At 43.3% G+C, this 144,179-nt stretch overlaps 3 protein-coding genes across 4 annotated transcripts; 2 read left to right on the top strand and 1 right to left on the bottom strand.

Moving 5' to 3' along the window:
- The first annotated feature begins 55,385 nt into the window (after window positions 1-55,385).
- LOC112265089 lies at window positions 55,386-103,109 on the top strand. The gene is made up of 6 exons (XM_024442129.1): window positions 55,386-55,670; window positions 56,445-57,990; window positions 91,669-91,788; window positions 94,747-94,883; window positions 101,265-101,332; window positions 101,460-103,109. The coding sequence occupies exons 2-6, from the start codon at window positions 56,710-56,712 to the stop codon at window positions 101,510-101,512; spliced, it is 1,659 nt and encodes a 552-aa protein (XP_024297897.1). The 5' UTR covers window positions 55,386-55,670; window positions 56,445-56,709; the 3' UTR covers window positions 101,513-103,109.
- Window positions 103,110-108,046: 4,937 nt separating this feature from the next.
- tmem160 (transmembrane protein 160) lies at window positions 108,047-110,103 on the top strand. The gene is made up of 4 exons (XM_024442128.2): window positions 108,047-108,323; window positions 108,494-108,518; window positions 108,799-108,891; window positions 109,047-110,103. The coding sequence occupies exons 1-4, from the start codon at window positions 108,105-108,107 to the stop codon at window positions 109,349-109,351; spliced, it is 642 nt and encodes a 213-aa protein (XP_024297896.1). The 5' UTR covers window positions 108,047-108,104; the 3' UTR covers window positions 109,352-110,103.
- A 9,143-nt stretch (window positions 110,104-119,246) lies between these two features.
- On the bottom strand, window positions 119,247-143,918 carry LOC112266055 (neuronal PAS domain-containing protein 1-like). 2 transcript variants are annotated; one of them, XM_042295878.1, is made up of 11 exons: window positions 143,758-143,918; window positions 142,112-142,350; window positions 129,540-129,607; window positions 128,002-128,091; window positions 125,005-125,179; window positions 124,779-124,897; window positions 124,091-124,287; window positions 123,780-123,886; window positions 123,409-123,556; window positions 122,331-122,443; window positions 119,247-121,989 (listed from the first exon to the last, which is right to left on the bottom strand). In XM_042295878.1, the coding sequence occupies exons 1-11, from the start codon at window positions 143,850-143,852 to the stop codon at window positions 120,998-121,000; spliced, it is 2,343 nt and encodes a 780-aa protein (XP_042151812.1). In that variant the 5' UTR covers window positions 143,853-143,918; the 3' UTR covers window positions 119,247-120,997. The 2 variants fall into 2 exon arrangements, with proteins under 2 accessions (XP_042151812.1, XP_042151813.1); XM_042295879.1 differs by having other exon boundaries at window positions 119,248-121,989; window positions 124,785-124,897.
- Window positions 143,919-144,179: the final 261 nt, after the last annotated feature.

Raw genomic sequence — 144,179 nt, 5'->3', positions numbered from 1 at the left:
AAATTGTGCATTCCTCTGTGAGACTCTGTGAGAGAGGTGCGTTGGATAGTCAGAGCAGCGTGAAGAGTAAGTGCTGTGAGAGTTTTGTGAAGCAGGGCGCCTCTAATGAAAACACACACGGGGATGGAGTGTCTGTACACAAACCCACTGTGCGTCCCTCCTGCGCGTATCACAACTGCATGCAGACGACCTCACTGACCCTGACGCCTCTGTGTCAACACTGGCCTCCCCTCACGCTGCACATGCACACGCTCGCACACACAGACACACCGCCCTCCCCCTGAGACACACAATCATACACACATGCATGATTGCGCCTACCATATTAACAATTATCATGTTGCACATGCATACACACAGACACATTGCCTTACATGTCATCAACTGTCACTGAAAAGCTCACACAGCCTGTGTGCACATATACACAAGCACAAATCTTGAATTGCTCAATCTTATAGAGGCTAACTGAACATAAATGGATTTTGGATTTTGGATTGGCTTGGTCAGCAACAGTAGTTACCATAGACTTCCACTCATTGCGCTAATACTAGTTAGCAATTGCGCTAACGCTAGTTAGCAACTTCCTTTGAACTGCACGCAGAGACATAACAATGGTATCCACGAATTCATCTGACTCTGGGAAGGTAGATAAAGGGCTTCATTGTCAAAATCCTAAAGTATCCCTTTAACCTTATATAGATAAGGTTTTATGTTCAGATAATAAGGTGAAAAGTGTTTTCTATTCTGAGACATCATTTACGCCATTCTCTCCCAAGGGGGGGGTCTATCTGTCTCAGTCTGATCAATATCACAGACGTGTACACACACTCACGCATACACACACTCACCTTCCTCCTGTCTAACTCACTGCTATTGGACAAAAGCATTGAGGGGAGGCAGGTAACCTAGTGGTTAGAGTGTTGGACTAGTCACCAAAATGGTTGCAAGATCAAATCCCAGAGCTGACAAGGTAAAAATCTGTCGTTCTGCCCCTGAACAAGGCAGTTAACGCACTGTTCCTAGGCCATCATTGAAAATAAGAATTTGTTCTTAACTGACTTGCCTAGTTAAATAAAGGTTAAAAAAGTATATTTAAAAAAGTGATGACACGCAAACACTCTCTGACGTGTCAGGGAAGAAGCTCCAGGTGGTATCTGATTTTAAGTACCTTGGCATCATACTTGATTCCAACCCCTCTTTTAAAAAGCATGTGAAAAAGGTAATTCAAATAACCAAATTCAACCTAGCTAATTTCTGATTTATACGAAGTTGTTTGGCTACAGAGGTAGCAAAACTGTACTTCAAATCTATGATACTCCCCCACTAAACATACTGCTTGACTAGTTGTGCCCAAGCTTGCTGTACAACAATAAGACCTATTCAGTCTGTCTTCAAACAGGCTCTCAAAGTGCTTGATAGGAAGCCCAATAGCCATCATCACTGTTACATCCTCAGAAAGCATGAGCTCCTGAGTTGGGAAAATCTTGTGCAATACTCCGAAGCATGAAGCATGTCTTGTATTGTCTTGTATTCAAGATCCTAAATGGCCTGGCTCCCCCTCCACTCAGTATTTTTGTTAAACAGAAAACCCAAACATATGGCAGCAGATCCACAAGGTCTACCATGAGAAGTGACTGTATAGTTCCCTTAAGGAAAAGCACCTTTAGTAAATTCGTTTTAGCTGTGAGAGCCTCCCATGTCTGGAATACACTGCCATCAGACACACATATCTGCACCACATATCACACTTTCACAAAATGCCTGAAGACATGGCCAAAGGTCAATCAGATTTGTGAACATGGTCCCTAGCTGTGTGTTGCCACTTTCCATGTTGTCTGTCGTCTGTAGCTTGTGAGGTGTGGAAACACTTTGTTGCTTTTATGAATTTTGTCCTGCTGCTTTTTGTACCGTGTTGCTCTGTCTGTATGCCACGTCTTGCTTGTCCTATGTTGCTCTGTCTGTATGCCACGTCTTGCTTGTCCTATGTTGCTCTGTCTGTATGCCACGTCTTGCTTGTCCTATGTTGCTCTGTCTGTATGCCACGTCTTTCTTGTCCTATGTTGCTCTGTCTGTATGCCACGTCTTTCTTGTCCTATGTTGCTCTGTCTGTATGCTACGTCTTTCTTGTCCTATGTTGCTCTGTCTGTATGACACATCTTGCTTGTCCTATGTTGCTATTGTCTATATTGTCATTGTTTTTAATAACCTGCCCAGGGACTGCGGTTGAAAATTAGCCGGCTGGCTAAAACCGGCACTTTTACTGAAACGTTGATTAATGTGCACTGTCCCTGTAAAAAATAATCTAAACTCAAATAAACTCAAACATAAGACAAGGACTATGACTGTCTTTGTATCTCTTGAGCTACATTGTCTTACTTCCTTTGGCCATTCGAGACCTATTTGCAGAGCAAAAGACCACAGTCAAGCTCCTTGAGACTTCCTTGAGTTCATGTTGTGTTACTTTGGCACACAGTACAATGTGACTTAGTCTCCAGTCTAAATGTGAGCAGTGATGTTATGCATGTAGTATTGTTGGCAGAACCAGAACAGTCTGGCCAGAGAAGGAGATAGGCCTGTCATGTGACCACTGAAAATGGGGCTGACACAATGGACTGGGGTCTCAGGTGGTACGGAAAAAGGCTGGCAAAGCAGAAGGAAGGAGGTAGGTGAGAAACACAATCCTCTGTTTTTAGTCCTCCAGTCTGGCAGCGACCCATGCCCCTTTCCTGTCCAGGTGCTAGCCTGCAGTAGACGAAGGCATAAAAACAAGGAGGCTTTACTGACTGTAAAGCTAGAGGAAGTTACTGCCATTACTGTTGGCAGTGGCACCATGAGTAAAAGTGCAACAACAAAAGAGGTAGGAGGGAGAAGAAGGGAGGAGGGATGTCCTCTAAAAAAGTCAGCCAGCACAGAAGAAGACGAATTTGTCATTTTACCAATCTTGTACAGTAGCCTACAATTGCCTCAGGTTAATAAGATCATAACAGAGAACAATCTTTTTTTGACAAACTTTTTTTTTTTACTCCTTTTTCTTCTCCTTTTCCCCCACTCTTTTTTCCACACAAAAAAAATACTGTCAATGGTCAGAATGAAAAGAGAGAGAAAGAGTAGAGAGGGTGTGTGTCAAAAGAGAGATGGGGAGAGAGAGAGAGAGAGAGAGAGAGAGGGAGAGAGAGAGCATGAATAGAGGCTGTTGACCAATATGCTGAGTCACTGTTACACTGGAATAATTTCAGCAGACATACTATGGAGATTTAGGCAGATTCAGAGATACAGGAGTACTCCTAGTGATATGCAAAATACACTGTAATACACTGATACCCAAAATATTTGTATACAGCATTAGAACGTTTTATTTGTATAATGGGGGCTACACTAAAATGTATTTCCTGAGCAACTTCATCAGATGTTCATAATTCAATGCAAGGGTCATCTCTCTCAAAACTGCTGATTCATGGTTAGGATGGAACTTCTTACCAATCATGAGTCATCATTACAGGAGAATGCCACTGACTAATGGGCAGGAATGTGAGAATGTGAGAACCAGGAGAACAATGTCAGTTTATTGCTAGTGGTATCAATAATGGTATTTTTATATAAATAATTCCCCATAGAAACGTTCCTGAATAAAGCCCTGATCATCCACATAGCTGATGATAACTGACAACTGCAAGCAGACTGGTGCCACCATAGGTTCCAGAGTGGTGGGGCAATTTAAACATCCTAGGGCCTGGAGTTTTTCCTTATATGTTAACCTAACCAGGAAAACTCTGGACCCTATAAGGTATGACAGTGATTAATCAGTTGTAAAAAGGTTTTATGTGGGCTATGATGGGACCAGTTTTTCCTAATCAAGTCACATGGTTTAAAAACACTCCTGGCCCTGGGAGGATGAACCCTTTCAAACTGCAGCTACCTTATATTTGCTGATATAAATTATATTTAGACTAGATTAGGAGGGGATTTCCTCTACCCAGACACAGAGACAACAACTGATAGACGATGGAACTCCCTGGGCTGAGCTTGCTTTTATGCATGTTTGCATCACGCAGGCCTATGCAACTGTAGGCCTAATAACAAATGTACTGTCTTCACTATTATGTTGATTCATTATTTCAAGTTAATCATGTTTGGATTAAAAACACATAGGCAGCCTAGCCAGCCCAATTGTGAATAGAATCAAAATTCGATCACATTCACATTTTCTCCTGACACACAAATGGACTATAAATACCTAACGTTACCAATTGGTTTACCCTGACCAGACGAACAGGGCACATAGGCTGTATGCAGCTGCTCTTATTAGTAGTCTACAGTTGATCAGACTGAATAACAGTCTAGTTTTCATCCCATACAGCATGTCAGATCTCTAATGTTTAGGTGTAGCCTAGGCTGCTGCAACATTTATGTCATGAGTTTTTACTTGTGTCTGTCCGGAGTGACTATGTGTTATCATCTAACTTTTAACAGATGGTGCGATGGAAGCTATCAACTCATTCTGAATTGTTTTCGACGTTCCCAGAAAGGATGTTCAGTATGTAAAGAATCTTAATGTGCAATTACAGGCGGAGAAGCACATTTTTGATATTGATAATTCAAAATTATATACAAAAATTCAAATTTTTGATATCGATAATAAGGTGTGAAATAAATAATTCCATTTATTTTAGATAATTTTTTTAAATGATCAATATCAATATAATTAAATCGGCCTCCCTAGGGCCACAGCGGTCTAAGGCACTGTAACGCAGTGTTGCGGCTTCACTACAGCCTGGGGTTTGATCCCAGGGTGTGTCACAACTGGCCGTGACCGGGAGTCCCATAGGGCGGTGCACAATTGGCCCAGCGTCGTCTGGGTTAGGGGAAGGTTTGGCTGGGGAGGAGGCTTTACTTGGCTCTTCGCGTTCTTGTGACTCTTTGTGGCAGGCCGGGCGCCTGCAGGCTGACTTCAGTCGTCAGTTGAATGGTGTTTCCTACAACACATTGGTGCAGCTGGCTTCCGGGTTAAGCAAGCAGGTGTTAAGAAGCGCGGCTTGGCGGGGGTTTCATGACGTGACCTTCGCCTCTCCCGAGATTGTTGGAGAGTTGCAAGGATGAGACAAGATCGTAATCACAAAATTGGTAAAAATTAAATATTAATAATAATCGAAAAATGTATTAAATTATATTTATTTTTTTGAGGAAGGAAAGGACCATCCTACTCAATGAATTTCATAAAAATAAAAATAGTGAAACCTTAAAGTTATAATTTTTTAGGTAAAACTATACTAAATATATTCACATCATAAAAATAATTGGTTAAAATACACTGTTTTGCAATGAAGGTCGACAGTAACTTCAACAGCACTGTCTGGGCAAGCACCATGGACCATCCTCCTCTGGCTCCATTGACTTCAATACAAAACCTAGGAGGCTGGTAGGCCTCACCCCCTTTCATAGACATGCATGGTAATTATGACCACTTCCGGAGGATGTCCTCCAACCAATCAAAGCTTTTGCGGAATGAACTGACATGTTGTCCATCCAATCATAGATGTAGGATCAGAGAATGAACATTGTGTGTTGTATTGGGATTGTGCCACAGAGCATTATGGGGTTTTTATATGTTGAGAAACCTGGTGACATTGTTGGAAGAGATTAAGAGTGATAGTTGAGTATTTTTGGAAATTATTAAATTCAAATTAGTTTTTTCAAATTACAGGAGACAGAGGAGGTATATTATACATTGTTTTCTTGGTTTTAGAACTTTATTTTTAGTATCGTTAGTGCAATTTATTTAAATTTGCCTTGCTAATTTCAGTCGCTAGCTAGCTACCAGGGTCATTGCACATTTTCTCCACCAGAATGGTAGAATGTCCCAACACTGCCGAAAATGTTGTGGACTTTTTGTTGAAGAACTCCTTTCATTCTCTTGGGTACACGGAAAATGTGCGAATTAAAATCGAGGGTCGACCTCTGCCTGAGATCAGTTTCATGAAGAAGGATGAAAAAGTGAGGGCGTTCAATACCAACTGGTATCAAAAGTATAGCTGGTTAACAGAGAGCCTATCATCAAGCCGCCTGTAATTGCACATTAAGATTCTTTACATACTGAACATCCTTTCTGGGAACGTCGAAAACAATTCAGAATGAGTTGATAGCTTCCATCGCACCATCTGTTAAAAGTTAGATGATAACACATAGTCACTCCGGACAGACACAAGTAAAAACTCATGACATAAATGTTGCAGCAGCCTAGGCTACACCTAAACATTAGAGATCTGACATGCTGTATGGGATGAAAACTAGACTGTTATTCAGTCTGATCAACTGTAGACTACTAATAAGAGCAGCTGCATACAGCCTATGTGCCCTGTTCGTCTGGTCAGGGTAAACCAATTGGTAACGTTAGGTATTTATAGTCCATTTGTGTGTCAGGAGAAAATGTGAATGTGATCGAATTTTGATTCTATTCACAATTGGGCTGGCTAGGCTGCCTATGTGTTTTTAATCCAAACATGATTAACTTGAAATAATGAATCAACATAATAGTGAAGACAGTACATTTGTTATTAGGCCTACAGTTGCATAGGCCTGCGTGATGCAAACATGCATAAAAGCAAGCTCAGCCCAGGGAGTTCCATCGTCTATCAGTTGTTGTCTCTGTGTCTGGGTAGAGGAAATCCCCCTCCTAATCTAGTCTAAATATAATTTATATCAGCAAATATAAGGTAGCTGCAGTTTGAAAGGGTTCATCCTCCCAGGGCCAGGAGTGTTTTTAAACCATGTGACTTGATTAGGAAAAACTGGTCCCATCATAGCCCACATAAAACCTTTTTACAACTGATTAATCACTGTCATACCTTATAGGGTCCAGAGTTTTCCTGGTTAGGTTAACATATAAGGAAAAACTCCAGGCCCTAGGATGTTTAAATTGCCCCACCACTCTGGAACCTATGGTGGCACCAGTCTGCTTGCAGTTGTCAGTTATCATCAGCTATGTGGATGATCAGGGCTTTATTCAGGAACGTTTCTTGGGTCTACTTTGATGTGTCAAGTGGGAGAGATGTACAGTCTGTGTTTGACCTTCGTGAATTCTGAGATGTCTGAGTTTAAAGCTCTTAGAGACACTCTGTTGTCCAAACCTACGATGGAGCCTCTCTAATGGAATGTCTCTGCTGTTTGTATTTACAGCTAAGTCCCCTCCTGTTCCCTGATGAAGAGGTGATGACCACTCCACTCCACTACCATTGTCAACTTTCTCCTGACATGACCTGAAGCCACGACGTCTCACGTGCCCGCCACATTGAATGTTTCCCTTCCAAACACTGTGAGCACCCATATCAATTTTCTCTCATTACTGTATGTAGTGTCAGTCACATACACAATCACACTATTCCACATCAAAGGTTTTACGCCTTGCTTGGACTAACTCATTCCTAGCTCTTTGGTCTAACGGTGTAGTGTCTTGTGTTGTTGTTTTTTGTCTTCCCAGTCAAATCCTGTCCTGCACTGGTCAAGCCTCTGAACACCTCAACTCATGCCTCATACCCTCATTCAATCACTGCTGTGATCCCTTTCCAACACTGTGTAAGTAGCCCTCTCATTCCCATTCCCCATAATATTGTACTGTAAATGTCTTTATTAAATGCTTTAGGTTAAAGTAATTAGTCTTTGACGATTTTTGAAACATGCTTGGTGGTCTCCGTGTGTTCCGTGCCTATAACCGTGGGTCTCCCATCCTCCTCATTTCTTCAAGTCACCAGCCTCCGCTGATGGTATGACATGATTCAGCTGTTGTGAAAAGGTTTAATATGGGCTATGGGACCAGAGTTTTTCTCATCAGCCCACATGGTTTTTTAATAACTCCTGGATGAAAACCCTGTTAAACTGCAGCAACCTAGTACTTCATCATGTGAATTATATGTTAAAGAAGGCCTAGGAGGGTTTCCTATACACAGAGAAAGCAACATGATTGGACAATACAACTCACAGGGCTGAGCTTGCTTTATGCAGGTTTGCATCCTGTAGTCCTGCCCTATGCAACTGTAGGCCAAATAAAAAAATGAACTCACAGTCTGTCAGCTATTGTGTTTATTGAGTCATTCCAGTTAATCATTATGGACTGAACAATTCTAGGTAACCTAGTACGGCCACATTTTAATATTAACCAAATGTTATCCCATTCACACCCTGGCCAGAGGGACAGGGAGCATAGTAGGCTAGACTATGCAGCTGCTGTTTGTAGCCTACAGTTGATCAGACTAAGCAATAGTCTCATTTCCATGCAATACAGCATCCCAGCAAACAGGGGATGTCCTGAGGACATTCAGCGACGTTCCCATTTTGTCCAAAGGGAATGTTCTCTGTGGGACCTTTGTCTAGTTTCCTGTACGTTCCCAGGACATCACTCAGGATCATATCAGGACCTTTTTAGGACTTGCTCAGGACTTTCATTTGACTAGTCCTTAGGATGTCACATGATCGTCCCACGGGAACATTCTCTGGGGGACCTTTTTAATAGTCCCTGGTTTGTCCCTGGGATGTTTTTAGAACGTTCTTGGGACGTTGTGTCATGGTCCACTGGTGTTCTTAGTCATGTGACGGTCCCAGGTGTCCCAACCATTAGAAGTAAGGAACTGAAATGGCATAGGGGTTTTAAGGTAAGTTGTAGCGTGTTCAGCTAAAATAGTCTAACAGTCTTTAATCAATGACATCTATTGACATGATCACTTAATAGTTTTCAATATGACCCCACCTGGGATTTGAACTCACAACCCCTGCATTTGGGTGATCTTTATGCTGGGCCACAACGTCTGTAGAAGTCCCCTTCGCATTAATTACCTATAATACATCTCTGCACTTAGCAAAATAGTGCCATCTGCACTGCAGTCAATTTGACTATTCTCTCACTGACTTCATTTACTTAACTTAATTTAAGTTTGGGTTTCAGTGGAGTTCTCTACAGTTGGTGGGGCGTAATGCTACTCCTGAATCACTATGATAAATATAATAGTTTTTCTTCAGTGTATTTTTAACAGAGCTGAGATTTACTTTGAAGTGCACAGTGTAGGAATAGACTTACAGGTAAAATCATTAATTGATACAGACATGGTGGGGTAGCAGGAAGATTGGCATGCTGTGAACCAAGAGGTTATGAGTGCAAATCCCAGGTGAGGACACTGGGAGATGAAATCACCTTTCAGCAGGACAATAAAAACACAAAGCCACGCTGAAGTTGCTTACAAAGAAGACAGAGGCCGAGTTACAGTTTTGACTTAAATCTGCTTAAAAATCTATGGCATTATGGCAAGACCTGAAAATGGTTGTCTAGCAATGATCAACAACCAAATTAACAGAGTTTGGACCATTTTGAAAATAATAATGGCCAAATGCTGTACAATCCAGGTGTGTAAAGCTCTTAGAGACTCACCCAGAAAGACTCACAGCTGTAATCGCTGTCGAAATTGATTCTAACATGTATTGACTCAGGGGATTGAATACTTATCTAATCAAGATATATTGGTGTTTTAGATTTTTTTGGGGGGGGGGATTTCTTTACAAATGTTTGGATTTTTCTTCCTCTTTGACATTACAGAGTATTCTGTGTAGATCGTTGACAAAGACATGACAATTAAACCCATTTTTGTCCATCCCACTCTGTAACACAACAAAATGTGGAAAAAGTCTAGGGCTGTGAATACTTTCTGAAGGCACTGTTTGTATGAGTTCTTGTTTGTGTCTGGAGTGACGCTTGCTAAATAAATACCAGGGGGAAAGTGGATATCGTGCCTTGTATAAGATGAGTATTGTGGTGGCAGCATCATGTTCTGGGTGTGCTTCTAACCGGCAGGAGCTGGGATGTATGTTAGGATCCAAATGAATATGAAAGGAGCAAAGGACAGGTTCAAAGGTAGAGAAAAACCTGCCAGAGTCTCCTGTAAACCGAACCCTGCAACTGAGTTTTATTTCTCAGTATAATTACACCAATTCTAATCCCAAAGACACCAGAATGGCTCTCCAAGAGGTGTTGAGTGTCCCTGAATGGTCTAGTAGTCTCAGTCCTGACCTAACTCTGCTTGAAAATCAGTGACAAGCATTGAATATTGTTGTCCATTATAGAGTACGTTTCCATGCACACCATTTTGCGATTATTGTGCATAGTCAGATTAATGTAATAGTTTGATTAAAACGTTTACATGCTTTGCAAGAAGACGACCTGAAACCACTCTGATAAATGCAGAAAATTGGCAATCAAAATAAACGGTCTTACCACAGCGACCGTGTTATTTTTTGGTAAGCAAATTTGTATGGGAAAATGACTTCTAAGACATACATTCAGTTGTTCAGAAATCATTTCACTCGCGCTAAAGAGGGAGGCTCGTTCGGCTGGTTCTAGCACATGTGCAAATCAAATACACAGCTGGAACGCCGATTAAGGTGATTACGTCCTCATAATTTGAAAGATTTCTAAGAAAACCAGGAGATTTTTTTTTCATCGGCGTGTGCTTACTTCGATTTTGACCTTACGCAGATTAAGATAAGCAGAGTAAGGTGTTTACATAGACTTGATCAGGCTATTGATTGTGGCCTGTGAAATGTTGCCCCACTCCTCTTCAATGGCTGTGCGAAGTTGCTGGATTGCTGGAACTGGAACACGCTGTCCTACACGTTGATCCAGAGCATCCCATACATACTCAATGGGTGACATGTCTGGTGAGTATACAGGCCATGGAAGATCTAGGACATTTTTATCTTCCTTTAATTTTCCCCAGCACAAGGTGCACCCGTGTAATGATCAGTTTATTCTGTTTATTCAGCTTCTTGATACGCCACACCTGTCAGGTGAATGGATTATCTTGGCAAAGGAGACATGCTCACTAACAGGGATGTAAACAAATTTGTGCAGAACATTTGAGAGAAATAAGTTTTTTTTTTTTAATGGAAAAACTTTACATGTTGCGTTTATATTTTTGTTCAGTATGTGTTAAAACATCTTTCCATATAATAGTGACTGTTCTGCCAGGGACACCCTGAAGCAAATTCCTCAAACATAACTTTTTTTATTGACAAATAAGAACTTTATATTTTACCTGGTAAGTTGACTAAGAACACATTCTCTTTTACAGCAACAACCTGGGGAATACTTACAGGAGAGAGGCATGAGCCAATTGAAAACTGGGGATGATGGTATGAGAGCCAGATTGGGAATTTAGCCAGGACACCAGGGTTAACACCTCTAGTCTTACAATAAGTACCATGGAATCTTTAGTGACCACAAAGAGTCTGGAACCCGTTTAACGTCCCATCTGAAACACCCTTCACAGAGCAATGTCCCCAATCACTGCCCTGGGGCATTGGGATGTTTTTTTTGGACCAGACAAATGAGTGCCTCCTACTGGCCCTCCAACACCATCTGGTCTTCCATCCAGGAATTGACCAACCCTACTTAGCTTCAAAGTTATTTTATTTCATACTAATACAATTGCTCCGAGAAAGATTTTGTTCTTGCTTTTTTTGTAATCAGAAAATGTGAAGATAGCAATCTGGTCACAGAGCAGTTCATATTATTCTGTACGTAAATGGGTGACACTCATTTTAGTATGATATGTTACGTTTCATATGGTATGTATTAATTTGTGGATGTCCATCACCCATTTCATGATATGTTACCAATTACAATTCATGTTATATGTTACAAATTTGCAAAACTTACAAAATGTTACGGATTTGCAAAACGTACAATATGTTACGAATTTGAAAAAACAAATGATATGTAACAAATTCTAGCTATGTGGCTAACGTTAGCTGATTCGCTAACGTTAGCTAGGCTAGGGTTTAGGGTTAAGGGTTTAAGTTTAGGAGTTAGGTTAAAGGGTTAAGGTTAAGGTTAGGGGATAGGTTGGCTAACTTGCTGAGTCGTTGCAAAGAAGCTAAAAAGTATTAAGCAGTTGAAATGTTGCTAATTAGCTAAAATGCTAAAGTTGGCCATGAACTTTTAACCTTTGAGTTGCAAGACGTTCACGTTGTATGGCCAACCACCCTCCTTTTGGTTTTGTCTTAAGTAACCAGCTGTCTCATGTCACCATACCAAACGTATCGTAACATGTACTAAATGGAGTGCCTTGGATTTATGTACGGAATAATACGAAATGCTCTTAAACCAGTTTGAAAATAGGGTTCAAAATGATTGGCACCCCTGTTTTCAATACCTTGGAACCCTCCCCAAGCTAGTATAATGGCACTAAGTCTTTTTCTTAAATTATTTATGAGCTTGAAGAACACATTGGGAGGGATCTTAGACCATTCCTCCATACAGATTTTTTCCAGATCCTTGAAATCCTGAGCTTAAGGACTGCCCTCTTCAATTCAAACCACAGAGACTGAGATGGCCATTGCAAAATTTAGATTTTGTGGTCAATGAACCATTCCTTTGTGGATTCTGATGTATGCTTGCGGTTATTGTCTTGCTGGAAGATCCACTGGAAGATCCGCCAAGTTTCAGCCTCCTGGCAGAGGCAACCAGGTATTTGGCTAAAGTGTCCCGGTACTGGGTAAAGTTCATGATGCCGTTGACCTTAACAATGGCCCCAGGACCAGTAGAGGCAAAATACCAGTAGAGGCCAAAGAGCTCTATTTTCATGTCATCCAACGAATGCAAACGCCTGGAGTTTGCTAAACGGCATTGGCACTTGGATTGGCACCGGTGCTTTGGTCAGATGACATGGAAAACATAGATCTTTTTTTGCTCATCTTTATCAAACGTGCCAATCATTTTGGTTGCGACTGTAGATAGTTGTGTGTTCTTAACGCACACTGTTGAAGAATATGACCAATGAAATACCATGCCAGTTTCTAATGAGGTTTACGGTGCTTTTGCGTTACGGAAAATGTTGCCCCCTGTGAGACAACAGAAGCGCACGAGCCATTGTCATCTACGTCCATTAGCAGCAGTTGGAGACTTCCCTATGCATGGTCTCAGGGGAGACTTATCTGAACTAGATGATACGCATGTTTACAGTTGTGGGTTTCCCCTCGGGTTAGATACAGTAGTGATTATCATCTAGGGACAACCTTAACACAGGATAACCAAGTGGTGAATGAAAATGAATAGCATGATTAAAATAATCCTACATGGCCTCCTTAGCCCTTATGGAGCATGTTATATATCCAGCTTTTCCATCTTAAACACCGAATCAAAACAAGTCCAACTCTGTCACATGCGCCAAATAGAGTGTAGACCTCTCTGTGAAATGCTTACTTACAAGCCCTTAACCAACAGTGCAGTTCAAGAAGAGTTAAGAAAATATTTACCAAATAATAAAAAGTAACAAAATAAAATAGCAATAACGAGGGGGGGGTCAATGTAATAGTCTGGCGGCTATTTGATTAATTGTTCAGCAATCCCAACTTCTCCATAGAGTTCATGTGTCACACTCTGTGTACTTCCACACTAGCTGTCTGTTTAAAGATAAACATGTTTTACCCTCCCTCCCTCCCACCACCCATTTTGTTTTGCCAACTTTTGCTTGATGTCAAGTAAAGTATTCCAAACATAGGTCATGTATTTTTGAGGGTTGGCACATGCAGCCTTCCCCTGAAAAACACTTAAACATACATTTTGTGAAAGTAACAACGTAATAACAAGGTTGTGCATTTCAAAGAACATTAACATCTTTGAGTTTTCCATTACACCACAAAGGGTGCAGAGTCCTCGGTGGAGATGTAAGACAAGGTCTTGGATCAGACAGCGGCTCGTCAATTTGTTGCATTAGAGAGCTTAGGGCAAACGGCTGGAAATGCAAGAGATACGTTCTGACACAATCTTCTCTAGAGAGACATGGAGTTGACTTGGGACCACTGTTTCAGCTGCATTTCCCACAGTCCCTGCCAGCAATGCTTCAAACACTGGAGAACCTTTTTCCGCTATGGTGGACAAAGAATAATAATTCATTAACCAGTCAATCAATCACAAGCAGTGTATATTACTGCTATATGTGTATGTGCTCTGCATAGGCTTGCTGATACACACAGTCATGTCTCTCTGTCTCTCTTTTGGTCTCTCTCGTCTGTTTGTAGGGAAGGTAACAAAGGTCATGCTCTGCCACTCAGGCTAGGGCCCGGTTTCTTCAAAAGCATCTCAAGGCTAAGTTAAATCTCAGAACCATAGGATCCCATGGTTCTAACGATGACCTTAACCTTAAGATGCTTTTGGGTGGCAGAGCATGACCTTTGTTACCTTCCCTACAAACAGACACTGTGGCATCGGCAGGAGACAAAAAACACAAAGTTCAATAGATGCTCATTCATGTGCATGTGTGTCATTACACAGGTGTGTGTGTGCGCGTGCGTGTCTCTTTGTATGTGTGTGAATCTGCTTGCATGTTGTGTTCATGATTAACGTGACCCTAATGCGACTGACGTCAATCAATAAGACAGTGAAGAATTCAACCAAATCGGATCCATCGATCTTCCCCCTGTCAGTCTACATGAGACAAAACCTCCAGCAACCCTCTGTGCCTTTCCCTTCTCTGCATTGTGATTCACATAATGACACGCCACACTGAGATGCACACTGGCAATGAATCTGATGAAGTTAATATCTCTCTCTCTCTCTCTCTCTCTCTCTCTCTCTCTCTCTCAACCCTTCCCTCTCTCTCTCAACCCTTCCCTCTCTCTCTCAACCCTTCCCTCTCTCTCTCAACCCTTCCCTCTCTCTCTCAACCCTTTCTCTCTCAACCCTTCTCTCTCAACCCTTCCCTCTCTCTCAACCCTTCCCTCTCTCTCAACCCTTCCCTCTCTCTCAACCCTTCCCCTCTCTCTCAACCCTTCCCTCTCTCTCAACCCTTCCCTCTCTCTCAACCCTTCCCTCTCTCTCTCAACCCTTCCCTCTCTCTCTCAACCCTTCCCTCTCTCTCTCAACCCTTCCCTCTCTCTCTCAACCCTTCCCTCTCTCTCTCAACCCTTCCCTCTCTCTCTCAACCCTTCCCTCTCTCTCTCAACCCTTCCCTCTCTCTCTCAACCCTTCCCCCTCAAACTTTTCCTCTCTCAAAATTTCAAGCCAAACTAAACTCTTTACACTGGCAATAAACCCAGAATCTCTCGCCCTCTTCTTCCCTCTATTCTGTCCCTCAGGTTGGGTTAAATGCAGAAGGCACATTTAAGGTGAAGGCAGTCAGTTGTACAACTGACTAGGTGTGCCGCTTAGGCTGTGTCTGATCTGCAGACATTCCCCAGCAGACGTAGCATGCATTGTGGTCAGGGATACAAGCAGAACATTAATTCTAGCCTGCAGGCTCTCAGCTGGGCCTTGTTCACTGTAGAGGCCTGCAACTGCCTGTGTGATGCATTACATCACCCTCACCCTGCATGACATCAGTGGCATAATCACTGAAGATGACTTCCAGGTTGTTACGGTAGATGAGAGTTTGTTCCCAACAACTTACCTGGCAGAATACAGGTTAAATTAATCAACAAATGGTGGGCACCGAGGGATAGGTTAGCACTGCAGTGCACATAACGATCACATTTGTTTTATACTTGCAAGATGTTATTGAGTTAAGTTGAAAACCCCTCCTTTTTCATATCCAATACATGTGCCAGTTATGAGTTTAACATACTCTAGCTGACGGCTAGAGTACATTTGTCTGGTGCATTATGCCTTGACTCTATGCTATTGTGCCCAGAAACCTGCTCCTTTTACTCTCTGTTCCGAACGTGCAAGACGGCCAGTTCTTATAGCCTTTAGCCGTACCCTTATCCTACTCCTCCTCTGTTGATGTAAAGGTTAATCCAGAACCTGCAGTGCCTAGCTCCACTCCTATTCCCCAGGCGCTCTCTTTTGATGACTTCTGTAACCACAATAGCCTTGGTTTCATGCATGTTAACATTAGAAGCCTACTCCCTAAATTAGCTTTATTCACTGCTTTAGCACATTCTGCCAACCCGAATGTCTTAACCGTGTCTGATTCCTTGCTTATGATAACCACCAAAACCCCAGAAATGTCCATCTCTTACTATAAAATTTTCCGCCAAGATAGAACTGCCAAAGGGTGCGGCGTTGCAATCTACTGCAGAGATAGCCTGCAGAGTTCTGTCTTACTATCCAGGTCTGTACCAAAATAATTTGAGCTTCTACTTCTAAAAATTCACCTTTCCAGAAACAAGTCTCTCACCGTTGTTGCTTGCTATAGATTGTTGTTGCTTGCTATAGCACCCTCTGTCCCCGGTTATGCCCTGGACACCATATGTGAATTGATTGCCCCCCATCTATCTTCTGAGCTCGTGCTTCTAGGTGACCTAAACTGGGACATGCTTAACACCATCATACAATCTAAGCTTGATGACCTCAATCTCACAGAAATGATCAATGAACCTACCAGGTACAACCCCAAATCTGTAAACACGGGCACCCTCATAGATATCATCCTAACTAACTCGCCCTCCAAATACACCTCTGCTGTTTTCAACCATGATCTCAGCGATCACTGCCTCATTGCCTGCATCCGTAATGGGTCTGCGGTCAAACGACCACCCCTCATCACTGTCAAACGCTCCCTAAAACACTTCAGCAAACAGGCCTTTCTAATCGACTTGGCCCGGGGTATCCTGGAATGACATTGACCTCCATCCCGTCAGTAGAGGATGCCTGGTTACTCTGTAAAAGTGCCTTCCTCACCATCTTAAATAAGCATGCTCCATTCAAGAAATGTAGAACCAGGAATACATTTAGCCCTTGGTTCACTCCAGACCTGTCTGCCCTTGACCAGCACAAAAACATCCTGTGGCGTTCTGCATTAGCATCGAATAGCCCCCGTGATATGCAACTTTTCAGGGAAGTTAGGAACCAATGTACACAGGCAGTTAGGAAAGCTAAGGCTAGCTTTTTCAAACAGAAATTTGCATCCTGTAGTACAAACTCAAAAAAGTTCTGGGACACTGTAAAGTCCATGGAGAATAAGAGTACCTCCTCCCAGCTGCCCACTGCACTGAGGCTAGGAAACACTGTCACGTCTGATAAATCCACAATAATTGAGAATTTCAATAAGCATTTTTCAACAGCTGGCCATGCTTTCCACCTGGCTACCCCTACCCCGGTCAACAGCCCTGCGCTCCCCACAACAACTCGCCCAAACCTCCCCCACTTCTCCTTCACCCAAATCCAGATAGCTGATGTTCTGAAAGAGCTGCAAAATCTGGAACCACTACAAATCAGCCGGGCTAGACAATCTGGACACTCTCCTTCTAAAACGATCTGCAGAAATTGTTGCAACCCCTATTACTAGCCTGTTCAACCTCTCTTTCGTATCGTCTGAGATTCCCATAGATTGGAAAGCTGCTGGGGTCATCCCCCCTTCAAAGGGGGAGACACTCTAGACCCAAACTGCTACAGACCTATATCTATTCTACCCTGCCTTTCTAAGGTCTTTGAAAGCCAAGTTAACAAACAGATTACCGACCATTTCGAATCTCACCGTACCTTCTCCGCTATGAAATCTGGTTTCAGAGCTGGTCATGGGTGCACCTCAGCCACGCTCAAGGTCCTAAACAATATCATAACCGCCATCGATAAGAGACATTACTGTGCAGACGTATTCATCGACCTGGCTAAGGCTTTCGACTCTGTCAATCACAACATTCTTTTTGGCAGACTCAACAGCCTTGGTTTCTCAAATGATTGCCTCGCTTGGTTCACCAACTACTTCTCCGATAGAGTTCAGTATGTCAAATCGGAAGGCCTGTTGTTCGGACCTCTGGCTGTCTCTATGGGGGTGCCACAGGGTTCAATTCTTGGGCCGACTCTCTTGTCTGTATACATCAATGATGTCGATCTCGCTGCTGGTGATTCTCTGATCCACTTCTACGCAGACGACATTCTGTATACCTCTGGCCCTTCTTTGGACACTGTGTTAACTAACCTCCAGATGACCTTCAATGCCATACAACTCTCCTTCTGTGGCCTCCGACTGCTCTTAAATGCAAGTAAAACTAAATGCATGCTCTTCAAACGTTCGCTGCCCGCACCTGCCCGCCCGTCCAGCATCACTACTCTAACTTAGAATATGGGGACAACTACAAATAGAGTAGCTGTCTGGTTAGACTGTAAACTCTCCTTCCAGACTCACATTAAACATCTCCAATCCAAAATTAAATCTAGAATTGGCTTCCTATTTCGAAACAAAGCATCCTTCACTCATGCTGCCAAACATACCCTCGTAAAACTGACCATCCTACCGATCCTCAACTTTGGCGATGTCATTTACAAAATAGCCTTAAACACTCTACTCAACAAATTGGATGAAGTCTATCACAGTGCCATCCGTTTTGTCACCAAAGCCACATATACTACCCATTACTGCGACCTGTATGCTCTCGTTGGCTGGCCCTCGCTTCATACTCGTGGCCAAACCCACTGGCTCCAGGTCCTCTACAAGTCTCTGCTAGGTAAAGCCCCACCTTATCTCAGCTCGCTGGTCACCATAGCATTATCCACCCATAGCACATGCTCCAGCAGGTATATCTCACTGGTCGCCCCCAAAGCCAATTCTTCCTTTGGCCGCCTCTCCTTCCAGTTCTCTGCTGCAAATGACTGGAACGAACTGCAAAAATCTCTGAAGCTGGAGACTCTAACCTCCCTCACTCACTTTAAGCCCCAGCTGTCAGATCAGCTCACAGATCACTGCACCTGTACATAACTCATCTGTAAATAGCCCATCCAATCTACCTCATCCCCATACTGTATTTATTTATTTATCTTGCTCCTTTGCACCCCAGTATCTCTACTTGCACATTAATCTTCTGCACACCCTACCATTCAGGTGTTTAATTGCTATATTGTAATTACTTCGCCACCATGGCCTATTTATTGCCTTACCTCTCTTATCCTACCTCATTTGCACATGCTGTTTATAGATTTTTCTACTGTATTATTGATTGTATGTTTGTTTATTACATGTGTAACTCTGTGTTGTTGTATGTGTCGAACTGCTTTGCTTTATCTTGGCCAGGTCGCAGTTGCAAATGAGAACTTGTTCTCAACTAGCCTACCTGGTTAAATAATAGTGAAATAAAAAATGAAATACATTTTTAAAAGACTTCATGACCCCCACACATCATCTGCAATGAGATCTCTCCCTATGATAGTGAGTAGGTCATTTAGTTCACCACCACTCAACAACAGCACACCCAGCAACCAGAGTCACTTTAAACATAAACCAGGAGTTCAGGAGGGCCACAGAATCATTACATAAAGCGTAAGGACAGCTAGATGAATTGGAGGCCAAGGCTTCGAAGCCTGTAGAAACAGGAACACTGTCCTCCCAGAGGAAGGGTCAATGAAAACATCGGCCTGCCTACCTGCACAGCCCTAGGCTCACAGCTAACCAGAGACAGGAGGAGGCTTGTGATTGGCTGAGACAAACACGCCCGCTTCACCACACTTCCCTCTCCACAGTCATATGATATGGCCTAGAGGACCTCTGCAGTTTTTGTCACTCCCACGCCTACTAATCTCTTTCCATTTCTATTATTCACATGAGAAATGAGCAGACAGAAATGTGTGTGTTAGAAATGTGATCGTCTAATGGAAATGGAAAGAACAAGAATGACAGACTATTACTCTCTCCATCCAACTTGTTTTCCCCTTTCTCTTCTTCCATGTCTCTCTCCCTCTATTTGCTCATTATCCAAAAAAAGAACAAAGCAGGAGGAATGAGAGAGAGAGAGTGAAGGAGATTGAACAATTGAAGGAAGAGAACTAGAGATTGAATACGTAGCAGCACTCTTCCCCCAGCTGGAAATGTCATGTGCTCATGACATGCATGTGCTCTGTCTAACTTTGGCTTTTACAAACAGCCGCCACGAAGTCAGTCAGCAGGTCTGTAATTAAGTCTTTATTTGTTGTAAACTTTGTTTGTACATTCTGGGGTGTATGTGTAGCTCTGATACCTGGCCCTGGAAAGCACAGAGTCTCCCGTCTCTTTCAGGGTGAGGCCACATGACCGGACGTGTTGTGATTGGTATTTGTATTGGGCAACGTTTTTCACGGCCCTTGTTAGGTGACCAGAGTGGTATACTAAGAAGCAAGCTAGATCTCCTCAAGCTTTAATAAAGCTAGCCAGCTTCAGATAGCTTCACATTCTTCATCCGTACTAAGGCAGATATTGCTAGTCCTCCTTCCGCTAACTTTAGCAGGCTTGTAACTGTGAGTTCATGTCGCACGTGGCTAGTTGAATACCAAACTCTTCGTTAAGACAATCCTGAAATATAAACCCATGTGCGGGTCAGTGCCACCTTTTCTATTTGTCCCAAAATCAAAATGAAAGAAAAGTGATCTTGCAAATAAGGTACTTACTGTATTTTGATAGGAACGCAGACATCCAAAGTTATTATTAGTAAGTTAAACAACAATGTAAGCAATACGGGTGCCAGCCGGAAAATGTGCTAGGGCAGAAAAAGTTAGTCTTTACTGATTGGAGATGCGCAAATGTCTGCATATGTAACAGTATAACTTTAAACCGTCCCCTTGCCCATACCCGGGCGCGAACCAGGGACCCTCTGCACACATCAACAACAGTCACCCACGAAGCATCGTTACCCATCGCTCCACAAAAGCCACGGCCCTTGCAGAGCAAGGGGAACCACTACTTCAAGGTCTCAGAGCAGGTGACGTCACCGATTGAAACGCTAACTAGCAGTTTCACATCCGTTACACTCACCCCCCTTTTGACCTCCTCCTTTTCCACAGCAACCAGTGATCCGGGTCAACAGCATCAATCTAACAGTATAACTTTAGACCGTCCCCTCGCCCATACCCGGCGCGAACCAGGGACCCTCTGCACACATCAACAACAGTCACCCTCGAAGCTTCGTTACCCATCGCTCCACAAAAGCAGAGCAAGGGGAACCACTACTTCAAGGTCTCAGAGCAAGTTACGTCACCGATTGAAACACTAACTAGCCATTTCATATCCGTTACACATACTTGATCTGGTGAAGTGCTTGGGCTCTCTTCTTGTCAAAGAGAGAAGTTTGTCTGGCTCATTAAAGCCTCAAACATAAATTGTCCACAACAGTGAAATGGGTTACTTCTATGTGAATTAACGAGGAGGCGGATCACACCTCAATTCAAACTGTTTGAAAATAAAACTTGTTTGAAAATAATTGGAAATTGACAAGTTGAAACATAGATAATCTATCATTAGCAGGCAGCGCGCCTTGGTTTGAGGGCAGCGTGGGTTAACTGTCCTGTCAAATAAAAATCACATGCTGGAACAGTGAGTGCATTCTGACATCAAGCGCATTAAAAAAACTCATCCTGGGGGCGACCATTAGAGATATTTGGAGATAATCGACCTACCAGGGTGTTTACAAACGCTACAGGAACAAGAACATCCACATGTATTGATCACATTTTAATTAATACTGTATAACTTTTTATCTAAAGCTGTATCCGTACATATTGGATGCAGTGATGACAATAGTGGTTATTTCCAGGAAAGCCAAAGTTCCAAAAGCTGGGCCTAAAATAGTGTATAAGAGATCACACAGAAGATTTTGCTGTCACTCTTATGTGGATGATGTTAAAAAATATTTGTCGGTCTGATGTGATGAAAAAGGAGCATCCAGAGGCTGCACTTGATGAATTTATGAAATTGCTTCTTCCAATTATTGATAAACATGCACCTGTTAAGAAACTGACTGTTAAAACTGTTGGGGCTCCATGGAATTGATGATGAATTGAAAAACGGTATGGTTGAAAGAGATGGGGGCAAAAGGTGTGGCTGATAAGTCTGGCTGCACATCCGACTGGCTGAGTTACTGAAAATTGAGAAATGATGTGACGAAACTGTATTATGAAGTCAAGATCATTGATATAAAGAATAATGGAGAATTTTTATATTAAATGAAATTATGTGTAGAAAGACAAATTCACCTTTCATCAAATCAGATGATTTATTCATCACAAAACCATTTGATATTGCCAATGATTTTAATGATTACTTCATTGGCAAAGTGGGCAAACGTAGGCAGGAAATGCCAACAATGAACAATCAGCCATTGTACTCAAATAATGAAAGAAAAGCATTGTTAAGTTCGAATTTTGTAAAGTTAGTGTGGGAGAGGTGGAAAAAAAATAGTTTTATCAATCAATTATGACAAACCTGGCATTGACAACTAAGATGGAAAGTTACTGAGGTTGGTAGCTGACTCTATAGCCACTCCTACAGTATCTGCCATATCTTTAATCTGAGTCTAGAAGAAAGCCTTTGTCCTCAGGCCTGGAGGGAAGCCAAAGTAATTCTGCTACCCAAGCATGGTAAAGCAGCTTTTACTGGTTCAAACAGCAGACGTATCATCTTGCTGCCAGCTCTTTGCAAACTGTTGGGGAAAAATGGTGTTTGATGAAATACAATGCTATTTCTCTGTAAACAAATTAACAGACTTTCAGAATGCTTATAGAGAAGGGCACTCAACATGTACTGCACTGACACAATGACTGATTGTTTGAAAGAAATTGATAATAAGCAGATTGTGGGAGCTGTACTGTTAGGTTTCAGTGCAGCCTTTGATATTATTGACCATAACCTGTTGATGAGAAAACATACAGTACCAGTCAAAAAGTTTGGACACACCTACTCATGGCCTCCACAATCCACAATCACCCGACCTCAAACCAATTGAGATGGTTTGTGATGAGTTGGACCACAGAGTGAAGGAAAAGTAGCCAACAAGTGCTCAGAACTCCTTCAAGAGTGTTGGAAAAGCATTCCAGGTGAAGCTGGTTGAGAGAATGCCAAGAGTGTGCAAAGCTGTCATCAAGGCAAAGGGTGGCTACTTTGAAGAATCTAACATTTATTTTGGTTGAACATTTATTTTGGTTACTACATGATTCCATATGTGTTATTTCATAGTTTTGATGTCTTCACTATTATTTTACAATGTAGAAAAGAGTAAAAAAATAAAAATAAAGAAAAACCCTTGAATGGTAGGTTTGTCCAAACTTTTGACTGGTACTGTATGTATTATGGCTTTTCTACCTCTGCAATATCGTGAATTCAGAGCCACCTATCTAATATAATTCAGAGGGTTTTCTTTAATGGACGCTTCTCTAATGGCAAATGTTTAAAGTTTGGTGTACCGTAAGGCATCTTTCTTTTCTATTTTTACCAATTAACTGCCACTGGCATTAAACAAGTCATGTGTGTCCATGTATGCTGATGATTCAACCATATACACATCAGCAACCACAGCTAATGAAGTGACTGAAACCCTTAAAAACTTGTAGTCTGTTTTGGGTGGCCAGTAATAAACTGGTCCTGAACATCTCTAAAACTAAAAACATCGTATTTGGTACAAATCATTCCCTAAGTTCTGGACCTCAGCTGAATCTGGTAATGAATGGTGTGGCTGTTGCACAAGTTGAGACTAAATTACTTGGCGTTACCTTAGATTGTAAACTGTCATGGTCAAAACATATAGATTCAATGGTTGTAAAGATGGGGAGAGGTCTAGCCATAATAAGGAGATGCTCTGCTTTTTTGACACCACAGAACACAAAGCAAGTCCTGCAGGCTCTAGTTTTATCTTATCTGGATTATTCTCCAGTCACATGGTGGAGTGCTGCAAAGAAAGACCTAGTTACGCTGCAGCGGGCCCAGAACAGAGCCACACGTCTTGCTCTTTGTGTAATCAGAGGGCTAATATTAATACTATGCAGGCCAGTCACTCTTGGCTAAGAGTTGAGGAAAGACTGACTGTCACTTCTCGTTTTTATAAAAAACATTAATGTGTTGGAAATTCCAAATTGTTTCCATAGTCAATTGACACACAGCACTGACACACACAGCACTGACACACACACACACACACACACACACACACACACACACACACACACACACACACACACACACACACACACACACACACACACACACACACACACACACACACACACACACACACACACACACACACTTACCCCACCAGACATGCCACCAGGAGTCTTTTCACAATCCCCAGGTCCAGAACAAACAACATGTTAATGTTTTTAAATGTGTGTAAACTGTAAATTATTTTGTCTATAATGTCGGACCCCAGTAGGACCATTGGCGTCAGCTAATGGGGATCCTAATAAATCAAACAAACTATTAGGCATACACCACCTGAATATTGATATTCATTGGATTTTTCTTGAAGGTTAGGTGATTACAAGTGATTAGTCCTACTATAAAAAGACACAGCAGTTCCCTCAAATTACAAAATACAAAATGTTTGTGTTCTTACCTTGAAAGTAGTCTATGGACAAGGACACAGCAATCTATGATTTGGTTCCCCACTGCCATCAACCATTAATATTACATATGTCCTGTGCAGAGCCATGATGTATTGGTGACACTCCCCGGCATGTGTCACATTCAACTTTCCATCTGAGAACAGGGATCAATCCCTGCTTCCAAACTTCCCACTGTTTCTAGCATTTGCCTGTCTCCCTATCTAATTCAATTACTGTCTGAATATAGTGTCAAACCACCTACAAAATATGTTTAATAAAATATTAGCCTACTTCAAATTTAATCCCCAAAAACATCTCAAATTAACTAAATTGATTAAATTGATTAAATTGATTAACTAAACTAATTACATGAGTGTTCATGTAATGTTCAACGCATCCTGAATACACCTGACCTGTGGTTTAAAAATAAAACAAATCCCACCCTGGTCAGAGGTCTAAGCCATGTAAAAAATATGTAGAATTGCAGTAAATAAGCTATAAAACAGTAACATTTTCTTGATGGAGGACCCCCAGTCCCCCTTCTAGTGGTGGTGCCAGGGAGCAATGAAATTCACATAGCAAATCTCACTCCAAGCTTTCTTAAAAAGTTGTCAGCCCTGTTTTTGCATTGTGGCCGTACACATACAATCCATAGAAGTTTTGGAACCTCTTACCCTGTCAATTTGACTGTTAAACTCATGGGTACACTGGCAGCAATGGCTTCCAGTCGACTTGAATGGGAACGGCCATTTATGGATTATATGTCTACGCTTGGTTGTGGCTGTCATTTCAAAATACGATCGTGTGAAAAACTTAGTTTGGAAAGCAAATGTTGTCATTATTAAATGTGCAATGTGCTAGGTATTTTTTTTTACACACACAAAATTAAATATTTAATCAGGGCCTCCCGAGTGGCTCAGCGGTCTAAGGCACTGCATCACACTGCTCGAGGTTTCACTACAGTCCCGTGTTCGATCCCAGACTGTGTCACAGCCGGCCGTGACCGGGAGACGCATGACACGGCACACAATTGGCCCTGCAGCATCCGGGTTAGGGGAGGGTTTGGCTGGCCCGGATTTCCTTGTCCCATCGCGCTCTAGTGACTCCTTGTGGCGGGCCAGGCGCCTACAAGCTAACGTCAGTCGTCATTTGGACGGTGTTTCCTTCGACACATTGGTGTGGCTGGCTTCCGGGTTAAGCAGGCAGTGTGTCAAACTGGGGAGACAAAGGGGTAAAAATACACAAAAAATAAAACATATTTTTAATCAGTCGTCTTCCCCAGACGAAGGGGATGACGACACAATCTTTGTGAGAGGGAGAGAATCTCATTTCATTGGTCCTCAACTTGTGGCTCAGACACATCATTCAAGATAAATGGAGTTAGCCCTGAGTTAAGGCGTCAGCATGCTTCAGTTAGCTGAATGAACAAGCTAGAAAAATGAGAAAAAGCGGCAATAGTACTGTTGAGACGCAGTAGACAGTATACACTTCCTCAAAACAGTCCGAATTAATCTAAGATAACTCTAGAAATGTGTTATTCATTTTGAAGTTTTGGCCGAGGAGATCTTAGTCGAGCAATTTTACATCTAAGTAATAAATGTGGATTTAAAAAACGAGTCGACTCCCGTTGAATGACAACAAAGACTTTATTGGAGAATCCCTACCGTTGACCAATCACCGACGAAGTGGCGGAGACTTCATCTCAGAACTTCGGCTTGCCTCCTGAAAAAATTCTGTGTTCGCAAACAGCCGGAAAAAAAACTTGCCGAAGTCCAAAGCGAACAAAAACGTCAAACAATATCGTCATAATACAATATACGCACAAACTCTTTCGAACTGGTTCGGCTGTGAAGCATGCGGACGCCTTTAGCCTGTAACGGAACAAGGATTCGGAAGGATTCGTCGCCATAGAAATTGAACTGGTTAAAAAAGTGATCCACTTTTGTGGTTTTTGTTATCGCGAGTTGAACTGAGAGTTGACCAAAATGCTAACTCCTCAAACCTGATTCGTAGCATAGGGCTCTAGGCATTTATAGGCGACGAGCAAACTTTAGAACGTAGGTTGAGAATTCACTCATTTGCAACACAAGAATACAAACATTATATGGTAAATACACCAAAGATGCAGACGACTGTTATATATGTGTGGACGACTTTTAACAACAGTGAACTGTTACTACTGTGCATGTACTTGGTTGGGGGTATAGGCTGACTTATTTGACTTCAAAACAGGAAATGCTGTACAAATATCCACAGGTTTAGCTAAGACCCTCCATTCACTAAAAGTTCAGTTAAACCAACAGGATAGAACTGGAGTAGAGGGGGGGGGGGGGGGGGACCAGGTCCTCTCTGGTATGGAGAACATGTTGGTGTCACTGAGTGCACCTAGGCCTTTGGGCTATATAGGTTTCTAGGGGAGTTCTACGTTTCTTTAAGGAGATCTTTGGGACAGAACATCTTTATTGTCCCATTACGTCAGTAGGACAACTATAAATCTTTAAACACAGTAAAAACACCAGAACACCATTCATAACACATGTATTTGCTATTAAAGGCGTTTTTCTAGTGCGGATATGAAGTACTCAACAAATCAAAAACTTTGTTCAAAAAGTTTGCATATTAACCTGACAGTACAATATTTGGGCAGCAGCCAGCACATTCTGATTAATAGCAGATGCAACACACCAAGGTGGAAAGAATTTGAGCACGTGGAAGACTGGGAGGAGATATCTTCTGCTGACCTAATCATTTATAGCTAAACACACGTATATCTGGGTTATCAGGACGCAGATTGTTTGAATGATTGTGCGTTACGGCAAAATGTAGGATTTCTGCCTAAAAAGACATCCCAAAAGTAATATTTTTTTCATGAGATGGCGATAAACAATAACTAGTAATGCTGCACAGTTCTGGAAAGTTTTGGAACTAAAAATAAATCACGCTGATGACAGGTAGCCCTTTGCTGGGGGAAAGGAGTTCCATGACGGGCCTTACGCCCCTAAGAGTCGATGTCTCTCATTAGCATAATACACAACTCCCCATCAAGATCCATCTGTTTAAGTTGGAGGTCTCAGTTTGTTTGCAAGGGCTGCGTCTCAATCCACCACATCCAAGACCTGTCTCCTGCCTTGTATTTTGATGGTGGCCTAGAAAACAGGATCCAATGACGGGCCCTAAGGGTAGTAGAGCTAGCTGGTGGTGGTGGGGAGGTGGAAGGTTGTCCAAAACTGTTGCTGAAAAACAGCAAGTGAGAGAACATGAGTAAGTTGACGTCGGAATTACATCCCAAGGTTTCCGACCCGTTGGTTGAGAGAGAGGAAAGTGATAATTGCAAGAGTGAGCCCATGGGTTACAAAGCAGCGTGCGGAATCTGCATTATCGTGCCGTGCTTAAAGGCTAAAGGGCAATACGTAAGTGGATGACATTCCGCACATGGCTAATAGGAAGAGGAGAAGAACGAGACTCTATGCTGATGACACGTTTGCATTCATTCCCGCTATGCCTGTATAATAGGAAATAGACTGTATTGTAATGCTGCTTGATGAAGCTCAACAAGCATTCAGACCAGCCTTCCTGATTGAACTTTCCTGAACTACATTTGCGTGTAAACAGAATGAATGTCTATTTAACAACATGGTGGGCAGCACCTCTCTGCACCAAGCTCTCTGGTCCACATGTCTCCACGGTGATGTCGAGGGAGCTGAGCCAGGCTGCTATAACCACCAGCAGTATCCATGGTGATAGTGGTTGTGTCCCAATCCAAAGGCACCTACAGTACCTTAGTAGATAGCACTTTCCCAGTAGGTAACGGCCATTTGGGACAGGATTCAAAGGCAGCGTCATGTGACAATGCATTCCCATTCTGCCCGAGCGCAAAATGTTTGTTTACATTGTTGCCACTTTAGCAGCTTGAGCAACTCAGGCTAGCAATTCAGTGAACAATTATCCCAAAATGGAAATGTCTGACACAAATAATAAGTAAACATGTAACAGAATCAATCTCCTCGGTACCTGTTCATTAATTAAGTTGACACCGACCAGAATAAATTATCCTCCTCTCAAGGTCCTCCTCTCGCATATTGCTTAGTCTGCTGAGACGTCGTTTTGGACAGACAAGCAAGCTTGAGTGCATGATAAAGGATAGGATTTTTGTTAGACAGCTAAATAAGATATTTTTCTGACGGTTTAAGAATGATTAATAGCTGGAATAGTGGTGTTTTACTGTGAAGCTAATATTGCATTCGAGCTGCTAATGTGTTTTCTTATGCACAAGAGCAGAGCAACTCTGTAGTTCATATTCTGTACATTAGGTCCCATTACGAAGGGAAGACAGACTCAACTGACTAAATGACTGGCAAATGATTCTCCCTTTCCTAGAACAAAAACAGGGTACTAAGCTCTAAATTAGCCTAAACTGGCAGAGTTGCTCTGCTTTCGTTCATTAGTACTGACTGACAACAGTAGACGTTGATAAAATCAATGCTGTCTTGTACTGTGACATGTTATTCATGTCCAGTCAAGGCCCTTTCTGTAAAAATATGCTTTGACTGAGCAGTCGTTTCCCAGAACAGTCCATTTCACAAAGTTATTCCTTATTCTTCTGGAAATTCTTCTCCCAAGCGGAGACTTGTGTCTCTCTCTCCCTCTCCTTCCCTCCCTGTGCTATGGGACAGCCTCCCTGGCGAGGGGATAAATGGGATGCCGTCTTCAAAAGTGCCGGAATGAAGGCACCTAAGAAAGTAGCATTTGAAGGTACCTTTAGATTGGAACATGCCAATTTTGACGTCCCGCCTAGAAATGGTGCCTCAAAAGGCAGCATCCTTGTCGATTTTGACACAGCCAGTATCTCATCTTTACCTTGGAACACCATCTCCGATGGTCTGGTCCGACAAATCACAAAGTAAGTGTGTGTGGGCATGTGTGTGTGTGAGCGTGGGCATGTGTGTGTGTGAGCGTGGGCATGTGTGAGCGTGGGCATGTGTGTGTGTGAGCGTGGGCATGTGTGTGTGTGAGCGTGGGCATGTGTGTGTGTGTGAGCGTGGGCATGTGTGTGTGTGTGAGCGTGGGCATGTGTGTGTGTGAGCGTGGGCATGTGTGTGTGTGAGTGTGGGCATGTGTGTGTGTGAGCGTGGGCATGTGTGTGTGTGAGCGTGGGCATGTGTGTGTGTGAGCGTGGGCATGTGTGTGTGTGAGCGTGGGCATGTGTGTGTGTGAGCGTGGGCATGTGTGTGTGTGAGCGTGGGCATGTGTGTGTGTGAGCGTGGGCAGGGGGTCTGGGACTAACATGTTAGTTACATTTCCATCCATTCCATAATAAAGGGGATAAAGGGCTGAGGAACTCATTTCTTCATGTGACCCACTGAGCCCGTTTCATATCCTGTCATTAGGCACGGTTAGGAAGGGATTCTGCTCAAAATGAAAAGAAGACAGACTCAACTGACTAAATGACTGGAAAATGATCCTCCATATCCTAGAACAAGAACAGGGCACTAACTCTAAATTAGCCTAAACTGAGACTGCTCTGGGAACCGACTGTTCAGTCAAAGCACATTTTTACAGAAAGGGCATTGACTGGACATTAATAAGATGTCACAGTACAAGACAACATTGATTTCTCAATGTCTACTGTTGTCAGTAAGTACTAGTGCACAAGAGCAGGGCAACTCTGTAAACATTCACTCTATAAACATTTGCAGCCTCCACGTCCACGCAGACCTGTACAGGGCCTGGTGTGAAGGCTGATGCTGTAAAGAGGAGAGGTGTCAATACATGCAAGGTGAGTGACGACGCATAGTTGTCTGTGGAGTGCTTGTAGGGTGTTTGGTCGAGGAAGGAGACGTTGTTGCTTGTGTTAAGTCGGTTGAAAGACCATATGCAGATGTACCAGTCTCTCCAACTCTTTTGGTGGAAAGTTAGAGGGGTGTAGGGTGGAGTGTTAGCTCAGCAATGGGGTTAACTAGGTAGGGAAAGGGATGCGTCTGGGAGTGAGGGGCTCACCAGTGGCCCAGAGTGGGGTCAGCCTGTCTAAGCGGCCCTGTGTGGGAGTCGGCCAGCTACATAACCTGATCTGTCGTGATACCCGCATGCATACCGACATATTTACACACACACACACACGTTAATGTTTTTAAATGTATGTAAACTGTAAAGTCTTTTGTCTATAATGTCGGACCCCATGGGAGAAAGTGATGTAAACGATGCCTCAGAAAAGAAATCACTTTTCACCTGATTATCTGGACATAAAAACCTGTCACCATGGAAACTACAGCCATGACCTTAAAGGTCATGGTTGACGTTGTGTTTTCTACAGACCCAAGATATTCATCTATATCAGGTTGACATACAGTATTAATGGATGCGTTTGCTGCGGGTTCATTCTGACTTAAATCTTACAGAATAAGGTTCATGAGCATGAGCAGAAGAGAAGAAAAGGTTGTGAAAGTGCAGCACACACACATGCATGTCCTTCTCTCTTTCCAAGAAGATATGGTTGTGGATACAAGGGTACGTTTAATTACACATGAGTTTATAGTCCTTTAAAAAGTGAGCACAGTGTTCCGTTGAATTTGGGAGCATTGGCCAGTGCTCTGGAATGTGTGGAATCGAGAAAAACAACTTCAAGTGCCAATGGATGTTCCCTTTCCCCAAACACAACATGACAAAACGGACTATGTGTGGATATCGTTAGGATGAACAGGTAGAAAATAGTAAGAGCAGCAGCCCATGCTCAAGAAGAAAAACACAAACATTAAAATTAGGACAGGATAGAAGATAAAGTTGAAGTCGAAAGTTTACATACACTTTAACCAAATACATTTAAGCTCAGTTTTTCACAATTCCTGACATTTAATCCCAGTAAAAAAAATCCCTGTTTTAGGTAGGATCACCACTTTATTTTAAGAATGTGAAATGTCAGAATAATAGTAGAGAGAATGATTTATTTCAGCTTTTATTTCTTTCATCACATTCCCAGTGGGTCAGAAGTTTACATACACTCAATTAGTATTTTGTAGCATTGCCTTTAACTTGTTTAACTTGGATCAAACGTTTCGGGTAGCCTTCCACAAGCTTCCCACAATAAGTTAGGTGAATTTTGGCCTATTCCTCTTGACAGAGCTGGTGTGACGGAGTCAGGTTTGTAGGCCTCCTTGCTCGTACACACTTTTTCAGTTTTGCACACAAATGTTCTATAGGATTGAGGTCAGGGCTTTGTGATGTCCACTCCAATACCTTGACTTTGTTGTCCTTAAGCCATTCTGCCACAACTTTGGAAGTATGCTTGGGGTCATTATCCATTTGGAAGACCCATTTGCAACCAAGCTTTAACTTCCTGACTGATGTCTTGAGATGTTGCCTCAATACATCCACATCATTTTCCTCCTCATGATGCCATCTATTTTGTGAAGTGCACCAGTCCCTCCTGCAGAAAAGCACCCCCACAACATGATGCTGCCTCCCCCATGCTTCACGGTTGGGATGGTGTTCTTCGGCTTGCAATATTCTCCCTTTTTCCTCCAAACGTAACGATGGTCATTATGGCCAAACATTTTTGTTTCATCAGACCATAGGACATTTCTCAAAAAGGTACGATCTTTGTCCCCATGTGTACTTGCAAACCGTAGTCTGGCTTTTCTAAGGTGATTTTGGAGCAGTGGCTTCTTCCATGATGAGTGGCCTTTCAGGTTATGTTGATATAGGACTTGTTTTACTGTGGATATAGATACTTTTGTACCTGTTTCCTCCAGCATCTTCACAAGGTCCTTTGCTGTTGTTCTGGGATTGCTTTGCACTTTTCACACCAAAGTACATTCATCTCTAGGAGGCAGAACAGAACGCGTCTCCTTCCTGAACAGTATGACGGCTGCGTGGTCCCATGGTGTTTATACTTGCGTACTATTGTTTGTACAGATAAACGTGGTACCTTTAGGTGTTTGGAAATTGCTGATTTCTTTTGATTTTCCCATGATGTCAAGCAAAGGGGCACTGAGTTTGAAGGTAGGCCTTGAAATATGTGCACAGGTACACCTCCAATTGACTCAAATGATGTCAATTAGCCTATCAGAAGCTGATAAAGCCATAACCAAATTTTCTGGAATTTTCCAAGCTATTTAAAGGCACAGTCAACTTAGTGTATGTAAACGTCTGACCCACTGGAATTGTGGTACAGGGAATTATAAGTGAAATAATCTGTCTGTAAACAATTGTTGGAAAAATGACTTGTGTCATGCACAAAGTAGATGTCCTAACTGACTTGCCAAAACTAGAGTTTGTTAACAAGAAATGTGTGGAGTGGTTGAAAATCAAGTTTTAATGACTCCAACCTAAGTGTATGTAAACTTCCGACTTCAACTGTATATACTGTATTTTATACCATCTATTGCGTCTTGCCTATGCCGCTCGGTCATTGCTCATCCATATATTTATATGTATATATTCTTATTCCATTGCTTTATTTAGATTTCTGTGTATTAGGTAGCTGTTGTGGAATTGTTAGATTACATGTTAGATATTGCTGCACTGTCAGAACTAGAAGCACAAGCATTTCGCTACACTGGGAATAACATCTGCTAACCATGTGTATGTTGACCCATAACATATGATTTGATTCATGAAAATAATCAGGGGTGAAAAGAGAATGAGAGGGTGGGTGGAAGGCAGAAAGACAAGGCTTGAATGAGCGGTTGAGAGCGAAAGAAAGAGAGAAAAGACCGGGGTTGGAGAAGGCGGTAGAATACCAGGTAGGGCCAGATGTCCAAGTGTTTCATAGTCCTCTCGGAAGCCCGTCTAAGGCCTCTGCCACTGCTTGACAAAAAACAGGAGGCACTCCAGCTATTTGACGTATGCAGGATGTTCATTAAAGTAGGATTCAGAGCCAAACGTCACATTTCCTGATTTGCACATCTCAGGGCCATAGCACATACTAGTGCCAGTGTTTTGTGTGCCTCCTCTCCATGCCTGCCCATGAACAGAATTCCAATGCGTGACTGCTAGCACTTACTCTGGTTTGCGTGTCACTGTGTAGCGTTCATGTCAGTTCATCGTGACATCAAGACATACAATGGAATCATATCCCACTAGTGCTTACTAAACAGTGGTTCATGCATAGAATTAGGAATTTGAATATTAGAATGGACCTTGACCCTATCATAAGAAGGTTAAGGTCAGTCATTTTGGTCAGGGAGTTGGTCAACCATGGTTAGCCTATGCTCTGATAAGATAGCGTAAAATAAAATCATGATTTTGAAGTCTTTTTCTGCACTGTATGTTTATTTGCTAGCTAGCCAGACAGTTTTAGAGGAATGAGTACACACATTTTTCAAATTAGCTGCCAATATGCCAACATTCCATTCAAACAATGCAGTCAATCCCCAGCAATACACTGTCTGAAATAAATTGATTATAGGACTTGGACAAGTTGTAAATGCAACAAGTACTGATTTTGTATCATATAATAGCACTCACAGCTTTCCAAGAAAACAAAAACATTGACATGGTCTGTTAATATATATTTTAAAGGCTATATATACACAGAATAATTATATTACACAGTGGTGTAAAGTAGTAAGTAAAAATACTTTAAAGTACTACTTAAGTAGTTTTTTTGGGTGGTATCTGTACTTAATTTTACTTCACTACATTCCTAAAAATAAAAAGGTACTTTTTACTCCATACATTTTCCCTAACACCCAAAAGTACTTGTTACATTTTGAATACTTAGCAGGACAAGAAAATTGTCACACTTATCAAGAGAACATCTCTGGACATCTTTACTGCATTTGATCTGGCGTAAATTATGTCTGAGTGTTGGAGTGTGCCTCTAGGCTATGTGTCAATTAAAATAACAAGAAAGTGATTTATACTTTTACTTTTGATACTTAAAGGAAAATTCCACCCCAAAACTACATTTTGTTATTTGTTTCATTAGTCCATTGTTAACATAGTCTTAAAATGTTTTGCTTGTCAGCAGTCAGGTTTTCAAGATATGTAACTTTCAAAATACAGAAATCATCCCATGTGATGCATTTTGCATCCTATGATGGTGCGTTTTGAATCATACGTTGCGAAATGCATCACACGGGATGATTCCCTGTATTTTGAAAGTTACATATCTTGAAAACTTGAGTGCTGACAAGCAAAAATTTTGGGAATTTTAATTTCATACTACTCAAGTATGACAATTGATTCCTTTTTCCACCACTGCTTTTACACAATTTCTGATATATCAGATGTCTTAGGCCTACTTTGATGATTATGTCTCTACTGCCATGCATTCTTACAGTTTTTCACTAAAACCCATTGGCTGAACCAAGTTCTCAGTTGCCTGGACTCATTTAGCTAATTATACAGTCTGTTGTCAACACCTTAAACCATTTCACATGGTAAAACACAATTTGCAGATCTCACTTCGACTTTTCAGCAAAACTCTAAACACATTCTCATTCTCCAAAACACATTCTGCACTCTAATGCACATGTCATCCATACTGGTAAACACAAGTGGCAACAATCAAATACAAATAGAGAAGACATGTCATTGATTGAACACAACCACTCAAAATGGATTAAACCCGTTTCAAACGATGTGACAACCAATATAAGCCAGTTCAGAGAGCAAACAGGTTGTTGAAGGTGGGAAGGAGAAAGTCTGAGAATGGATAGAAGAAACAATGTGAGAGGACGAGGACGAGGACGAGTGCGTATGCGAGGTGGGCGACGAGGAGGAGGAGGGCAAGAAAGAGGAAGAGGAGGACAAAGAGGAAGACAAAGAGTGGAAATATCTGATGAAATTCGAGCAACAGTTATAGACCATGTTCTTGTCCATGGACTGACAATGAGGGAAGCAGGACTTAGAGTGCAACCCAATTTGAGACGATTTTCTGTGTCCACCATAGTAAGGACATTCAGAGAAGAGAACAGGTATAGTATACTACTGTATTTTTGTAATTGCAAATTTACTGTACTACACTATATGCAGCTGTTTCAATAGACATGTGTAAAGTTAATCCCTGTATGTATTGTACTGCATGAATATGTTTTGTAACTGCATTACTTTTTGTAGAATTGCAAGGCTGCCACGTGCAGGTAGAAGGACAGCTATATTCACTCGGAAGCAAGAGGCCGTTATAGTTGGCATGGTCCTTCAAGATAATGCAATATGACTCAGAGAAATCCAGGAACGAGTGATACAAGACAACACACACTTCCAGGGAATCGACAGTGTGAGCATTTCCACAATTGACCGTGTCCTCCATCGTAACAGGATGCGAATGAAACAAGTATACAGAGTACCTTTTGAGCGCAACTCACCAAGGGTGAAAGAACTGCGAGCTCAGTATGTGCAAGTAAGTGTACCTTCAGAAACATTTACTGTAATCCAGATTGTCTACAGTACTAACACATACTATGTGAATGACATTACTCTTCAGTACATACAATGTATGTGAATCAGAAGCCTAATTGTACTCTACAGTATAGCACTGTCTCTGTACGACTTAAATGAAGTATATTGTATTTCTACACCGACAATATTTGACTTGGAATCCTTGGACAGACCCCGTGAGTTCATCTTTGTCGATGAAGCAGGCTTCAATCTAACAAAGAGGAGAAGGAGAGGCCGAAACATGTTGTTGAAGTCCCTGGGCAACGAGCTGGCAATGTCACAATCTGTGCCGCTATCAGCAACCATGGTGTTCTACATCACCATGTTACACTCAGGCCATATAACTCCCAGCACCTTCTAAGATTTATTGCCAATCTAAGAGATATTTTGTTTGAGCAGCAGGTTCAAGAGCAGCAGGGTCAAGAGCTAAATGAGAATCCCATTCCCACCCATGAGATTGTCCCACACTATGTCAGTTTCCACCGAGGTGCTCAGCTAAGGGAATGGTTTAACATCAATGGGCAGTTTATGAACTTGTACCTCCCTCCATACTCGCCTTTCCTGAATCCGATTGAGGAGTTTTTCTCCTCTTGGAGATGGAAAGTGTATGAATGACAACCCTACACCAGAGTAAATCTGCTGCAAGCCATGGATTTAGCCTGTGGTGATAGAAGTGAGGAATCATGTCAGGGCTGGATATGGCACACAAGAGGCTTCTTCCCCCGTTGCCTCAGGAGGGACAATTATTGCTTGTGATGTCGATGAAGTGCTCTGGCCTGACCCAGCCCAAAGACAAGAAGAAGCACATTGATCACGTTTACTCCTTTGATTTTTGTCCCTTTTAGTATTGTATACTGTAGTACAGTGCATTGTAGGCTGTATACTGTACAATGGACAAATTGTATGGCCCTGAACATTGTGCTTTCCATTTATTAACAGTACTGACTGCTCAATAGATTGACTGGTTGCAGGTTCATATCAACAAAGAATTACAGTATCTGTCACGTCCTGACCTTAGTTCCTTTTTTATGTCCCTATTTTAGTTTGGCCAGGGCGTGAGTTGGGGTAGACATTCTGTGTTGTTTTCTGTTTTGTGTTTCTGCACCTGACAGGAGTGTTTCGTTTTCGTTCATTCTCTTGTTATTTTGTTTTGTGTTCAGTTGAAATAAAATGACGAACACTTACCACGCTGCATATTGGTCCGATCCTTCCTACTCCTCAGAAGAGGAGGAAAACCGTTACAGTATCACAGAGACAAAGGACAAGTGTGTGAGATGCAGGGTACAGTACTGTAAAAATAAGGGTACAAGGAGGAGGAAGAACAAAAAACAAAATTGCAAAGAGCAAAGCAGAGTAGTAATTTCTGATCTATTTTGAACTACTATGATAGAACATGTTTTCGTTCATCAAAAGACAATGACGGAACAATATGGATATTTTTTTAGATTAAAAATGTACTTCTCCCTGAGAATTGTATGTTTTGAACAATGTGTTTTCTACTTTTCGGTGTATTATTTACTGACTGCTTGAGAGTGTATATCATTTTGATCACTTTGTTTGTGATTTGAGAGCCGTGTTTGATTTTGAAAACGGGTAAAACTGTTCTGAGACGAGTGTTTCATTTTGCGAGAGGAGTCAGACATTATGTAAATAGTGCTTGAAGATGAGGTTTTGTGTTGAATGTCTTCAGGAAACGGAGCAAGGTTTCCGAAATTGTGTTTTAGCAATTGAGAAAAACTGTAATAGAGTGATTTGGATTTTTCTCCCTCACCAATATGGCTGGAACTTTGAGGATTTATGACATAACCCCTTTAGTAATTTAATAGGATCTTTATGGTTGCATGTGTTTATACGGACCCATGCACATGCGCACACACACACACACACACAGAAACAGATGCACACACACCAACTACTTCATGCATTCTAATCCTATTCCAAGGCCATTCAACTGATGGTGATAATCCACCTTTAGCCACCTGCATCAAAAGTAGAGTATTGCATGATTACAGAAACACTTCACTGACACTAACAGAGTACTAATAGTACTAACAGAGTACTAATAACAGTCACTGTAGATGGACCTATGTCAAGTACACTCAAGTATTATTTTAATATCCAATGAAGGCCAATTCATTTGTTTACGTGGTTGGAAAACCTTAAAAACACCTTTCTCTGTTTTCCCAAACTGAAAAAAATACTCTGCATATTGACAACCTATACCACTGATATTGTTCCTGAATGTCACTTCATCCATTGTGTACCAATATGGCAGGAATGCAGCATCCACACAGACTGTCTTTGAAGCTCCGTTTTTTAAAATATTTTTTTTACATGCAGGCTGTATTTCCTCAATAAAGACAGAAATGCAAAGTCATCACTCTAAATCCCTGTCTTTGAATCCAGATTGAAAGCGCCGAGACACAAGCACGCTAACATGCATGCAAACACACACCTCTGAATGAGCAAGCCCTAAAATAAGGATGAGTGTTTTCTTCCACAGTGCACCAATGGTTATGTGAGTAGAGAGAGAGTGAGAGTGAGAGTGAGAGTGAGAGTGAGAGAGAAAAAAAGACAAAGAGAGCTGGACCATAGGTCCTAATCAACAGAAACCCACAAAGTGGTACTGAAACAGACAACAGAGATATTATGTCAACCCACAACTCACTGAGCCAAAACAGAAGAAAAATATCAGTAAAACAATATGTCCTCTTCACCTCTCCCTCTTCCTCTCTCCCTCTGTAAAGAAAGAGTTGAAAAAGGAGGCAATTCACAATGAAATTCCACACATTTGATGGGGACATTTTCCTATCTTACACTCTGAACGACAACAGCTTGGACATCTCTTTCCCTTGTTCCAATCTCCCTCTGCGGCCATGGCCTTGCTGTGTCTCTGTCATAACTCCTAAGGTCCCATCAAGTTTCAGGGGAGAGATGTTCCGTTTCCAGGGAAGATTTACTGTAGCACGGGACTTGAGTCTTCCACTGCATCAATCAGATACAGACACACTGCATCTATGGCTGCTGCCAGGGTTGGGGAGGTTACTTTCGAAATGTAATCCGTTACTAGTTACCGGTCCAAAATTGTAATCAGTAACGTAACTTTTGGATTACCCAATCTCAGTAACGTAATCTGATTCAATCAGTTACTTTTAGATTACTTTCCCCTTAAGAGGCATTAGAAGAAGACAAAAATGTATGTTACCAATTGAACGACATCTATCGAGGGATAAATCAATGTTAATGTTTACATAGCTGGCCATATATGGATGTTCAATTTTACTTTATGGGTTGGTTATGGAGGCATCTAAGCCCTAGCTTTTTACTACATACAATAAAATGATTAAATTATATCTTTACATTAATATATAATGTATAAATCCAAAAATGCATGTAGCAACTACAGATTACCCCTTTAAATCTATCAAATATTTGCGAGTTTGAACGTGTCCTTTTTTTTTTATCTGGATGAATTAGAATGAGCAATAAAAGCCCCACTTTTATTCCATAGGCTAGGATCCTTTTTTTCAATGCTGATGTGAATGTCATTGAGAAAACAGAGAAGTGTCAAATATATTTAAAAGTAATCCTCGAAGAAATCATCTAGTTTTTCCAAAAGTATCTGTAATCTGATTACAATAAAAAAGTTACCATTTTTTGTAATCCCTTACATGCAATCCGTTACTCCCCAACCCTGGCTGCTGCATGGGCAATGGAGCTGGGATATGTTACGTCACAGCACGGGTGTCAGATCACCTATGATGATCTACAAATAATTAGTGTCGCTCACAGACAGACAGACAGACAGACAGACAGACAGACAGACAGACAGACAGACAGACAGACAGACAGACAGACAGACAGACAGACAGACACAGACAGACAGACAGACAGACAGACAGACAGACAGACAGACAGACAGACAGACAGACAGACAGACAGACAGACAGACAGACAGACAGACAGACAGACAGACAGACAGATAGATCCAGGGTGCGTGTGTTGACCACAGATTAATAAACAGATGGGACTGGACACAGAGTTAGATGCTGAGGACAGTGACAGTACAAGTGAATGTCCTTTATGAGTGTGCTGCTGAACTGAAACTCTCGATTTAGGCTGTCACGGTACAGATGGTGCAGCCAAACAGAAACAACACAAAACAATCCATTCTGGGGTGTTATGAAAACACTTCCAATCTGATTGAAATTCCTCTACCTGGATTGAAGTTCATCACTGTCATCTTCATAACATCTATTCCACAAGGACCTGAAGCTGGTAACAAGACATGACACAGTAATGTCGTCTGTGATATGTGATAACAGATATGATAATGATTGGAACCAAAACCTGCATACAAATGACTTTGCATGGTAACAGAGAAGAGAGGGGAGGGTCAACTGGAAGGAGATGGTTTATATGGCGTGCATGTAAGGTTGCCTGGCTACCCAAACTCGGCCAAACGCCATGCCCACGAATGCTTCTTCTCTGAAATGACTATGGATTTGAGTGCCTCCTCTGCAATTTCTAGAACAGAAACACATTCTAACTGTTCTGACTGGTCCCAGGAACCGATGGGTTGGGCCAGAGCCAGAACACAAGTGGGTAAAGCGGCGTTTGGAAAATGTGTTATTGGCTTTGATACTGTGGGTTCGAGACGATCCAATCGCTTATGACTTTGTTTTGTACAACACCCCTCGTTTTGACGTCACCACAAACGACTTAAACGACGGCAGTGTCAGACTGAAGTAGGTAGCGAACACAGAGCAGCGGAACAACTCAGTTTGAGTCGTCAGGCAACGTGTAAGGTGGGTTACAGGGCGCTCGGTCGGAGGGTGAGAGTAAAACATCCCCTGACAACTCTCCCCCCGCACTGACTAGAAAGGAAACTCCTGCTATGAAATCAGGTTGCAATTCACAGCTGTGTTACATTAAAGAGAGAAAGAAAATGAATCACGGTAGGATAAGGGGAAATAAAAGCCGCTTGATGGCCAAGAAACAGAAAGGCTTTCCAGAAACATTACATTGCAAAACTCACTGAGTAACCAGGCAAACATTGATCTTCCAGGAAGTGCATCAGTGTTTGCCTGTAAATGGATGAAGAGGAGACACAAGTTAGACCAATGAATAGTGACCTATGTAGGCGTGTGCATGTGTGAGTGTGTGAGCGTAAATGTGAGTGTGCATGTAGCAGCGGGGGCTGGTGGGAGGAGCTATAGGAGGACCGGCTCATTGTAATGGCTGGAATGGAATTATTGGAACGGAGTCAAACGTGGTTTCTGTGTGTTTGACAACGTTCCAATTCTTCCATTCCAGCCATTACAACGAGACCGTCCTCCTATAGCTCCTCCCACCAGCCTCCACTGTCACATTGGCACGTTTGAGAATGTGGTCTAATATCTAATATATGTGAATGTATTGAGTGAGCGAGCGAGAGAACGATTCTGAATGTATGAACAGCTGCAGATTTTCCTCTAGGGGAGCACACCGACACTAAAAGCCTTCTGTTCACAACAACAGGGAAAACTCACTCACACACGTACGTACCAAACACACACCCATGTGCTGTCTTTACCTCCCCTCCACCCACAATCACACATTAATATAATATAAAATTGGTCAATAAAATGCATGGGCGCAACTTTGGTTTAGAAGTGGGGGAGGGACATGTTTAAAAAAAATACCCAGTCGGATAAACACTACAAACAGCCTACCCGACCGCTCGGAGGCATCTGCATGGTCCTAAAGCACAACCGTTGCCTCGTTTTGTATCACATTCCAATTATAAAACTGGGGCGGGGGGGACAAAAATGCAATTTCAGAATGTCACCAGTGAAAGCTGCGTCCTTGATAAAATGCGTCATTAGGCTTTGTAGTCAACTAACAGTTTGAGTTTCATCACACAATCAAACAGACATCATCAGAACACTAGGCTGCATGGGGTATACTAGCTATTCCGGTAGTTTAGTTTCTGTGACAAGAGGTTTGACATCCAAACTTTTGTCGTCTCGCCCTGTCCTCTAGTGGACATGTTATGTAACTATAGCAGAATTCAATTGGCTTCACTTGAAAAATAGGAAATATGTATGTCCTGTTTTCCATAGAAATTCTCAGTTTTTGTCATGTGATTTTGTCACAATCCTGCTACCTGAAAAGGCAACACAGACTACCCAAACCTAACTACAAAACCTAACATTTTATTTAATATGTGCACTTATTATGATTATCCGTGTTGATTAAATCAAAATGAAATGAAAATAAAACAAGGAATTAACCAAAACGATTTGTTTCTTATGTACATCCTCTAATTAGTATTTGGTTTACAATTAAACTCATCTGTTCTTCAAACTGCTGCGGGATGAGAACCAGAAGGTGGCATAAGAGAGCAGTACAACACAGTGTTCCTGACCAAGGCTTGCTTCTGAACTATCTGTATTTCCTTTTCCACGTGGAGGCAGTAATACACTATAGAGCATCTCTGTGACACTCCACAACGGGGCCGCATTCAGCAGAACACAATGTTGGCCAACATTCAGATAGAAATGTATTATGTAGAACAAAAATGCCTCTCTGGAATGTAGAATAATATAATCTCTATTCAAATCAAATGTATTTATATAGCCCTTCTTACATCAGCTGATTTCTCAAAGTGCTGTACAGAAACCCAGCCTAAAACCCCAGCAAGCAATGTAGGGTGTAGAAGCACGGTGGCTAGGAAAAACTCCCTAGAAAGGCCAAAACCTAGGAAGAAATCTAGAGAGGAACCAGGCTATGAGGGGTGGCCAGTCCTCTTCTGGCTGTGCCGGGTGGAGATTATAACAGAACATGGCCAAGATGTTCAAATTTTCATAAATGACCAGCATGGTCAAATAATAATAATCACAGTAGTTGTCGAAGGTGCAGCAAGTCAGCACCTCAGGAGTAAATGTCAGTTGGCTTTTCATAGCCGATCATTAGGAGTATCTCTACCGCTCCTGCTGTCTCTAGAGAGTTGAAAACAGAAGGTCTGGGACAGGTAGCATGTCCGGTGAACAGGTCAGGGTTCCATAGCCGCAGGCAGAACAGTTGAAACTGGAGCAGCAGCACGGCCAGGTGGACTGGGGACAGCAAGGAGTCATCATGCCAGGTAGTCCTGAGGCATGGTCCAAGGGCTCAGGTCCTCCGAGAGAGAGAAAGAAAGAGAGAAAGAGAGAATTAGAGAGAGCATACTTAAATTCACACAGGACACTGGATAAGAAAGGAGAAGTACTCCAGATATAACAAACTGACCCTAGCCCTCCGACACAAACTACTGCAGCATAAATACTGGAGACTGAGAAAGGAGGGGTCAGGAGACACTGTGGCCCCATCCGATGATACCCCTGGACAGGGCCAAACAGGAAGGATATAACCCCACCCACTTTGCCACTTTGCCACAGCCCCCACACCACTAGAGGGATATCTTCAACCACCAACTTACCATCCTGAGACAAGGCCGAGTATAGCCCACAAAGATCTCAGCCACGGCACAACCCAAGGGGGGGCGCCAATCCAGACAGAAAGATCACGTCAGTGACTCAATCCACTCAACGCACCCCTCCTAGGGACGGCATGAAAGAGCCCCAGTAAGCCAGTGACTCTGCCCCTGTAATAGGGTTAGAGGCAGAGAATCACAGTGGAGAGAGGGGAACCGGCCAGGCAGAGACAGCAAGGGCGGTTCGTTGCTCCAGAGCCTTTCCGTTCACCTTCACACTTCTGGGCCAGACTACACTCAATCATATGACCCAATGAAGAGATGAGTCGTCAGTAAAGACTTAAAGGTTGAGACCGAGTCTGCTTCTCTCACATGGGTAGGCAGACCATTCCATAAAAATGGAGCTCTATAGGAGAAAGCCCTGCCTCCAGCTGTTTGATTAGAAATTTCAGGGACAATTAGGAGGCCTGCATCTTGTAACCGTAGCGTACGTGTAGGTATGTACGGCAGGACCAAATCAGAAAGATAGGTAGGAGCAAGCCCATGTAATGCTTTGTAGGTTAGCAGTACAACCTTGAAATCAGCCCAAGGCCTTAACAGGAAGCCAGTGTAGGGAGGCTAGCACTGGAGTAATATGATCACATCTTTTGGTTCTAGTCAGGATTCTAGCAGCTGTATTTAGCACTAACTGAAGTTTATTTAGTGCTTTATCCGGGTAGCCGGAAAGTAAAGCATTGCAGTAGTCTAACCTAGAAGTAACAAAGGCATGGAATACTTTTTCAGCATCATTTTTGGACAGAAAATTTCTGATTTTTGCAATGTTACGTAGATAGAAAAAAGCTGTCCTTGAAACAGTCTTGATATGTTCGTCAAAAGAGAGATTAGGTACCAGAGTAACGCCGAGGTCCTTCAGTTTTATTTGAGACGACTGTCCAACCATCAAGATTAATTGTCAGATTCAACAGAAGATATCTTTGTTTCTTGGGACCTACAACAAGCATCTCTGTTTTGTCCGAGTTTAAAAGTAAAAGGTTTGCAGCCATCCACTTCCTTATGTCTTAAACACAGGCTTCTAGCGAGGACAATTTTGGGGCTTCACCATGTTTCATTGAAATGTACAGCTGTGTGTCATCAGCATAGCAGTGAAAGTTAACATTATGTTTTCGAATGACATCCCCAAGAGGTAAAATATATAGTGAAAACAATAGTGGCCCTAAAACAGAACCTCGAGGAACACCAAAATTTACAGTTCATTTGTCAGAGGACAAACCATTCACAGAGACAAACTGATATCTTTCCGACAGATAAGATCTAAACCAGGCCAGAATTTGTCCGTGTAGACGAATTTGGGTTTCCGATCTCTCCAAAAGAATGTGGTGATCGATGGTATCAAAAGCAACACTAAGGTCTAGGAGCACGAGGACAGGTGCAGAGCCTCAGTCTGACACCATTAAAAGGTAATTTACCACCTTCACAAGTGCAGTCTCAGTGCTATGATGGGATCTAAAACCAGACTGAAGCATTTCGTATACATTGTTTGTCTTCAGGAAGGCAGTAAGTTGCTGCACAACAGCTTTTCTAAAATTATTGAGAGGAATGGAAGATTCGATATAGGTGACATTGATGATTGATTGATGATATGTCTATTAGTCTATTGATGACATGTCTATCAGAAACATTCAGATAGAAATGTATTATGTAGAACATGGCCCAGGTAAGCGGGCCATGTTCCACATCTCTGTTGATGACATTTCTATCTGCAAAATTCCACGATGTTAGTGTACTGAGCATGGCCCAGGTAAGTGAAGAGGTGTGCTGAATAAGAAAGAAGGCCCATGTTAAAAATACCAAACCACTAAATATGGTTACACCTGCATGCTCGCGCACATGCACACATACACACACGTACACACACACGTACACACACACGTACACACACACACACACACACACACACACGTACACACACACACACACACACACACACACACACACTTATAGCTCCATTTCCTATACTGTTGGTGTGGTCCAAGCAAGCAAGGTTCCCAAGATCCTTTGCAGGACAAATTGTATTTCCTGGGGGAGTCTTGCCTAATATAGTGACGTCACATAAACTACCGGTCAAGGTTTAAGAACACCTACTCATTCAAGGGTTTTTCTTTATTTGTACTATTTTCAACATTGTAGAATAATAGTGAAGACATCAAAACTATGAAATAACACATGGAATCATGCAGTAACCAAAAGGTATTAAACAAATTCTTTAAAAAAAAAAGCCACCCTTTGCCTTGACAGCTTTGCACACTCTTGAGATTCTCTCAACCAGCTTCACCTGGAATGCTTTTCAAATCAGTCTTGAAGAAGTTCCCACATGTGCTGAGCACTTGTTGGCTGCTTTTCCTTCCCTCTGAAGTCTGACTCATCCCAAACCATCTCAGTTTTGTTGAAGTCGGGGGATTGTGGAGGCCAGGTCATCTGATGCAGCACTCCATCACTCTCCTTCTTGGTAAAATAGCCCTACACATTCTGGAGGTGAAATGGGTCACTGTTCTGTTGAAAAACAAATGACAGTCCCACTAACCGCAAACCAGATGGGATTGCGTATCGCTGCAGAATGCTGTGGTAGTCATGCTGGTTAAGTGTGCCTGGAATTCAAAATAAATCACTAACAGTGTCACCAGCAAAGCGCCCCCACACCTTAACACCTCCTCCTCCATGCTTTACGGTGGGAAATACACATGCGGAGATCATCCATTCACCCACACGCGTCTCACAAAGACACAGAGGTTGGAATCAAAAGACTCCAATTTGGACTCCAGACCAAAGGACAAATTTCCACCGGTCTAATGTCCATTCCTTGTGTTTCTTGGCACAAGCAAGTTTCTTCTTATTATTTGTGTCCTTTAGTTGTGGTTTCTTTGCCAAATAGGGCCATCTTCTGTCTACCCCCCCCCTTACCTTGTCACAACAAAAATGATTGGCTCAAACGCATTAAGAAAGAAAGAAATTCCACAAATGTACTTTTAACAAGGCACATCTGTTAATTGAAATGCATTCCAGGTGACTACCTCATGAAGCTGGCTGAGAGAATGCCAAGAGTGTACAAAGCTGTCATCAAGGAAAAGTGTGACTATTTGAAGAATCTCAAAAATGAAATATCTTTTGATTTGTTTAATACTTTTTTGGTTACTACATGATAAAGAAAAACCCTTGAATGAGTAGGTGTTCTAAAACATTTGACCGGTAGTGTACTTAAGGGAGAACAAGGCTGTATGTGTTGTGTGTGTGTGTTTGTTGTGTGTGTGCGAGTGTGTGTGCGTGCGTGTGTATGAAGTGGGAGGTGGGACGGCAGCTCATGGAAGCTCTCTTCCTGCTATTGATAACATTTCCCTGTCTACTGGAGCATTAAAAACTCTGTTCCCACTACACAGCCACCAGCAGTGAAATACACCATTATAAACACACGCTATCAGGAAATGATTAAACTCACAAACACACCCATGGAAACAGACACAAGGCGCATACACACACACACACACACACACACACACACACACACACACACACACACACACACACACACACACACACACACACACACACACAGATGTTCTCACACCAAGTGTATGATGTAGGTTCGATTCAATTTCCATTGTAATTCATATCAAATGTATAGAAATAGACAACAGCAGCTAGCTGACAGAAGAGAGCCTGCTGATGCTGAACTTTGACATCTGATCTACAGCCAAAACAAAGTCGTGAAAGCAGGAAGGAATCTCAGCTTGACAACAGGCAACAATGTAGGGCTGTGGCTGGGCCATAACATATCTGCAATGCTTGGACAATGTTTCCATTAGGCTACATGTTTTATTAGGCTATATATTATTATTAGTTTTGATGTCTTCACTATTATTCTACAATGTAGAAAATGGTCAAAGAAAAGAAAAACCCTGGAATGAGTACGTGTGTCCTAACTTTTGACTGGCACTGTATATTGGTACACTTGTTTCTAGTTACTGAAACGTCTTTGACAGAAATAAAATACAGATTTACACAGATTTATTTTATAAAGTAGCGTGTAGGCCTATGTGGTGAAAATATTGTCAGTGAGTATCAAAGGAAAAATCCACAGATATTAGTATTTTGTTGATACAGTCCCAACATATTTTGCATGGCGGCAGTCAAGTTTTCAAGATATTGGATTTTCAAGACGCAAAATGCCACTCGCCACATCATCACGATGCTGCTTTGTGCTAGTGACATTGTGTGTCTCAACAGTCAAACGATGTGGCAAGTGACACTGCTTGAAAGTCTGTTATCTTGGGACTGTATCAACAGGGGATTCATGGAAATATACCTAAAGATTGTTTTTGAATGGAGTTTTCCTTACGCCTGAAGGCTGTGGAAAGTCCCTAAGGAAAGCCACATACCATGTACTCCACTTCTAATGGTCATGAGTGTCAGTCACAGAGTTGCTGACCTTGTAACCTATGACATCACGCTTTGTTTGGATTTCCCCATTGATCCCTGTGTCTAGCCTGTAGGCTTACACTATCAGGCATATCTCCTCTCTGGACTTTGCCTTATTGTCTCTCCATCGCTCTGTCTGGTCTGTGTGCATGTCTGTCTGTCGGTTTTTCTGTCTGTATTGTCCTGTAAGTATTGCACATGTGCCTACCTGTCTCTCTCTCTCTCTCTCTCTCTCTCTCTGCTGAGGTGTGAGGATGGACAGTGAGGCTGGTGACCCAGTCACTTCACAAGGCCCCTGCCCGCACCCATTGCTCCTGGAAAATGGTAGACGAGAGTGGCATGCTCTGTGGTGACAAAACACCTCCCTGTCTTTAATCCCACAGAGTGGAGCACTAATCCACAGGCCACAGGGTGACATTATCTCACCTCCTCCTTCAACACATATACAGTGGCAAGAAAAAGCATGTGAACCCTTCGGAAATACCTGGATTTCTGCCTGAATTAGTCATACAATTCATCTGATCTTCATCTAGGCCTCAACAATAGACAAACACAGACTGCTTAAACTAATAACACACAAACAGTTATACGGTTTCATGTCTTTATTTTTTTTTTATGTTTTAAATTTCACCTTTTTTTAACCAGGTAGGCAAGTTGAGAACACGTTCTCATTTACAACTGCGACCTGGCCAAGATAAAGCAAAGCAGTTCGACACATACAACAACACAGAGTTACACATGGAGTAAAACAAACATACAGTCAATAATACAGTAGAAAAATAAGTCTATATACAATGTGAGCAAATGAGGTGAGATAAGGCAAAGGCAAAGGCAAAGGCAAAGGCAAAGGCAAAAAAAAATACAAAAAATAAAGGGTGGTGAAGTAAATACAATATATCAAGTAAAACACTGGAATGGTAGATTTGCAGTGGAAGAATGTGCAAAGGAGCAAAATAAATAAATAAATACAGTAGGGGGGAGAGGTAGTTGTTTGGGCTAAATTATAGATGGGCTATGTACAGGTGCAGTAATCTGTGAGCTGCTCTGACAGCTGGTACTTAAAGCTAGTGAGGGAGATAAGTGTTTCCAGTTTCAGAGATTTTTGTAGTTCGTTTCAGTCATTGGCAGCAGAGAACTGGAAAGAGAGGCGACCAAAGGAAGAATTGGTTTTGGGGGTGACCAGAGAGATATACCTGCTGGAGCGCGTGCTGCTATGGTGACCTGCGAGCTGATGTAACAGTATAACTTTAGTCCGTCCCCTCGCCCATACCCGGGCTCGAGCCAGGGACCCTCTGCACACATCAACAACAGTCACCCACGAAGCATCGTTACCCATCGCTCCATAAAAGCCACGGCCCTTGCAGAGCAAGGGGAACTACTACTTCAAGGTCTCAGAGCAACTGACATCACAGATTGAAACGCTATTTAGTGCGCACCACCGCTAACTAGCTAGCCGTTTCACATCCGTTACACTGAGATAAGGGGGGACTTTACCTAGCAGGGTCTTTTAGATGACCTGGAGCCAGTGGGTTTGGCGACGAGTATGAAGCGAGGGCCAGCCAATGAGAGTGTACAGGTCGCAGTGGTGGGTAGAATATGTGGCTTTGGTGACAAAACGGATGGCACTGTGATAGACTGCATCCAATTTATTGAGTAGGGTATTGGAGGCTATTTTGTAAATGACATCGCCGAAGTCGAGGATCGGTAGGATGGTCAGTTTTACAAGGGTATGTTTGGCAGCATGAGTGAAGGATGCTTTGTTGCGAAATAGGAAGACAATTCTAGATTTAACTTTGGATTGGAGATGTTTGATGTGAGTCTGGAGGAGAGTTTACAGTCTAACCAGACACCTAGGTATTTGTAGTTGTCCACATATTCTAAGTTAGAACCGTCCAGAGTAGTGATCTTGGATGGGCGGGCAGGTGCAGGCAGCGATCGGTTGAAGAGCATGCATTTAGTTTTACTTGTATTTATTGAACACACCGTGTAAACATTCACAGTGCTGGGTAGGAAAAGTATGCGAACCCTTGGATTTAATAACGGTTTGACCCTCCGTTGGCAGCAATAACCTCAACCAAACGTTTTCTGTAGTTGCGGATCAGACCTGCACAACGGTCAGGAGGAATTTTGGATCATTCCTCTTTACAAAACTGTTTCAGTTCAGCAATATTCTTGGGATGTCTGGTGTGAACTGCTAACTTGAGGTCATGCCACAGCATCTCAATCGGGTTGAGGTCAGGACTCTGGGCCACTCCAGAAGGCCTATTTTCTTCTGTTGAAGCCATTCTGTTGTTGATTTACTTCAGTGTTTTGGATCGTTATCCTGTTGCATCACCCAGCATCTGTTGAGCTTCAATTGGCGGAAAGATAAGCCTAACATTCTCCTGAAAAATGTCTTGATAAACTTGGGAATTCATTTTTCCGTCGATGATAGCAAGCTGTCCAGGCCCTGAAGCAGCCCCAAACCATGATGCTCCCTCCACCATACTTTACAGTTGGGATGAGGATTTGATGTTGTGTGCTATGCCTTTTTTTCTCCGCACATAGTGTTGTGTGTTCCTTCCAAACAACTCAACTGTAGTTTCATCTGTCCACAGAATATTTTGCCAGTAGCGCTGTGGAACATCCAGGTGCACTTTTGCAAACTTCAGACGTGTAGCAATGTTTTGTTGGACAGCAGTGGCTTCTTCCTTGGTGTCCTCCATGAACAACATTCTTGTTTACATATCGTAGACTTGTCACTAGGGATGTTAGCATGTTCCAGAGATTTCTGTAAGTCTTTAGCTAACACTAGGATTCTTCTTAACCTCACTGAGCATTATGCGCTGTGCTCTTGCAGTCATCTTTGCAGGACGGCCACTCCTAGGGAGAGTAGCAACAGTGCCTGAAGGTACCACTATCATCTGTACAAACAATAGTATGCAAGTATAAACACCATGGGACCACACAAACGAGTCCTATATCGACATAACCTGAAAAGTCACTCAGCAAGGAAGAAGCCACTGCTCCAAAACCACCATAAAAAAAGCCAGACTACGGTTTGCAACTGCACATGGGTACAAAGATTGTACTTTTTGGAGAAATGTCCTCTTGTCTGATGAAACAAAAATAGAACTGTTTGGCCATAATGACCATGGCAAAATGGCTTAAGGACAACAAAGTCAAGGTATTGGAGTGGCCATCACAAAGCCCTGACCTGAACTTTCTCCATTTATAGACAATTTGTCTTACCGTGGACTGATGAACATCAAGGCTTTTAGAGACACTTTTGTAACCCTTTCCAGCTTTATGCAAGTCAACAATTCTTAATCTTAGGTCTTCTGAGATCTCTTTTGTTCGAGGCATGGTGCACATCAGGCAATGCTTCTTGTGAATAGCAAACTTTTGTGAGTGTTTTTTATAAGTCAAGGCAGCTCTAACCAACATCTCCAATCTCCTCTCATTGATTGGACTCCAGGTTAGCTGACTCCTGACTCCGATTAGCTTTTGGAGAAGTCATTAGCCTAGGGGTTCACATACTTTTTCCAACCTACACTGTAAATATTTAAATTATGTATTCAAAATAGATCATTTGAATGTTAGTACTCTAAGCACACTATGTTTGTCTATTGTTGTGACTTAGATGAAGATCAGATCAAATTTTATGAAGAATTTATGCAGAAATCCATGTAATTCCAAGGGGTTCAGATCATTTTTCTCGCCACTGTAGATGTATGATCTTCATTTGATCACCCCGTTGTTGTAGGAAATGCAAACTTTTAGTGTATTCTAGGTTTAAAAAAGCTTCTAAAATGTGTAATTTCCACTTGCTTCCATTCAGCCACAAGAGCATTAGTGAGGTGGGTCAATGATGTTGGGCAATGATTAGGCCTGGCTCGCAGTCAGCATTTCAATTCATCCCAAAGGTGTTCGATGGGGTTGAGGTCAGGGCTCTGTGCAGGCCAGTCAAGTTCTTCCACACCGATCTTGACAAACAATTTCTGTATGGACCTCGCTTTATGCACGGGGGCATTGTCATGCTGAAACAGGAAAGGGCCTTCCCCAAACTGTTGCCACAAAGTTGGAAGCACAGAATTGTCCAGAATGTCATAGTATGCTGTAGTGTTAAGATTTCCCTTCACTGGAACTAAGGGGCCTAGCCCAAATCATGAAAAACATCCCCAAACCATTATTCATCCTCCACCAAACTTTACAGTTGGCACTATGCATTGGGGCAGGTAGTGTTCTGCTGGCATCCGCCAAGCCCAGATTCGTCCGTCAGCCTGCCAGATGGTGAAGCGTGATTATTCACTCCAGAGAAAGTGTTTCCAGGGTCCAATGGCGGCGAGCTTTACACCACTCCAGCTGACGCTTGGCATTGCGCATGGTGATCTTAGGCTTGGCCATGGAAACCCATTTCATGAAGCTCCCAACGGTAGTGAGTGTTGCAACTGAGGACCGACAATTTTTACACACTACGCGCTTCAGCACTCTGCGAGCTTGTGTGGCCTACCACTTCGCCACTGAGCCGTTGTTGCTCCTAGAAACTTCCACTTCACAATAACAGCACATACAGTTGACCGGGGCAGCTCTAGCAAGGCAGACATTTTACGAACTGACTTGTTCAAAAGGTGGCATTCTATGACAGTGCCATGTTGAAAGTCACGGAGCTCTTCAGTAAGGCCATTCTACTGCCAATGTTTGTCTATGGAGATTGCATGGCTATGTGCTCGATTGTATACAATAGCCGAACTCACTAATTTTAAGGGGTGTCCACATACTTTTGTATATATAGTGTATACGATTTTAAGTAAAACATTTTTAACATAGCAGTGCACCCAAAGCAATACTGTAGGCCTACTTTTAGGCCCAATCCATAACCAATCCAAATTTCGAGGTTGTCAATGTCAGCTTTAAGTTCAAATGGTTTCAAAGGCTTTTCGTCATCACACTGGGAACAACTTAATAGCCACTGACTATCATTGACTTTTGGACCTATTTCCTACCAACAGGAATGTGATAGCCTACATTGTTGCCAAACTCATGACAGCCAACTTCCTCAAAACAGTTACATTGTATCACAGAGGTTTTCCTATCAGTAACAGTGGGTGGGTAAAATCACTGGGGAAGCCAGGCCAGTTAAAAAGCCATATTACAACCCATGTTGTGACATTTGCATTGCTTGGTCTATAACCCATTAGTTCATACACCACAATAAGGCTGTGACAACAAAAATACAACATTCACACAGTGGTGGAATACATTCAACTACACAGTGGTGTAGAGTACTTAAGTAAAAATAGTTTCAAGTACTACTTAAGTCGTTTTTTGGGGCTACCTGTACTTCACTGTACTATTTATGTTTTTGACCACTTTTACTTACTATATTCCTAAAGAAAATCATGTACTTTTACTCCGTACATTGTCCCTGACACGCAAAATTACTTGTAACATTTTGAATGCTAACAGGACAGGAAAATATAGTCTAATTCACATACTTATCAAGAGAACATCTCTGGTCATCCCTACTGCCTCTAAACTGGTGGACTCACTAAACACATGCTTCGTTTGTAAACAGTGTCGGAGTGTGCCCTTGGCCATCTGTAGCTAAAAGAAAACTAGAAAATGTGTCCCGTCTGCTATGCTTAATTTAAGAAAACATAAATGTTTTATACTTGAACTTTTACTTTTGATACTTGCAGTTGAAGTCAGAAGTTTACATACACCTTAGCCAAATACATTTAAACTCAATTTTTCACAATTCCTGACATTTAATCCAAGTAAAAATTCCCTGTCTTAGGTCAGTTAGGATCACCACTTTATTTTAAGAATGTGAAATGTCAGAATAATAGTAGAAAGAACGATTTATTTCAGCTTTTATTTCTTTCATCACATTCCCAGTGGGTCAGAAGTTTACGTACACTCAATTAGTATTTGGTAGCATTGCCTTTAAATTGTATAACTTGGGTCAAACATTTTGCCTTTAAATTGTTTAACTTGGGTCAAACATTTTGGGTAGCATTCCACAAGCATCCCACAATAAGTTGTGTGAATTTTGGCCCATTCCTCCTGACAGAGCTGGTGTAACCGAGTCAGGTTTGTAGGCCTCCTTGCTAGCACACGCGTATTCAGTTCTGCCCACACATTTTCTATAGGATTGAGGTCAGGGCTTTGTGATGGCCACTCCAATACCTTGACTTTGTTGTCCTTAAGCCATTTTGCCATGGTCATTATGGCCAAACAGTTCTATTTTTGTTTCATCAGACAAGAGGACATTTCTCCAAAAAGTACAATCTTTGTACCCATGTGCAGTTGCAAACCGTAGTCTGGCTTTTTTATGGCGGTTTTGGAGCAGTAGCTTCTTCCTTGCTGAGTGGCTTTTCAGGTTATGTCGATATAGGACTCGTTTGTGTGGTCCCATGGTGTTTATACTTGCATACTATTGTTTGTACAGATGATAGTGGTACCTTCAGGCGTTTGGAAATTGCTCCCAAGGATGAACCAGACTTGTGGAGGTCTTTCCCATGATGTCAAGCAAAGAGAAACTGAGTTTGAAGGTAGGCCTTGAAATACATGCACAGGTACACCTCCAATTGACTCAAATGATGCCAATTATCCTATCAGAAGCTTCTAAAGCCATGACATAATTTTCTGCAATTTTCCAAGCTGTTTAAAGGCACAGTCAACTTAGTGTATGTAAACTTCTGACCCTCTGGAATTGTGGTACAGTGAATTATAAGTGAAATGATCTGTCTGTAAACAATTGTTGGAAAAATGACTTGTCTCATGCACAAAGTAGATGTCCTAACCGACTTGCCAAAACTATAGTTTGTTAACAAGAAATTTGTGGAGTGGTTGAAAAACGAGTTGTAATTACTCCAACCTAAGTGTATGTAAACTTCCGACTTCAACTGTAACTATTTTTTTGCGATTACATTTACTTTTGATACTTAAGTATATATAAAACCAAATACTTTTAGACTTTTACTCAAGTAGTATTTTACTGGGTGACTTTCACTTTTTTTACCTGAGTCATTTTCTATTAAGGTATCTTTACTTTTACTCAAGTATGAAAATTGGGTACTTGTTCCACCACTGCAACTACACATATGTTTGCTTCATCACAAAACTGAAGAGCAACGTCTGTTCAGCAATGTTCCCTCAATTATTTCGTTTTTGGGGCCCTGTGCGAATTTGAGGTCTTTTGTGAGCAGAAACTTGAACCTTGTGAGAATTTTGTGCAATTTCTGGCGCACGTTTACAGTGAACACTGAGGCTGTACCCTTACAGTTTAAGACAGTAGCCAATAGTCTATTGTGGCTATTTGAACATAATGTCGGCCTTGTGGCCTACCAACAAAACACATAAAATTTTCACATGGAAATAGCTTTGATTTCTATGATATAGCCTACAGTAGCCTATATGCGGTGTTCAATGCAGGCCTACATTGCATGATACTTATAAAACGTTTTTACATTATAAAGGGCTTGACATTAATTAATGATTTGTTTACTTAGTCTGTAACACATTGGGCTGAATAGATTACTGTAAATTGCTCTGTTGTATGATGCAAGAATCCACTTTACAAAAAAAATATATATATTACCATACAGACAATTATGGTAATAGATGTAGGCTACCCCATTGCTGACCTATACTTATCTAGAACGGAGCTGATAACTCGCTAACTTGCAAAGAATGTCAACAACTGTGCACACAACCGGCTCTGATCTGAACTGTTCTGAATGACGTGTCCATGTGCACGTGTAACTGACAGGCTCGTTCATGGACAGGAGAGGGCGAGCGAGAGCAGAGAGAGAGGAGGAGGAGGAGGGGGGTAGAGAGAGATGCTGGGGGAATTACCAGCGGAGAGACACGGGTGGAGAAATGGAGCGTACTTTTTGGTGATTGAGGGGGACCTACTCTGACTCCCGCAGGCAGAAGCGGTAGTTCTCTGCCAAGGACAAGCATATGTTTCCAAATTCCACCCTGGGTGGTGGACATATCTGGATATTAATTAGCTAAACATAAATGAAAATCGCCTGGAACGACAGCAAGGCAATCCCGGAAATAACAGACGTACCCTCAGCCGGTCACGTAGGCTGCGCTACTGGAGCTCTGCGTTCCAGATAGGTAAGTGTACAACCAGCTGACAGATAGTGGGCTATATTTTGCCCGGGTTACTAGTATTCTGCGCTTTATTGAATTGATTTCAAAGCCATAGCTAAACTCACTCAAATAATCCAATATAGGCTATTTGTATCTTGGGAGGAATACAAACACGTGTAGGCTATATTTCTAAGTTATAGGCTATGAATACCGGCTAAACACTAAGTAATACGAATGAATAACAAGGTGGAGTGGCATGTGTTCTTCAGAGTAGCTGCTCTCACAGTGTGCTTACCCCCTTCTTCGTGCCGTGGGGAATTATTCTTACAGATATCCGTATTATTACGTTTTAATGTGTTATTGCCTGAAATATTTCATAAAAATGAAGACTCTTTACACAACCCTTTTTGTAAGCGACCCTTGCGTTGATATTTTCGAATTGAATTGCTGTAACAAATCAATTCCTATTTAACTACCCGAGCCACGATAGACCAATGTCTGAATCTAATATATGATTTGAATATTATATAAGAATATTTAAAGCAATTTTGACATATTTAAAGTTTGCCACGTTACAAAAGATATTAGGCCTACAATTAAATGTGTCTAGCAAGTTTCGGGTCCCTTACAGGTTTCTTAATTTAGGGAGTGTGAATAGCCTAGGCCTGGTTTGAGAATTAGGCTGCTTTGTGTTTAGCTGGGCTATTACGTCCCAAACCTGTGGGCGATACGATTAGCCTACTTATTGTGGACTAACGGTAATCACAGTCAAGTAATTATTGTATTATTTTGTTTTAGAAACATCATCTCAAGCTTCAGAATATCAGAAAACATTTCAATAGAAGACAAATGTGAAAATATTTCAAGAAAAACCACGAATGAAAGAAACTGAGGCATATTCGGAGCTATTCGGACTTTTTAATATGAAACTTTCCAACGCTGCGGCACCGCTCCTCTCTCGCAGACTCGGCAGTTGTACTACACACCCTCTCGCACAGTGGCTCTGGTAAAAAATGAGGCGAGGACGTGGGCTACGTGCACATCCAGCACTAGACGAGATGAAATGGAGAGCTTGGAACACACGGACCTTTTAAATCCAAGCTCTTCCCACGGACATCGCAGTTTTTCAGCCTCGCATGAGAGAGTGACAAACGGTGAACACATATTCGGAGCTGCCGAGCATCACCCTTTCCAGACCAACATGGGACTAAATGGACTAAATAGATACTGCCCGGGCATGGCGCCTGTTGGGAGCGCCACGGCTGCGGAGTTACTGTCAGGTCTGGCTTCCAAAGCAAGCTCTTCAGGAATCATGGTTTTAAAGAAGCAGCCGAATGCTGGGCTGCCGTTCTATAACGGCGGGATCGTGTCTCCGTCCGCAACCATTGAGGGCAGCCACAGTGGGGTTTTGGCGCAAACTCCCAACGGTTGTCCTCTGCAAGTGAGGGGGGTGGGGGAGACATCGAATGGCCTTGCGCAACCCCTCGGCAACAGAGCACGCCTCCTGGAGAATGGGGACAGAGCACAACATGAGAAATGTGCTCTTCTAGTGAAGAGGGCCAATGGTGACCCGCAGGTCAAACCGCACCATCGGAAGTGGAGAGGCGGGGAGAACCGGGACATGGGTCTGGAGATGCCCAAAGGATGTGGCTTGTCAGCGGGGTCAGGTCTAGGATCTCTAGGTATGATGTTCTACGGACCAGGAGAGTCGATAACCCCAGACTGCAAACGGAGACTAGTGGCGGAGAGCAACGTTCACAAAGCAGAGCCCTCCAAACCAGGCAAGGCGGTTCCGCTCGCTGCTAATGGCGACAACAGCGTCAACAATAACCTTAGCAACCACAACCACGGCGCCACCCCTCACCCCCCTTTGCCCGCCCCTCACAGCAACAAGCTGCACCACAATGTACACAAGGTGACACAGCTGAGCACAGGGTCCGTTCCAGACCAGACGTCCCCAGTAGAGTCCAACAGCATCCCGTCTCTACGGTTACAGGCCGGGGAGGGCTGGTCGGCGGAGCATATCGCCCAGAAGTACATCGTGCCTTGTATGAATTCCTACGGTATCTGTGTGAAGGACAGTTTCCTGGGGCCACGGCTGGGTGAGTCGGTGATGGGTGAGGTGGAGAGGCTGAATCGCAGCGGGAAGTTCCGCGGCGGTCAGCTGGTTAGCCAGAGGAGCATCCCTTCGCGGAGTATCCGTGGAGACCAGATCGCTTGGGTGGAGGGGCACGAGCCGGGGTGTGAGGGCATCGCCACGCTGATGGCACACATCGACGAGGCCGTGATGCACAGCGCTGCCAACGGGCAGCTGGGGGACTGTGTCATCAACGGGCGCACCAAGGTGAGTGAACGGGGAGGGCGGCGGGAGGACCGAGGTGGTGGGTTTGGGGACAGGAAGGGATGGCGTCATCAATGGGAGCACCAAGAGGAGCTGGGGAAGAGAAATGTAGAGAATTGTGGAAGGGAACAGTGTGAGCTGGGTACTCAATGTCATCAAATGCCATATCCTGCTGAGAGGAGGATGAGGGGTGAGGAGGAGGGGAGGCTGACTGAAATAGAAAGGATTAGTACCAAAATCATTGTTTATATAATTCTACTCTATAGATAGGGGGTGATTAGCTACGGAGTCCCATTTTGATGACATCATCTATTGTGACGTTGAGCTGTCACTGTCATCTCACTGATAAAGGGTGGGTATGTAATCCCATCTGTTCTGCTCCCTGTCTGATTCATTGTGATAGGGCCACGCCCTCAGGTAAGTGGGGCCATAGCTGTCCTATATGCCCCTAACTTCCCCCAAGCCACTGTGTATGCCAGTGTTTCACTAGATTCGAAGGCAACTCTTTCAATCTATATCTCTCACCCGTACACCAACAAGGTATTCTTGTGGCTTGGTTTGGCAAGAGTATGTGTGTTTGTTTGGTTAGTTGGTGTCTGTTTGGATGGCTGTGTACAGTATGTTTGACTGTTTGCTCTCCTAGCCAATCGTAGATATTTGTATGGCCATGTATGTATGCGCTTGTTTGGATTGTTTATGTCTGTGCGTTTTGAGAATATGAATGTCTGAAAGAGTGGTTATTTTTTAACCTTCCTTAGCATAGCATTAAACTTTGATTTTACAAGCTTAGACAATGGCCAGACATGACAGACAGGGTTGAAAATTTGAATTGAACTCAGTGAATTCAGGAAGTAAACAAACAAACAAACAAAGACAAAAATAACATTTTCAAATGAGTAGTTTCTCCTTTTAGGTTTATTGAGAATTCACTAAAAATAAAATACCCTTTTCAATTGTTGAATTGGAATTTCAGTTTACTTCCTGAATTGACTGACTTCAATTAGAATTAACTTCAATTAGAATTTAGTCCAACGTTGATGACCGAAGAGTGGTAGTTGATTTTGCCCCATCCCTACAAGCCGTACAGAGCCTTGTTGGCTGCAGTGCTGGAAGCTGTCAGTGACCTTGCTCAGTGACGCAGGTCTGGATATTTGAGCCAGGTTATGTCACGGTCCTACATCGGTCTCACCCACTCTCACTGCATTCCCCCAGGTTTACACCCCACCCTGAACCAGTTTCACAGCCCACTCAGCCCTCTCCTAAAGCAGCCTTCAGACCTATCTAGTCCTTGGTTCAACTAGACTAGAGCATGGTTTGAGTCCTGCATAAGCCGCAATACATTATACTGAATATAACCCTATGTGTTTACTGTAAGTCGCTTTGATATAATCTGCTACCTTGTGACTATGTTAAATTAACATATTATCTCAGTTGTTCACTACTGCACCTTGACCCCAGGGTCTGCCTCTTACCAGTGGTGTTAGCCATTGCAGAACTGTCTAGACTCTGTCACGCCACATTTAGTCTAAGGAGGTTGGAGTGGAATATTTAATAGGAATATTTATAGTAGCAGAAGTAGTGGTGGTGGGGATAGTAGTCATTCTCGAAGTAGTAGAGGGGGTAGTTGTAATAGTTGTTGGAGTCTTAATAGTGGTAGTAGCTGTAATGTACTGTAGGGTAGTAATAGTTGTGGTAGTTGTAGTCTTAATAGTAGCTGTAATGTACTGTAGGGTAGTAATAGTTGTGGTAGTTGTAGTCTTAATAGTAGTAGTAGCTGTAATGTACTGTAGGGTAGTAATAGTTGTTGTAGTCTTAATAGTAGTAGTAGCTGTAATGTACTGTAGGGTAGTAATAGTTGAGGTAGTTGTAGTCTTAATAGTAGTAGTAGCTGTAATTAATGTACTGTAGGGTAGTAATAGTTGTGGTAGTTGTAGTCTTAATAGTAGTAGTAGCTGTAATGTACTGTAGGGTAGTAATAGTTGTTGTAGTCTTAATAGTAGTAGTAGCTGTAATGTACTGTAGGGTAGTAATAGTTGAGGTAGTTGTAGTCTTAATAGTAGTAGTAGCTGTAATTAATGTACTGTAGGGTAGTAATAGTTGTGGTAGTTGTAGTCTTAATAGTACTAGTAGCTGTAATGTACTGTAGGGTACTAATAGTTGTGGTAGTTGTAGTCTTAATAGTACTAGTAGCTGTAATGTACTGTAGGGTAGTAATAGTTGAGGTAGTTGTAGTCTTAATAGTGGTAGTAGCTGTAATGTACTGTAGGGTAGTAATAGTCGTGGTAGTTGTAGTCTTAATAGTAGTAGTAGCTGTAATGTACTGTAGGGTAGTAATAGTTGAGGTAGTTGTAGTCTTAATAGTGGTAGTAGCTGTAATGTACTGTAGGGTAGTAATAGTCGTGGTAGTTGTAGTCTTAATAGTAGTAGTAGCTGTAATGTACTGTAGGGTAGTAATAGTTGAGGTAGTTGTAGTCTTAATAGTAGTAGTAGCTGTAATTAATGCACTGTAGGGTAGTAATAGTTGTGGTAGTTGTAGTCTTAATAGTAGTAGTAGCTGTAATTAATGTACTGTAGGGTAGTAATAGTTGTGGTAGTTGTAGTCTTAATAGTACTAGTAGCTGTAATGTACTGTAGGGTAGTAATAGTTGAGGTAGTTGTAGTCTTAATAGTAGTAGTAGCTGTAATGTACTGTAGGGTAGTAATAGTTGTGGTAGTTGTAGTCTTAATAGTAGTAGTAGCTGTAATGTACTGTAGGGTAGTAATAGTTGAGGTAGTTGTAGTCTTAATAGTGGTAGTAGCTGTAATGTACTGTAGGGTAGTAATAGTTGTGGTAGTTGTAGTCTTAATAGTGGTAGTAGCTGTAATGTACTGTAGGGTAGTAATAGTTGTGGTAGTTGTAGTCTTAATAGTAGTAGTAGCTGCAATGTACTGTAGGGTAGTAATAGTTGAGGTAGTTGTAGTCTTAATAGTAGTAGTAGCTGTAATGTACTGTAGGGTAGTAATAGTTGTGGTAGTTGTAGTCTTAATAGTAGCTGTAATGTACTGTAGGGTAGTAATAGTTGTGGTAGTTGTAGTCTTAATAGTAGTAGTAGCTGTAATGTACTGTAGGGTAGTAATAGTTGAGGTAGTTGTAGTCTTAATAGTAGTAGTAGCTGTAATTAATATACTGTAGGGTAGTAATAGTTGTGGTAGTTGTAGTCCTAATAGTAGTAGTAGCTGTAATGTACTGTAGGACAGTAATAGTTGAGGTAGTTGTAGTCTTAATAGTAGTAGTATCTGTAATGTACTGTAGGGTAGTAATAGTTGAGGTAGTTGTAGACTCACTAGTGGTAGTAGTTAAGAAATTCCATGGTAAAAGCAATTATGCTGAGACTAGAGGTCGCCCGATTAGGATTTTTCAACGCCGATACCGATAATTGGAGGACCAAAAAAGCCAATACCGATTAATCGGACACTTTTTAATAAAACATTTTTTTGTAATAATGACAATTACAACAATACTGAATTAACACTTATTTTAACTGAATATAAAACATCAATAAAACCAATTTACCCTCAAATAAATAACGAAACATGTTAAATTTGGTTTAAATAATGTAAAAACACAGTGTTGGAGAAGAAAGTAATATGTGCCATGTAAAATAGCTAACGTTTAAGTTCCTTGCTCAGAACATGAGAACATATGAAAGTTGGTGGTTCCTTTTAACATAAGACTTCAATATTCCAAGGTAAGAGGTTTTAGGTTGTAGTTAATATAGTATTTATAGGACTATTTCTCTCTATACCATTTGTATTTCATATACCTTTGACTATTGGATGTTCTTATAGGCACTATAGTATTGCCAGTGTAACAGTATAGCTTCCGTCCCACTCCTCGCCCCTACCTGTGCTCGAACCAGGAACACATCGACAACAGCCACACTTGAAGCAGCGTTACTCATCGCTCCACAAAAGCCGCGGCCCTTGCAGCGCAAGGGGAATAACTACTCCAAATCTAAAAGTGAGTGACGTTTGAAACAGTATTAGCGCACACCCAGCTAACTAGCTAGCCATTTCACATTGGTTACACCAGCCATTAGGCTGATAGGCTTGAAGTCATAAACAGCGCTGTGCTTGCGAAGAGCTGCTGGCAAAACGCACGAAAGTGCTGTTTGAATGAATGATTACGGGCCTGCTGCTGCTCAGTCAGACTGCTCTATCAAATCAGACTTAATTATAACTTAATAACACACAGAAATATGAACCTTTGGTCATTAATATGATCGAATCCGGAAACTATCATTTCGAAAACAAAACGTTTATTTCAGTGAAATACCGAACCATTCGGTATTTTATCTAACGGGTGGCATCCCTAAGTCTAAATATTCTTGTTACATTGCACAACCTTCAATGTATATCATAATTACATAAAATTCTGGCAAATTAGTTTGTAATGAGCCAGGCAGCCCAACTGTTGCATATACCCTGACTCTGCGTGCAATGAATGCAAGAGAAATGACACAATTTCACCTGGTTAATATTGCCTGCTAAACTGGATTAGTAGTTATAACTAGTGATTATGATTGATTGTTTTTTATAAGATAAGTTTAATGCTAGCTAGCAATTTACCTTGGCTTCTACTGCATTCGCGTAACAGGCAGGCTACTCGTGGAGTGCAATGGTTAGAGCGTTGGACTAGTTAACTGTGCGGTTGCAAGATTTGGACCCCTGTCGTTCTGCCCCTGAACAAGGCAGTTAACCCACAGTTCCTAGGCAGTCATTGAAAATAAGAATGTGTTCTTAACTGACTTGCCTAGTTAAATAAAAGGTATAAATATATATATATATATATATATATATTTTTTATAATTGGAAATCAGCGCCCAAAAATACAGATATCCGATTGTTATGAAAACTTGAAATCGGACCTAATTAATCGGCCATTCCGATTAATCGGTCGACCTCTAGCTGAGACTCACATTTTCCCTTTAAAATGCATACCAAACAAAAACCATTGATTTCAAACATTTTCATGCAGAAAGTTTTACAAAAACGCATTACATGTAAAACTGTAGCCAATACAAAGTTTGGTAACTGAAAGAAAACTGGGATTTTACCGTAGCTCTGTTATCAAGCTTTGCATCAGCACAGTTTTTCCTGTAAATGTGTTTTTATTGATTTACTGTGTAAATTGTTCTAAAGTAGTCTTTGAGCTTTGAAATCAATGTTTTTTGGGGTAGTAGTAATAGTTGTAGTGTTAGAAGTAGTAGTGGCTGTAAGGTAGGGTAGTAGTAATAGTTGTAGCGTTAGAAGTAGTAGTAGCTGTAAGGTAGGGTAGGGTAGTAGTAATAGTTGTAGCGTTAGAATTAGTAGTAGCTGTAATGTAGGGTAGTAGTAATAGTTGAGGCGTTAGAAGTAGTAGTAGCTGTAAGGTAGGGTAGTAGTAATAGTTGTAGCGTTAGAAGTAGTAGTAGCTGTAATGTAGGGTAGTAGTAATAGTTGAGGCGTTAGAAGTAGTAGTGGCTGTAAGGTAGGGTAGTAGTAATAGTTGTAGCGTTAGAAGTAGTAGTAGCTGTAATGTAGGGTAGTAGTAATAGTTGAGGCGTTAGAAGTAGTAGTAGCTGTAAGGTAGGGTAGTAGTAATAGTTGAGGCGTTAGAAGTAGTAGTAGCTGTAAGGTAGGGTAGTAGTAATAGTTGAGGCGTTAGAAGTAGTAGTAGCTGTAATGTAGGGTAGTAGTAATAGTTGTAGCGTTAGAAGTAGTAGTAGCTGTAAGGTAGGGTAGTAGTAATAGTTGAGGCGTTAGAAGTAGTAGTAGCTGTAAGGTAGGGTAGTAGTAATAGTTGAGGCGTTAGAAGTAGTAGTAGCTGTAATGTAGGGTAGTAGTAATAGTTGAGGCGTTAGAAGTAGTAGTAGCTGTAAGGTAGGGTAGGGTAGTAGTAATAGTTGTAGTGTTAGAAGTAGTAGTGGCTGTAAGGTAGGGTAGTAGTAATAGTTGTAGTGTTAGAAGTAGTAGTAGCTGTAATGTAGGGTAGTAGTAATAGTTGAGGCGTTAGAAGTAGTAGTAGCTGTAAGGTAGGGTAGTAGTAATAGTTGAGGCGTTAGAAGTAGTAGTAGCTGTAAGGTAGGGTAGTAGTAATAGTTGAGGCGTTAGAAGTAGTAGTAGCTGTAATGTAGGGTAGTAGTAATAGTTGAGGCGTTAGAAGTAGTAGTAGCTGTAAGGTAGGGTAGTAGTAATAGTTGAGGCGTTAGAAGTAGTAGTAGCTGTAAGGTAGGGTAGTAGTAATAGTTGAGGCGTTAGAAGTAGTAGTAGCTGTAATGTAGGGTAGTAGTAATAGTTGAGGCGTTAGAAGTAGTAGTAGCTGTAAGGTAGGGTAGTAGTAATAGTTGAGGCGTTAGAAGTAGTAGTAGCTGTAAGGTAGGGTAGGGTAGTAGTAATAGTTGAGGCGTTAGAAGTAGTAGTAGCTGTAAGGTAGGGTAGTAGTAATAGTTGAGGCGTTAGAAGTAGTAGTAGCTGTAAGGTAGGGTAGGGTAGTAGTAATAGTTGAGGCGTTAGAAGTAGTAGTAGCTGTAAGGTAGGGTAGGGTAGTAGTAATAGTTGAGGCGTTAGAAGTAGTAGTAGCTGTAATGTAGGGTAGTAGTAATAGTTGTAGCGTTAGAAGTAGTAGTAGCTGTAAGGTAGGGTAGTAGTAATAGTTGAGGCGTTAGAAGTAGTAGTAGCTGTAAGGTAGGGTAGTAGTAATAGTTGAGGCGTTAGAAGTAGTAGTAGCTGTAAGGTAGGGTAGTAGTAATAGTTGAGGCGTTAGAAGTAGTAGTGGCTGTAAGGTAGGGTAGTAGTAATAGTTGAGGCGTTAGAAGTAGTAGTGGCTGTAAGGTAGGGTAGGGTAGTAGTAATAGTTGAGGCATTAGAAGTAGTAGTAGCTGTAAGGTAAGGTAGGGTAGTAGTAATAGTTGTAGCGTTAGAAGTAGTAGTAGCTGTAAGGTAGGGTAGGGTAGTAGTAATAGTTGAGGCGTTAGAAGTAGTAGTGGCTGTAAGGTAGGGTAGTAGTAATAGTTGTAGTGTTAGAAGTAGTAGTAGCTGTAATGTAGGGTAGTAGTAATAGTTGTAGCGTTAGAAGTAGTAGTAGCTGTAATGTAGGGTAGTAGTAATAGTTGTAGTGTTAGAAGTAGTAGTGGCTGTAAGGTAGGGTAGGGTAGTAGTAATAGTTGTAGTGTTAGAAGTAGTAGTGGCTGTAAGGTAGGGTAGGGTAGTAGTAATAGTTGTAGTGTTAGAAGTAGTAGTGGCTGTAAGGTAGGGTAGGGTAGTAGTAATAGTTGTAGCGTTAGAAGTAGTAGTGGCTGTAAGGTAGGTAGGGTAGGGTAGTAGTAATAGTTGTAGCGTTAGAAGTAGTAGTGGCTGTAAGGTAGGGTAGTAGTAATAGTTGAGGCGTTAGAAGTAGTAGTAGCTGTAAGGTAGGGTAGGGTAGTAGTAATAGTTGAGGCGTTAGAAGTAGTAGTAGCTGTAATGTAGGGTAGTAGTAATAGTTATAGCGTTAGAAGTAGTAGTAGCTGTAAGGTAGGGTAGGGTAGTAGTAATAGTTGTAGCGTTAGAAGTAGTAGTGGCTGTAAGGTAGGGTAGTAGTAATAGTTGTAGTGTTAGAAGTAGTAGTAGCTGTAATGTAGGGTAGTAGTAATAGTTGTAGCGTTAGAAGTAGTAGTAGCTGTAATGTAGGGTAGTAGTAATAGTTGTAGCGTTAGAAGTAGTAGTGGCTGTAAGGTAGGGTAGGGTAGTAGTAATAGTTGTAGCGTTAGAAGTAGTAGTAGCTGTAAGGTAAGGTAGGGTAGTAGTAATAGTTGTAGTGTTAGAAGTAGTAGTGGCTGTAAGGTAGGGTAGGGTAGTAGTAATAGTTGTAGCGTTAGAAGTAGTAGTGGCTGTAAGGTAGGGTAGGGTAGTAGTAATAGTTGTAGTGTTAGAAGTAGTAGTGGCTGTAAGGTAGGGTAGGGTAGTAGTAATAGTTGTAGTGTTAGAAGTAGTAGTAGCTGTAAGGTAGGGTAGGGTAGTAGTAATAGTTGTAGCGTTAGAAGTAGTAGTGGCTGTAAGGTAGGGTAGGGTAGTAGTAATAGTTGTAGTGTTAGAAGTAGTAGTGGCTGTAAGGTAGGGTAGTAGTAATAGTTGTAGTGTTAGAAGTAGTAGTAGCTGTAATGTAGGGTAGTAGTAATAGTTGTAGCGTTAGAAGTAGTAGTAGCTGTAATGTAGGGTAGTAGTAATAGTTGTAGCGTTAGAAGTAGTAGTGGCTGTAAGGTAGGGTAGGGTAGTAGTAATAGTTGTAGCGTTAGAAGTAGTAGTGGCTGTAAGGTAGGGTAGTAGTAATAGTGGTAGCGTTAGAAGTAGTAGTGGCTGTAAGGTAGGGTAGTAGTAATAGTTGTAGTGTTAGAAGTAGTAGTAGCTGTAATGTAGGGTAGTAGTAATAGTTGTAGCGTTAGAAGTAGTAGTAGCTGTAATGTAGGGTAGTAGTAATAGTTATAGCGTTAGAAGTAGTAGTAGCTGTAAGGTAAGGTAGGGTAGTAGTAATAGTTATAGCATTAGAAGTAGTAGTAGCTGTAAGGTAATGTAGGGTAGTAGTAATAGTTATAGCGTTAGAAGTAGTAGTAGCTGTAAGGTAATGTAGGGTAGTAGTAATAGTTGTTGCGTTAAGTAGTAGTAGCTGTAATGTAGGGTAGTAGTAATAGTTGTAGCATTAGAAGTAGTAGTAGCTGTAAGGTAGGGTAGTAGTAATAGTTGTAGCGTTAGAAGTAGTAGTAGCTGTAATGTAGGGTAGTAGTAATAGTTGTGGCGTTAGAAGTAGTAGTAGCTGTAAGGTAAGGTAGGGTAGTAGTAATAGTTGTAGCGTTAGAAGTAGTAGTAGCTGTAAGGTAGGGTAGTAGTAATAGTTGTAGCGTTAGAAGTAGTAGTAGCTGTAAGGTAGGGTAGGGTAGTAGTAATAGTTGTAGCGTTAGAATTAGTAGTAGCTGTAATGTAGGGTAGTAGTAATAGTTGAGGCGTTAGAAGTAGTAGTAGCTGTAAGGTAGGGTAGTAGTAATAGTTGTAGCGTTAGAAGTAGTAGTAGCTGTAAGGTAAGGTAGGGTAGTAGTAATAGTTGAGGCGTTAAAAGTAGTAGTAGCTGTAAGGTAGGGTAGTAGTAATAGTTGTAGCGTTAAGTAGTAGTAGCTGTAATGTAGGGTAGTAGTAATAGTTGTAGCGTTAGAAGTAGTAGTAGCTGTAAGGTAGGGTAGGGTAGTAGTAATAGTTGTAGCGTTAGTAGTAGTAGCTGTAAGGTAGGGTAGTAGTAATAGTTGTAGCGTTAAGTAGTAGTGGCTGTAAGGTAGGGGTAGTAGTAATAGTTGTAGCGTTAGAAGTAGTAGTAGCTGTAAGGTAGGGTAGGGTAGTAGTAATAGTTGTAGCGTTAAAAGTAGTAGTGGCTGTAAGGTAGGGTAGTAGTAATAGTTGAGCGTTAGAAGTAGTAGTAGCTGTAAGGTGTAGGGTAGTAGTAATAGTTGAGCGTTAGAAGTAGTAGTAGCTGTAAGGTAGGGTAGTAGTAATAGTTGAGCGTTAGAAGTAGTAGTAGCTGTAATGTAGGGTAGTAGTAATAGTTGTAGCGTTAGAAGTAGTAGTAGCTGTAAGGTAGGGTAGTAGTAATAGTGGAGCGTTAGAAGTAGTAGTAGCTGTAAGGTAGGGTAGTAGTAATAGTTGAGCGTTAGAAGTAGTAGTAGCTGTAAGGTAGGGTAGTAGTAATAGTTGAGGCGTTAGAAGTAGTAGTGGCTGTAAGGTAGGGTAGTAGTAATAGTTGAGGCGTTAGAAGTAGTAGTGGCTGTAAGGTAGGGTAGGGTAGTAGTAATAGTTGAGGCGTTAGAAGTAGTAGTAGCTGTAAGGTAAGGTAGGGTAGTAGTAATAGTTGTAGCGTTAGAAGTAGTAGTAGCTGTAAGGTAGGGTAGGGTAGTAGTAATAGTTGAGGCGTTAGAAGTAGTAGTGGCTGTAAGGTAGGGTAGTAGTAATAGTTGTAGTGTTAGAAGTAGTAGTAGCTGTAATGTAGGGTAGTAGTAATAGTTGTAGCGTTAAGTAGTAGTAGCTGTAATGTAGGGTAGTAGTAATAGTTGTAGTGTTAAAGTAGTAGTGGCTGTAAGGTAGGGTAGGGTAGTAGTAATAGTTGTAGCGTTAAGTAGTAGTGGCTGTAAGGTAGGGTAGGGTAGTAGTAATAGTTGTAGCGTTAAGTAGTAGTGGCTGTAAGGTAGGGTAGGGTAGTAGTAATAGTTGAGGCGTTAGAAGTAGTAGTAGCTGTAAGGTAGGGTAGGGTAGTAGTAATAGTTGAGGCGTTAGAAGTAGTAGTAGCTGTAATGTAGGGTAGTAGTAATAGTTGTAGCGTTAGAAGTAGTAGTAGCTGTAAGGTAGGGTAGGGTAGTAGTAATAGTTGTAGTGTTAAGTAGTAGTGGCTGTAAGGTAGGGTAGTAGTAATAGTTGAGCGTTAGAAGTAGTAGTAGCTGTAATGTAGGGTAGTAGTAATAGTTGAGCGTTAGAAGTAGTAGTAGCTGTAATGTAGGGTAGTAGTAATAGTTGTAGCGTTAGAAGTAGTAGTGGCTGTAAGGTAGGGTAGGGTAGTAGTAATAGTTGAGCGTTAGAAGTAGTAGTAGCTGTAAGGTAGGGTAGTAGTAATAGTTATAGCGTTAAGTAGTAGTAGCTGTAAGGTAGGGTAGGGTAGTAGTAATAGTTGAGGCGTTAGAAGTAGTAGTGGCTGTAAGGTAGGGTAGTAGTAATAGTTGTAGTGTTAAGTAGTAGTAGCTGTAATGTAGGGTAGTAGTAATAGTTGTAGCGTTAAGTAGTAGTAGCTGTAATGTAGGGTAGTAGTAATAGTTGTAGCGTTAAGTAGTAGTGGCTGTAAGGTAGGGTAGGGTAGTAGTAATAGTTGTAGCGTTAGAAGTAGTAGTGGCTGTAAGGTAGGGTAGGGTAGTAGTAATAGTTGTAGTGTTAGAAGTAGTAGTGGCTGTAAGGTAGGGTAGGGTAGTAGTAATAGTTGTAGCGTTAAGTAGTAGTGGCTGTAAGGTAGGGTAGGGTAGTAGTAATAGTTGTAGTGTTAAGTAGTAGTGGCTGTAAGGTAGGGTAGGGTAGTAGTAATAGTTGTAGTGTTAGAAGTAGTAGTAGCTGTAAGGTAGGGTAGGGTAGTAGTAATAGTTGTAGCGTTAAGTAGTAGTGGCTGTAAGGTAGGTAGGGTAGTAGTAATAGTTGTAGTGTTAGAAGTAGTAGTGGCTGTAAGGTAGGGTAGTAGTAATAGTTGTAGTGTTAGAAGTAGTAGTAGCTGTAATGTAGGGTAGTAGTAATAGTTGTAGCGTTAGAAGTAGTAGTAGCTGTAATGTAGGGTAGTAGTAATAGTTGTAGCGTTAGAAGTAGTAGTGGCTGTAAGGTAGGGTAGGGTAGTAGTAATAGTTGTAGCGTTAAAGTAGTAGTGGCTGTAAGGTAGGGTAGTAGTAATAGTTGTAGCGTTAGAAGTAGTAGTGGCTGTAAGGTAGGGTAGTAGTAATAGTTGTAGTGTTAGAAGTAGTAGTAGCTGTAATGTAGGGTAGTAGTAATAGTTGTAGCGTTAGAAGTAGTAGTAGCTGTAATGTAGGGTAGTAGTAATAGTTATAGCGTTAAGTAGTAGTAGCTGTAAGGTAAGGTAGGGTAGTAGTAATAGTTATAGCATTAGAAGTAGTAGTAGCTGTAAGGTAATGTAGGGTAGTAGTAATAGTTATAGCGTTAAGTAGTAGTAGCTGTAAGGTAATGTAGGGTAGTAGTAATAGTTGTTGCGTTAGAAGTAGTAGTAGCTGTAATGTAGGGTAGTAGTAATAGTTGTAGCATTAGAAGTAGTAGTAGCTGTAAGGTAGGGTAGTAGTAATAGTTGTAGCGTTAGAAGTAGTAGTAGCTGTAATGTAGGGTAGTAGTAATAGTTGTAGCGTTAGAAGTAGTAGTGGCTGTAAGGTAGGGTAGTAGTAATAGTTGTAGCGTTAGAAGTAGTAGTAGCTGTAAGGTAGGGTAGTAGTAATAGTTATAGCGTTAGAAGTAGTAGTAGCTGTAAGGTAAGGTAGGGTAATAGTAATAGTTGTAGCGTTAGAAGTAGTAGTAGCTGTTATGTAGGGTAGGGTAGTAGTAATAGTTGAGGCGTTAGAAGTAGTAGTGGCTGTAAGGTAGGGTAGTAGTAATAGTTGTAGCGTTAGAAGTAGTAGTAGCTGTAAGGTAAGGTAGGGTAGTAGTAATAGTTGAGCGTTAAAAGTAGTAGTAGCTGTAAGGTAGGGTAGTAGTAATAGTTGTAGCGTTAGAAGTAGTAGTAGCTGTAATGTAGGGTAGTAGTAATAGTTGTAGCATTAGAAGTAGTAGTAGCTGTAGGTAGGGTAGGGTAGTAGTAATAGTTGTAGCGTTAGTAGTAGTAGCTGTAGGTAGGGTAGTAGTAATAGTTGTAGCGTTAAGTAGTAGTGGCTGTAAGGTAGGGTAGTAGTAATAGTTGTAGCGTTAGAAGTAGTAGTAGCTGTAAGGTAGGGTAGGGTAGTAGTAATAGTTGTAGCGTTAGAAGTAGTAGTGGCTGTAAGGTAGGGTAGTAGTAATAGTTATAGCGTTAGAAGTAGTAGTACCTGTAAGGTAGGGTAGTAGTAATAGTTGTAGCGTTAGAAGTAGTAGTAGCTGTAATGTAGGGTAGTAGTAATAGTTGTAGCGTTAGAAGTAGTAGTAGCTGTAAGGTAAGGTAGGGGAGTAGTAATAGTTGTAGCGTTAGAAGTAGTAGTAGCTGTAAGGTAGGGTAGTAGTAATAGTTGTAGCGTTAGAAGTAGTAGTAGCTGTAAGGTAGGGTAGTAGTAATAGTTGTAGCGTTAAGTAGTAGTAGCTGTAATGTAGGGTAGTAGTAATAGTTGAGCGTTAGAAGTAGTAGTGGCTGTAAGGTAGGGTAGTAGTAATAGTTGAGCGTTAAAGTAGTAGTAGCTGTAAGGTAGGGTAGTAGTAATAGTTGAGGCGTTAGAAGTAGTAGTGGCTGTAAGGTAGGGTAGTAGTAATAGTTGAGCGTTAGAAGTAGTAGTGGCTGTAAGGTAGGGTAGGGTAGTAGTAATAGTTGAGCGTTAGAAGTAGTAGTAGCTGTAAGGTAAGGTAGGGTAGTAGTAATAGTTGTAGCGTTAGAAGTAGTAGTAGCTGTAAGGTAAGGTAGGGTAGTAGTAATAGTTGTAGCGTTAGAAGTAGTAGTAGCTGTAAGGTAGGGTAGGGTAGTAGTAATAGTTGAGGCGTTAGAAGTAGTAGTGGCTGTAAGGTAGGGTAGTAGTAATAGTTGTAGTGTTAGAAGTAGTAGTAGCTGTAATGTAGGGTAGTAGTAATAGTTGTAGCGTTAGAAGTAGTAGTAGCTGTAATGTAGGGTAGTAGTAATAGTTGTAGTGTTAAGTAGTAGTGGCTGTAAGGTAGGGTAGGGTAGTAGTAATAGTTGTAGCGTTAGAAGTAGTAGTGGCTGTAAGGTAGGGTAGGGTAGTAGTAATAGTTGTAGTGTTAGAAGTAGTAGTGGCTGTAAGGTAGGGTAGGGTAGTAGTAATAGTTGTAGCGTTAAGTAGTAGTGGCTGTAAGGTAGGGTAGGGTAGTAGTAATAGTTGTAGCGTTAGAAGTAGTAGTGGCTGTAAGGTAGGGTAGTAGTAATAGTTGAGCGTTAGAAGTAGTAGTAGCTGTAAGGTAGGGTAGGGTAGTAGTAATAGTTGAGCGTTAGAAGTAGTAGTAGCTGTAATGTAGGGTAGTAGTAATAGTTGTAGCGTTAGAAGTAGTAGTAGCTGTAAGGTAGGGTAGGGTAGTAGTAATAGTTGTAGTGTTAGAAGTAGTAGTGGCTGTAAGGTAGGGTAGTAGTAATAGTTGAGGCGTTAGAAGTAGTAGTAGCTGTAATGTAGGGTAGTAGTAATAGTTGAGGCGTTAGAAGTAGTAGTAGCTGTAATGTAGGGTAGTAGTAATAGTTGTAGCGTTAGAAGTAGTAGTGGCTGTAAGGTAGGGTAGGGTAGTAGTAATAGTTGAGGCGTTAGAAGTAGTAGTAGCTGTAATGTAGGGTAGTAGTAATAGTTGTAGCGTTAGAAGTAGTAGTAGCTGTAAGGTAGGGTAGGGTAGTAGCAATAGTTGAGGCGTTAGAAGTAGTAGTGGCTGTAAGGTAGGGTAGTAGTAATAGTTGTAGTGTTAAGTAGTAGTAGCTGTAATGTAGGGTAGTAGTAATAGTTGTAGCGTTAGAAGTAGTAGTAGCTGTAAGGTAGGGTAGGGTAGTAGTAATAGTGGAGCGTTAGAAGTAGTAGTAGCTGTAAGGTAGGGTAGTAGTAATAGTTGAGCGTTAGAAGTAGTAGTAGCTGTAAGGTAGGGTAGTAGTAATAGTTGAGCGTTAAGTAGTAGTGGCTGTAAGGTAGGGTAGTAGTAATAGTTGAGCGTTAGAAGTAGTAGTGGCTGTAAGGTAGGGTAGGGTAGTAGTAATAGTTGAGCGTTAGAAGTAGTAGTAGCTGTAAGGTAAGGTAGGGTAGTAGTAATAGTTGTAGCGTTAAGTAGTAGTAGCTGTAAGGTAGGGTAGGGTAGTAGTAATAGTTGAGGCGTTAGAAGTAGTAGTGGCTGTAAGGTAGCGTAGTAGTAATAGTTGTAGTGTTAGAAGTAGTAGTAGCTGTAATGTAGGGTAGTAGTAATAGTTGTAGCGTTAGAAGTAGTAGTAGCTGTAATGTAGGGTAGTAGTAATAGTTGTAGTGTTAGAAGTAGTAGTGGCTGTAAGGTAGGGTAGGGTAGTAGTAATAGTTGTAGCGTTAGAAGTAGTAGTGGCTGTAAGGTAGGGTAGGGTAGTAGTAATAGTTGTAGTGTTAGAAGTAGTAGTGGCTGTAAGGTAGGGTAGGGTAGTAGTAATAGTTGTAGCGTTAGAAGTAGTAGTGGCTGTAAGGTAGGGTAGGGTAGTAGTAATAGTTGTAGCGTTAGAAGTAGTAGTGGCTGTAAGGTAGGGTAGTAGTAATAGTTGAGGCGTTAGAAGTAGTAGTAGCTGTAAGGTAGGGTAGGGTAGTAGTAATAGTTGAGGCGTTAGAAGTAGTAGTAGCTGTAATGTAGGGTAGTAGTAATAGTTGTAGCGTTAGAAGTAGTAGTAGCTGTAAGGTAGGGTAGGGTAGTAGTAATAGTTGTAGTGTTAGAAGTAGTAGTGGCTGTAAGGTAGGGTACTAGTAATAGTTGAGGCGTTAGAAGTAGTAGTAGCTGTAATGTAGGGTAGTAGTAATAGTTGAGCGTTAGAAGTAGTAGTAGCTGTAATGTAGGGTAGTAGTAATAGTTGTAGCGTTAAGTAGTAGTGGCTGTAAGGTAGGGTAGGGTAGTAGTAATAGTTGAGGCGTTAAGTAGTAGTAGCTGTAAGGTAAGGTAGTAGTAATAGTTATAGCGTTAGAAGTAGTAGTAGCTGTAAGGTAGGGTAGGGTAGTAGCAATAGTTGAGGCGTTAGAAGTAGTAGTGGCTGTAAGGTAGGGTAGTAGTAATAGTTGTAGTGTTAGAAGTAGTAGTAGCTGTAATGTAGGGTAGTAGTAATAGTTGTAGCGTTAGAAGTAGTAGTAGCTGTAAGGTAGGGTAGTAGTAATAGTGGAGCGTTAGAAGTAGTAGTAGCTGTAAGGTAGGGTAGTAGTAATAGTTGAGCGTTAAGTAGTAGTAGCTGTAAGGTAGGGTAGTAGTAATAGTTGAGGCGTTAGAAGTAGTAGTGGCTGTAAGGTAGGGTAGTAGTAATAGTTGAGCGTTAGAAGTAGTAGTGGCTGTAAGGTAGGGTAGGGTAGTAGTAATAGTTGAGGCGTTAGAAGTAGTAGTAGCTGTAAGGTAAGGTAGGGTAGTAGTAATAGTTGTAGCGTTAAGTAGTAGTAGCTGTAAGGTAGGGTAGGGTAGTAGTAATAGTTGAGGCGTTAGAAGTAGTAGTGGCTGTAAGGTAGCGTAGTAGTAATAGTTGTAGTGTTAGAAGTAGTAGTAGCTGTAATGTAGGGTAGTAGTAATAGTTGTAGCGTTAGAAGTAGTAGTAGCTGTAATGTAGGGTAGTAGTAATAGTTGTAGTGTTAGAAGTAGTAGTGGCTGTAAGGTAGGGTAGGGTAGTAGTAATAGTTGTAGCGTTAGAAGTAGTAGTGGCTGTAAGGTAGGGTAGGGTAGTAGTAATAGTTGTAGTGTTAAGTAGTAGTGGCTGTAAGGTAGGGTAGGGTAGTAGTAATAGTTGTAGCGTTAGAAGTAGTAGTGGCTGTAAGGTAGGGTAGGGTAGTAGTAATAGTTGTAGCGTTAGAAGTAGTAGTGGCTGTAAGGTAGGGTAGTAGTAATAGTTGAGGCGTTAGAAGTAGTAGTAGCTGTAAGGTAGGGTAGGGTAGTAGTAATAGTTGAGCGTTAGAAGTAGTAGTAGCTGTAATGTAGGGTAGTAGTAATAGTTGTAGCGTTAAGTAGTAGTAGCTGTAAGGTAGGGTAGGGTAGTAGTAATAGTTGTAGTGTTAGAAGTAGTAGTGGCTGTAAGGTAGGGTAGTAGTAATAGTTGAGGCGTTAGAAGTAGTAGTAGCTGTAATGTAGGGTAGTAGTAATAGTTGAGCGTTAAGTAGTAGTAGCTGTAATGTAGGGTAGTAGTAATAGTTGTAGCGTTAAGTAGTAGTGGCTGTAAGGTAGGGTAGGAGTAGTAGTAATAGTTGAGGCGTTAGAAGTAGTAGTAGCTGTAAGGTAGGGTAGTAGTAATAGTTATAGCGTTAAGTAGTAGTAGCTGTAAGGTAGGGTAGGGTAGTAGTAATAGTTGAGGCGTTAGAAGTAGTGGCTGGCTGTAAGGTAGGGTAGTAGTAATAGTTGTAGTGTTAGAAGTAGTAGTAGCTGTAATGTAGGGTAGTAGTAATAGTTGTAGCGTTAGAAGTAGTAGTAGCTGTAATGTAGGGTAGTAGTAATAGTTGTAGCGTTAGAAGTAGTAGTGGCTGTAAGGTAGGGTAGGGTAGTAGTAATAGTTGTAGCGTTAGAAGTAGTAGTGGCTGTAAGGTAGGGTAGGGTAGTAGTAATAGTTGTAGTGTTAAGTAGTAGTGGCTGTAAGGTAGGGTAGGGTAGTAGTAATAGTTGTAGCGTTAGAAGTAGTAGTGGCTGTAAGGTAGGGTAGGGTAGTAGTAATAGTTGTAGTGTTAGAAGTAGTAGTGGCTGTAAGGTAGGGTAGGGTAGTAGTAATAGTTGTAGTGTTAGAAGTAGTAGTAGCTGTAAGGTAGGGTAGGGTAGTAGTAATAGTTGTAGCGTTAGAAGTAGTAGTGGCTGTAAGGTAGGTAGTAGGGTAGTAGTAATAGTTGTAGTGTTAAGTAGTAGTGGCTGTAAGGTAGGGTAGTAGTAATAGTTGTAGTGTTAGAAGTAGTAGTAGCTGTAATGTAGGGTAGTAGTAATAGTTGTAGCGTTAAGTAGTAGTAGCTGTAATGTAGGGTAGTAGTAATAGTTGTAGCGTTAAGTAGTAGTGGCTGTAAGGTAGGGTAGTAGTAATAGTGGTAGCGTTAAGTAGTAGTGGCTGTAAGGTAGGGTAGTAGTAATAGTTGTAGTGTTAGAAGTAGTAGTAGCTGTAATGTAGGGTAGTAGTAATAGTTGTAGCGTTAGAAGTAGTAGTAGCTGTAATGTAGGGTAGTAGTAATAGTTATAGCGTTAAGTAGTAGTAGCTGTAAGGTAAGGTAGGGTAGTAGTAATAGTTATAGCATTAGAAGTAGTAGTAGCTGTAAGGTAATGTAGGGTAGTAGTAATAGTTATAGCGTTAGAAGTAGTAGTAGCTGTAAGGTAATGTAGGGTAGTAGTAATAGTTGTTGCGTTAAGTAGTAGTAGCTGTAATGTAGGGTAGTAGTAATAGTTGTAGCATTAGAAGTAGTAGTAGCTGTAAGGTAGGGTAGTAGTAATAGTTGTAGCGTTAAGTAGTAGTAGCTGTAATGTAGGGTAGTAGTAATAGTTGTAGCGTTAAAGTAGTAGTAGCTGTAAGGTAGGGTAGTAGTAATAGTTGTAGCGTTAAGTAGTAGTAGCTGTAAGGTAGGAGTAGTAGTAGTAGTAGTTATAGCGTTAGAAGTAGTAGTAGCTGTAAGGTAAGGTAGGGTAATAGTAATAGTTGTAGCGTTAGAATTAGTAGTAGCTGTTATGTAGGGTAGGGTAGTAGTAATAGTTGAGCGTTAGAAGTAGTAGTGGCTGTAAGGTAGGGTAGTAGTAATAGTTGTAGCGTTAGAAGTAGTAGTAGCTGTAAGGTAAGGTAGGGTAGTAGTAATAGTTGAGGCGTTAAAAGTAGTAGTAGCTGTAAGGTAGGGTAGTAGTAATAGTTGTAGCGTTAGAAGTAGTAGTAGCTGTAAGGTAGGGTAGGGTAGTAGTAATAGTTGAGGCGTTAGAAGTAGTAGTGGCTGTAAGGTAGGGTAGTAGTAATAGTTGTAGTGTTAGAAGTAGTAGTAGCTGTAATGTAGGGTAGTAGTAATAGTTGTAGCGTTAGAAGTAGTAGTAGCTGTAATGTAGGGTAGTAGTAATAGTTGTAGCGTTAGAAGTAGTAGTGGCTGTAAGGTAGGGTAGGGTAGTAGTAATAGTTGTAGCGTTAGAAGTAGTAGTGGCTGTAAGGTAGGGTAGGGTAGTAGTAATAGTTGTAGTGTTAGAAGTAGTAGTGGCTGTAAGGTAGGGTAGGGTAGTAGTAATAGTTGTAGCGTTAGAAGTAGTAGTGGCTGTAAGGTAGGGTAGGGTAGTAGTAATAGTTGTAGTGTTAGAAGTAGTAGTGGCTGTAAGGTAGGGTAGGGTAGTAGTAATAGTTGTAGTGTTAAGTAGTAGTAGCTGTAAGGTAGGGTAGGGTAGTAGTAATAGTTGTAGCGTTAAGTAGTAGTGGCTGTAAGGTAGGGTAGGGTAGTAGTAATAGTTGTAGTGTTAGAAGTAGTAGTGGCTGTAAGGTAGGGTAGTAGTAATAGTTGTAGTGTTAGAAGTAGTAGTAGCTGTAATGTAGGGTAGTAGTAATAGTTGTAGCGTTAGAAGTAGTAGTAGCTGTAATGTAGGGTAGTAGTAATAGTTGTAGCGTTAAGTAGTAGTGGCTGTAAGGTAGGGTAGTAGTAATAGTGGTAGCGTTAGAAGTAGTAGTGGCTGTAGGTAAGGTAGGGTAGTAGTAATAGTTGTAGTGTTAGAAGTAGTAGTAGCTGTAATGTAGGGTAGTAGTAATAGTTGTAGCGTTAGAAGTAGTAGTAGCTGTAATGTAGGGTAGTAGTAATAGTTATAGCGTTAGAAGTAGTAGTAGCTGTAAGGTAAGGTAGGGTAGTAGTAATAGTTATAGCATTAGAAGTAGTAGTAGCTGTAAGGTAATGTAGGGTAGTAGTAATAGTTATAGCGTTAGAAGTAGTAGTAGCTGTAAGGTAATGTAGGGTAGTAGTAATAGTTGTTGCGTTAGAAGTAGTAGTAGCTGTAATGTAGGGTAGTAGTAATAGTTGTAGCATTAGAAGTAGTAGTAGCTGTAAGGTAGGGTAGTAGTAATAGTTGTAGCGTTAAGTAGTAGTAGCTGTAATGTAGGGTAGTAGTAATAGTTGTAGCGTTAAGTAGTAGTAGCTGTAAGGTAGGGTAGTAGTAATAGTTGTAGCGTTAGAAGTAGTAGTAGCTGTAAGGTAGGGTAGTAGTAATAGTTATAGCGTTAGAAGTAGTAGTAGCTGTAAGGTAAGGTAGGGTAATAGTAATAGTTGTAGCGTTAGAATTAGTAGTAGCTGTTATGTAGGGTAGGGTAGTAGTAATAGTTGAGGCGTTAGAAGTAGTAGTGGCTGTAAGGTAGGGTAGGGTAGTAGTAATAGTTGTAGCGTTAGAAGTAGTAGTAGCTGTAAGGTAAGGTAGGGTAGTAGTAATAGTTGAGGCGTTAAAAGTAGTAGTAGCTGTAAGGTAGGGTAGTAGTAATAGTTGTAGCGTTAGAAGTAGTAGTAGCTGTAATGTAGGGTAGTAGTAATAGTTGTAGCATTAGAAGTAGTAGTAGCTGTAAGGTAGGGTAGGGTAGTAGTAATAGTTGTAGCGTTAGTAGTAGTAGCTGTAAGGTAGGGTAGTAGTAATAGTTGTAGCGTTAGAAGTAGTAGTGGCTGTAAGGTAGGGTAGTAGTAATAGTTGTAGCGTTAGAAGTAGTAGTAGCTGTAAGGTAAGGTAGGGGAGTAGTAATAGTTGTAGCGTTAGAAGTAGTAGTAGCTGTAAGGTAGGGTAGTAGTAATAGTTGTAGCGTTAGAAGTAGTAGTAGCTGTAAGGTAGGGTAGTAGTAATAGTTGTAGCGTTAGAAGTAGTAGTGGCTGTAAGGTAGGGTAGTAGTAAAATTGTAGCATTAGAAGTAGTAGTAGCTGTAAGGTAGGGTAGGGTAGTAGTAATAGTTGTAGCGTTAGAAGTAGTAGTGGCTGTAAGGTAGGGTAGTAGTAATAGTTATAGCGTTAGAAGTAGTAGTAGCTGTAAGGTAGGGTAGGGTAGTAGTAATAGTTGTAGCGTTAGAAGTAGTAGTAGCTGTAATGTAGGGTAGTAGTAATAGTTGTAGCGTTAGAAGTAGTAGTAGCTGTAAGGTAAGGTAGGGTAGTAGTAGTGGTAGTTGTCGTAGTGGTACTGCAGTAGTTGTGGTTTTAGGCTAGCGTGCGAGCAGGGTACCAGTTCCAAGGTTGACGGTGTGTGTGTGTGCAGTAGAGATGTGAGGGGTATCAGCAGTACCAGTGTTCAGTGGGTAGAAGCTGTCAGAATACGTTTGGGATCTACACCTCACCTGGGCTGTAGTCAATACCACCACCTGTGTGTGTGTGTGTGTGTGTGTGTGTGTGTGTGTGTGTGTGTGTGTGTGTGTGTGTGTGTGTGTGTGTGTGTGTGTACACTACATGATCAAACCATAGCTGTGAGGTGACCCAGTCGGCGAAGTAAAGAGAGACACCTTCCTCCTACAGTGATGTACTTTGTGTAATACCCAGAAACCATGTGTTTTAACAGAGACGTCACTCTCCCAGACATCAGCCCTTCGCTCCTCTGTCATGGAACTGACTATTATGCTTCTAGGTCAAATGTTATGCTTGCTCTGCTCCATAACTGTGGCAGGCAGGCAGCGGATGGTAAATGGGTTAGTTAAGTCTCAAGCCAATGTTGCTACCTATACTGTATGTTTCACACCCAACTCCTCTAATCTAGCCTTGGCATACTGTGCCATCTTGAATGGAAAGAATGTTGTGTGTTAAATAGTGTAGTTGAAGTTGATAGAACAGTAGGAATGAGTCATAGCTCAATGAATCAATTAAGGGGGTGGGTGAGGCAAAGGTTAGACTGAGGAACAGAAAGGGAGGGAGGTGTGCTGCTAATTTACAAGGTGATTGTACCAGCAGTTCTATTCTCTCTAATTTACAGTTGAAGTCGGAAGTTTACATACACCTTAGCCAAATACATTTAACCTCGGCTTTACACAATTCCTGACATTTAATCCGAATAAAAATTCCCAATTTTTAGGTCAGTTAGGATCACCACTTTTATTTTAAGAATGTGAAATGTCAGAATAATAGTAGAGGATTATTTCTTTCAGCTTTTATTTCTTTCATCACATTCCCAGTGGGTCAGAAGTTTACATACACTCAATTAGTATTTGGTAGCATTGCCTTTAAATTGTTTAACTTGGGTCAAATGTTTCATTTAGCCTTCCACAAGCTTCCCACAACAAGTTAGGTGAATTTTGGCCCATTCCTCCTGACAGAGCTGGTGTAACTGAGTCAGGCTTGTAGGCCTCCTTGCTCGCAGATGTTTTTTCAGTTCTGCCCACAAATGTTCTATAGGATTGAGGTCAGGGCTTTGTGATGGCCACTCCAATACATCGACTTTGTTGTCCTTAAGCCATTTTGCCACAACTTTGGAAGTATGCTTGGGGTCATTGTCCATTTGGAAGACCCATTTAACTTCCTGACTGAAGTATTGAGACGTTGCTTCAATATATCCACATAATTTTCCTCCTCATGATGCCATCTATTTTGTGAAGTGTACCAGTCCCTCCTACAGCAAAGAACCCCCAGAACATGATGCTGCCACCTCGTGCTTCACGGTTGGGATGGTGTTCTTCGGCTTGCAAGCATCCCCCTTTTTCCTCCAAACATAACGATGGTCATTATGGCCAAAGAGTTCCATTTTTGTTTCATCAGACCAGAGGACATTTCTCCAAAAAGTATGATCTTTGTCCCAATGTGCAGTTGCAAACCGTAGTCTGGCTTCTTTATGGGGGTTTTGGAGCAGTGGCTTCTTCCTTGCTGAGCGGCCTTTCAAGTTATGTTGATATAGGACTCGTTTTACTGTGGATATAGTTACTTTTGTACCTGTTTCCTCCAGCATCTTCACAAGGTCCTTTGCTGTTGTTCTGGGATTGCTTTGCCCTTTTCGCACCAAAGTACGTTAATCTCTAGGAGAAAGAATTGCATCTCCTTCCAGAGCGGTATGAGGGCTGCGTGGTCCCATGGTGTTTATACTTGCATACTATTGTTTGTACAGATGAACATGGTAACTTCAGGCGTTTGGAAATTGCTCCCAAGGATGAACCAGACTTGTGGAGGTCTACAATTTTTTCTGAGGTCTTGGCTGATTTCTTTTGATTTTCCAATGATGTCAAGCAAAGTTTGAAGGTAGGCCTTGAATACATCTACAGGCACACCTCCAATTGACTCAAATGATGTCAATTAGCCTATCAGAAGCTTCTAAAGCCATGACATAATTTTCTGGAATTTTCCAAGCTGTTTAAAGGCACAGTTATCTTAGTTTATATAAATTCTGACCCCCCAAAATTGTGATACAGTGAATTATAGATGAAATAATCTGTCTTTAAACATTTATTGTGCATGACACAAGTCATTTTTCCAATGTAGACTCGGCGATGCTGGCCTTTTAGGCAGAGTTCCTCTGTCCAGTGTCTGTTCTTTTGCCCATCTTAATCTTTTATTTTTATTGGCCAGTCTGAGATGTTACTTCTTCTTTGCAACTCTGCCTAGAAGGCCAGCATCCCGGAGTTGCCTCTTCACTGTTGACGTTGAGACTGGTGTTTTGCGGGTACTATTTAATGAATCTGCCAGTTGAGGACTTGTGAGGCGTCTGTTTCTCAAACGAGACATACTAATGTACTTGTCCTCTTGCTCAGTTGTGCACAGGGGCCTCCCACTCCTCTTTCTATTCTGGTTAGGGCCAGTTTGCGCTATTCTGTGAGATCTTGTGTACGAGATCTTCAGTTTCTTGGCAATTTCTCGCTTGGAATAGCCTTCATTTCTCAGAACAAGAATATACTGACAAGTTTCAGAAGAAAGGTCTTTGTTTCTGGACATTTTGAACCTGTAATCGAACCCACAAATGCTGATGCTCAAGATACTCAACTAGTCTAAAGAAGCACAGATGTATTGCTTCTTTAATCAGAACAACAGTTTTCAGCTGTGCTAACATACTTGCAAAGGATTTTCTAATGATCAATTAGCCTTTTAAAATGATAAACTTGGATTAGCTAACACAATGTGCCATTGGAACACAGGAGTGATGGTTGCTGATAATGGGCCTCTGTACGCCTATGTAGATATTCCATTCAAAATCAGCCGTTTCCAGCTACAATACTCATTTACGACATTAAAAATGTGCTTTTCTTTCAAAAACAAGAATTTCTATGTGACCCTGAACTTTTGAAGGGTAGTGCATAGAATAAAATAAAATAAGGTGCAAAATGCAGAAATAGTTTGCCTATTTTAGGTTTGTGACAAAACAAGCAATTTATAGTGTGGAGCATCATTGTACCATCTAACTCACTGTGAAATATCTTTTCAATAACCCAAAATATTGTATTTTCAGCTGTTTGAAGCTGGTGTACAAAACCTAAAGTTTAAAAAAAAAACTCAATTTAAAAATAAATAAAAAAGCTTCATTAAACTTAAGGGAAACATAGAAATAGCGCACATAGAACATATCTACTGCTTCTTAGACCTGCTTTCAGTGAGAATGACAGATCTATAACTCACATTTCAATGTGAATTGAAACAGTTACATATTGTAGCTTTTAATACTTTTTATTTATTGGTTTTTAAATCACAACAGAATCACAAAATATACATTTACCCCCTTTCCCCAATCTGAAACTTGCTTTCCTTTTCCTATGTCGATCTGTACGTAGCTCCAATCTGTATTAGCCTACTGTCTATATGGTTCAGTAAGTACCATGTCCCCCGCTTTGGTTTCTCTCTATAGTTGTATATTCTTTCCCTTGTCCTTCTTTCTCATTGTTCCCTCTCCCCCCTTCTCTCTTTCTGTCCTCTCTCCCGCGTCTTATCAGCCCCTCTCTAGCTTGTCTGCCAACTATTTCCCCTCCGTTTCCTTGGTAACGGGGCCATACAGAGCATAGCACTGCAGTGTGTGTGAGAGAGAGAGAGAGAGAAAGAGAGAGAGATAGAGAGAGAGAGTGTGTCCAGACTAATGCCACCAATAGCACCAGCTAGAGCTCAACCCAATGCGCACTCGGCAAACACACACCAGCTCAAGCTGCATCCAAGCACAACGCAGCAGCGCCGCTATATCACCAGAAAAGAGGCCTCGAGAAAGAGCGGCAGAGAGAGAGAGGGATGGATAGAGCGGGGGAGAGAGAGAGAGTAGTAGATGAAGAGAAGGAAGAGGGAGATATGTTAGGTAGGGAGCGACGGAGGTGCTTATCGAAGGTGTGAGATGAGAGGAGGTATAGAGGGGTAGACGGAGCGCGATGCGGCAGCCGTATCGTAATGAGTGTCTGGTGCAGCGTGCCCTCAGATGCCCCTCCCAGAGAGCCAGCCGCGCTGCTGCACACAGGATCAGCCAGGGTGATGCTAGCAACTAGCATTTTGCCTTGCGCACACACGGTGCAGTACCAAGCTAGCTGCTAAGACAAAGAGATATCTAAGACCAAATGATGGGAGCTTCATATAGGCTTTAAGGTACTGAGCGGATCACACTGCTCTCACTTTCTGTCCTTACCCATTCCGTTTACAGAAGGCTGAAGGATAATGTAACCATTGCACTTGAATGCAAAAATAGTTTTAAAGAGTATTTACTTTTCTCTGGGTGGCCTCTTAGGAGATTTTAGTGCTTGTTGTTTCTCCAGGGAGAATAGGCTTTGGATGGGCCTGGTTCGTGTGATCTCATCTTGTTTTGGAGAATTGCACAGCAGGGGTTGATGACTCATACTGACTCCGAAGGCATTCCGGGAATCTGCTTTGGTGTCCTATGCTAAACATTAACCCACCCACCTTTTTTCAAGTGATTTTCACATACAGAGAGCACTGGCCAAATGCATTCCATCTTGGGTTTGACATGGTGTGCCACTGTTTGTCTCGGTGTTAGTGTGTGAATGCCTGTGCGTTTTAGATTGTGTGCGTGCGATCTCAAGATGTCGCTGACAGTAAGCCGGCCTGGTTGGGTATGTGTTTGCATGCAGGGTCACTGGTGGTTAGTGTGATGTTCTGATGTACAGGGCAGGGGAGACAGTGTAGGAACATTTTAAATAGAGAGTGTACATAGTGTAAATGACTGCTTTGCCATGTTACCGGGGGAAGCGCGCTCACACACACACACACCCTAACCCTCACGCAAGATGGGGGGGTACATCACCCGGCATGACTCAAGGCTGATCAGTTTTTTTCTGCTCGACACAAGAATTCAGACAGGCATGGTGCATTACATCATCATCTCGTGTCAGCTCAGCTGGTTATTCAGGCCCGAGACGGACGGCTTGCAGTAGGTCCACAGAGAGCCATAGAACACCAGTGAGGCTCCGTCGGTCCTTAGCTCAGCCTTACTGACTCATCAGGAAACACACAGGCCAGCTGAGCACACAGTGTTCACCTCAGTCTAACACGCGTCACATTTATCAAGCGTCTGATCGACTCAGAATTTACCAGCACCGCTCACCTCAGCCCAGTCCAGTATAACTCACACAGGCCTACTTTCAGCTAAGCTCAGCCTGGCAAATCCCCAGCCCATCCCAGCCCAGAATGCACTAACCTATCCCAGTGCTAGCTAGTTAGCGTAGCACTACCCTGACGCCCTCCCCTCTCTCCTGTCTGTCTGTGTGTCTGTCTCGCCAGCATCAGGCCCTGTATTTGTTCAGCCCTGCCCCCCTCCTGCCTCTGTCCTCCATGCCTCTTATCTGCTGGCAGCATGCTATGCCTGCGTGCTCAGCCATTTATTTTCCTTTCCAGGAACAGCCTGTTCTCTCTCTCTCTCTCTCTGGCCTTCATCTTGGCAGGCAGGCATGCGGGCTGAGACAGGAGGCAACGCTATTAGGGCATTAATGCTGGTGCCAGTGGTGCCCATTAGATTGGCAAGGAAGCGCAGAGAGATTGAAGAAGGCTGATATGATCGCGACACGTCGGGTCACGCTTGTCGTCACGCTGTTTGACTGACTCGGGGGGCTGGGAGCATATGGAGAGGCGACTGCGATGCCTTTGTTGGGGGACGGCCTTTGTGACATTCGTATGCCGGTTTGACTGACTCTCACCGTTCTGGTTGACTACTGGCTTAGAACTGAACAAGCTCTGGTTTGGACTGTCTCATGTCTATGTGAGCGCTGGTGTACAATAACTTTGTTTTCAGCTGTGTGTGTGTGTGTGTGTGTGTGTGTCCTCCAGGCCAGGGCTGTGCTGTGGCACGGTACATGTTAATGGTTGTTAAGTAGGGTCATCAAGACTGCGACAGTTGCACATGCTCTCAGGCCAAGAAAGACGACTTGTAAAAGACTACACGCTAATACATACAGTGGGGTCAGTGCAAGCATCAAACATCTATTGGCTCGATGTCTACCTCTATAGTGCTTTTTCCCTTTTTGTTCCGTTGACAATTTTGTAAGGTTACTGAGTGAGGTTAGAGGACGCGAGGTTACAGGATGTGACTATTAGCGACTAAAACGTTCTCGAAGCCCGCTGGAAGCGCTTGACAACATATAAATGTTTACCAGCATTTCTCTGTGCCCCTGACACTGATTGCTTAGCAACAGAGCAGAGTGAATGGAGACGGTGGGATTTTTCATCGCAATCCCAGATCAAGAGCTCTGCCACGGCGAAAGTCAGAATGCAACGCAAGTGACTTGGTAAGGCCATTTCTTTCCCAGAATGCAACACCGCCACCCATGGTGCTGATGACGTCGCATTTCCCAGAAGCAGCATGGCCCACTATGGGATCTGACCCTGGCGTGAACACCGTTGACTAACTGTAAGCCTCAACCCCTCTCACCCCCCCCCACACACACACCCGTCTGTCAAAACACAATACATAAGATTTGAGCAGCCAGTCCTGTTCTGAGTGTCCTTACTGTACTGATTAGACTGTATATGTTCACTTGCCAAATCCTTAATCAAGTCTTACTTACAGCTCATGTCCTGTGTGTTATACACAACAATGTTATCAGTTGAATTATGTAGCCACGTTCAACAGTCCCAGTACAGTAAATCACTATATTACAGTCATGTGTCGGTCCTCTGACTCCTGGAGGGCCTTCAGATGAGCTCTGGCCTGTCTCTGGTGTGTGTATGTGTGTGTGTGTGTGTGTGTGTGTGTGTGTGTGTGTGTACGTGCGTGCGTGCGTGCAGGACTTGTTGGAGGGTAGAGATCAGCGGGCTGGGGCTGGAGTCAGAGGTTAATGAACTCCCACAGTATGTGAGCGTTGTGCGGTAATGAGGCGAGACAATGGCAGCCCGGCAGGCTGGCCAGAGAGTCACACAGACCGAAGGGGGGGAACACTTGTACTTTGGCCTGTATCACTCTTCCATAATGAGACTGAGCCAGATTTCATGGTTTGACTACAGATGGGCGTATTTGCGTGTCATTTTGGTTTCCTGTGACTGTTGGATCTGATTATTGAGGTGTGTGTTTGACACAGCTGCTCTTCACCGTTCAGTATGCAAAAAGGCTGACCGACACTGTGATGGATTGTGTGGGTTTGAAAGTGAAGGATTTTGTCGTCACTTTCTATTGAAGCTTCTGGGCTTGCCACTTCAAGGGTTGACACTGAATGATACTATGTTCTCTCCCTGCTCGCTCCTCGTTGTTTGCTGATAACTGAGCCAATACTTGTGTAACCGAGCCTAGCTGGAGTGAAAGAGGAACGCAGTCCGCCCGCTCTTCACCAGTGTTTACTCATCACCCTGGTACTCGGTGATGGGCTGGGAGAGGGGAAGAGAGAGAAGGGATCTATGGAGGGACGGAGGAGAGGAGAGGGACGGTTAAGACCGAGAGAAAAGAAGATATCGTTATTAAGAGAAGAAGGGAAGACTAGGTGAGACGGAGAACAAAGGGAGGGCGGAGAGAAAAGACGGTTGAAGAGTGAGACGAGAGGAAGAGAGGAAGTTGAGAGTAAAACAAAGGGAGAAAAGGTTGTTGTTTTAGAGCTGGTGAGGGGATGAGGTGTACTGTACTCTCCAGGGTCTGATGAGTTCTGACCTGTATCGTGATAAAGTATCAGTGCCCGGTCGGAACACCACGTCACTGGGACCCTGAGGGCTCAGATTCCTACACACACACACAACACACACACACAACCCCAACCTGACCCAAATAACCTCCCCAGCAGAGATACAAAGGCTAGGAGACCGTAACGTAAATAAATGTTTATGCTCTTCTCTGTGCATATTCTGACTTTAAGCATGAGGATAGCGTGCTATTCACCTGCTATTCGTTTTGGGCAGAAATGGAATAAATGTAGACATGTATCTACAGATTCGCCATATTCTGAGCTTGGTGTGTTTCTGTAGAGCTGACTAAGACTTGCGGCCAGTTCTACGGACACTAGTCCTGGACTAAAAAGTAAGTTCAATTGAGAATCTTTTGAAAATGCTTTTTAGTCCAAGACTAGTGTTAATCTGTGTCCGTAGAACCGGCGCAGAGGCGGCAGGTAGCCTAGCGGTTAGAGCGTTGGGCCAGTAACCAGAAGGTTGCTAGATCGAATCACTGAGCTGACAAGGTAAAAATATGTCGTTCTGCCCCTGAACACGGCAGTTAACGCACTGTTCCTAGGCCGTCATTGTAAATAAGAATGTGTTCTTAACTGACTTGCCTAGTTAAATAAAGGTAAACAATTAATTAAAATCTGTGTCTGGGAAACCACCCCTTGGTGTTCTAGAGGTGTTGGATCGGAGCCTTTTTGTTACGCAGTATTATTATTAGGATTAGTATTGAACAAGGTCGTTCACCGTGTGTGGTATTGGATTTGGACATGACGTGCTAATATGGCTACGTTTACACAGGCAGCCCAATTCTGATCTTTTCCCCCCCGCTAATGAGTCTTTTCGCCAATCACATCAGATCTTTTTTCAGAGCTGATCTGATTGGTCAAAAGACCAATTAGTGAAGAAGAAAACAAAAAAGATCAGAATTGGGCTGCCTGTGTAAACGCAGCCTATGTGATACGTGGCGTTAGTGTCAGTGAGCTTTTCACATAGTTGCGTGCAGCAGAGGAATGTGTACTCCCAGGCCCATTCAGACACACACATCCCTAGAGAAGCACATGGACACGATGTGCTTTAACACAGCCTTGCCTAGCAGGGGGAAATGCCAGCCAGGGGCCATTGTTACTCTACTAATACTCAAAGGACTGTTTCCAGTCCAGTACAGATGAGGTTGGAACATTAGCTGAGTAGTTACATGCTCACTGTCCTGTCCTCCACAGGACCAGCTAGTTAAGAGTTTTGAAGTACCGTCTTGTGAAGACGATGGCCCATCTCTCTCTCCGCATTAAAGTTTTTAGAACAGTCAGGGTTTATAGTAATGTGTGACCCGTAATGTAGAATTGTAGCCGGCCGACACAGCAGTGTTTAAGTCACAGAGAAATCACTGGGACGCTGACTGTCTCTATACAGAACCACGGGACTGTGAGTGAGTACAGTAACCTATATGGTTCCCCATGGAGTGGAATTTCATCCCTACGAACAACCAGTGAAGGGGTTAAGTAACCGTACACACAGCAGAGCCTTACCACTGCCACTGCTCACCTCCTAAAGCCTCTTACCTGATTGGTGGGTAAAGGGTTCCGCCCACTGATGATATGGTACAGGCTCAATGGAATGGGGGTGGCAACATGGCTGCCATACTCGGCCATCATGGCTTAAAGGTACAGCGTTTAGTTTCACAGCGCAGTGCGTGCTTCACACCCAGTCTAGTGTCTTAAAGGGGAACTGTGCCTAACGTCTTAAAGGGGAAATGCACCTTCTGATTTGGCCTAGTTTTTTAGCTTGCTCCTCAAGAAATGCTGGCGGCCATGACAGAAGCCAAACGTGAGTTGGCTTATGGTGGGGTTTGATGTGGGTGTGTCCTTAGGTGTTTCTTGGGTGTGTCCTTGCCCCCACCAACACACACCATAGTGTACCACAGTATGAGTCATAATACTCATAAAACCTAGCGATCAAACAGGGAAATGGTTCCAATACTTCTTTCCACCGTACATTTTTTTGCCATAGGAGATTTTAGAAACACTTAAAAATAAGGGCTGTGTTTTGTGTAGGCTTACCCTGGCATGACGATTTGATAATCATGTAAATCTCTCTCGGACAAGTTGACTTTTATCAGTATATTCGGCTCTATTTACTCTCAGATTCAAAAATGCTAATTGGCATCAAAGTAGACATGCAAAACTACAAATCCCTGCAAGCTCCTGCATGTCATCTCTAGCTGACTATTCTGTTCTCCACTCAATCACAACAAACACTTCTCCTGCAGGTTGAGTTCAATAACTACAGGCAGATGTATGGTGAGATAGATATGCTAAACGGTGTTCTGATAACTTTCAAATGTGGTAACAGTTCCATGTAGAACGGTGGTCAACAACTCTTTTCTGAGTCAAGATCCCTTTCATTAGTCAACAAGCAAGCCGAGATCTACCGCTCAGATCTCTTATAAATGTCACATTAACCTAATAAAAACAGTTCTGTAGGAATGAGATTTGCGCAGTACATTATCACAGCATATGAACTATATGCCTGCTAATATTGTTCTTCTCAGACCATATTATATTTCAAAATAAAAGATGTCTAAGTTTCTGACTTGAAATTCCGTGTTGGATGAAACGCACTGAATTCGGAAGTAGGAGATTTCCGAGTTCCCAGTTGTTTTGAACACAGCATTGGTCTCAGCGGAGGGAGAGAGCAGCAGAGGGGTCCGTCTTTCACAGTCCCTGCTCTCACCTTCCTTTCCCCTAGTGAGATTGACCAGAAAGAGGGGGCACCTTCTTCCACCTGATGGCGAAACTCGAGTCACACCTCATCTGCCTCATGCACAAATTCATGTTGTCTCTGTGACCCCAAAGTGAAATATTCCTTGCTACTAAAATAGACACGAAGAGCTGCTAATAATAATAATAATAACACAGGGCTATCGATACACTTGACTACTCATTTCATTGCCGCTGCAGTGGAAGTAGGGAGAAGCACGTGGTATGTTTTGCAATAGTGCTGAATAAAAACTTAGTCCATGAACTCACTCATAAAAACAGCAGCTCTTTGCTGTATTCTTTGACAGTCTCTCGTATCAAACTTTGCTGGGGGTCGTGGAAGCTGTTGGCACGGTGATTTGGACTATCCGATTGGCCAGCGCAGTAGGCACACTCGACTTAGCCACAGATAACACGGTCCGTCGAGAAATGGTTCCAAATGGAAACACTTTGCCTACCCGGTTCACAGGGCTTCTGAATCAAGTGCGTCTACGGACAATAGCGCAACACAAATACAACCGAAAAAAAGGAACGCAAGCCGTTGTTGTTGGCTTTTCTACAGAAATGTTTGGTGATCGACTAGGAATGCCTTGAAGATCGACCAGTCGATCGCCCGGTTTGTGGCCACTGATGTAGAATAAACAACCCTTTACATAATACCATAGAAGCAGTGTCATCTTTCATTGTCATGCCCAGCTGAGACTGACACTGTGCCTATCTGCATTTTGTCTGGTGGTAATGGGGCTACCTTGGCAAACATGTCAGAGTGGTCATACCTTCCTTTGTGGTGTCCCATATACAACAGGAGTTCCCTGACCCTGGTGGAGAAAATACAGGATGTCTTCCTCCCCATATCGACTGACACCAATTCAATAATAAAAAAATAAAAAGACAATACGTAGAAATTGTCTAGTGCCAGGTCTCTGTCCGTTCAGAGACATCATTATCAAGCCCATCTGTCAGTCTGGACTTCATCGCGTCATCTTGTTTCCATGTGCTGGCTCCATGCATGTTTCTAGGAACACTGTTCAGTTAGGCCTTACGATGGCATGTCCTTTCCATTTGAGTCGAGGGAGACTGGCAACAATAGAGGAGGTGTCCGATTGTTACTGGTGTCACATTACACACTTTTATTCTTGTCTGACAAGCTGTGAAAATGCCAAGTGAACAGTGAATAAAATCATTTGGGGAGGTTGCTAAACCATTGCAATCACATTGCTGGTTATGATACCCACCTTTGCTCCTTCTGGTAGGTCCCAGCATCCATCCATGACCAGGGGATCAGTCGGGAACCCAGCTGTGCACTTTGTCTGCATTTGTAGACTGACTGGGTCCAGATTGGATTAGATTCAGACCGGTGACCCCGTTACACTATCCAACCAACTGTGACATGTTTTATAATGGTCCTGGGTTGGTTTAAGTTTGTTGCTGCCAGTTAGTACACAGTTGAGATGAGTTAGCTAGTTAGTACCAACATAGCTGCATCCAAAATGAATTTGTGCTCTCGACATGGCTTGTACTTCAGAGGCTAATGTGACTGTTCAGTCTAAATTACACTAATTTAGAGTGGCATGGAAATAGAATGGCATTGCTTAAGTAGGTAAAAAAGTAGGAAACAACTTTGCCATAAGATGTCATTATGTTGCCATTACTGTTAGCAAAAGTTTGTCAAAAATAACTAGCTAGCAATGCTAATGTTAGCTAGCTAATATACGGTGGTCGCCTAAATCTTAGTTAGCTGGCTAAACTTATACTGCATCGAAAGTCAATCTGGCAACATCACAATCATGATGATCGCGATCGTGATGTTATTGTGTTTCATAGGCAAAACCTACCTCAATACAACTCGGGTTAACGTTAGCTAGCTAGCTAGTTAGGTAGCTATCTAGCTAATGTCAGCTATGCTGGTGATAATAATAATGTTTGACCTTTTATTTAACTAGGCAAGTAAGTTAAGAACAAATTCGTATTTACAATGATGGCCTACACCAGCCAAACCCGGACGACGCTGGGCCAATTGTGCGCCGCCCTATGGGACTCCCAATCACGGCCGGTTGTGATACAGCCTGGATAGTGATAATGATTATCAAAATATACATAACCAGCAGTCTGTCTAGCTACCAGTATACTCACCACCACTGGGGACCAACGAAATCCAACCACCTATTCTGCATGATATAGGGTCCTTCGGCAGGGCATACAAACCATAGTGGTTGGCTGGGGGGGATGTAACCGAGCCCCATTCAATAAAGAAAAGTGAAGTAGGCGGGGGTGCAATTTGCACTGTGGAGCTTGCCAAAAGGGGATGTAATTTGTTGACATAATTGTATTCCAAACCCAACCTTCATTTGCTCGCACCGAGGTCCCAAACACCATTTTAGACGAGACTGACCTTATGATCATGTTTATAATTTGTTGTCAATTTTGACACTAGAATAAATGTTTCTGACTCATATCGATGCAGTTTAAGGGAATTAGTTGTTTTTTTAGGGGCAGTTACTCTTTTAAGGGCAGTCTTGAGAGGTGTGTGTTCTTACTGTAACTGACTGTTAAACATCCCTGCCTTCTCTCCTCAGGCTATGGTGGCCTGTTACCCAGGTAACGGCACGGGGTACATCCGTCACGTGGACAACCCTAACGGTGACGGCCGCTGCATCACCTGCATTTACTATCTCAACAAGAACTGGGATGTCAAGGTACAATAGAAAATTGAGTCTTCATACATCAAGAAATAAGTCTCTCACTGTTGCTGTTTGTTATAGACCCCCCCCAGCCGTGCCCTGGACACCATATGTGAATTGATTGCCCCCCATTTATCTTCAGAGTATGTACAGTTAGGTGACCTAAACTGGCATATGCTTAACACCCCGGCCGTCCTGCAATCGAAGCAAGAAGCCCTCAATCTCACACAAATGATCTAGGAACCTACCAGGTACAACCCTAAATCCATAAACACGGGCACCCTCATAGATATCATCCTGACCAACCTGACCTCTAAATACACTTCCTCTATCTTCAACCAGGATCTCAGCAATCACTGCCTCATTGCCTGGGTCTGTAATGGGTCCGCGGTCAAACGACCACCCCTCATCACTGTCAAACGCTCCCTAAAACACTTCAGCGAGCAGGCCTTTCTAATCGACCTGGCCCGGGTATCCTGGAAGGATAAAGACCTCATCCCATCAGTAGAGGATGCCTGGTTATTCTTTAAAAAGTGCTTTCCTCATCATCTTAAATAAGCATGCCCCATTCAAAAAAATGTAGAACTAAGAACAGATATAGCCCTTGGTTCACTCCAGACTTGACTGCCCTTGACCAGTACAAAAACATCCTGTGGCATACTGCATTAGCATCAAATAAGCATCAAATGCAACTTTTAAGGGAAGTTAGGAACCAATATACACAGTCAGTTAGGAAAGCAAACCGAAATTTGCATCCTGTAGCACAAACTCCAAAAAGTTTTGGGACACTGGAAAGTCCATGGAGAATAAGAGCACCTCCTCCCAGCTGTCCACTGCGCTGAGGCTAGGAAACAATGTCACCACCGATAAATCTACGATAATCGATAATTTCAATAAGCATTTTTCTACGGATGGCCATGCTTTCCACCTGGTTACCCCTACCCCGACCAATAGCTCTGTACCCCCCACAACAACTTGCCCAAGCCCCCCCCCCACACTTCCATCCAGATAGCTGATGTTCTGAAAGAGCTTAAAAACCTGGACCCCTACGAATCAGATGGGCTAGACAATTTGGACCCTCTCTTTCTAAAATTATCCACCGCAATTGTTGCAACCCCTATTACTAGCCTGTTCAACCTCTCTTTCGTATCGTCTGAAATCCCTAAAGATTGGAAAGCTGCCGCGGTCATCCCCCTATTTAAAGCGGGAGACACTCTAGACCCAAACTGTTACAGACCTATACCTATCCTGCCCTGCCTTTCTAAAGTCTTCGAAAGCCAAGTTAACAAACAGATCACCGACCATATAGAATCCCACCGTACCATCTCCGCTATGCAATCTGGTTTCCGAACTGCTCATGGGTGCACCTCAGCCACGCTCAAGGTCCTAAACGATATCATAACCGCCATCGATAAAAGACAGTACAGTGCAGCCGTCTTCATCGACCTGGCCAAGGCTTTTGACTCTGTCAATCACCGCATTCTTATTGCCAGACTCAACAGTAGGTGAACTCGCCTGGTTCACCTACTGTCAAATCGGAGGGCCTGTTGTCCGGACATCTGGCAGTCTCTATTGGGGTGCCACAGGGTTCAATTCTCGGGCCGACTCTTTTCTCTGTATATATCAATGATGTCGCTCTTGCTGCTGGTGATTCTCTGATCCACCTCTACGCAGATGACACCATTCTGTATACTTCTGGCCCTTCTTTGGACACTGTGTTAACAAACCTCCAGACGGGCTTCAATGCCATACAACACTCCTTCTGTGGCCTCCAACTGCTCTTAAATGCAAGTAAAACTAAATGCATACTTTTCAACCGATTGCTGCCCGCCCGCCTAGCATCACTACTCTGGACAGTTCTGACTTAGAATATGTGGACAACTACAAATACCTAGGTGTCTGGTTATACTGTAAACCCTCCTTCCAGAATCACATTAAGAATCTCTAATCCAAAATTAAATCTAGAATCGGCTTCCTATTTTGCAACAAAGCCTCCTTCACTTTTGCTGCTAAACATACCCTCGTAAATCTGATCCTACCAATCCTAGACTTTGGCAATGTCATTTACAAAATAGCCTCCAACACTCTACTCAACAAATTGGATGTAGTCTATCACAGTGCCATCCGTTTTGTCACCAAAGCCTCATATACTACTCACCACTGCGACCTGTATGCTCTCGTTGGCTGGCACTCGCTTCATATTCGTCGCCAAACCCACTGGCTCCAGGTCATCTATAAGTCTTTGCTAGGTAAATCCCCGCTTTTTTTCAGCTCACTGGTCACCATAGCAACACCCACCCGTAGCACGCGCTCCAGCAGGTATATTTCACTGGTCATCCAAAAAGCCAACTCCTCCTTTGGCCGCCTCTCCTTCCAGTTCTCCGCTGCAAATGACTGGAACAAATTGCAAAAATCACTGAAGCTGGAGACCTAAATCTCCTTCACTAACTTTAAGCATCAGCTGTCAGAGCAGCTTACCGATCATTGCACCTGTACACAGCTCATCTGTAAAGGCCACCCAACTACCTCATTCCCATATTGTTATTTCTTTTTGCTTTTTTTCACCGCAGTATCTCTACTTGCACATCATCTGCACACCTATCACTCCAGTGTTAATGCTCAATTGTAATTATTTTGCCTCTATGGCCTTTTTATTGCCTTACCTCCCTAATCTTACTACATTTGCACACACTGTATATATATTATTTCTATTATATTATTGACTATATGTTTGTTCATCCCATGTGTAACTCTGTGTTGTTTTTGTCGCACTGCTTTGCTTTATCTTGGCCAGGTCGCAGTTGTAAATGAGAACTTGTTCTCAACTGGCCTACTTGGTTAAATAAAGGTGGGGAAAAAATACATCTGATATACTGTACTTTACAGTGCCACCAGATTTTCCTGCCTCTCTAACCTCAAGGCTATGGATAAGACACTGCATCCAACAGGAAACCTATTTGTGTGTGTGGTCAGGTTCAAGGAGGTCTGCTGCAGATCTATCCAGAGGGGAAGAGTGTGGTGGCCAACATAGAACCTCTGTTTGACCGTCTGCTTATCTTCTGGTCCGACCGCAGGAACCCACACGAGGTTAAGCCAGCCTACGCTACACGGTGAGTAACCACTGTGACCACAGATGCAGCCACGCACCCAAGAATGGGTATATACGGACACGCTTGGTGCCCAAATTGATGACGTATGTCGCGTAGCTGAGAGTGGAGGACGGATTGGCTTCAGTCAGTTCCGTCTGTCGTCCTGATGAGCCCTTCCCAGCCAGCTAATTTATGCGTGTAGCTAGAAAGTTCAGTGAGAATTCTAAACTTGTCTGCCGAAGTTGTGACTTGGGAGAGTGTTCAGAATCTTTTTTTTTGTAGACGTTAATGCCGTAGTTGCACATTTTCGGTGAAAACCATGCTTTACCTGTCAGCGTATCCAATATCAGGCCAGGATATCTAGCTACTTCCCTCTCCTCACTGCCATACAGCAGTGCTCGTCGAGCTGGGGCAAAGGACATTGTGCGCAACTCTCCCCGTAGAGCAGTAACGTTAGACTGTATCATGGTGACATCCAGATGGTTACTACCGAGGCAGTATTACAAGTTCTTCCTGTGTAGGCTGCTATTCTACTCTAAGTCAAATCAAGTGGGATGGAACAAATTGGCTACATGAACTCCCTCCAGCAACGTGGTACAGCTGCCGGATGGGAAGCAGCTACATAGCACCTCAATACAACACCATTGCAATGGTCATTTGCACCTGCTTGTCGTCACGTTAGCTAATTGGCTTGTCACGGTGACATTCAGATGGTGACCAACACTACAAGTAATTTCTCCCTCGCCAATCAAAATCACTGTTGTTGCCAGCATAAATTAGCTAGTTCCGAAGGGCATATCAGGATGACTGACTGAACCTATCCACTCGACTCTCAGCTACGTGACATAAGTCATCAGTTTGGGCACCAGGTGTTCCCGTATGGCCTCTCCCAACACACACACACGCACGCTGACATAGACTCACACTGGGTCAGATAGGTGACACAGTATGTACACTTACATCGTCACTGCATGCTCACTGAGACGCACTGTATTCAATCACACACACACACACACACAATTAAAAACTGTAATATCTTGTGTTTCACCGAGTCGTCGTGGCCGAACGACGGCATGGATAAAATTCAGCTGACAGGGTTTACGCTGAATCGGCAAGATAGAACAGATGCCTCCGGTAAGACGAGGGGTGGCGGTCTGTGTAGATTTGTAACAGCTGGTGCACAAAATCTAATATTAAGGAAGTCTCGAGGTTTTGGCCACCTGAGGTAGAGAATCTCATGATAAGCTGTAGACCACGTAGCTGTCTATTTACCACCACAAACCGATGCTGGCACTAAGTCCACACTCAATGAGCTGTATAAGGCCATAAGCAAACAGGAAAACGCTCATCCAGAGGTGGCGCTCCTAGAGGCCGGGGACTTAAAGAAGTCAATAAAGAAGTGATCAGATGATGCAGATGCTAAGCTACAGGACTGTTTTGCTAGCACAGACTGGAAAATGTTCTGGGATTCTTCCGATGGCATTGAGAAGTACACCACATCAGTTACTGGCTTCATCAATAAGTTTATTGATGGCGTCATCCCCACAGTGACCGTACGTACATACCCCCACCGGAAGCCACGGATTACAGGCAACACGCTCGTTGGATGTGACGGGGCTTACAAACTATTACCGACTACAAAGGGAAGCACAGCCCGAGCTGTGACACGAGTTTACCAGAAGAGCTTAATTAATTATATGCTTTCTTTGAGGCAAGCAACACAGAAGCATGCATATGAGAGTATCAGCTGTTCCAGACGACTGTGTGATCACGCTCTCCGTGGCCGATGTGAGTAAGACTTTTTAAACAGGTCAACATTCAGATGGATTACCAGGACGTGTACTCAGAACATGCGCTGACCAACTGTCAAGTGTCTTCACTGACATTTTCAACCTCTCCCTGACTGAGTTTGTAATACCAACATGTTTCAAGCAGACCACCATAGTCCCTGTGCCCAAGAACACTAAGGTAACCTGCCTAAATGACTACTTACCCGTAGCACTCACGTCTGTAGCCATGAAGTGCTTTGAAAAGCTGGTGATGGCTCACATCAACACCATTATCCCAGAAACCCTAGACCTACTCCAATTTGCATACCGCCCCAACAGATCCACAGATGATGCAATCTCTATTGCACTCCACACTGCCCTTTCCCACCTGGACAAAAGGAACACCTATGTGAGAATGCTTTTCATTGACTACAGCTCAGCATTCAACACCATAGTGCCCACAAAGCTCATCACTAAGCTAAGGATCCTGGGACTAAACACCTCCCTCTGCAACTGGATCCTGGACTTCCTGACGGGCCGCCCCCAGGTGGTAAGGGTAGATAACAACACATCTACCACGCTGATCCTCAACACGGGGGCCCCTCAGGGGTGCATGCTCAGTCCCCTCCTGTACTCCCTGTTCACCCATGACTACGTGGCCAAGCACGACTCCAACACCGTGATTAAGTTTTCCAACGACACAACAGTGGTAGGCCTGATCACCAACAAAGATGAGACAGGTCAGAGACCTGGCCATGTGGAGCCATAATAACTACCTCTCCCTCAACGTGATCAAGACAAAGGAGATGTGTCAGGGATTTCCTCCTCTTCATCTGAAGAGGAGATGCGAGAAGGATCGGAGGACCAAAATGCGGCGTGGTAAGTGTCCATGGTTCTTTTAATATGTAAATGTACACATGAACACTACAAAACAATAAACATGGAAAACCTAAACAGTCCTATCTGGTGCAAAGACAGAGACAGGAACAATCACCCCCAAACACACAGTGACACCCAGGCTACCTAAGTATGATTCTCAATCAGAAACAACTAATGACACCTGCCTCTGATTGAGAACCATACTAGGCCGAAACATAGAAATACCCAAATCATAGAAAAACAAACATAGACTGCCCACCCAACTCACGCCCTGACCATACTAAATAAATACAAAACAAAGGAAATAAAGGTCAGAACGTGACAAGATGACTGTGGACTACAGGAAAAAGAGGACCGAGCATGTCCCAATTCTCATTGACAGGTCTGTAGTGGAGCAGGTTGAGAGCTGTCAACATCACTAACAAACTATCATATTACCCCTAACGAAAAGGAAAAATGTACAATAATAATCATGGTCCAAACACATCAAGACCGTTGTGAAGAGGGCATGACGAATCTTATTTTGCATGGGTCCTCAGATCCTCAAAAAGTTCTACAGCTGCACCATCGAGAGCATCACTAGTTGCATCACTGCCTGGTATGGCAACTGCACGGCCTCCGACCATCTGGCACTACAGAGGGTAGTGCGTACGGCCCAGTACATCACCGGGGCCAAGTTTCCTGCCATCCAGGATCTCCCTTCAGATGAAGGCCCTAAAAATGGCCACATACTCCAGCCACCCTAGTCATAGACTGTTTCTCTCTGCTACCGCATGGCAAGCGGTACAGGAGTCTAGGTACAAAAGGCTTCGTAACAGCTTCTACCCCCAAGGCATAAGACTCCTGGACAGCTAATCAAATGGCTACTCAGACTATTTGCATCCCTCCCTCCCCCCTCTTTTACGCTGCTGCTACTCGTTATTATCTATGCATAATCGCTTTAACTCTACCTACATGTACATATTACCTCAATTACCTCAACTAACCCGTGCCCCCGCACATTGACTCTGTACCGGTACTCTCTCTATATAGCCTCGCTACTGTTATTTTACTGCTGCTCTTTAGCTATTCGTTTTTTTTTTTTTTAATTGTTTTTACTGAACACTTAGTTGTCTTAAAACTGCATTGTTGGTTAAAGGCTTGTAAGTTAGCATTTCACTGTAATGTCTACACCTGTTGTATTCGGCGCATGTGACAAATACATTTCATTTGGATGTGTGCCACATGTTTTGAACATAACCACATCCACTCACCACCCCCACACTTCTTCTCTCTGCCGAGCCCTTACAACCTCTAACCCACTTTACTTCCTTCACACACAGCACAGGACAGTATATGTTAACTAAAGGCTCCTAATGTTGTTGGGGAAACTTTGACCTGCTCTATTAAAGGGATACTTTGGATTTGTCAGATGAACTCATTGGATACCATTTTTATGTCTCGGTATCCAGTATGAAGGAAGTTAGAGGTAGTTTAGCGACTCAATGCTACTTAGCGTTAGCGCAATGACTGGCAGTCTATGGTATCTACTAGCGTGCGCTAACGCTAGTTAGCAACTTCCTTCAAAACTGCACACAGAGACATAAGAATGGTTAACGCGAGTTCATCGGACTCTGGAGAAGTAGATAAAAGGCTTTGTTGCCAAAATCCCGACGTATCCCTTTAACAGATTATAGATCCACTCTCATGCTGATGATCCACTGTTGAGAGAAGTATGAACTCAGCCAAAGCCTATTCAGACTCCTGCCTGATGTTGTGATCATGCACAAGATTGTTTTCATCTACGTGCTGAATCCTGGAATGCATTAGTCAGAAGAACACCACAAAAATGTGACACGTCATTGGCTTGATTCTAGTTCATTAGTTAGTCCTCTCCTCTCTGTCTGACAGCTGGGGGGTGAGGTGGGGCTCAGGACAGGAAGAACGTATTTCCTGACTGGGATTGGGTTCAGGGGTGGAGGGAGGGAGGGTGGAGGGCGGTAGGGGGGCAGTCGTCGGTTCAATTGCAGCTCTCGGGCTTGAGGGAGAGAGACAGGAATAAACAACACAACCCCACTGAGAAGCCTCACAGGAGAGGCAAGAACCCTCACTTAACCCTCCACTGCCAATACAGTATACTGTGCAATTGGAAAGTATTCAGACCCCTTGACTTTTTCCACATTTTGTTACATTACAGCCTTATTCAAAAATGGATTAAATAGTTTTTTCCCCCTCATCCATCTACAAAAACTGTTTTTTTAGAAATGTTTGCTAATTTATAAAAAACTGAAATACAACATTTGCATAGGTATTCAGACCCTTTACTCAGTACTTTGTTGAAGCACATTTGGCAGTGATTACAGCCTCAAGTGTTCTTTGGTATGACGCTACAAGCTTGGCACACCAGTATTTGAGGAGTTTCTCCCATTCTTCTCTGCAGATCCTCTCAAGCTGTGTCAGGTTGGATGGGGAGCGTCGCTGCACAGCTATTTTCAGGTCTCGCCAGAGATGTTCGATCGGGTTCTAGTCCGGGCTCTGGCTGGGCCACTCAAGGACATTCAGAGACCTGTCCCGAAAGCCACTCCTGCGTTGTCTTGGCTGTGTGCTTAGAGTCATTGTCCTTTTGGAAGGTGAACCTTCACCCCCAGTCTGAGTGTTCTGAAGCAGGTTTTCATCAAGGATCTCTTTGTACTTTGCTCCATTCATCTTTTCCTTGATCCCGAATAGTCTCCCAGTCCCTGATGCTGAAAAACATCCCCACAGCATGATGCTGCCACCACCATGCTTCATCATAGGGATGGTGCCAGGCTTCCTCCAGATGTGACTCTTGGCATTCAGGCCAAAGAGTTCAATCTTAGTTTCATCACACCAGAGAATCTTGTTTCTCATAGTCTGAGAGTCCTTTAGGCTCCTTTTTGTAAACTCCAAGTGGGCTGTCATGTGCTTTTACTGAGGAGTGGCTTCCGTCTGGACACTCTACCATAAAGGCCTGGCAGATGGAGTGCTGTAGAGATGGTTATCCTTCTAGAAGATTCTCCCATCTCCACTGAGGAACTCTGGAGCTCTGTTAACGTAACCATCATGTTCTTGGTCACCTCTCTGACCAAGGCCCTTCTCCCCCCGATTGCACAGTTTGGTCGGGCGGCTTAGCTCTAGGAAGAGTCTTGGTGGTTCCAAACTTCTTCCATTTAAGAATGATGGAGGCCACTGTGTTCTTGGGGACCATCAATGCTGCAGAAATGTTTTGGTACCCTTCCCCAGATCTGTGCCTCAACACAATCCTGTCTCGGAGCTCTGCGGACAATTCCTTCGATCTCATGGCTTGGTTTTTGATCTGACGTGCACTGTCAACTGTGGGACCTTATATAGACAGGTGCGTGCGTTTCCAAATCATGTCCAATCTATTGAATTTCCCACCAATCAAGTTGTTGAAACATCTCAAGGATGATCAATGGAGACAGGAAGCACCTGTTTTCGAGTCTTATAGCAAAGGGTCTGGTAACTTATGTAACTTTGCAAAAATAAACTGTTTTCACTTCGTCTTTATGGGGTATTGTGTGAGACTGATGCGGGAAAAAATGTATTTAATCCATTAGAGAAGGCTGTAACGTAACAAAATGTGGAGAAGGTCAAGGTGTCTGAATACTTTCCCGAATGTATTGTATAGCACAAGCCTCTCCTACTCTGTACTGTACTATACTGTACTGAATTGGTCTGTACTTGCTCCTGAGCTGAGAATCTGTGTTGTCAGTCTGATCAGATCTGTGTGTTACAGCTATGCCATCACTGTCTGGTACTTTGATGCCAAGGAGCGGGCCGAGGCCAAAGAGAAGTACAGATTGGGTGAGTTACAGTTCTGAATGTCTGACTTACATGTAATAGTGTGCCTGTAACGGTTTATGCACTTTGTACAGTCCACTTTTCAAACAGTATTTAGACTCGTCTCCTCTGCCATTTCTTGTTTCCATAGCAACCGGACAGAAAGGTGTTCAAGTGCCCGTCACTCAAAACAACAAAACCTAAATCCCGTCCAACCCCCCCACCCCCACGAGTGCTTTCTGGATGTGCATGTGCCTACCCGCGCTGCTATTGGACATTTTATTCTGAGGGGAGACGCTGTAAACCCAGCAGGCCCTGCCCACTCTGTCTCTGTCAGTCGTCTGAAACAGCTCTTGATTGGCTGTGAGGAAATACGGCAGCATCTGATTGGGCGGTTGAGGGAAAGGGGGCGGAGATAGAACACGGTGGAATCAGTTGGTGAGAAGAGCGAGGCAGGGTCAGACTAACTCAGGTGGCATAAGGGCCGAAGAGGATGAAGATGACTCATCTTCATCAGAGAAGTTTAAAAAAAGAATTTGAGACAAGAAACCGATTGGACCGGCTCTTGTTTTTCAGTTTTTGCCCTTTCAATAATCATCGCTGTTTATATTATAATCAGAAAGCAATCTTCTCTGCTCAGCTCAGTCAAAAGATGAGGGCATTTTGTCCAATCAGAAAGCAGGCCTAAGGAGACAGGAGCACCCTCTGTATGGTCGGAGGAAAACGATTGCATCCGGTTTTCAGGGGAAATGTAAAGCGAGCCTGTGCCGCGACTTCCACTTTTGGACGTTAGCAATCTTAACTCCTCCTCCAAATGTACTAGATTGGTTCAACAGTGCAGAAGAGAACCTCCCCCAACATTTTTTTTCTTTCTTCTCTCCCATCAGGTTAGAACAGGACAGTTAGGGAAATGTGTTTGGAGGTCCTGACCATCACACACATCGTGACACATCCAGCATGTTGCCTCAGCTACATCCAGCCGTCAATCAACAACGCGCCGTTAAAGAGGAAGTGACCTCACAGGAAATGATCCTTTACATATCATACAGCAGGGTGGCATTCAGCTTCTCCCAGCAGTCATGTTGCTGGAGAAACTGTTAGGGTTAGCCACCTGCCACCAGCGTACAGAGAAGACTGAAGACTCTCTTTAACGCAGAGAAGACTGAAGACTCTTTAACGCAGAGAAGCATGAAGACTCTATTCAACTCGACTTTTAACTCGACTAGTCAAACAGATAAAGTGCTTTCACGGCCTCCTCAATAATGTTTGTTTGTTCGTGCGACAGCCAGTGAGAATCGAAGGAGTGTGCCATGTCGGGAACGCAATGTAACAATTCCAAGAGCGTGTTTTTGTTTGTGAAACGTTTTGAAGGCGGCGCCGACGCAAAGCTCACACAGACACTTCCACAAAAACACTGGAACCTGTGCAAGCCGCCGGTGGGTCGGGTCGAAACAGGGTTTGCTGAATGTTTCTAGGGTGTATTTTGTTGACGTGTGTACGACTGTGTGCATCTGTGTACGTGCATGAGGGAGTGTAAGAAGATGTACTGTACAAGCAAACCTGTTTCTAGTACCTTAGTGGTCCCAATTGCACCTGTATGCCCCAACCCTACTGGTACCAAGACTAGAGGCTGCATCAGCACTATCAACATCACCTACAGTGCATTCTGGTCTACTCACACATACAATCGATTGGACACGGTTTACCACGACATCTGAATTTAACCTGACCCCAAACCCTCAGTCAACCTTGTTCAATTCCACAGAAGCAAACGTTAATGCACAGGAGGGTCTGTGTGAAAGACCAGAAGTCTCCACAAGAATAGTAAACAAACAGAAATTTGACCAACTGGGGACATTTTGTTAGTCCCCATAAGTATAGTTCTATGGGGTTAAGGTTTGAATTATGGTTAGGGGTTAAGGTTAGGTTTTGGGGTTAGGGGTTAAGGTTTGAATTATGGTTAGGGGTTAAGGTTAGGTTTTGGGGTTAAGGGTTAAGGTTTGAATTATGGTTAGGGGTTAAGGTTAGGTTTTTGGGGTTAGGGGGTAAGGTTTGAATTATGGTTAGGGGTTAAGGTTAGGTTTTGGGGTTAAGGGTTAAGGTTTGAATTATGGTTAGGGGTTAAGGTTAGGTTTTTGGGGTTAGGGGGTAAGGTTTGAATTATGGTTAGGGGTTAAGGTTAGGTTTTGGGGTTAAGGGTTAAGGTTTGAATTATGGTTAGGGGTTAAGGTTAGGTTTTTGGGGTTAGGGGAGGGAAAATAGGATTTTGAAAGGGAATCTGTTTTGTGTCCCCACAAGGCTAGTTAAACAAGACTGTTTGTGCATGTGTGCACCCTGGCCTTGAATGGGGGTGAGGATGCGCTTGACTTTGTGTGTGTGTGTGTGTGTGTGTGTGTGTGTGTGTGTGTGTGTGTGTTACAGACTGGGTAAGAGAGAAGTAAAAAATATCACTTTTCAGAAATGCTATCTGTAAATGATAACAATGGAAATTTAGAAAATGCTTTTATGCTGTGGATAATATGGTTATTGAGATGCAATAGTAACAAACAATGAGAACAAAAAAAGTTGCCTAATTTTGTTTCTGAATTTTGCAGTATTTAATTAAAATGTGTTTTTGTATAAGAAGACTTGTTATTTTGCCTTCTTGAATATGGAGTACTGCTTTCTGATTCTGGACAGAGTCACTGATATCACACAGAGCATGGACCTTCACACTGTGGACGTTCAGGGGAATTATGGATGCTATTTACACACACACACACTGAGGCCATACAGTAAGAAGTCCAGTCTCTCTAACCACAATTCTGCAGCCATTTCCTCTCCCAGACCTGTCTCAGCAGGAGTGATGGAGGGAAGAACAGGGAGGTATAACAATGGAACGAATGGCAAGAGACAGAGAAACAGAGAGAGGAATACAAAACTGTGGTAAGGTTGGCAGATTGCATGTCACTAAAGAGTTGAGGAGATTACAATGTGGTCACACATTGCAATCGCACATTGTTTTGAAGAACGGAGTGAACTCGAGGGTTCCATTCCAAATGACACCCTATTCCCTATGCAGTGCACTATTTTTGACCAGTAGTGCACAAGGGAATAGGGTGCCATTTGGGACGTAGTCTATGAGATCCCCTTAATCTGCCCCTCCCCCTATACTAACCCCATACCTGCTCCTCCCTCTACTACCTCGTTTCATAACCCCAATGCTCGTAGCCTCAGCCCCCTTTATGTAACCATATCAGTATCACGTATCTACCAACACGGCTGCTACAGTATGTGCCAACATAAATCCACTCACACACACACACAAAGATGCACACACGGAGAGACACACACCCACACATCATTTGGAAGATTAACACATCCACACAAACACACACCAAAACAATGGTTCGAGTGCCTCTCACTTCTCGTCTGGAAAAAAAAACTTCATTCACATCCACTTATTTTTCTGCTCACTCCTGGAGCCAGTCCAGAAGTATATAGTCACCACACAAGCAAGCGCCTCTTCTGATAACCACAACTTCAACACCTCACTGCTCAGTGTTCAGGGCCCATCTCCCAAAGCATCTCAAGAGTAGGAGTGCTGATCTAGGATCAGTTTAGCCTTTAAGATCATATTCATGAGATTATAAACTGATCCTAGATCAGCACTCGTACTCTGAGGCGCTTTGTGGATACTGGGGCCCAGACATCCAGACCAGCAGGCTTGCCTTGTTGAATGGACTGTTCCTGTTGGAATAGTACCGTGGTGTGTTGCCCTTCAATTATCACAGTATAAAACCATTTACTGTTTGCACTTCCATTTTAAAAGCGTGATCAGCATAAAGTAAAGCCCTGGCATCTTCTCTTTCACAGAATTTAGCAGACGCTCTAATTCAGAGCGATTTACAGTGGTTTTGATACTGGTCCTCCGTGGGAATTGTAAGCCACAACCCTGGCATTGCAAGTGCTGTGCTCTACCAAGTGAGCCACACAGGACACCCATTTAGTCTAACCCAGGATGTTGACTGCTGAGAGGTCTAGGAGGTATGTTCTGTACTGGAGCACACTTCTGCCATTGTCTTCAACTAAAGAGGTTCTCCCACCTAAATCTTTCACCAACTTCATATATTCATTCCATTACTCTCGGTTTCTAATCAGATTTCCTCCCGTCCCTCCCTAGCCCTGAGCATTATTCAGGTAAACGCTAAAACTGATCTTAAAGCTGGTGTGTGTGTGTGCGTGTGTGTGCGTGTGCGTGTGTGTGTCCAGCATGGTCAGTAGTAGGGTGGCGTGACTGAGACCAGAGTGTCAGCTGCTCATCACATCAAAGGGTTGTTGGCCTTCCTGAAAGCCCCTTGTCAACACACACACACACACACCCTTGTTCCTGAGACCCCCCGTCTGCCTCCCCGTGCTCCTCACGCTAAACAATTGTCAGGTAGGGCGGGCATGGTCGGTCGGTGTCCCCAAGGACTGCAGGGAGACAAAGGGCCCACCGCACAGAGAGACCGACAGGAAGAGGTCCCCCACTTATCCTACAGTGACCAGTCACACATGCACGCACACACACATCCAAAAGCAGCAGTAAGCTACACAGTCATTGACACATACAGGTGCCTTCAGAAAGTGTTCACACCCCTTTACTTTTTCAACAAAAAAATAATTGTGTTGCAAAGAGGGATAAACATTTATTTAATCCTCTTTTTTTCCAACAATCTACCCAAAATACTATGTAATGTCAAAGTGGAAGAAAAATTCTAGCAATTGTAAAAAATATATTTAAAAAACTATAATAATAAAACAAATATATCTTGATTAGAAAAGTATTCGACCCCAAATTACCTTTGGTAGGGATTACAGCTGTGAGTCTTTCTGGGTAAGTCTCTAAGATCTTTGCACACTTGGATTGTACAATATTTGCACATTTATTTTTTAAATTCTTCAAGCTCTGTCAAGTTGGTTGTTGATCATTGCTAGACAGCCATTTTCAAGTTTTGCCATAGATTTTCAAGCCAATTGAAGTCAAAACTGTAACTAGGCCACTTAGAAACATTCAATGTCATCTTGGTAAGCAACTCCAGTGTATATTTGACCTTGTGTTATAGGTTATTGTCCTGCTGAAAGGTGAATTTGTCTCCCAGTGTCTGTTGGAAAGCAGACCGAACCGGGTTTTCCTCTAGGACTTTGCCTGTGCTTAGCTCTATTCCGTTTCTTTTTATCTTAAAAAAAATCCCCAGTCCTTGCCCATAACAAGCATACCCATAACATGATGCAGCCACCACCATGATTTAAAATACATAACGCTTTGTATTCAGGACATGAAGTTCATTTATTTTTTGCAGGTTTACTTTAGTGCCTTATTGCAAACAGAATGCATATGTTGGGATATTTGTATTCTGTACATGCTTCCTTCCTTGCACTGTCATTTTGGTTAGTATTGTGGAGTAACTACAATGTTGTAACTGTTTTAAAGTCACCATTGGCCTCATGGTTAAATCTCTGAAAGGTTTCCTTCCTCTCTGGTAACTTAGTTGTGAAGGATACCTTTGTCTTTGTAGTGATTGATACACCATCCAAAGTGTAATTAATAACATCACCATGCTCAAAGGAATATTCAATGTATTTTTTTTAGATACATCTACCAATGGTTGCGAGGCATTGGAAAATCTTCCTGGTCTTTGTGCTTGAGTCTGTGTTTGAAATGTACTGCTCGACTGAGGGACATTACAGATCACGTGTGTGTGGGTTACAGAGATGAGGTAGTCATTCAAAAATCATGTTAAACACTTATGGCACATCGAGTGAGTATATGCAATTTGTTACTCCTGGACTTATTTAGGCTTGCCATAACAAAGGGACTGAATAGTTATTGACTCAAGACATTTTGGCTTTTCATTTTTAATTAATTTGTCAAAAAAAATAATCATAATAATAATACTGACATTATGGGTTATTGTGTGTAGACCAGTGACAAAACAATCTACATTTAATCAAGTTTAAATCCAGGCTGTAACAAAACAAAATGTGGAACAAGTAAAGGGGTGTGAATACTTTCTGAAGGCACTGTACATGGAGAACACACCCCTAACATCAACACTACTGTAACATATTTAGTCAGAGATTCTAAGCACATTTATAAAGCCTATCCAAACACAAACCAACTGGAAACTAAAGGGGCATTACTGGAGAGGCATAACTTTTTTTTTTTAAACATTGGAAATGTTGTTCAACAAAAACAAAAAAACACTGATAACCAAACTCAACACGTAACTTCTCACCAAAATGGTTGCCCACACGTGCGTAACAGCCGGGCACAGCAATAAAGCAGCACAGACTCTACACTGAACCTTCTAGAAAAAGTTGATAGCTTCACCGTATCCAAGGGTTGTTTTTATACCTTTCACATGTTCCCCACTAATTCGGGTCCTAGGAGAAACCCTGACACACAAACAATTTCAAACCCTAAAACTGTTTCATTGGCCCTATGATCATGGAATCCGTTTTGTAGTCTAGCGATGCCCTCTGGTGGCTGAATGAGCTAAACACAAGGTGCAGGTAAAGTAGAAGGAGGTTAACAGGATGCGTCTAGAGAGGAAATCTGGTAGTAAAGGAGAAACAGTCTACGTTAAACATTTACAAAATAAAATACACATTTCATAAAGGAAGATTATGGCGCGGTTTATTTTACGATAACAAACGCTGGACGGCGCTACAACAGTATGTTGGCACGGGAGCACCGCCTCCTTTCCGTGTGTCGTTTGCAGTGTGAAAGTTCACAGGGCATGCAAAGGTCGTGTTGTGTTTTTAGCGAGCTATGGCTGCCTTGAGTTGGTTTACGTGCAGACAGCTGCCGCGGATTGCAAATCAGTTCGCCTGGGTTGTGAAGCACGTCAGGCCTCAGTACCTCGGGGGACTGCCGGTGAGGAGAGTCCACGGGTCGTCGCGGAAATGGGTGGCTGAGAAGGGGCCATGGGGCAAGGCTCGGATGCCAGAGTATCATCTTCTGACAGAACTCGATAAGGCGGATGCCTTGGTAAGTTCAAAGGGACGGTAAAGTCTTGCCATTCCAGAAAATGATGTGCGACTTGATTCGCCTTGTTGCTTTTCCAAATTACTTGAATGTACTCCAGCGTTACAGAAAGGATCTGTGTGCGGACATGAACCACCTTTCTAAATCACTGCTATTTTTGTTTTGCTCTGCAGATGCTGAAAAAGTCCCACGAAACTGGTAACTGCACATTTAGATTAGGAAGAGGTTCAAAGACCTAGGCTATTTGTTGAATTACTTTGCTATGCATTTTGCTAGAATTCCCGTTGGCACAGTTAGACCAGTTATTGTAGCGAAAGAAGATGAACACAATATGCATGCATCTGTAGGCTACACATCTGAATCCAGAAACGTGAGCAATATGGGAAAAGCTCCTGACTGCAAACACTGGTAGGGTTAGAGAAAGAGGTGAGGGGTTGTTTTCAGACTTGTCTGTAAGCTCCGTGCTGTTCTGTTCTAGGGTTCCTGTCTTGGTTCCGGAACGGACTCCTGGCCACCGGGATCGGGGTCATCGCTTTCGTCCAGAGTGATGTGGGACGAGAGGCAGGATATGGTAAGGAGACTAGGAAGGCCAGGGGTGTGGCTATTATTCTATTGGAGAAAGCATAATTATGAGAAAATACCTTAAAGGTTACTGAAACACACCCATTATAAACACAAGTTACTTATTTTGGTCATCCTCCTCTCTCTCTCTCTCCCCACCCCCAGCCTTCTTCATCCTGGGTGGTGTGTGTGTATCGTTCGGCGGGGCGTCCTACGTGGGCAGCCTGTTTTCGCTGAGGAGGATGATGCTTCTCTCCCTGCCTGCCGTGCTGCTGAATGTTGCTGTGGTGAGCAGCGTCGCCCTCTTCTGGCTGTGTGCGGTATCTCTCTACATCGGACGCCTGGAGGTGGAGATTATACATGAGGAGGACGAGGACGATGACGGAGAGGAGTGTCCAGACTGTCGGGACCGCGCCAACCACTCCCATGGCAACCGGCACCACGGCAGCAACAAAGGCCAAGACAAGTAGAGAGTGTGAGTGGCAAAGGTGACGAGGTGTGTGTGTGAGTGAGTGAGAGAGAGGACTGAGAGGAAGTGTGTTCAAAGAGATGGGGGGGAATAAAGGGGATCAGTGAAAGGCATGATTGATTTGGATGGTGGTTGTTTGCTGACCTCTGATATTAATTTGTGTGGGTGGGTGTGTTAAATTGCTGGAATAAAGAGTTACTTTTTAGTTCATAATATCAATGTTAGAATTTTTTTTTAAATTGTAGTTTTATTTTGCACAGGCACTCTGTGAGAGTGCCTCGTTTGAGTTGATTTACTCCTGATCATGTTTACTTTATGAATCAAAGTGCCCTGTACAATTCCCAAGCCATACTCTGAGCCAGCTCATGCTGTGTTCACCTAAATATGGTTTTGATTGATGTAAAAAAAAAAAAAATTTTTATATCAGTTTATTCTATATTTATTACGAAGGAGTACTTGGATTCTCTGTAGTAATCCATGCTGGTGATGTAGAATGAGGAGATGTAGCCCATGTTGCAGTGTTGAATGGATGAACTAGCCCTATGTGAATTTGCGATATAATGTATAAATACTCTAGGTAAGTAATCAGCAATGGTCTATATTTGTGTAATCGATTTTCTCTGTGTGTAAAAGTCTGGGTTTTTCTTATGTGTTCTGTATTTTAGATTGAAAAGTTTCTTTTAACTCAAAGGCTTTGGCCTTTTTCCCAAAGGGTTTTGTGATTCAATATACTTTTGTCACAAAGCAAATGACGACGACGACGACAACAAAAAATGGCAAAGTGCTATAAGTTTGAATTATTTTTATTTAAACATGTTCAATGCAATCTTGATAGTGGATTTCTATAGAGTAGTTTAGTTTTAACTGTAAAGTATCGTTATTTCATACCTTTACTCAATCGAGGCTTGAAAGCTGCAACCACAACGTAATCAAAATTACCACCCTGAACCTCTTGTCTTTTTGGAGAGATTTTAGTGAGAAACTATAACATTTGTATAACCCGTGTGTTTGTGTGAGATGGACATTTTACAGTGCATTTGGAAAGTATTCAGACCCCTTGACTTTTTCCACATTTTGTTACGTTTACGTTACAGCCTTATTCTAAAATATATTTAAACAATTTAAATCCCCCTCGTCAATCTACACAATAATCCATAATAACAAAGCAAAAACAGGTTTTTAGACATTTTTGCAAAACATAGATAATTATTTTACACATTTGCATAAGCGTTCTGACCCTTTACTCAGTACTTAGTTGAATCACCTTTGGCAGCGATAACAGCCTTGAGTCTTCTTGGGTATGACGCTATAAGCTTGGCACACCTGTATTTGGGGAGTTTCTCCCATTCTTCTCTGCAGATCCGCTCAAGCTCTGTCAGGTTGGATGGGTAGCGTCGCTGCACAGCTGTTTTCAGGTCTCTCCAGAGATGTTAGATCCAGGCTCTGGCTGGCCCACTCAAGGACATTCAGAGACTTGCCCCGAAGCCACTCCTGCATTGTCCTGGCTGAGTGCTTAGGGTCGTTGTCCTGTTGGAACCTTTGCCCCAGTCTGAGGTCCTGAGCACTCTGGAGCAGATTTTCATCAAGGATCTCTCTAGTTTGCTCCTTTCATCTTTCTGTCGATCCTGACTAGTCTCCCAGTCCCTGCTGCTGAAAAACATCCCCACAGCATGATGCTGCTTCATCGTAGGGATGGTGCCAGGTTTCCTCCAGACGTGACGCTTGGCATTCAGGCTAAAGAGTTCAATCTTGGTTTCATCAGGCGAGAAAATCTTGTTTGTCATGGTCTGAGAGTCCTTTAGGTGCCTTTTGGCAAACTCCAAGTGAGCTGTCATGTACCTTTTACTGAGGAGTGGCTTCCGTCTGGCCTGATTGGTAGAGTGCTGCAGAGTTGGTTATCCTTCTGGACGGTTCTCCCATCTCCACAGAGGAACTCTGGAGCTCTGTCAGAGTGACCATCGGGTTCTCGGTCACCTCCCTGACCAAGGCCCTTCTCCCCCGATTGCTCAGTTTGGCCGGGGGGACAGCTCTAGGAAGACTCTTGGCTGTTCCAAACTTCTTACGTTTAAGAATGATGGAGGCTAGTGTGTTTTGGGGGACCTTCAATGCTGCAGACAATTTTTGTGGTACCCTTCCCCAGATCTTTGCCTCGACACAATCCTGTCTCTAAGCTCTATGGACAATTCCTTCGACTTCATGGCTTGGTTTTTGCTCTTACATGCACTGCCAACTGTAACCTTATATAGACAGGTGTGTGCCTTTCCAATCAATTTAATTGACCACAGATGGACTCCCATCAAGTTGTAGAAACATCAAGGATGATCAATGGAAACAGGATGCACCTGAGCTGAATTTTGAGTCTCGTAGCAAAGGGTCTGAATACTTATGAAAATAATTGTTTTTGTTTTTTTTGCACACAAAAAATGTGAACTGTTTTTGCATTGTTATATTATGTGTAGATTGACGAGGAAATGTTAGCATTTATCAATTTTAGAATCAGGCTGTAACGTATCAAAATGTGGAGAAAAGTCATCAGGTTTGAATACTTTACGAATGCACTATAGGTATGGTTATCCTCTAGCCTGATCCACCATCCTGACCTGACCGCTGCGCTACAGAACATTAGCATGCGAGACCTGGATGGTAGAACGCGGCGAGTTAGTCGCTAGAGATAATCTGTATGGAGTTGCAGTGTGATGTATTTGATTTCTGCATGGCCTTCAGTACAACTTACTATATATCATTAGACTTCATGTATGAATATGTACATAAACACAGTTCCAAAATCAAACTGGTGTTGTGTGTTTGACCCCTACGTGAAAAGACTAATGTATGTTTGTGGTCGATACTTAAAGGTGCTACGCAGGATTTCTTGAATTTTTGCATTGTAATTTCAGGAAAAGTATTTAATATATTTTGAGCTAATAGTGGAATGATTGTTTTTCCGCAATATTACTTACCCATCGGTATTGTGATATTCGCCTATTGATTTCTCCCGCCGGAGCGGAATCTGTTTTTGACTTTGTGGCTGTGTTAGCTAGTGGAAATCTCTGTAATTTCCTTGGTTGATAAAATTCTACACCGTTCGCTCAATTTCAGTTTATGTGCGAAAACAAGCACTGACTAGTGTAGGGAGTCATTGTACCATCTAAATTGCTGTAAAATTCTATTTTCAACAACAATATTTTTTTTAAGCTGTTGGACCAAAACAACTTGCGCGTTGTAATTTCCTTTGTGTAGCACCTTTTTAAAGAGATCAGAATGTTGCACAATCAAATGTAGGCTTATCAGATGTGACACCATAGAAATGGAGTAAGAATATTAAACCAAAATGGCTGACATTCCCTTCATTTAAAACCGTGTTGTGTCGTTCGTTTCACTCAACCAAGCATTGATGCCATGTATTCCTCCCATCCTCCTCTCTGGGTACACTACACACAGAGCAGCACCTCAGTGCTGTCTGGATAACACCGGGAGGGTGACGATAGTGATCACTTAATAGGTTACTGCCCAGGTGTGGGTTATCTCTCTCATCCATTGATTCATTCACTGGAGAGGTGAGAAGGTTTGGGTCGAGGCATGAGCTGCTGAGACTCTCCTCTCTGTCCTGAGGTCAGATGCCCATCCGCTTTTTCGATTAATCCTACTTTTTCTCTCTCTACATCAGTCTGTGTCACTCAGGTAAACTCCAGTGCATCTAACCCTCCCTCTCCTCTTCTCTTTCCTTCTCTCTCTCCCCACCACTCCAACCCAGGCGTTTTGGCGCAGTTAGTTTCTCATGCAGGGTGTGTCGGTGCTGCATCCTGCCACCCTCCCACCTCCCCTCCTCCTCGGCTGCGTCTGACTGCGCAGGCGGCTCTGCTTGGCATGCAGGCGGCTCCTGGGGCCTGGCGCGTCTAAAGGGCATGGCTACCCAGCAGCACGCGTCCACACTGACAAACACCCGGCCCATGGACTGACTCACAACACCATCACCAACCCACCTCACGGCACCATGGCAGGTTATAGATGAGCATATTACCCTCCACTCACAATCTGGACAGAATAGAGGAGGGGAGGGGGATGGGGCTGTGGCAGTGAAAGACTGAGTGGAACAGGCGGTGTGGATGGGGATGGAGAGACTGAAGGAGGAGGGTTAATAGTGTTAAAGGAGAGGAGAGGTGGTGGGGCAAGTAGAGAGGTGGTAAGTGTGGTGTAGTTGGGGAGAGGATGGAGGGAGGAGAGGGGATGTAAAGGTCTAGTAAAGGAACCTTCAGATCTCACTCATGTTTCCCCTAATGTTTTCAGTTTCAGTGTCAGGCCCATGTGCGAAGGTATTTCCCTAGAGACTGCCCTTCCACTCAGAGGCTGAGATAACAGAGCATTCGGGAGGTATTTTTACCCTTGGACTCTTTCAAATTGTACAGCCTTGTTCTAAAAATTATTAAATAAAATGTTTCCCCCACTCTACACACAATACCCCATAATGACAAAGCGAAAATAACTTCATTGGACTCTGTAAACTGGAAACCATATATCCTGAGGCTGCATTTATTGTAGCTGGGGATTTTAACAAAGCTAATCTGAAAACAAGGCTCCCTAAATTTTATCAGCATATATAATTCGCGACCCGGGCTAGCAGCATTCTGGATCATTGCTACTCTAACTTCCGCGACGCATACAAACCCTCCCTCGCCCTCCTTTTGGCAAATCTGACCACGACTCCATTTTGAGGCTTCCAGCCTATAGACAGAAACTGAAACAGGAAACGCCCGTGCTCATGTCTGTTCAACGCTGGTCCAACCAATCGGATTCCAAACTTCAACATTGCTTCGATCACGTAGACTGGGATATGTTCCGGATAGCCTCAGACAACACATTGGTGTATACACTGAATCAGTGAGGGAGTTTATTAGCAAGTGCATCAGTGATATTGTACCTACGGTGACCTTTAAAACCTTCCCCAACCAGAAACCGTGGATTGATGGCAACATTCGCACAAAACTGAAAGCACGTACCACTGCTTTTAATCATGGCAAGGGGACCGGAAACATGACCGAATACAAACAGTGTAGTTATTCCCTTAGGAAGGCAATCAAATAAGCTAAGCGTCAGTATAGAGACAAAGTAGAGTCACATTTCAACGGCTCAGACACAAGACGAATGTAGCAGGGTCTACAGTCAATCACGGATTACAAAAAGAAAACCAGCCCCGTCGCGGCCAACGTGAGTAAAACATTTAAACGTGTTAACCCTCGCAAGGCTGCCAGTCCAGAAAGCATCCTTAGCCGCGTATTCAGAGCATGAGCAGACCAGCTGGCTGGCGTGTTTACGGACATATTCATTCAATCAATCCCTATCCCAGTCTGCTGTTCCCAAATGCTTCAAGAGGGTCACCATTGTTCCTGTTCCCAAGAAAGCTAAAGTAACTGAGCTAAACAACTATTGTTCCCGTAGCACTCACTTCCGTCATCATGAAGTGCTTTGAGAGACTAGTCAAGGACCAAATCACCTCCACCCTACCTGATACCCTAGACTCACTCCAATTTGCTTACCGCTCCAATAGGTCCACAGACGACGCAATCACACTGCACACTGCCCTAACCCATCTGGACAAGAGGAATACCTATGTCAGAATGCTGTTCATCGATTACAGCTCAGCATTTAACACTATAGTACCCTCCAAACTCATCATTAAGCTCGAAACTCTGGGTCTCGACCCCGCCCTGTGTAACTGGATCCTGGAATTTGAAGGGCCACCCACAGGTGGTGAGGGTAGGAAACAACATCCTCAACACTGGGGCCCCGCAAGGGCGCGTTCTCAGCCCTCTCCTGTACTCCTTGTTCAACCATGACTGCGTGGCCATGCACGCCTCCAACTCAATCATCAAGTTTGCAGACGACACTACAGTGGTAGGCTTGATTACCAAAAACGACGAATAATAGTGAAGATATGAAAACTATGATGAAAACTATGAAATAACACATATGGAATCATGTTGTAACAAAAAAATGTTAAACTATTAGATCTTTGATTTTAGATTATTCAAAGTAGCCACCTTTTGCCTTGATGACAGCTTTGCACACACTTGGCATTCTCTCAACCAGCTTCACCTGGAATGCTTTTTCAACAGTCTTGAAGGATCTCTCATATTTGCTGAGCACTTGTTGGCTGTTTTTCCTTCACTCTGCGGTGCAACTTATCTCAAAACATCTCAATTGGGTTGAGGTCGGGTGATTGTGGAGGCCAGGTCATCTGATGCAGCACTCCATATCTCTCCTTCTTGGTAAAATAGCCCTTACACAGCCTGGAGGTTTGTCATTTTCCAGTTGAAAAACAAATGACAGTCCCACTAAGCGCAAACAAAACGGGATGGCGTATCGCTGCAGAATGCTGTGGTAGCCATGCTGGTTACGAGTGCCTTAAATTCTAAATAAATCACAGAGTGTCACCAGCAACGCACCATCACACCTCCTCCTCCATGCTTCACGGTGGGAACCACACATGCGGAGATTATCCGTTCACCTACTCTGCGTCTCACAAAGATTCAGCGGTTGGAACCAAAAATCTCAAATTTGGACTCACCAGACCAATGGACATAGTTCCACGGGTCTAATGTCTATTGCTTGTGTTTCTTGGTGTCCTTTAGTAGTGTTTTTTTTTTACAGCAATTCGACCATGAAGGCCTGATTCACGCAGTCTCTGAACAGTTGATGTTTAGATGTGTCTGTTATTTGAACTCTGTGAAGCATATATTTGGGCTGCAATCTGAGGTGCAGTTAATTGCCAGTTATTTGTTTCTGAGGCTGGTAACTCTAATGAACATAACCTCTGCAGCAGAGGTAAATCTGGGTCTTCATTTCCTGTGGCGTTCCTTGTGAGAGCCAGTTTCATCATAGCGCTTGATGGTTTTTGCGACTTGTCATAATATGGACTCGGTCTTTTACCAAATAGGGCTATCTTCTGTATACTGTGCCACTCCTACCTTGTCACAACACAACTGATTGGCTCAAATGCATTAAGAAGGAAAGAAATTCCACAAATTCACTTTTAAAAAGGCACACCTGTTAATTGAAATGCATTCAATGTGACTACCTAATGAAGCTGGTTGAGAGAATGCCAGTGTGCACCTGTTAATTGAAATGCATTCAATGTGACTACCTAATGAAGCTGGTTGAGAGAATGCCAGTGTGCAAAGCTGTGATCAAGGCCGGCTAATTTGAAGAATCTCAAATATAAAATATATTTTGATTTGTTTAACACTTTCTTGGTTAGTACATGATTCCACATGTGTTATTTCATAGTTTTGATGTCTTCACTATTATTCTACAATGTAGAAAACAGTAAAAAATTAAGAAAAACCCTTGAATGCGTAGGTGTCATACCCTTTGCTATGAGACTCGAAATTGAGCTCAGGTGCATCCTGTTTCCATTAATCATCCTCAAATGTTTTTGCCACTTTATTGGAGTCCACCTGTCGTAAATTCAATTGATTGGATATGATTTGGAAAGGCACACACCTGTCTATATAAGGTCCCACAGTTGACAGTACATGTCAGAGCAAAAACCAAGCCACGAGGTTGAAGGAATTGTCCGTAGAGCTTCGAGACAATATTGTGTCGAGGCACAGCTCTGTGGAAGGGTACCAAAACATGTCTGCAGTATTGAAGGTCCCCAAGAACACAATGGCCTCCATCATTCTTAAATGCAAAAAGTTTGGAACCACCAAGACTCTTCCTAGAGCTGGCCGCCCCGCCAAACTGAGCAATCGGGAGAGAATGGCCTTGGTCAGGGAGGTGACCAAGAACCCGATAATCACTCTGACAGAGCTCCAGAGTACCTCTGTGGAGATGGGATAACCTTCCAGAAGGATAAATATTTCTGCAGCACTCCACCAATCAGGTCTTTATTATAGAGGGGTCAGACAGAAGCGACTCCTCAGTAAAAGGCACATGACAGCCCGCTTGGAGTTTGCCAAAAGGCACCTAAAGGACTCTCAGACCATGAGAAACAAGATTCTCTGGTCTGATGAAACCAAATTTAACTATTTGGCCTGAATGCCAACAGTCACGTCTGGAGGAAACCTGGCACCATCCCATGGCTTCGGGACAAGTCTCTGAATGTCCTTGAGTGGCCCAGCCAGAGCCCGGACTTGAACCCGATCGAACATTTCTGGAGAGACCTGACAGAGCTTGAGAGGACATGCAGAGAAGAATGGGAGAAACTTCCCAAACACAGGTGTGCCAAGCATACCCAAGAAGCTGTAATCACTGCCAAAAGTGCATCAATAAAGTACTGAGTAAAGGGTCTGAGTACTTACGTAAATGTGATATTTAAGTGTTTGCTTTGTCATTATGGGGTATTGTGTGTAGATTGATGAGATTATTATTATTTATTTTTTAAATCCATTTTAGAATAAGGCCGTAAAGTAAGAAAACGTGGAAAAAGTCCAGGGTGGTGAATACTTTCCGAATGCACTGTAAGCCTTCAAAGTCCCTGACAGACAGACAGCCAGGGCATGGAGTTGAGGAGAGACGCCCATGTCCCCCACAAACCCACAGTCCCTATCTGAGACGTAGAGACACGCCTTTACACCCACCATGGAACAGGAAGAACTCACACCTGAGAAAAGAAGAGATAGAGGAACCCGAGGTCATTTCTGAACTCTCTTTACACACACGCGTACACACAGCAGACGTGCACACACACATGCGCACGGCAGGCACACACGCCCGCATACTCAAATGTTCTCCCCAACAACTGTTCTCGTTTAGTATGCGCTTCCTTTGGTCTTGAGGAGGAATGATCCTCACTCTAATGAACTGGGGCCTGCCACTAGAATGTAAAACAGGATTTAACCCGTCTTCAATGTCAGAGCCCCTCCCTAGGGCTGCCTGGAACAACACAACACCCGCTCTGAAACATACGCACGTACGACCCCTCGGTAACACACACACGCTCGCATACGCACACACAGATACACCGGCCATTCAAACAACACACTCTATGCATACACACGGCCTCGGGCAGACAGACACAAATGCACTCTCTCTCACACACACACACACACACACACACACACACACACACACACACACACACACACACACACACACACACACACACACACACACACACACACACACACACACACACACACACACACACACACACACTTTGTCTATATCTTCCGAGCTATTATTTAGAGAGCTTCGGCTCATAAACCTGGATATATACTATCTAATGGGCATGCTCCATCTGCACCACATCAGGCCAGGGACACTCAAACCTGGTCCACAGGGACCAATTTGGATGATGGATTTTACAACAGGTACTTTTTCATTAATATTGTTGTGTGGGCCGGTGTACAGTACCAGTCAAAAGTTTGGACACACCTACTCATTCAAGGGTTTTTCTTTATTTGTACTATTTTCTACATTGTAGAATAATAGTGAAGACATCAAAACTATGAAATAACACATATGGAATCATGTTGTAAAAGCTTTCCAGGTGAAGCTGGTTGAGAGAATGCCAAGTGTGTGCAAAGCTGTCATCAAGGCAAAGGGTGGCAACTTTGAAGAATCTAAAATCTATTTGTTTAACACCTTTTTGGTTACTACGTGATTCCACATGTGTTATTTCATAGTTTTGATGTCTTCACTATTATTCTACAATGTAGAAAATAGTAGGTGTGTCCAAACTTTTGACTGGAACTGTACATATTCAGCCATCACCATGTGACATCTTGAGACGACTTGAGACACTTAGGAGACCTTTCAAGACATCTTAAGATACATTTTGAAGGCATGTTTTTCGAGCCAGGCAGTACCTCGGCCCACTCGTATCGACAGCCAGGCAGTACCTCGGCCCCCTCGAATCGACAGCCAGGCAGTACCTCCCCACTCGTATCGACAGCCAGGCAGACACCAGAACAAGGATATCAGAAATGTTTCTTGTGCTCCTCTAATGAAATATTTTATTGTCGTCATCAGTATGATAGTTTTTATACATTGGTTCATTTTAATTGGACGATCAGAAGTGGATGGTATATTCACAGATATTTGAACAGAAACGGGTTAGAGTCACAGTAATGCTTAGGGTTTTTATCTGGTCTCATTGTAGTAGAGCCAGTGGAATTAGAACCGACGCACACACACCCCCCTGTATGCCAGATATGGTCTTGTCCAGCCGACATCCAACCCAGTCCATCAGCAACGCTTCATTTTTGACCAGGATAGCGATTTACGATCGGGGCATTTTAATCTCTCTTTTAATATCAGTTTGGGATGTCTTTCTTTTATGACCTCACAATATTTTGGATGGAATATCTGGTGATGAGTATAAAAATTAATATATTTGATATGATTTAATATATGAATATTTGACCCCTGTTTTCCAGCCCACCTCTAACGACCTAATATGGATGTTCCACTTTGAGAACAAAAAGTTGGTTCTTTTTTTATTGACCACCAACTGTACTAAATCCCCACGGTCATATTTGAACGACCACACGTTTAATGACCATGTATTAAACTCCTGTGGTCTTTCTTTAAATTACCCTACATTTTGTAGGCCGTTTGTGGTAATTCATCTTGACCACTCTTGTATTTAATCCTTAATACACACAAGGAAATTCAAAAGATGAAGTGCTATGTGTTCATAACAAATTTCAGTAAGTGCTCGGGACAAATATTTTGAGAAAAAAGAAGATCCACCCCCCCCCCCCCACCCCTCCCTAAACCCTTTATTTCTAATACATTTGTTGAGGGTTTCTGAATTCAACTGTGGCATTTCCCAAAGTATGTCCTCTAGCAAGACAATCGTTTTTACACCTCTCCCACTTCACCCTATGACAACAACATGACAATATAACAGGACTATGGCTTTCATCTCATACACAGCACAGCCCAGCGTCTTTTCATTCTGTAGGACCATTTTTCCAGTTTTTACAAGACTGAAAACATTACAAAGTGACCAGCCAGTAGAGGTATTGTACGTTCTCCCTCCCATACCTTTCTTCCCCAGACAGAACAGTCTCAGAGTGGAATGGAATGTCATCTGGGACTCTCTCACTCCTCTGTGCTTTCAGTGTTACAAACCCTCTTCAGCGGGGTTCCCTTTATGGAAGGAAGGAGTACCCGAGATGTGTTCGGATATTATTTTGGGCGTCCATGAGATCGGCTCAGACCTCGATATTTCCACTATTGTGTCAGAATATAGTTTCTAACTCTGTTTAAGAGACGATTCAGTATTTCACACAAACAAGTGAAAAAAATGTCATCCATTTCCCCCCCCCCTTTTTTTTCTTTCTCCTTCAGTCACACAGACTCAGGAGCAGTTGTTATAATACTGAGGAAGGAGTAGTGAAGGTATGTCATGGCTCTGTCTCTATGTACAATATGGCTTTAGACATGGAACACTGCACAGTCATTTAACAGCAGCGGAGAGAGGATGTGGTAGAGCAGAGAGGGGGACAAAGCTTGGACAGCTAGTGGGGTAAAGTCAAGTGTCAAAGTCCACTTTGAGTGTCACCCATCCTGTCGCCTGTGTCGGACACCATCTGACTCCCCAACGGAAGCAGTGCAAATGGTCCTTTCTTCAGTTTCCCAACCCCATATGTTCCAATGTCCTGCCCCCCATGTCTCTCTCTCTAGCCCCTCCTCTCTTTCAGTCCTCCTCCGACCCTGCGGCCCCCCTCAGTCCGTTCATACAGAAGGGGTTGAAGGGATTGTCCGAGCCGGAGAACCCACTGAAGGAGGGCAGGCCGGCCAGCCTCTGGAGGTGGGGGAAGAAGGCTGGGGGGCCCTTGTGGTGGTCGGCGCGCAGCCCCTCAGCACCGGGGTGGGAGGGGGGCAGCTCTGGGGGCGCATAGCGGATGGTACTGGGGGCGTACAGGCTCTGTGGCCCCTGGGGGCCGAGGGTCAGGGGGTGGAACAGCACCCGTCCTGCAGCACCCCCCGCTGCCAGTCTCTGCAACAGCTCAAAGTCAGGCCCGCCCACCCGGCCTCCAGACAACATTCCCCGCTCCTCACAGGGTAGAGGGGAGGAGCCGGACATGGGAGGAGACATGGCGGGGGAGGGCGGGGTGAAAATACCTTTGGGTGGGGCTTCACTGCTGGAGGAGGAGTCCGGGATAGGGGTCGGGGGACTGTCGCCGTTCAGGCTGCCGCAAGGGGTGTGTGTGTGCGAGGGTGGGGGTTGTGTGTGTGAGGAGGTGTGTGTGTGTGTCCAGCGACCCCCTGCAGCCAGTGCCTCATGTTCAGTCTTGATGTTGTGGGGACCAGAGAGAGGCGAGGACACTACACTCTTCAGGTGCTGGATTACCGCACGGCCGTTGTGCACCCCGCCGCCCCTCACTGGGGTCTCCCCACCTCGTTTCGAAGGCCCCTCCTCTCGTTTGACCCTCGCGCTGTCTCCCCCCTGCTCCCAGGCTCTCCCCTCTCCCTCGCTCTCACTGCCCAGGTCTGAGGAGGCGGACACACTCCCCTCTCTCTGGCGGAACTCTTCCAGGCGACGCCGCGTTTCTGGGGGAGCGCCTTCAGAGTCAGACCGCAGCGGACGCTTCCTCCTGTCCCCTGATTGGACTCCGGGATTATAGATCTCTCTCAGTTTAGAGTCAGGGTCACCTTTACACACAGAGCTTTTCATTGGCTGTGGACCTGGAGACGGGGAAAAGAGTTAGATATGTTTTTCATGAGGAAAAATGTGGATGTGTCATTACATTTGACGTTTTAGTCATTTAGCACACGCTCTTGTCCAGAGCAATTAGAGTTAAGTGCCATGCTCAAAGGGCACATCGACAAATTGTTTACCTAGTGGTCTCGGGGAATCGAACCAGCAACCTTTTGATTACTGGCCCATTGCTTTTAACCACTAGTCTACCTCCAATCCCATCAATTATGTTTGTGTGAATGATTCAATGTGTACCATAAATGTGTGAGTGATTGCGGGTGGGCGGGGGCGTGCGTGCGTGCGTGCGTGCGTGTGTGTGGTTCCCTACCCCGGGCTTGTGGTGTGAGTTCCGAAGGGGAGGAGCTGGCTTTCAGACGCTCCGCCCTCAGACTCTCTGGGAGCTGCAGCAGATCCAGGGGAGTGTCTGGGAGCTCTGTTCGACTGGGGGGAGAGAGAGAGAGAGAGAGAGAGAGAGAGAGAGAGAGAGAGAGAGAGAGAGAGAGAGAGAGAGAGAGAGAGAGAAAGGGAGAGACAGTAAGTAAAAGACAAAGTCCCTTTTTACAGCTCTTAGTGTTGCAGCAAACCACTGTTTTTGTCCCCTGATTCAGCAAGATGGATGGAGGGAGTACTTTACAGAGAGCCCTAATATGGTCTTAGATTAAATTGTGTATTTTGTTTTGTCTCCCATCAACTTCCTTCCAACCATTACCCTCATCTATCAACAACAACCAGCCTCTTCTCCATGAATACCCCTCATCAGCTACCCCAACCCACAATGCTGTATCCAACAACCCCCCCCCCCAATTGTACGCACACACACACACACACACACACCAGCCTCCCCTGCTCTCCCATAGCCAGCCTCGCTCCACTCAGGAGCCCACCCGTAAAGAACAGAGCCCAGACAGGATCGGGGGCTGCTGCTGGAGAAGTTAATGAGCTCTTGTAATTACAGCACTAATTAACTAAAACACCATTCAGACCCAACATTCTGACATCCATTTGTTGTAATTATAAAGCGCTGCTCCAATTAGTATTGTAATTCAGCCTGTTCCCCCTTGTTTTTGTCCAACTCCTCTCTTGCTCTGTGCGTGCGTCTGTTTGTCTTGGAGTGTGTATGTGTGTCTGTTTGTCTTGGAGTGTGTATGTGTGTTTAGGAGCTGGGGGGTTGTGGGTCCTGAGACAGAGACAGAGACAAAGGAAAATATAGAATTTCCTTGAATCCATGTGCGAATACTTGTATGATACCGGTGTTGTAAATTAACATGATTGTAATCAAATGTATATACGGTCATTACAGTTTAGTATATAAAAATTACAGTAGACTGAAGGAGTAGGATGCCTTGTCTAGGAGCGTAATGTGTTGTGCACCATGTTCGACCTGCTACCGTGGCAACGGGGCTGACCTGATGATGTAGTTGACCCAGATGACGTTGCGTTCGTGGGGGGCTTTGTGGTTGATGGAGACGGTGGCACAGGACTGGACCCACAGATAACCCCCTCTCCTCTGGAGCCAACGGTAGTACCCGGTCACCACCTGACCCTTCCTCAACACTGGGGGGGGAATAGGGAGACAGAGAGACAGAGAGAGACAGAGACAGAGACACAGAGAGAGACAGACAGACAGACAGAGTAAAGAGTGGGTTGGCATAGCACTACAGGACTTTAGCAGCAGAGGGCGCTGATTGCGAAATATAAACTTAGTCAAAAATGTTAGCAGTTCAAAAGGCACACACACACACACACACACACACACACACGGCGGGCAGTGACTCACAGTCCTCATGGCTCTGTCTGATGTTATCCAGGTCTTCCACGTGGATGAAGTGGTAGCAGGTGTGTCCCACCACCTCTGCCGGGCTCAGATCCATGTACTCTGAGATCCTACAGGGAACAACGATGGTATTATCCACGTAAACACACAGACGCACATACACAGGCAAACAAACGCATACCATCTTAACTGAATCAAATACAACCACATACAATACTACCAAATGTGCCCCCCGTGCAGACATCTGTCCCTGTGTGTCGTCGTGTTGCTGTGTCGTTGTGTTGCTGTGTCGTTGTGTGTCACTGTAGCTGTACCTGTTCTCGCAGTAGGTGACCTGCAGGTCCATGTTGACCCGGAAGACAAACATTTGGCTTTCCATGCGCACCTCGTTCAGCGTGGAGGGAGGGAGCGTGTGCGCAAGGGCCACCAAGCCCATTGGCCGACGCACCGAGCGGGCGGAGCCTGGCACCATGGCAGGGCGACAGCGGATTCGCCCGGTCACATGGATCACCTGACAGCAATAGAATAGAGTTTACAACAACCTGCATGGTTGTATATGTACAGTGTCTCTGCTAAATGAATTGTGACGTGTACATTACTAGAGTTGCAAAATTCTTGTAACTTTTCAAAAATTCTCTGATTATCCAGAAATTCTGGTTGGAAGATTCCTGCGTTGACGAGGGAATAAACAAGAAATCTGGGAATCCTCCAACCAGCATTTCTGGAAAACCAGGGAAGTTGGGGAAAGTTGCTGTAATTTTGCTACATATACATTATACATTACACACAGTCTTCATGATTTCTAGGAATGGAGAGTTGGATATCTCTATACATTACACACAGTCTTCATGATTTCTAGGAATGAAGAGTTTGATATCTCTATACATTAGACACAGTCTTCATGATTTCTAGGAATGGAGAGTTTGATATCTCTATACATTACACACAGTCTTCATGATTTCTAGGAATGGAGAGTTGGATATCTCTATATATGTCTCTTACTCTGACCTTGTAGCCCGAGGACTTGACGTGGAGGCCTCTCTTGGTGAGGGTGGACTTCATACGGATGAAGAAGCCTCGGTCAGGCGGTTCGTTCCCTGGAGAGAGAGGGCTTGAGGGGGCTATGGAGCGAGACGGGGTGGGGGGTGGGGGGTGTCAGAGTTAACTCAGGAACAGTCACATTTGGACCACATCCGTCCAGGCCTACAGACGTGTACGTGAGACGTACCAGGCTCGGGGGTCCCGGCCAGGGAGGATGTGGAGGCAGAGCTGGAAGCGCTCTCGGGGGCCACGTGGCAGCCAGCCTCGGCCCTCAGGTGGGGCCTGATGCCCAGACGCTCAGCCATCTCCACATGGTCCGCTGGGTGGATGTAGTCAAACACACTGCTGCCCATCAACTCCACCTAAACACAATCAAATGTAGCGGTGAGGCAGGTTGCAGCGGAGCTCATGCATGTGTCTCACACACACACCCCTGAGTCGGGGGCCAGACACAGATTACAGTAATACACCCATGACATCGAAAGGATCCAAATCTATTTGGTGATTAAAGTAAGCGAAGAGAGACCAGGGATACAGCATCTTTTGAAGGTCAGATTTGACTATTTGAATCGGTTCATTCATTCCCTATTAATTCATAGGCATGAGCGTATCCAGCCCACTCCCAGAGAGGGATGAAGACCACTAACACCTCCCAGCCATCATCCTCCTGCATCATAGTGTCCTACTCTAAACATTTAAGGTGATACTAACAGCATTTAAGGCTCTGGCATCCATAAAAACACAATGAGAGCAGGTTAGATTCCATTCCATTTGATAAAGCGCCTGCCTGCTCCCTGCTTGGCTGCCTGCTCCCTGCTTGGCTGCCTGCTCCCTGCTTGGCTGCCTGCTCCCTGCTTGGCTGCCTGCCTGCAGCCTCACACCCTTGTCTGTAGGACAAACCCATCTATTAAGGATTAGATCCATTTAGTGTGGGCTTTATGGGATTTCCAGCAGGCCTTCAAGGACATCACAGCCAGAGAGCTGAGCGAGGGAGCACAGATTAAGTGTGAACAAAGAGAAAAAAAGGAAGGCTAGCTCCTCTAAAGTGTAACAAAATAATCAGAGGGGAAGAGGAGGGGAGTAAGTAAGAGGGATCGGCGGAGAGATAAAAGTTTTAAAACAGCCCGGTGTTAATGAGTTGCTAGAGCTAAACGAGACGTAAACGGACCCGAATCCCCTGGCAGAGACAGGAAGTCGGCCCTGGAGTACCCCAGGCTTCCCACAGTCCTTTAACCCTCCCTCAGTAAGGGGTAATACAGACGTCTGTGGTACTTTACCTGTCAGTCTACAGTCACAGGGAGGAGAGAGAGAAAACTATTGGGGAAAGGAGGCAGCTGAAAAATAGTGGAAGAGAGAGAGAGAGTAGAGTGAAAGGAGAGCGAGGGAGACAGAGAAAGACACAGGTATAGTGTGTGAGGTGGGGGGGGTGAGAGAGGGGGAGACCTGATATAAATAATAGCAGGGTGCTTTAATATGTATGAGGCATCCGGGCAGTCGTCCACAACACACTCTCAGCCCGCTGCTGACGGATGGAAGAGGAGAGAGGGAGGGGGAGTGATGGGGGCTGCATACTAACCAGTCCAGGATCAATTCCCCCATCCTGCCATGTAGGAGGTAAGGGGGGTTGAGTAGTAGGACCTGGGGTCCTGGGTTCAGAGCTGGCCTCTCCGGCCAGGAGAACCGGGGTGAGGGACATGATCACCTCCAGGTAGCAGGGGAGCGGGCGGTGGGCTGTGCCCTTGGTCAAGGTGCCTGAACTGGGCTAAGCCTGTCTAAGAAACCCCACTGTCTGGAGAGGGGGCCCGTGGGTAAGCCGGGGCAGAGGGGTTAGGCTGGGGGGACAGGACAGGGCGGTCCACAGGGAGATCCATGTCCTCCAACAACAACCACCAGTTACATTTCCCTTCTCACTTGTTTTTCTTCTCTCTCGCTCTGTCTCTCCTCCCTGAGAGACAGGGATTTGTTCTATGAAAGTGTGCATGGCCTTTCTCCCACCTACGTCCCTCTCTCTTTTTGTCTTTCAGTCCTTCTCTCTCTCTGTCAGCTTCTAAACGTGGTAGTGTGTGTTTTGGAATTAAGGTAAATCTCGATTGTAATTTCGTTTTTTTAAGGCCGGTGGGTTTAGTTCTGTTTGAGGAGATTTGACTAGTGAGGCCATCTGTTTAATGAATAAGAATGGCCTTTGTTGTTTACCTATTCAGTCCCATGATGCCTTTCACTTCAACTGCACATTTAAGCTCTATTTGCATACCAAAATCCCCAGTGCGCTATTTCTTTCTCTCTATCCATTGCCATTTGGCTGTGTAGTCTCCTCACATCTGTTCAGATATATTTCATAATTAGATTTTAAGTTTGTGTTTACCAACAGTTAACAGGAGATATACCGAACTGTGACGCAAACAAACCGGTACGAACACACGCACTTGCAAATGCAAACACACACACACACACACGCCACTACTAGGACAGTCCAAATCCAATTGGGGCGGACTCCCAATCACACCCAAATTCCCCCTTTTAAAATCCACTCAAATACCACCGCTACTGTAATATCCTCCCTCTTTTCTCTCTCTCATTCTGTATCCTCCATGTTTTTTTCTTCCAAACATATCTTATCACTCCCCTCCTCTCCTCCTCCTCCTCTCTCACTATCTCTATCTGTCTCCCCATCCCCCTTGGTGTTTTTTTCTCCTCCCCACAATCAATGGGGCTTTTAAGATGCCTATCGATTTGCTCCCCTAGACAGGCCCTGTGCGCAGGGGCGACACTTTGATTGCTGGGCCAGTAATTACTGTTATTATTTATGCATCTGGTCGAAATGGCAGGTCTTAACATTCACAGTACAAGGGGCCACAGGCAATCAACAGAGGTGAGCACCTGGAGGGGGGGGTGGAAGAGAGAGAGAGAGAGAGAGAGAGAGAGAGAGAGAGAGAGAGGGAGAGGGGGAACTAGAGAGACAAGCACAAGAGAACAGTCAGACACACACAAAGGTGGGACCCCCAAACACATTACAACATCTGATATGAAAAGAGAGATGATGGAAGTAGCCTGTATGAGTGACAATGTGAGTGACTGAGTGTCAGTGTGTGTGTGTGTGTGTGTGTGTGTGTGTGTGTGTGTGTGTGTGTGTGTGTGTGTGTGTGTGTGTGTGTGTGTGTGTGTGTGTGTGTACAGAAGGCCTTACCTGTGAGAGGCCCAGGTAGATGGAAACAGTCTCTGATATGTAGAGGAATCGTCCCTCCGAGCTTACCACAAACACAAAGCCGTCCAGAGACTGTGGAAGCAACACACACACACACACACACACACACACGCACAGCCAGACAGACAAATTAAAGCAATTAGTGTGTATTGAGTAAATTACAATGAGCTGCTGCCTGCCGCTGGAGAACCACCAACAACCAGCCCTTTACCGCTCAGTCTCTCCCACCTCCCCCCCGTCCCCACCAACAGTCCTGTCTGGCTGGCCCCTCAGGTACACACGACACACTACCACCAGCCTGTTCAGAGAGTCAACAAGGCACATTAAACACAGAGCAGGCAGACACCAGCGCAGCCGTTTCAATCAGTGTTAATAACGGTAGGACGCCATGGTGTTTCCTGTTGTGTTGTGTCTGTCTGCTGACCAGAGACACTGGTAGGTAGGTAGGTAGGTAGGTAGGTAGGTAGGTAGGTAGAGACAGGGAGTGGTGATTATATGATGATAAGTGATAAGGTATACAGCCACCCTATTAGGAAGGACTCCTTCACAGAATAATATGTGTTGTAATAACAAGCTTCCACACAACTGAGTAGTGGTGTGCTGGGAAGCTCGGGCCACTTTGCCCCGATGAAAGATTGCTATTTTGGCGGCGGGGCTAAAGTGGCGGTAATTTATGCAACTGACACATTCAGTATGCAAATGCAGTGGCCGGGGGGTGGGGTGCGGCGAGCCCGGCTGAATGGCGGAGAAATAAAGTGCAATTATCAAGCTATTACTGACAGAGGTACGGCAAGAGGAAAGAATCCTAGCGTGTTCTGAAGCGCTAATTTGATTTCCATCAGTGCCGTTCCCCCTCAGAACGTTCGGCGCAGACGGCAGTCTTTTGTCGTGGCATACCTCTCTCATTCAGGACATTCTATATACACCCCGCCTCTTTCACTTCTTTCTTCTTTCCCTCCCTCTTTCTCGTTTCTGTACTCCACAGATATTTATTGGTGTTTGAAGGACATCGATAGTTCTACCGCGGGGCGGCGTCGGCTGTTTTTTTTTTTTAAATGATTTTTTTTTTTAACGAGTGTTGACTCGCCGGAGTGCAGACGGTGATCACGAGGAGACATCAGAGGGGGTTCACGCGTCTGTAAACGCAGGAGGAGAGTGACACAAAGAAGCAGCATCCCACTGTCCGACTGTCACGGGAATAAATATGGCTACCTTATCGCATGAACAATTACAGCACGTTATAACAGTAATCATATTTGCGTGGTTGAATATTTGATTATTTTTGGAAAAACATTGAAATAGATTAAACATGGCAACAAACAAATGTTCAGAGAATGTGCCTCTTGAATAACCTGGCTAAACGTGTACTATTCTCAACTACTGTTTGTTCTCAACGACACGTGAATAAAGGTTAATATAATAAATCCACTTGAGATGAAACACAGTGATTTTAAGAGGAGTCTGTGTGTGTGTGTCTGCGTGTGTGTGTGTGTCCGCGTCCGTGTGTGTGTGATGTTTACCTGTAACAGGTGTGCTCCCAGGTGCTGTTCAAACATGTCAGTAGCCAGAGAGTGGGAGGAGCGTCGCACTGCAGGGACACAGATCACCACACAACAGATCACCACACAACAGATCACCACACAACAGATCACCACACAACAGATCACCACACAACAGATCACCACACAACAGATCACCACACAACAGATCACCACACAACAGATCACCACACAACAGATCACCACACAACAGATCACCACACAACAGATCACCACACAACAGATCAACACCCAACAGATCAACACAGATCAGAGACACGAGGCAGCTCATTACTTTTAACAGACGCTTCATTGTTAGCCTGCAACTTGAAGTTATACTTTCAATCTTTTTTTGGAATAGTAGTGTAGTTGATTTAGCTGGTCCTTGGGAAATGGCTGTGTTTTTAACACACACACACACACACACACACACACACACACACACACACACACACACACACACACACACACACACACACACACACACACACACACACACAGGCAACACTTGCACACACACGCACACTCAACACAGCCTCACCACTCCTTATGCACCCCAAACACAAGCTATCACAGAAGCATTGCCATCAAAGTAGAGCTGTTTACAGAGGTAATTACAACTGACAGGAAGAGAGAAATAGAACAAAACGAGACGGAGAGAGAAACCGAGATAAACAGTGACAGAGAGGGAGAAAGATGGATGGAGATTATGTGTGTGTGTGTGTGTCACTGTGTAAGAGAGGGAGAGCGAGAGACAGAAAGAGAGGAGAGAGATGAGAGAAGAATCCACAAATCAAGTTTTTACCGTTTTATTTCATAAAGAGTGTGTGTGTGTGTGTGTGTGTGTGTGTGTGTGTGTGTGTGTGTGTGTGTGTGTGTGTGTGTGTGTGTGTGTGTGTGTGTGTGTGTGTGTGTGTGTGTGTGTGTGTGTGTGCGCGCACATATGTGGCTCTACCAGGTTTGTTTTTGAACACTGTGCTCTGAGCAGGCAGGGGCAGTGTGTGTGTTAATGTGTGTGTGCATGCGTGCGAGTGCGTGAGTGTGTGTAGGGATCACCAGACGTCCATGTGTCGTTGCAAGGCTTTGGGAAATCAATACACGTTATGACAGCAAAATTAAAGTGCTGTTCTGGGTTACAACTGAACACGGAGGTGGGGGGTGGGGGGCACACATCCATCCCCCATCCGTCTCTTTGTCGTGTCCCTGCCATCGGTCAGCCAACAGAACAGAAGGCATTCCAGTAGACTTGTACACACATACAAATCCCCCACCACACACACACACACACACACTCTCATAAATACACAGTTGCCGGACAAAGACACAGTGCCATTGTGAGATTGGGGTCCCCTTGTGTGAAAGCGTAGGAATATCAATGAGGCTGGTCCATTCAGGTTGAAAGGGGGTCTGGGGCTGGGGACCTTACAGCCACAACTCAGAAGCTAACCCAGAGGGGGAGGGGACCCTGTCGCTCTGCCTGCCTGCCTGCCTGGACCCTAGTGGGGCCACGGGGAGAGGGCTGGCCCACTGGGGTCTGGTACCAACCCCCATCATCATAACACACAGCATCGCACCCCCCCTGTGGGTCCCTGGAGATGCTGCTGTGATCAGTGGCGGTGAATACTGTCAAGGGGGCCTGAGGAAATGGTGGGTGTGACATGAGGCCAGTGGGGCTGACGGATGAGTCTACACACAGATCCATTTACTACAGTCACTCCACCCGCCTGCCTGCCATGCCTGGGGTCACACAATTGGGTGGCCATGAAACCAAAACAGCCTCAACAGGTTGTGTGTGTGTGTGTGTGTGTGTGTGTGTGTGTGTGTGTGTGTGTGTGTGTGTGTGAGTCATAGGAGAGCTCTTGGGATACTTTCTATCACATTGACTTTTCATTAGCTTGGCTAGATTTGCTCTCCGTGGTTTAATTTCATTTGAGAAATGGGATGAAGCGTCCACGTTAATTACAGTGTGACTCGCAGGTCAATGTCGCAGGTCAATGTTGGGGTCTTCCTGATGTTCTGCACTGATAGAAGAGAGAAATTTGATTGCTTGATTTTTACGCTGTCTGTTCGATACATCATTTAGTCCAAGTTCACTCATTCATCCCCTACATCATTTAGTCCAAGTTCACTCATTCATCCCCTACATCATTTAGTCCAAGTTCACTCATTCATCCCCTACATCATTTAGTCCAAGTTCACTCATTCATCCCCACCTCTCTCTTTTTTTGAATGTTTAATTTCCCACCCCCTCGCTGTCGACCTTTTAAACAAGTTATGAAGTTACCACGGGAATCAAATACAGTCAGGTCCAAAATGATTGGCACCCTTGAAAAAGATAAGCAAAAAAAAAACTAGTAAACAAAAAATACAAATACTGAGCTATATTGTATGTATGCAAAACATTTGTTGACTATTATAGTATTTTATACCATTACAATTGCTCAGATAAATAGTTTAGTTTGAAGTCATATTTAGATTTTCTCAAAAACATACGGGTCTACATGAGTGGCAACCTGTTTTCTAATGCCGTTCCATACCTCACCATGCGAGGATAATGAACAAAGTATGAGCTTGGATAACATATAGCAGCTTAGTGGTTAGAGCGTTGGGCCTGTAACGGAAAGGTTGCTGGTTCGAATCCCCGAGCTGACAAGGTAAAAATCTGTTGTTCTGCCCCTGAACAAAGCAGTTAACCCACTGTTCACCAGTAGGCTGTCATTGTAAATAAGAATTTGTTCTTAACTGACTTGAATCATAAAATAGTGCCTTCAGAAGGTATTCACAATTTGTTGTGTTTCAGCCTGAATTTAAAATGGATTAAAATGAGATTTTGTGTCACACACAATAACCCATTATGTCAAAGTGGAATTATGTTTTTAGACATTTAAAAAAATATATATATGAAAAATGAAACGTCGAAATGTCCTGAGTCATTCAGTTTTCAACGCCTTTGGATTGGCAAGCCTAAATAAGTTCCGTAGTAAAAATGTGCTTAAAAAGTCACATAATAAGTTGCATACAAAGGATACAGGCGTCCTTCCTAAGTTGCAGGAGAGGAAGGAAACCGCTCGGGGATTTCACCATGAGGCCAATGGTGACTATAAAATAGTTACAGAGTTTAATGGCTGTGATAGGCGAACACTGAGGATGGATCAACCACATTGTATTTACTCCACAATTACTAACCTAATTGGCATAGTAAAAAAAAGGAAGCCTGTACAGAATAGAAATATTCCTAAACATGTATCTTTATTTGCAATACGGCACTAAAGTAAAACTGCCAAAATTGTGGCAGAGAAATTAACTTTATGTCTTGAATACAAAGCATTGTGTTTGAGGCAAATCCAACACAACACATCACTGAGTACCACTCTTAATATTTTCAAGCCTGGTGGTGGCTGCATCATGTTATGGGTATGCTGGTCATTGGCAAGTACTAGGGGGTTTTTTAGGATAAAAATGAACAGAATAGAGCTAAGCACAGGCAAAATCCTAGAGGAAAACCCCATTGTCTGCTTTACAACAGACAATGGGAGATATATTCATCTTTCAGCAGGACAATAACCTAAAACACGAGGCCAAATATACTGTATACTGGAGTTGCTTACCAAGACGTCATGAAATGTTCCTGAGTGGCCTAGTTACAGCTTAAATCGGCTTGAAGGTCTATGGCAAGACTTGAAAATGGCTGTCTAGCAATGATCAACAACCAACTTGAAAAAATTTGAAAAGATTGATGTGCAAATATTGTCCAATCCAGGTGTCTAAAGCTCTTAAAGACTTAACCAGAAAGAGTCACCACTGTAATCACTGACAAAGGTGATTCTAACATGCATTGACTCAGGGGTGTGAATACTTACAGTACATTCAGAAAGTATTCAGACCCCTTGACTTTTTACACATTTTTTTTACTATACAGCCTTATTCTAAAATGGATTACATTTTCTTTATCAATCTACACACAATACCCCATAATGACAAAGCGAAAACAGGTTTTTAGAAATGTTTGCAAATGTATACATTAAAAAAACTGAAATACCTTATTTACATAAGTATTCAGACAAAATTGAGCTCAGGTGCATCCTGTTTCCATTGATCATCCTTGAGATGTTTCTACAACTTGATTGGAGTCCACCTGTGGTAAATTCAATTGATTGGACATGATTTGGAAAGGCACACACCTGTCTATATAAGGTCCCACAGTTGACAGTGCATGTCAGAGCAAAAACCAAGCCATGAGAATGAATTGTCCGTAGAGCTCCGAGACATGATTGTGTCGAGGCACAGATCTGGAGAAGAGTACCAAAACATTTCTACAGCATTGCAGGTCCCCAACAACACAGTAGCTTTCATCATTCTTAGATGGAAAAGTTTGGAACCACCAAGACTCTTCCTAGAGCTGGCCGCCCGGTCTGAGCAAACTGAGCAATCGGGGGAGAATGGTGTTGGTCAGGGAGGTGACCAAGAACCCGATGGTCACTCTGACAGAGCTCCGGAGTTCCTCTGCGGGGATGGGAGAAACTTCCAGAAAGACAAAAATTCTGCAGCACTCCAGCAATCAGGATTTTATGGTAGAGTGGCCAGACAGAAGCCACTCCTCAGTAAAAGGCACATGACAGCCCGCTTGGAGTTTACCCAAGAGGCACCTAAAGGACAGACCATAAGAAACAAGATTCTCTGGTCTGATAAAACCAAGATTGAACTCTTTGGCCTGAATGCCAAGCGTCACGTCTGGGAGACTAGTCAGGATCAAGGGAAAGATGAACTGAGCAAAGTACAAAGAGATCCTTGATGAAAACCTGCTCCAGAACACTCAGGACCTCAGACTGGGTGCGAAGGTTCACCTTCACAACAGGACGATGACTCTAAGCACACAGCCAAGACAACGCAGCAGTGGCTTCCGGGACAAGTCTTTGAATGTCCTTGAGTGGCCCAGCCAGAGCCCAGACTTCAACTCGATCGCACATATGAAAATAGCTATGCAGCGACGCTCCCCATTCAACCTGACAGAGCTTGAGAGGATCTGCAGAGAAGAATGGGAGAAACTCCCCAAATACAGGTGGGCCAAGCTTGTAGCGTCATACCCAAGAAGACTCGAGGCTGTAATCACTGCCAAATGTGCTTCAACAAAGTACTGAGTAAAGAGTCTGAATACTGTGATACTGTATTTCCATTTGTTATTTTTAATACATTTGCTAACATTTCTAAAAAACAGTTTTTGCTTTGTCATTATGGGGTATTGGGTGTAGATTGATGAGGGAAAAAAACTATTTATCCATTTTAGAATAAGGTTGTAACATAACAAAATGTGGAAAGGTCAAGGGGTCTGAATATTTTCCAAATGCACCGTACATGAATGAGAGATTTATGTATTTCATTTTCAACCATTTTGCTAAAGATTCCAAAAACATGTTTCCACTTTGTAATTTTATATTTATTTTATTTATTTCACCTTTATTTAACCAGGTAGGCAAGTTGAGAACAAGTTCTCATTTACAATTACGACCTGGCCAAGATAAAGCAAAGCAGTTCGACACATACAACAACACAGAGTTACACATGGAGTAAAACAAACATACAGTAGAAAAATGAGTCTATATACAATGTGACCAAATGAGGTGAGATAAGGGAGGTAAAGGCAAAAAAAGGCCATGGTGACGAAGTAAATACAATATAGCAAGTAAAACACTGGAATGGTAGATTTTCAGTGGAAGAATGTGCAAAGTAGAGATAGAAATAATGGGGTGCAAGGAGCAAAACAAATAAATAAATGAATACAGTAGGGGGAGAGGTAGTTGTTTGGGCTAAATTATAGATGGGCTATGTACAGGTGCAGTAATCTGTGAGCTGCTCTGACAGCTGGTGCTTAAAGCTAGTGAGGGAGATAAGTGTTTCCAGTTTCAGAGATTTTTGTAGTTCGTTCCAGTCATTGGCAGCAGAGAACTGGAAGGAGAGGCGGCCAAAGGAAGAATTGGTTTTGGGGGTGACCAGAGAGATATACCTGCTGGAGCCCGTGCTACTGGTGGGTGCTGCTATGGTGACCAGCGAGCTGAGATAAGGGGGGACTTTACCTAGCAGGGTCTTGTAGATGACCTGGAGCTAGTGGGTTTGGCGAAGAGTATGAAGCGAGGGCCAGCCAATGAGAGCGTACAGGTCGCAGTGGTGGGTAGTATATGGGGCTTTGGTGACAAAACAGATGGCACTGTGATAGACTGCATCCAATTTATTGAGTAGGGTATTGGAGGCTATTTTGTAAATGACATCGCCGAAGTCGAGGATTGGTAGGATGGTCAGTTTTACAAGGGTATGTTTGGCAGCATGAGTGAAGGATGCTTTGTTGCGAAATAGGAAGCCAATTCTAGATTTACATTTGGATTGGAGATGTAATGTGAGTCTGGAAGGAGAGTTTACAGTCTAACCAGACACCTAGGTATTTGTAGTTGTCCACATATTCTAAGTCAGAACCGTCCAGAGTAGTGATGTTGGACGGGTGGGCAGGTGCAGGCAGCGATCGGTTGAAGAGCATGCATTTAGTTTTACTTGTATTTAAGAGCAATTGGAGGTCACGGAAGGAGAGTTGTACGGCATTGAAGCTCGTCTGGAGGGTTGTTAACACAGTGTCCAAAGAAGGGCCAGAAGTATACACAATGGTGTCATCTGCGTAGAGGTGGATCAGAGACTCACCAGCAGCAAGGGTTGTTAACAGTCAGTGTGAACCCTGTGGCAAAGAGACTGCCAGGGCCAGACAGGCCCTCCGATTTGACACACTGAACTCTATCAAGTTGTTGGTGTCATTTGAGAAACCAAGGCTATTGAGTCTGTCGATGAGGATGTGGTGATTGACAGAGTCAAAGGCCTCAGCCAGGTCAATGAATACGGCTGCACAGTATTGTTTCTTATCGATGGAGGTTAAGATATCGCTTAGGACCTTGAGCGTGGCTGAGGTGCACCCATGACCAGCTCTGAAACCAGATTGCATAGCGAAGAAAGGTATGGTGGGTATGTGGTATTGTGTGTCGATGGGTGAGACAAAACATCTACTTAATCCATTTTGAATTCAGGCAGTAACGCAAAATTTGAAACAAGTCAAGAGGTCTGAATACCTTCTGAAGGCACTGTATGATTAGAGATCTTAGACCCTTCCTCCGTACAGAATCTTTCCAGTTGATATTCTTCACCTGGTCTTATGGACGGCCCTCTTCAATTCAAACCACAGATTTTCAATGCAGTTCAAGGCCGGAGACTGAGATGGCCATTGCACATTGTTGATTTTGTAGCCAATTAACCATTTCTTTGTGGATTTTGATGTGTGTTTGGGGTTATTGTCTTTGTTGGAATATCCAATAGTGGCCATGTTTCTAAAAGAGGCAACCAGGTTTTTGGCTAAAATGTCCTAGTTCTAGGTGACGTTCATGATACCATTATAGCCTTAACATAGGTGCCAGGACTAGTGGAAGCAAAATAACCCCATAACATCAAAGATACACCACCATATTTTACAGTAGGTTTGAGGTACACATTTGGGAGGGTTCTTAGACAATTCCACTGCTGTGCATTGCCAAAGGACTGTATTTTCATGTCATTTTACCATGGCATCGGTTCAAAGTGCCAATGCCGTTTAGCAAACTCTAGGCATTTACATTTGTTGAGCGACATGAAAATAGAGCTCTTTGGCCACGCACACCAGTGGAATTGTCTAAGATCCCTCCCAAATGTGTCCTCCAATCTCGTAAAAGATTTCAGAAAATGTCTTGAAAACAGGCAAGGCAATCATTTTTACCCCTATATTTTTGAGAGAAAAAAATATTTATCTTTCTCTGAGCAATTGTTTAAAACTATTAGTTTTCCATTTTTTTTCAGCATACACTATAGCTTATTGTATTATTTATTTGATACAGTCTTGTTTTTGCTCATCTTTATCAAGGGTGCCAATAATTTTTGGACCTGACTTGTTTTATCTCTTTCTTTTTCTCTTTTTTACTCAAGTTTACTTATGCTAGTAATCTTTTCATATGTGAAACTCATCACATAGCAACTTGTTTACTGAGCTCCAATTCTGATGGTTATCCAAGAGTGTGTGTGTGTGTGTGTCTGTTACCCCTGTCGGAACAGACAGAGTTTGAGACGACAGACGGGAGAGAAAAAGCGGCCATAATCGCAACGTCCTTCTCCACCGCAATTATCCTCTCACTCTGCAATCCCTCGCTCCCTCGCTCGCTCCCTCCCTCGCTCCCTGTGTCTCTCTCTCTGTCGCTCCTTCTGCGGTCGACCATAATTTGAGTGCAATTAACTTCCCTTAAAAGCCATCGCCACTTTAAACGCTGGGAATTAGGGGAGAGGCAGACATTGTGAAAGTGAAGGAGAGAGACAGAGGAGAGGTGATCAGGAGATGGTAAGACAGAGAGGGGAAAGAGCGAGAGAGATGACAGAGCGATAGAAAAGAGAGGCAGAGAAAAGTCAAGAGACAGCTAGACAGAGAGAGAGAGAGAGAGAGAGAGAGAGTTTTGTGTTGTCTGTCAGTGTATTCGGTCATGAGAAGAACATCTCTACAACATTGTAAAACTACTAACTACTGAGATGTTCCTGAAGATAGACAGGTTCATATTTGGTATTTCTACAGGGTGGAAGTCATATCTGAAAGAGAGATTCTCTCAAAAGCTCAAATCACCTGTGCATATACAGTAGTCTTGAATAATACATTAAATGAAAGGTTCAGGACTATCGCACTCTACTGTGGGCCCAACCCCCACCACAGACACAATTTGTGAGAAAAAAAACATTTTACTTCACTGGTCCTCTCTCTTTCTAACCCTACTTCCTTTCCTCCCCCCTCTCCAATTCAACGGCTTTATTGGCATGGGAAACATATGCTAACATTACCGAAGCAGGGGAACTAGATAGTAAACAAAGGTGAAATTAACAATACAAATTAACAGTGAACATTACACTCACAAAAGTTCCAAAAGAATTGAAGACGTTAAAGGAAAAACAAATAAACATAAATGTGGGTTGTATTTTCAATGGTGTTTGTTCTTCACTGGTTGCCCTTTTCTTGTGGCAACAGGCCACAGATCTTGGTGCTGCGATGGCACACTGTGGTATTTCACCCAGTAGATATGGGAGTTTATCAAAATTGGGTTTGTTTTTTCGATTTCTTTGTGGATCTGTGTAATCTGAGGGAAATATGTGTCTCTAATATGGTCATACATTTGGTAGGAGGTTAGGAAGTGCCGCTCAGTTTCCACCTCGTTTTGTGGGCAGTGTGCACATAGCCTGTCTTCTCTTGAGAGCCAGGTCTGCCTACGATGGCCTTTCTCAACAGCAAGGCTATACTCACTGAGTCTCTACATAGTCAAAGCTTTCCTTAAGTTTGGGTCAGTCACCGTGGTCAGGTATTCTGCCACTGTGTACTCTCTGTTTAGAACCAAATAGCATTCTTGTTTGCTCAGTTTTTTTGTAAATTCTTTCCAATGTGTCAAGTATTTCTCTTTTTGTTTTCTTATGGTTTGGTTGGATCTAATTCTGCTGCTGTCCTGGGGCTCTGTGGGGTCTGTTTGTGTTTGTGAACAGAGCCCCAGGACCAGCTTGCTTAGGGGACTCTTCTCCAGGTTCATCTCTCTGGTGGCTTTGTTATGGAAGGTTTGGGAATCGCTTTCTTTTAGGTGGTTGTGGAATTTAACGGCTCTTTTCTGGATTCTGATAATTAGCAGGTATCGGCCTAACTACTCTGCACGCATTATTTGGTGTTTTACGTTGTACATGTAGGATATTCTTGCAGCATTCTGCATGCAGGGTATCAATTTGGTGTTCGTCACATTTTGTGAATTCCAGACCTCACAACCATAAAGTCCAATGGGTTCTATAACTGATTCAAGTATTTTTTAGCCAGATCCTAATAGGTAAGTTTCATTTTATGTTAATTTTGATGGCATAGAAGGCCCTTCTTGCCAAGTCTCTCAGATCATTCACAGCTTTGTGGAAATCACCTGTGGCGCTGATGTTTAGGCCAAGGTATGTATAGTTTTTTGTGTGCTCTAGGGTAACGGTGTCTAGATGGAATTTGTATTCGTGGTCCTGGGAACTGGACCTTTTTTGGAACACCATTATTTTTGTCTTACAGAGATTTACTGTCAGGGCCCATGTCTGACAGAATCTGTGCAGATGTAGGTGCTGATGTATCTATGTGCTGATGTAGGCCCTCCTTGATTGGGGACAGAAGCACCAGATCATCAGCAAACAGTAACACTGCAAAATTACTGCAGTAAAAAAAATTGTGTCACTTGGACGCAGTATTTGCAGCAATACTGCAGAAATACTGCACTCGACCTGCGGTTGTACTGCAGTGTGATGCAGTCATAGCGCACTCTGACTGCAATCGTTTTTTTCCCGAAAGGGCAGCGACCAGCCAAGCCGCCTCGCGCTATAGTAGACTAATAGCTGCCATAGATAGGTTATTTATCCTCAAATATCATCACATAGTACTTATCTTGGCTGCATCAAACCGGGACGAGCTGAGTAAGCTCGCTAGCGTTAGCTCGCGATGCTAATTGAGGCTGCAGTGCATGAGCTTTCTCATCCTACAGTTACAACTACCCGAGGCAATCGTATCAGATCCGACCTGTGTCATTATTTAGAATTCTGGATCCGGAACCGCTCGGGTCTCGGGGTACAGGTAGACGACCTCCAGTCCAGCATCACGCTCAACATTAACCTATGTGCGTGCGTCATACTCTCCCGTCTGCCGAAGGCTGATGTATAGAGGAGAATTACTTCTTTTTTTTCCCCCCAGAGGGAACTTCAGTATAGATTTCAGACATTAAAAATAGATCAATGGTTAGATGTACTGCATTACATACAGTAGTGTACGCATTGAGATGTGTGTGGGGGGGCTCCAGACTGCCATAGATGCATTTGTAAGGCTTTGTTAGAACATCTGCTAGTGGATTGAGCGCAGTTCCACAGGTGCATGAGCGCCAATTGAAGATTGATGGAAGCATTGAATAGATAGATGTGCTTTTCAATGAGATGTCCGCGTCTTGCTTTCACCAGGCCTCTTCCAAGGCCGGGCTCCTCGAGAAACATATTCACCAAACAATGGCAATAAAATCGCATACAGTAAAGCCTATGAGTCCTTCGAAGACGTTCTTGTAAAATAAGCGAGTGCATGGGCATATGAGAACTGGACCGCCATTGTTTGCTAGGTACATACTATTCATGTCTTCATATCTCATACGGTATCAAAGAGCTATCATGGGTTTCGTCCCATTTCAGGAGGACTTGCTGAGAGTAACAGGGACACACACACGGGTGCAGAAAAAATGATTACGCACACACTCAGACAAACACTTCTGTAACACACACACACACACGCACACTCCTCACAGGTGCTCTTATAAAACACGCACGCACGCACACACACGCACACACACCTAATTGTAGCCGAGTTGTTTCCCCTCAGTAACAGTAGCAATTAGACAACCTTTATAATCACACTCTCCTCATTATATAGCTAATTCCTGTAATTACCGATAGCACCAATAGGCTCCTCCTTCCTTTGTGTATCATCTCTCTGTCTTTGTGTCTCTCTGTCTGCTTCTCGTTCTGTCTGTCTCTCTCACCCCCTCTCTCTGTCTCTTTGTCTGTCTGTCTCTCTACCTCTCTTTAGTTCTCTCTCTGTCTCCCACTCTCACCCTCTCTCTGTCTGTCTCTCTCACCCCCTCTCTCTGTCTCTTTGTCTGTCTGTCTCTCTACCTCTCTTTAGTTCTCTCTCTGTCTCCCACTCTCACCCTCTCTCTGTCTGTCTCTCTCACCCCCTCTCTCTGTCTCTTTGTCTGTCTGTCTCTCTACCTCTCTTTAGTTCTCTCTCTGTCTCCCACTCTCACCCTCTCTCTGTCTGTCTCTCTCACCCCCTCTCTCTGTCTCTTTGTCTGTCGGTCTCTCTACCTCTCTTTAGTTCTGTCTCTCTCTCTGTCTGTCTCTCTCACCCCCTCTCTTTAGTTCTCTCTCTCTCTCTGTCTCTCTACCTCTCTTTAGTTCTCTCTGTCTCCCACTCTCACCCTCTCTCTGTCTGTCTCTCTGTCTCTTTGTCTGTCTGTCTCTCTACCTCTCTTTAGTTCTCTCTCTGTCTCCCACTCTCACCCTCTCTCTGTCTGTCTCTCTCACCCCCTCTCTCTGTCTCTTTGTCTGTCTGTCTCTCTACCTCTCTTTAGTTCTCTCTCTGTCTCCCACTCTCACCCTCTCTCTGTCTGTCTCTCTCACCCCCTCTCTCTGTCTCTTTGTCTGTCTGTCTCTCTACCTCTCTTTAGCTCTCTCTCTCTCTCTCTCTCTCTCTCTCTCTCTGTGATGAGGGGGAAGGTCAATCAGGTATAGGGAGATGTGTGTCGGTGCAGTGCACTGGGTGAGGAACTACATAGAATATTATAGTGCTGTTACAATGCTGATACACCCACAGTAGCATTTTCAAACTGCTTTTGTTTGCAGCGTCGGTGACTGAGTTTTCCCAGTTATTCCAGGCTAAGATCATTGGCTAAGGTAAGGTAAGGGTGAGAGCTCACCTTTGCTGCAGTGGTTCTCTCCCTCCAGCAGGGGGCACCAGGGCGGGTCTCCCTGGCTGGCGAAGGTGCACATGTGCAAGTAGCTGATGGTGAGACGGATGACCGAGGCCTTGTCCAGCTGGCTGGTGATGGCCCCGGGGAGAGGGAGCATCTTGGCCAGCTCAAAGAACTCAAAGTTCTCCTTGCCGCGGCGGGAACGAGCGGCATTACGAGACTTCTCCTTCCGCAGGTTCTGCAAACTGGAGGAGGAGAGGAATGACAGGAAGCAGAAGGTAGAAGGGAACTGTGGGTGAAAAGGGTGTGTGGTTCATGCCAAAACTGCACTGATAAGGGATCCTAACTGACCACAGAACGACCACCAGTGGGCTTGGTCGTGTACGCTGACGCTGACCCGAGAATAGTCATTTAAAAGGTATATAATGACACCCGCGATGTCAGTGAACCAATCTCAATTCCAACCGTCTCCAGCAGATTGTCTGTCTGTGTAATTACAGACAGAAAGTGCTCTATCTACCAGGGTCTATTCCCCTGTCACACTGGTATACACATGACTATTACACAGCACAGCTAGAGCCTCTGCTTCCAACACACACACACGCACGCACGCACACACACACACACACACACACACACACACACACACACACACACACACACACACACACACACACACACACACACACACACACACACACACACACACACACACACACACACACACACACACACACACACACACACACACCACACTCTCTCGCTCTTTCTCTGTCTCACACACAGCCATGCGACTGGCTGGCGGATGCTGGGCTGCAGCGGTGATTGAGGGATCAATTGGAGGGGGAGGGGCCGTGTGGCAGTGGGGGCCCAGGGCCCAGGTAGCCTGTCTCTCTGATTGGGTATCGACTCCCCTCAATGGGGCCTGAGTGGTAGAATTATGTTGTCACGGCGACTCCACAGTTTGTGTCTGTGGTAGAATAAAGAAACAGCATTTCTCCCCCGTGTCTGTGACATCGATTCTCATTCCGGGCCTGCAGACTGCCTGCCACGGGAGGGAGGGTGGTGTGTGTGTGTGTGTGTGTGTGTGTGTGTGTGTGTGTGTGAGTGAGTGAGAGAGGGCAATAGAGAGAGAGAAATTGAGAAAATAAAATGTGTGTGTACGCATGTTTCCGTGTGTGTGTGTGTGTGTGTGTGTGTGTGTATGTTTGTGTGCTATTGCATGCATGTGTGTGGTATTTGTCCTTATCAGCCAACATGTCGGTGTTTCCCCGGTCGGTCTGTGTTCTCCAGGGTGTGTAAACAGCTGTGTTTGGAATAGCTCTGTCCTCCACAGCGTCTCATTATTATACGAGCTCAACTCACCTGAGAGGACAATCGATACTCACCCATTGATTCTGCTTAGTTTTTATATCCGCCTATAAATGACCGTCCCATTAATAATTCCAGCCAAATGTACGTAATCTCCCACTAAGGGAAAGGGATTAACAGCCATGACAGCCAAGGCTACAGAGCAATAAGCATTTTACAATACAGTACAGAGTGTATGAGAGGGGCTGTGTGGGTGTGATAGTTTAGAATATGAGTAAGTGTTTGTGTGTGTTAGCACTCGCTATGCAATGCTATTATGTGTGTGTGTGTGTATTTCTCACCAGGGCAGGGTGGGGGGTTTGGCCAGTAGTCCCTGTAGGAAGTCCCACTCCACGCTCACACACTTTCCCTCGCTGACGAATGGCATGGTCGCCATCCTCCAATCACATGCAGCCGCCACCTCTAACGGAGGCTGCGATTGGCCGAGGCTGTGACAGGCTCAGACCCCTGCAGGAGTGAGGAAGAGAGAGAGAGAGAGAGAGAGAGAGAGAGAGAGAGAGAGAGAGAGAGAGAGAGAGAGAGAGAGAGAGAGAGAGAGAGGGGGGAGAATTATTGTTAGTTAGGTATGCCTGTGTAACCGATGTGAAATGGCTAGCGAGTTAGCGGGGTGCGCACTAATAGCGTTTCAATCGGTGACGTCACTTGCTCTGTGACCTTGAAGTAGTTGCTCCCCTTGCCCTGCAAGGGCCACGGCTTTTGTGGA

The sequence above is a fragment of the Oncorhynchus tshawytscha genome, linkage group LG13 (genome assembly GCF_018296145.1).
Source record: "Oncorhynchus tshawytscha isolate Ot180627B linkage group LG13, Otsh_v2.0, whole genome shotgun sequence".
Taxonomy (NCBI): Eukaryota; Metazoa; Chordata; class Actinopteri; order Salmoniformes; family Salmonidae; genus Oncorhynchus; species Oncorhynchus tshawytscha.
This window is presented reverse-complemented; position numbering and strand designations above follow the sequence as displayed.

What these genes read in the sequence shown, in the direction of transcription:
- tmem160 (XM_024442128.2), top strand. Translation starts at nt 108,105, where the DNA reads ATGGCTGCCTTGAGTTGGTTTACGTGCAGACAGCTGCCGCGGATTGCA. An exon ending in GAAAAAGTCCCACGAAACTG is followed by an intron (nt 108,519 to 108,798) that starts GTAACTGCACAT and finishes GTTCTGTTCTAG; the next exon opens with GGTTCCTGTCTTGGTTCCGG. An exon ending in GGGACGAGAGGCAGGATATG is followed by an intron (nt 108,892 to 109,046) that starts GTAAGGAGACTA and finishes CCCCACCCCCAG; the next exon opens with CCTTCTTCATCCTGGGTGGT.
- LOC112265089 (XM_024442129.1), top strand. Translation starts at nt 56,710, where the DNA reads ATGGAGAGCTTGGAACACACGGACCTTTTAAATCCAAGCTCTTCCCAC. An exon ending in TCATCAACGGGCGCACCAAG is followed by an intron (nt 57,991 to 91,668) that starts GTGAGTGAACGG and finishes TTCTCTCCTCAG; the next exon opens with GCTATGGTGGCCTGTTACCC. An exon ending in AAGCCAGCCTACGCTACACG is followed by an intron (nt 94,884 to 101,264) that starts GTGAGTAACCAC and finishes TGTGTGTTACAG; the next exon opens with CTATGCCATCACTGTCTGGT.
- LOC112266055 (XM_042295878.1), bottom strand. Translation starts at nt 143,852, where the DNA reads ATGGCGACCATGCCATTCGTCAGCGAGGGAAAGTGTGTGAGCGTGGAG. An exon ending in CCTCGGGCTACAAGGTCAGA is followed by an intron (nt 124,288 to 124,778) that starts GTAAGAGACATA and finishes TATTGCTGTCAG; the next exon opens with GTGATCCATGTGACCGGGCG. An exon ending in ACTCACACCACAAGCCCGGG is followed by an intron (nt 121,990 to 122,330) that starts GTAGGGAACCAC and finishes CCCCGTCTCCAG; the next exon opens with GTCCACAGCCAATGAAAAGC.